The following is a 144,179-nucleotide window of genomic DNA, read 5'->3' as shown; positions in this document are numbered from 1 at the left end:
TTAAATCTAATTTAATATAACATTTGATCTATAAAACAAAAAAGATCTGCCTGTTCCTCATGAAACCAATAGCCAAAGGCCCCCTACAATGTATTTATAATTGATATGATTTAAACTGCACTGCAGTGATTTTGCAATTACACTTGAATAAACAGCAGCAGTGGCTCAATGACTTTTAAACACGAAAACAGGATTCCAAAAAACACCAAACAAGCACAAGCCCAACTTCTCCAGTGCCAACACTGTTTCAGAGGCACATTGTAGACCTAATTTAGAACAGAACTTTAAGGTGCTGTAACAGAGGAGTAAAAATACAATTTCCCATTAGCCCTAGAATATTGATTAAATATTACCAGCAGATGAGCAAAGATTACAAAATATAGATCGTAAACCCCAGGAACATTTCCCTTTTTCAGAACAAACAGATAAGCATTCAGAGATGGTATTAGGTTACACAGGCTAGTGGAACAGTGGCTATTTCAGATTTAACATCGGACTTTGAGTAAGGCTGACTAATCCCTATGATTAGCAAATAGATTTTGACAAATAAAGTCAATGAAGTACCTCATTAAACGCGTCATGTCTAATGGGGATCACCAAGACCTGGTTTTGAAAGCTGAGAGAGATGTATTGTTCTTTCGTCTTTTCCTTGTAAATTGTAGAATACACTGATCGCTCCATGCTAACAGCAAAAAGCAGTTTCCAATATAACATAGCAAATGCTTTTTTCTTATTGGAGTGGTGCAGTGATGATATATTTTTATAGGCCAACCCGGACGTTAGCATCCCAAGGGTTTCCTCAACAAAAAGCTATCGGATTTCCCCATTGGATTCAGTGTATTGCAGAAAATAAGCTGTGGCCAACACACATTTATGATACTTACAGGTTCTGTTCATCAGGATAATCTCCACATATTAACACTCCTTTGAAATTATTGAAGAGGAAATACAATCAGCAGAAGTAAATAGTTAATGCTAGGCTATAAACAAACTACATCAAGGTCACATGGCTGGGCATCACCACCGCTAAGCTAAAGGCAGCAAAAATCAGTGAGATGACGTTTACTTGTCTCATTTAGTCACTTGTTAGCAACCGCCGTTTTAATGACAAATATACATTTTCGACATTTAAGAGTGGAGTATTTCTGACGTATTTGATGTGGTTGAACAAAACTTGAAAATCTCTTGCTTGTGTTAACCACAAACCTTATTTCAGGCTTCTAACCATAAACACGTTCAATAAAACATTGACTTCGAGACAAGGGAACCGGAAGAGGTAAAAAGTAATTCTGGGTTCTGGGACTCATTCCTGCACCACTCTATTGTACATTTTTTACAGTATATTGGGAGCTTGATCACACAGGTCTTCTCTTCAAAGCGCTTTTGTATTCCTCTGTAGGATGATTTTGGTTTACCTGAACTTTTTTATGTGTTCTATATTAAATGTCAGGTTTTATCCGCGCTAGGCCAAATTGTGTACTGATTAAAGCTTGCCAGTAATGATTGCGTTTGTTATTCAGACAGGAATGTTAGGCAGGCTCTGGGCCACCTGAGTATCTCTAGGTAGATACAAAAAGTCAAGTTTATGTGCTTTACTCTGTAGTTATAGTGATGTTTCTCCATCAGTGACAGCTTCCTTTGGAGGGCTTTCTCCTTCTAGCCCTCCAAAACTTACAGGATGTTAAAGTGTATTGTTCATGCCTGGATTCTAGCTATTTCTCCCATCTAGGTTATTTTATACCATTACTGCAGCAGAACTCTTTGTGGTGCTATGAATTACCCCTTCCTTAAGTATGTACACTCTGTTGAACATGGCTCTTCTAGGTTTGTTATGAAGAAACATTTTAGATTGTGCATTTGTATAAAATAAGATCAGTACCAGGAAAAACATGTTCTTATTGGCTTCCTTCGTCTTTTTCCCTTGTTGCCTGTTTGTTTTTGTGTTTCTTGAATCAAATTTGTGTGGAGTTATTGGGTTTCCTAAACAAGCACTGGCTCATAACAGAACTCTTGATGAACCTTCCTTTCCTGGAGGATCACACATATGCAGGTATGTTTGAGTGTGTCAGTCCTCCAGGTGCTGCTCCACCCAGGTGGAGGTGGGGATGGCGCTGTAGGGGTCCATGATGACCTTGGCACAGCGGATGATCATGGCCACCAGCAGCAGGCAGAGGAAGGCCACGCAGGCCAGAGTCAGGCCCTGGTCCACGTCCACTGAGGCTGGCTGTTCAGAGCCATCCAACTCCATGAGTGTGTGCTGCTGCTGTCCTCACACACGCATACACACCCAGCTACCATCCTGAGGACCCCGCACACGATTTCTGTAAAAAAAGAAAAGTTAATTTAAAGTGGACCTATCATGCTATATTTGAATAATATAGTGTAGGACCATACCTATATAAGGCATATTTATACTTTTTTTTTTTCAAAATACCAAACAGATCATGCATTTTAGCCATGCCTCATTTCGCTCTATTTGAAAAATGTTAGCTCTGTTTTTGCAAGGGCTGATTCTGTGAGAACAGCACCACCTACAGGCCTGGCATATGTACTACAGCGTCTCCAGCGCTTTCGAACGGCAATGGCCGTGGCTGTCTCCTCCTGATTGGTGGAGTTGGCCCAATAGCCGTAGCGCCACTGTCCTGACGTCAGGACAGTGTTCAAATCTGGATCAGTTTTTATCAGATCCGTTGCAGCCCCTTTTTTTAGAGATTTGGGTATGGAGGAAAATAGAGAGGGTTGTGTTTTCTGACACTTGGTGAGTTCCCTGGAACACCGGGGACACATATTCATGTATAAAAGACGTACAAAAGTGCATTTTGCATGATAGGTCCCCTTTAAAACTTTGAACACCACAAGCTGAGTTCATCTCTGTCTCCCAAAAGTAGACAAATCTATGTCCAGACTGTGTCTCATGTGAAAGTTTGTCTAACCTCTGTTCAGGCTTTTCATTGCAATCACCTAAACTATGTTTTATAAAAATAAGATTCACAATTTAATTCCCCTTTACATATATTCTTCTTCTGTTTAGATAAGGGAACACGGTTGAAATAGGGTTTTTATCTCATAAATAATACCCTTGAGTGGACATTTTCCAGCTGTTACACTTTAGTGTTAAGATCATTATTTTGTAATCACAAAAATATCAAAACATCAAGCTGTTGTTTAATGATACATACAGTCTGAAGGGGACTTTGGAAAAGCTTTAGTTATGCAGAAATGTGGGTTCAGTTTGGAAGGACCCCTATTCAGATTTTTCGAGTTTTCCCTTCCCTGCAGTGTGTTCTATAGGTTTTTGTGCATGTAAATGGTCTGCAAAGGCTAACATCCCTGTGTTACCCCCCTCTGCCTGAAATGCCTCCATTGGACTCCACTTTCGTTACTTCTGTAACATAGTGACATCACTATGGTTTCAGACAGAGGGTGAAAAGAGGTGCTGCAGCACAGATAGTATGAGAAAAATAAAGAGCTTTTTGAACATTAAAGCATGGAGTCATGTCACAGTAGAGACACTACATACTGATATACACCTGAACATCAGCAGGAGAGGACTCTTTAAAGTAGAGACACTACATACTGATATACACCTGAACATCAGCAGGAGAGGACTCTTTAAAGTAGAGACACTACATACTGATATACACTTGAACATCAGCAGGAGAGGACTCTTTAAAGTAGAGACACGACATACTGATATACACCTGAACATCAGCAGGAGAGGACTCTTTAAAGTAGAGACACTACATACTGATATACACCTGAACATCAGCAGGAGAGGACTCTTTAAAGTAGAGACACTACATACTGATATACACCTGAACATCAGCAGGAGAGTACTCTTTAAAGTAGAGATACTACATACTGATATACACCTGAACATCAGCAGGAGAGGACTCTTTAAAGTAGAGACACTACATACTGATATACACCTGAACATCAGCAGGAGAGGACTCTTTAAAGTAGAGACACTACATACTGATATACACCTGAACATCAGCAGGAGAGGACTCTTTAAAGTAGAGACACTACACACTGATATACACCTGAACATCAGCAGGAGAGGACTCTTTAAAGTAGAGACACTACATACTGATATACACCTGAACATCAGCAGGAGAGGACTCTTTAAAGTAGAGACACTACATACTGATCTACACCTGAACATCAGCAGGAGAGGACTCTTTAAAGTAGAGACACTACATACTGATATACACCTGAACATCAGCAGGAGAGGACTCTTTAAAGTAGAGACACTACATACTGATATACACCTGAACATCAGCAGGAGAGGACTCTTTAAAGTAGAGACACTAAATACTGATAAATGTATTGAAAATGAAAATGAACATATAGGGCCCCTTTAAGTGAATTAGGGTGTGTTTAATGACATTTAACATCTATTTCTCCCACAAATTGACCAATTACAGATTAAAATAACATATTTACCCATAGTACCTGTAATGTTCTTATTGGTTATAAGTAAGACATCATCTTGAATCTTTAGACTAGCTTTACTAGCCACTTTATTAGCCAACTCACATCTTGTTCTGCTAACATCTATGTCCATAGATGTTATACTGCCGCCAAGTGGTAACATATATGCATTGTAACTAAGCATAAACACCTATCATTACATCCCCTTTCCAAACAGGTCAGTATAACACATTTCTTAATTATATAGCTTCTGGAACGTACAGTCTTCAAATGTAAACATTTTAAACATTCAAAATGTCTAAACATACTGTAAAGAAAATATAGCAGCTTTAAATTTGCTATTTACTCTAAATAAAATATCTATTGTTAAAGGTCCCATGTCATGGCCATTTCTACTGATCATAATTCCATTGTTGAGGTCTACTAGAATAGATTTATATTGTGCAATTTTCCAAACTCACATTGGTTTCTCATACAGCATCTCTGTATAGTATGTGTATTCACTCTCTGTCCTAAACGGCTTGTTGGATCTCCTGCCCCCCCCCCCCCTCCCGGCCCCTACACACGGCGGCGTGCGTTGACGCTTCAACGCTTCTGCCCATTCACTTTGAATGGGGTGACGTCACGCTTCGCCGAACTGCTTTGTGGGAGCAAAGCGTAGCTTTTCTCGCGGTGCTCGCTGCAAAAGTAGAGCAATGTTCTACTTTTGAAGCTTCGACGGAAGCGTCAGCCAATCGAATCATATGCCAGTACAAGCTCTAGCCAATCAAACCGCTGCTTGTGTGTCCGGGGCGGGAGATTCAGGTGATTGGTTGTTGGTCTAGCTTCAGATATGCCCGCCGGCAAGCGACAACGCACGCTGCCGTGTGTAGGGGCCGTCCCTGTGAGCCCAGTCGCGAGACAGCGAGACACAGCGAAACACACACACACCCGCAGCCTGGCTGGGAGTTTGTGTGTGTGCCCAGGCTGAGTTCCGCGGTGTCTCGCTGTCTCGCCGACCCCACACCAGTGAGCCAGTTCACAGTGTCCCGCTCCTCGCAGCAGCGAGCCTCGCAACGTCCCGCCGAGTGTGTGTGTGTGAGGAAGTCCACGGATTGGTCCAAACGTAATTGCTCCGCGAAAATAACGTAACTACACCCAAATACGTCACTATACCCAAGAAGTAAACAATGGAAAAAGAGAAATCCCCAACGAGGCGTTCTGGGGCAGCATAGACAGGTCTTTTCTGTGTTAGAGTTTTACTCGCTACATGTGTATGGGTTTGTGACTCTCCGTTTACATGCAGAAAAAGCTACATAACACAAAAGGGGACGGGTAATAACCAGAAAAGCATGACATGGGACCTTAAACAAAACTTATGGCACAAATATCAAATAAATGCCAACCATGCTCTTTTCTTAAAGTCACTTATAACTGCATGTCAACAATTTGTTGTTCTATAAGTCTGTCAGGTGGCTTTCTATGTCTTGTGGATTTTCTCAGATCTGGTGCTTCAGTTACTGGGGAAGGTGAAGGAGGCTCATGTTGCAAGTCTGGTGTCTCCTCAATTCCCTTTTCAGACTCAGTCTCCTGACCAACTTCCTCAATGTTCTCCTGAGTCTTCAACAGACTCTTCCTGTTTCTCCGAAGCACTTGTCCATTCTCAGTTTTCACAGTGAATGACCTGGGACCCACTTCACTGAGGACAGTTGCTTTCCTGGTCCAGGAATCAGGACCCTCAATTATCACAACATCCCCTTCCCGAAGAGGTTCCAGTCTCCTTGTCACTCTGTCATAGTTCATTTTCTGTTTGAGCTTGAGCTTCACTCTCTTATTATCCAGCACCTTCTTGTCGTTGTTGTAGTTTGAAATGTGTGGTACCGTGGTGCGCAGCTTGCGACACATGAGGAGCTCAGCAGGGGATGCACCACACTCCAGCGGTGCGGCCTTGTAACTCAACAAAGCCAGGTAAGGGTCAGTTTTACCATCACTTGCCTTTTTCAGCAGCCTTTTAACAATTTGGACCCCTTTTTCAGCCTGCCCATTAGCCCGTGGATACAGTGGGCTAGAGGTAAGATGCTGAAATCCATACTGCTCTGCAAACTGTCTGAATTCCTCACTGCTGTATTGTGGACCATTAGCCGCGTTCACACCGCAGTACTTTTCCCACTTTAGTTCCGATATAGTTCCGAAATGTCGCGTTCACACCAAAAAGAGCCGGAACAAAAATTAGTTCATCAGAACCTTTTTTACCCCCTTTTCCATCCCTGCTAGAGAGCAGGTACTTCCGTGGGAGAAAAAGGTTCCTATGTTTGATTTGCTAGGCGGAATGCAAACCACGCCCCGTAAAACTCCCAAAATGTTTTGTGAAGCCGCCATTTTTTTATCCTCGCATTAGCATTATTAGCATTAGCATTAGCCCAGCGCACAAACGCAGAGAGACTAACTTATGGCAAGACAAAAGAAAACATGGGAGCGGTGGAGATGAGGAGGTGTCGTTGTTCTGGCGATTTACTCGGAAGGCTTCAGTAGAAGCTGCTGGGAGTCCCAGCAGCTTCTACTGAAGCCAGTCCCCAACTCCGGGGACTTCCAGCCGGGGACTCCGGGTGGCAGTATACGCCGTGAAGTTGTTTGCGGCCTGCCAGTAAACCCAAAGCAGAAGAAGAAGAGGTGACGTCAGCGGCTTCATTTGACTAATCCTTCCCCAGGAACTTATTCCGGTGTGAACGCGATCTGAACTTAGTTCATGAGAACTAAAGAGTTCTCATGAACTAAGTTCTCACGAACCTTTGTGGGAAAAGTACTGCGGTGTGAATGCGCCTATTGTCACTGACAACACATTGTGGGATGCCATATCTGGCAAAGAAGCCCTTCATATGTGTGATGACAGAAAGTGCTGATGTACTGGAGAGCTATGCTACCTCAGGGTAGTTTGAATAATAGTCTATTAACAAAAGATAGTCCTTGCCATTCAGATGGAATAGATCAGTGCCCACCTTTTGCCATGGTGCAGCTGGTAGGTCTGCAGTCAGCATTGGCTCCTTTGTTTGTTTGTTTGTTTGTAGTGGTGTCTGAGACATGTGCCACATTTTCCTATCATGCTCTCAATGTCCATGTTGATGCCTGGCCAATAAACTGCTTCTCTGTCCCTCCTTTTACATTTTTCCATGCCAAGATGTCCCTCGTGGATACGATGTAGCATGTCCTGACGCATGGATTGAGGGATGACAATCCTGTTCTGTCGCAGCAGAAGGCCATTTGCCACACTCAGGTCTGCCCGTATAGGATAGAACTGTGGACAACTTCCTTTTGTCCAACCATTGAAAGTATGATAGGCCACTTTCTGTAGTGTAGGGTATTTTTCTGTCTCTTGCTCAATTTTCTGCAACATGACATCAGAAGCTGGGAGCGATGCCATCACCATGTCAACGTGTGCTTCAACATCATCACCAGCTGTGAATCTGAGACTTGTGTCAGTGCTAGGTACAGGTGCCCTAGATAAAGTATCTGCCAGTACAATGTATTTCCCTGGAGTGTATATTAACTCAAAATCATATCGCAGCAGTTTTATCATCATGCACTGGATTCATTTAGGTTTTTCTTTATGATTGAAATCAGCGGTTTGTGATCAGTCTCAGCTGTAAAGGTTGGTAAACCATAAACGTAACTGTGAAACTTTCCACACCCATACACTAGACCCAGAGTCTCCTTTTAAATTTGCGCATCGCGCATCTCAATCTCTGTCATTGTTCGTGACGCGTATGCCACCGGCTGCCATTTGTCTCCATTTGCTTGAAGGAGTACAGCTCCCAATCCATCTTTAGATGCATCTGTAGTAGGGATGTGCATCTCCATCACTGAGGCCGATGCGATGCGCATCTCGATACGTTGCCAACGATACGATACATTAACGATACATTTGAAACACCAGGCGATGCGATACGATATGATACGATTCACCCCTGTTGCGATACAGTTCGATACGATTTGATTCAACATTAGGCGATACGGGGCGATACGATGCGATTCAACACGATGCAACATAATGATACTTCAATATGGTACAACAGAGGATTTTTGTTTTATTCCTTATATGCAGCAAATCATAAATTAACAAAAAAGTGCTTTACATATTTGGTTCTCTCTACTAGTACTGCACATCCCATCATGATGTTTCTTTGTTACCTTTTTTATCTTAAAAAACTCTCCAGAGTACAGTACAATTGTATAACACCTCCCAGTTAAACAATTTAAGGATGCATTGCCCATGATTAACAATGTGCATATAACAACTACCATAGTGCTATGCCCATACAACTGCCAGCCTGATGTGCTTAACACTCATTCATAAGCTAACTCACCAGTGAGCAGAAAGCAGTGGTTTCTATATGAACAATAACAAATACAAATAACCTTTCACAAACAGGTATTTCATAACTGCTTACAATTGTAAGGAAGACATTTAAACTATTATTGGCAGTCACAGCTGTTGTAAACTAAACACCACTCTCACTGACAGAACACCTCACTGAGTGATTTAACTCATATGTCTAACTTTCAGGTTTTTCTTTTCAGCCGCAAGACCCCATGTCGCCTCTTTATGTGCGTCGCTAAGTTCCTCGTACTACTTGTGTACTTTAAAGCGGCACGGCATCGTTTACAATTTGCGAGCGATTTTTCAAGTTGACCGTCTTTCTTGAAAAATCCGAAGTCAATCAATCAATCAATCAATCAATGTTTATTTATATAGCCCAATATCACAAATGTTACATTTGTCTCAGTGGACTTCACAGTTTGTACAGAATATCAGTATGACAATACGACACCCTCTGTCCTTAGACCCTCACATCGTACAAGGAAAAACCTCCGGAGAAAACCCACAGTTTAAAGGGGAACATGGGAGAAACCTCGGGGAGAGCAACGACTCGCGATCCAGGGCTCGCGATCCAGGACTCAGGACCACAGCAACAGGATCAGCCACGACTCAGGATCCCGCCGTAGATAGACACCAAAAATAAATTTGGGGAAGCTGGGTTATTCGGAAAACATGAGAGTACACTGGTACAGACAGAGAGAAGGAAGAAGTAAGGTGTCCCCCGACAAACTAAGCCTATAGCAGCAAAACTAGGGGCTGAATCTAATCAGCCCTAACTATAAGCTTTATCAAAAAGGAAGGTCTTAAGCGTACTCTTAAAACGGATAGGCTGTCGGCCGCCCGAACACAAACTGGAAGCTGATTCCACAAAAGTGGAACTTGATAAGAAAAGGCTAGAAGGCCAGAGAGAAGAAGTGAGTTTTAAGTGTTGATTTAAAAACATATATATTTTTCTCTCTTTACAATAAATAGTTAAACTTAGAAGTTGTCTGTCTTTTCTGGAATTCTGAACCCAACACCTGTCAGCCTTCCATCTGTGCACAAACTTATCTCGTGCCCTCATTGGTCATGTGCGCGTTTGTGTGTGTTGGAGGAGGGGCTCTGTAAGGAAGTGGCAGATTTTTTCCGGTTGTGTATTTTCAAATTCTAGCACACACAAGCTGGTTTCTCCAAAATTACCTACCCCACCTTTAATAACAACCTTTCTTTTACTGTCATATAGTATTTTATACCCGTTTACTTTATTCTCTTATTTTTTTATAACTATAATGATCATATAAAGATGTGCCTTTACCTCACTGGTTGTAGAAAAAGCTTCTTATATTCGTTAGCATAGCATCTAACCAGATGCTAATAACAACAAAGTTATTGACTGTATGATCAGTATGACAGATGAACAGATCAAGGTTTCCGGGTCTGCGATACAGCGAGAACAAGCGAAACTCATCCTGAGCACACACAAACACTCACAGCCGAAGTAAAAACAATAAGTGTGGCTTGATATTGAGTAAGAAAAAGGTATATAACGCTGTGAGAATGGGTCTGCGGAGAGCATTTCTCCACGATCCCAACTCGTCTATTACCAGCGTTCAGGGAGCTCTATGCAAGTCAATGGGGACTCCCTGTTAGTTAGCCAAGGGATCCTGGTGTGTGAGGTGCTCCGCGGATTGGTCCATTTGGGCCAATCCGGTCATTTGTTGTTGATTTGGGTATTCACACGTCACAGAACCCAGGAAGCAAACAATGGAAAATGATAAATCTCCAATGAGGCGTTCTGGGGCAGCATAGAGCCAGGTATTTTCTGTGTTAGAGCGTTACTCGCTGCAGGGTGTACTTTGAGGGTTTTTGACTCTGCAGACCGTTTACATGCATAAAAACCTTCATAACACACAAGGGGATGGGTAATAACCGGAAAAGCATGACATGGGCCCTTTAAATCATCACTGTCATCTGAGTCTTCAACTGTGTGCACCTTATTCCATTTATTTTTTTCTTTGGAGAGGCACATCTTTGCATAATGATTTTGTCCTTTGCACTTTGCACACATTTTCCCATAAGCAGGACATTGTCTTGGTTTGTGTTTTTCCCCACATCTCTTGCAGCTGAACGACTGTTCGTCATCATTGTTTTTATCTCTGTATCTTTTCCACTGTTTTGCTTTAACTGACACAGCGTTCACTCCTTTGCCATGTTATGTTTTGATGGAAAAATTAGCTTATTTCTTCAATAACTTCCAGGTCATGTGACCTAATCACTAAAAATCAGTGCTGGGTTAAATAACTACACTTACTGCATAGGACACACCTATTTTTATTGCATTGTAATTCTCTATGGGAAAATTAGCATATTGCTTCAATAGAGGCCTACATGTACTGTAGGTTTTGCCCGTTACACAACTCTTTTGCAGGTTATCCGCCGGGAATCCGAGGAAACCCGACCCGGTGCAGGACTCTTCTCTGGGGCTCATCAAAGTTATTTTTTAACAGTACCTGCTTAACGCACCTCAGTCCGGACTCCGCGTCGGTCTTCACCCCAGATGACCCTCAACCACTTAAGATGATCTTTGTTATTACTTTTAAATACCGTAAGTGTAACTGAGGACCACTGCTCAGGTGTAACATTAACTTCACTAACACCATGAGAAATGAAAGACCTGGGCCCAGTAGTTCAACATTTTTAATCCCTATCTGATCGGATCAGATTTGGATTTTGGGTAGTTCAAAACCAAAAAACAGGATTAGGATCACATTGATATCCGATCAGATTAGGAAATCAAATCCAAACTTTAATCTGGATCAAATCTTCAAACGGGTAGTTCAAACCAACAACACAGGATTGGGATCATTTTGATCCCAAAAAACTGGATTATCTTGATCCCACCAGAGGGGTGGATTTCCAGTGGATTACCAGAGCAAAATGTACTGTACAATTTATTTAAAAATATGTTTCAATATAAATAAGATGGCAAAGTTTGTTTTTCGCAAATCGCAAACACAAAAAAGGCTTCCGTCCACACGCAATAGACACCGGAAAGTGTCTGTTCACACGAGACAGCTCCGTTTAGCTCCAACCGCTGGAAAAGCTGCAGTACATATGCCGAGCCTGAACGTGGAGCTGTAACTTCCTCCACAAAAGGAGGGAAGAAGCATGGTTGTCATGGTTGCCCTTCTGTTTATTTTCCGCGGTGGGGGCCGAGGGAACCGGGCAGAGTTTTTCGCCGGTCAACGTGTGTTAAAGTTTCAAGCTTCCGGACAAAATTATAAAAGTGCCGGTCAAAGGTCTTCTTTGTTATTTATTGAGCTTTAAAACAAATGAATAACCACTCTATATAATAATATAATAATAAAATACACGGAGCCTCTCTCTTTCCTCCCTCTCTTCTGACAGTGTCAGTGTCTGTCTCATGCAGCAGCTGATCCAGTAATGAGTGACCCGGCCGACAGTAAAAATAAACATATTTATAACTAGTTTAGTTTTTTGAGAGGTAATTAAAATAGCTAAGGGTGATGATCTGACTTGAAGTGTGTGTTTTGCTCCGTTCACCGCTGCATCACAGCGGGAGGAGCTGCAGGTGAGCAGAGCTGCGTGTCTCCATCCTGTCACCTTCACTCGCGTTTATGTCCATATCGAGAGAAAGATAAAATAAATCTGAATTCAGTGTGCAGTTTACTTTGACTGAGCAGCAGAGGTGGGGAGAGGCGGGGCTATCATTATCAGAAAATGATCGTATAGGGGCGATTACACGGAGCCGTTTGACCCCCCAGAGCGCTCCGTTTCCAGATCTATCCACCTTGGGACCCGTTATCGTTTGCGGGGTCCGTTTCTATCGTTTTGTTACGGCCTCGTGTAAATTAAAGGGCTATACGCAAGAGAAACTATGCGGATACAACCCGTTTCGTCCTTGTGGGGCCGCAGCCTGAGACGAGGGAACACGTAGTGGTAAAATGCTAACTCACTTCCGGGTTTTAGGACTCGTCGCTACACCACACTACTGTGTCATTTCATTTAATTTCAAACCTTTATTTAACCAGATGGTCCCATTAGGGGCGTTCACACCAAGTACTTTTCCCACAGTAGTTCATGAGAACTTTAGTTCATGAGAGCTCTTTTAGTTCTGATGAACTAAAGCAGATCGCGTTCACACCAAAATGAGTTCCTGGGGGTGGATTAGGCAAATGAGCCGCTGACGTCACTTCTTCTTCTTCTGCTTTGGGTTTACTGGCAGGCCGCAAACAACTTCACGGCAAGTACAGTAGGTGGCGGTATGCACCTTAAAGTTGCAATTCGCCAAAAAACCGAGAGAAGAAGAAGAAAAAAAACTTCCGCTTCCACTGTATGCTTCTGTTTACCTTCCGACCTCAGACACGGTATGGAGTTGACGTTTTGATGGTCGTGTTATACAGCTTCGTAACGGAGTTATTTAAGCCAATAACTCAGCCACAAATACAAATGCAGATCGACCATTCAAATGCAATAGAAATGCTGAGTCGGAGGCGAAGGCGGTTAAGAAGCCTTAACAAAAGGATTGGACGACGAAAGCACACGCTATGGACATGTTTCGCCGTAGGACAGCTGAGGATGATGGCCGTTATCACGCCCAAAGAACAGCAATGGTACGTTCATTAAATCACATTAATACTATCTAATGTAGGATTTATGGAGTTATGTAGGGCAAATTTGTGTCTTTGTATGTGTTCCAGATATGCGAATACTACGGAACGCGTCGTGTCCCGCGCTCTCTCTGGGTGAACAATAGAACATCGGCCTGGTGGGAGAAGGTGCCAACGTACACCAATGTGCAGTGGATCAAAGATTTCCGAATGTCCAAGGGCTCTTTTCAACTCCTCTGTATTCGCCTGGAAGCAACGTTGTGGAGAGGCATCTGAACAGCATGGAAATTGTAAATTGACAATAAAGCTGATCTTTTGTACAGTGCATTTGGTTCTCTTTTATTTACCACAGTCAACAGACACAATTACAATAGTGCAGACACACCTTAGTGCAAAGATTAAATGTCAGTATCAAAACAGTACTCATACTGTATATTTGTATATTAATATGAGTATATTATTATGTTAAATGTGTGTTAAAGACAATGGGATGAGGTTGAAAGCTCTTTAAAAAGCTTTTGTATACCATCTTTACTGTGATAAATACATACATGTTAAGCATACACACCTGAAGAACTACGTTACACACACACAGGTTAGTCTGTGTACCGCTGCACTGCTGCTGGTTTAAACAAAGACAGTCATGATGCTAGTGCCGTGCATGTAGGTTCTCTTTTATTTATCAGCAGCAGATCAATAAGTGTCAGTAGTATCAAAACAATATAATAACAGTGGCAATATATATATATATATATATATATATATATATATATATACATGGGCGTAATTTCCACTGGGGACAGGGGGGACATGTCCCCCCCACTTTTCAAAATCCCATTTGTGTCCCCCCCACTTTTTAAATGTGTTTATTATAATTTTTTTACGCAAGCGGTCATCGTCAAGGAGGAGCGTCTGTGTGTGTGTGGCACGAGCGCATCTTGTGAGAGAGAGATAGAAAGAGAGAGAGAGGGGGTTGTTGTTAGCATTTGGTGCTAGCTCGGAGCTAACGGAGATTAGTAGCTGTTTCAACAATAAGGAGAGGGAGAGCTCTTTCCTGTCGGACTTTGAGAGACTGAGAGAGAGACAGACAAATATATAGAGAGAGAGAGAGTTCCGTGGGTTGTTGTTAGCATCTGGTGCTAGCCCGGAGCTAACGGAGATTAGTAGCTGTTTCAACAATAAGGAGAGGGAGAGCTCTTTCCTGTCGGACTTTGAGAGAGTGAGAGAGAGACAGACAAATATATAGAGAGAGAGAGACAGAGAGAGAGACTGAGAGAGAGACTGAGAGAGTTACGTGGGTTGTTGTTAGCATCTGGTGCTAGCCCAGAGCTAACGGAGATTAGAAGCTGTTTCAACAATAAGGAGAGGGAGAGCTCTCTCCTGTCGTAAAACAGGTTCACATGGATAGGATACTAGATAAGTGTGCACACTCATTATATACACTACACATTTTTCTTGGATTTGTTAACACTATAGTCCCTAATATATTTGAAAGGCAGGAAATTGAATTAAATCGAGAATGTTTCATTGCGGAGGACCCCCTGTTTTGTGTCTCCCCCACTTCTCAAACCAAAGTTACACCCTTGTATATATATATAATAACAATAGGTAGGCTCAGCAGCAGACACACCTTAGTGCAAAGTTAGGTGTCAGTATTAATAACAGTGGCATATATATATAATCACAATAATACAAAATTAACTGTCCCAGGTGTAGGCAATTTGGGGTGAAGTGTCTTGCCCAGGGACACAACGACATCCTGACTGCAGTGGGGTTTGAACCTGTGCTCCCCTGATCTGAACACCAACGCACCAGACCACTGCACCACACGCCTCCCAACAAGTCATTGTACAGTTTATCAACGACGACGACAAGTTTTTCTTAATTTTTGTATTGAAGGCCTGTTGGATTTAATCAGCTCGCTTAGCACTGCCAGAAGCCCAGCCTGAAAGGTATTTTGTTGCTGGTCGTCCGATTCCTGGGCCTTGTGTGAATGCAGCAGCCGTTCGTCGTGCATCTCCTTGGCACGCAGGTCCTCATTCTCCTTGTTGACCATGGCACGGCGGTCCATCGCCATGATGGTGTCAAGGAAGCTGTCATCGCGTGCCCACTTTCCTAAGGTGAAATATGCAAGATACAAGATCAGTTTAATCGCAACAACGAGACAACATTGTCCAACATTGGACATGGTGCAGGCAGGGACAGTGTACAAAATGCAGGTGTAAAGTAGAAGATAAGATAGATAGATCGGATCAAATAATATCAAATAAAGAATAAATATCAAAGTGCCCTTATTTATTGTTTTGTGCTTAATGTATGCTTGAACTTTGTTTTATAGGGATTAGTGGACATCAGTTAGATGTGTAACCTTCTTTCAAGGCCAGAGTAGTTACAGTGTAAGTGGATTGACATCTAACATAACATGGCTGAGTACAATTATAATAATAATAATTATAACAATCAATAAAAAAAAGGAAAAATAAATAGAATTTCAATTACATTTCTACTACTCTAAAATATTAGAACATCAGTCTTTGTGGCATGCAGGTAATCAACTGTTTAAGCTTTTACCATTAACATGTAGAATGAATGTTGCAAATGACTTGAAATTATAGCAACTGCAATGTATTGTTAGAGGTAACAATACAGAGGTAGCATTATGTCCAGCTAGCATGCTAATTGCTAACGTTATATTATCGTTTTATCCCGGAGGGGAAAACTAGTTTCTAATCCTGAGAGAAACACCTTGCCTGAAACACACGATTAGTGCCATGAGTTAGTGAAGCAAATTACAGAACATTGCACACTTATTCACAAGTCAAAACGTGTTCATAGCGGGCATGGCTGAGAATACCTAGCTAGCTAGATGTTGTTAGCCAGCTTGGACCTATGATAGCAAGTTCCAGCATGGCTAGCTCGATCTACTGAGCAAATAAAAGCACATCTAAGACCAGTATTGTGCAGATTAAAACAGTGCAGTGCATGTATTTTATTTTACCTTCGTAGTCGTCCCGACATGACTTTGCCAGGTCTGCTAACTTTGCTGAGCCACGGAAACTGCATTCAGTAGAAGCTTCTGAATGCGGCGCTTCGCGTCCTCCGAGTAAATCGCCAGAAGCGCCGACACATCCTCATCACTCCACCGCTCCGATGATTTATTTAGTGTTGCTATAATAACTGCTTTCACAAAAGTAATCTCTTCTGTGCGCTGGCCGAAGCGAGCAAATACAATGGCCGCTTAGAAAAAAAAATTCAGAGTCAAGCGGGCGTGGTTTGCATTTGTTAGAAATTAAAATCAATGTTAAACAGCATAATTCAGTCTAAAACATATCGTCAGTTTAAAGCTGTTTTATTGTGGAAAAGCCCGGAAGTTCTCAGGAAATCAATGCCAAGCTTTTATTCTGAAAAATCCTTTATCCGGTTAGCTTGTGACTAATGTTGCGTTTTCTGAATGTAAAGTGAAAATGACTTGGAGTGTTACACACAAACGTACGGACTTTAACACTACATCGATAGACGTTAAGATATTATTACTGCTGAATATTAAATGAAGGTCTAGTTGATCGTAGTGTTTACAGATACGTGAGAAGCTATGACGTCAGAGGGAATTTCCGTAAAATAAGAACTGTGCCGGAGCGGAACCACTAGGACTTCTAAACTAAGTATTACAGCTGTTTATAAGGTATTAAATAGAAAGTCATGACAGAGATAATGAGGAGAAAATGCTTAAGGAAGTAGGCAGAGAATATCAATGTCGAAATCATCTGTGCTCTCGCGATATCGAACCGGCAAATGAGTAGGGGGCCACCCACTATTTGCACAGCGGGGGACAACGAGACGTGGATAAAAAGGCAGGACGAAAGATAACTCACGCTCTTCCCTTCGCTGCAGCCTCCCTCAAGACAACACCGGCTTTGTCTCTCCATTCACCATGCTTGTTCTTTCACCACGTTACTTAATTAAACTACCCATTTGAACCTTTTCAGAGACTCCATTAGTCTCGTTATTTTAAGTTTCTTTCCTGGGAGCGAGAAGATCACAAATTATCAACATTTGGTGACCCAGACATGTGATCTCGACACTGGGAGAGAAACCGCTAGTTTCGACGGAGATTTTGGCGAACCAAAAGACACACAAAGGGCCCATATGCGAACGGTAAGGAGAAGCCAGTTATATCAAATTCTTCAATAGCTTATATAGAACCATTTAGATTTGTGTGTTTTGCGGCGAGCAGGACATCCTGAGAACAGCTGTTAATTTAATGTTAAATATAAATTTAAACCAAACCACGTGGCGTTGTTTTAGAGCAAGCAGGGTGAGTCTATTTTCCTTTCTTTGATTCATTAACCTGTTCCACTCTGAGCCTGTTTTTCAGGTCTCAGGCTCGAAAATGACATTCCCAGAACAAATGACCATATCTTCCCTTCTAAAAGGGTTAAATTAATAATCTTTTCTCAAAGTAATGATAAACCTGTGAGTTGGATGTAGAAGTGTCAGAATCAATATAAATGTTTTTTATTTTAAAGAAAATTCAGATTTTACATAGTAAAAAACTGTAAATTATAGTGTCCGTCCAAAAATTATTTTTTACAGATAGTGAAAACTACCCTTGGATGATGGGTTAGTAGACTAAAAGCTTTAGGAATCCAAAGTACAACATATAATAAGTACCCTGTATCAAGATTGATGCAAAACAAGTGAAATTTGACCTTTTTAGAGAGATTTAGCCAAAAACTGGGCCATCTGGGGTCATTTGGGTGGATTTGACCTATCTCTGGCCCCCCTTGCTCGATCTGGTTGGTTGACATACCCTTGTGACCGTTAGAGCCAATAGAATCGAAGGAGGATACCTACATAGACACACATTGTAAAGAAAAAATGTTGCCGCTTCGCGTGTGGAAAGCGAAACTAAACTGGAGGAATGTCTCCTTCTGGAGTTTGGAAACTAAAACGCAGTTGTATTGCTTATGGATTATCAGAAATAATTTCAAAGAAGGCACAGACACATAGGATGAACCTATGGATTAACTGCAGCATCGTTTTTTTATCGTTTTAATGCCATTGAAGACCACTTTTGACCAAGGTAAGCCATATTTATATGTTTAGCTTCTTGGCTCCACATGTGATGATGTACGCTTTCGTTGATAGCGTCGCGAATGTTTATCACTGAGTGTTGAGGTGGGCACCGTTAGATTCAGTGTCTCCAGGACACCAAAAAATAGTGTTTGGTTGTGCATCTAGGATAAGTAATAAGGGAGTTCTGAGTGAGTTTATGTGCCTTAGTCGGTCCCGTTTTTTCGATCGAGGCTAATTCAGAGGCTGAGTGCTAGCATTGTGGGTTTTTTTTGAAAAAAAAATTAAAAAGATCAGTTAGCTGAGTTTCTTCCCGTTACATGGATATAACACATTCATAGTTTTATTCAATATTAAGATTCCTTAGACGTTGTTTCCTGCAAATGACGCGTTTATCCGCCCGGTACCGGGGGGAAGGCGTGAAACAGGTTAACCAACTGCATGTTTTTTTAAACCAACTGCATGATTATAATGTGTGTGTTTTCCAAGCCGGATATATTAATGTGCTTTTAAGCCGGTATTTATATAATCTTTAAAAAAATAAATAAATAAATAAAAAAAAAAAAAAAAAAAAATCCCAGATATTGAAGTTAAGTTCGGATGACATAGGATATTTGTTATCAGGAGCGAAGGTACTATTCAGTGGATTAGTGATTCATCTTTGATACATTTAAGGACTATATCCAACTACTTATTATATTGTGTTTGACGACTTATAGATGGACTCTTGTCGTTTTGTATATTCTCAAGACAGATGGTATCTTCTTGACAGAGAAATAGATGGTATCTTTTCTCGTTATTAGCAAGTTAAAGATGGAATCTTCTTGTTAAAGAGAGTTGATGGCATCGTCTCGTTTTTAGTCTCAAGATCAGATGGAATCGTCTTGTTTCATTGTCCCAAATAAGTGAGATGGTCTCTTGTTTAATTGGTGATAAGAGTCTGTGGAAGTCTGAAGTATACTCTTTAATCATTGCGTGTGCATTACGGAAAGAAATGCGGCATTCGTGCGTTAGATAGACGATATTCTTTTAATAGTGTTTGACTGGCTTCCCATTTGGTCGCATAATAGCGTGAGAGTTGCTCAGACGACCATAGACTAAATAGTTTTGATGGTCTCTAACTATTTTGTATTAACTTGTTTAAATTGTATAGCATATTGAGAGCGTCGTGCTGATATACTGCTCTGAAGTTTAGCCTGGAATGAGGTCTCCTTGTTGAGATCAACACCTCCAGGATTTCAACGCATCAGAGACAGCCATTCTTCTTGCAAAAAACTCTTTGTTCTGCAGGTCAGCATTTGAAATCAGTTGCCATCTTGTTTTGACCTCATGTTGACAAACAATGACATGGCAGTCGCCATTCTGTGAAATGCTAATTCAGAGGACCAGTTGTTGTCTTTTTGAAATCCATTCAGTTTCACTCACATGAGGCTAATTCAATATTCATGACCTCCATAGTGTGTAGAAAAAAAAATCATTCTTGAGTCAAAGTTGGAATTAGATATTCCATTTTGCTGAATCAGGTTATCTATACCGTTGGAGTTTGGTTTTTGAAGAAAAAGATTATTGTATTTTCTAAAAAGCTCAAATCTGATTTTTGAAATATTAGTCCTTGCAAAGGAGTTTTACCTGCTTATGCTTATACTGTGCGATGTGGTTTGGCTGTTTTATGCTTTGTCGATTAATCCTAAAAATTGTGTGTGCTGATGGCTGTTTTATGCTTTGTCCATTAATCCTAAAAATTGTGATTGCAAGTGTATTCGCTGGTTTAAGTTTGACTGTTTAATCATAAAGTGAATTTCTTTCCCATATCAAAAGTAGTTTTTAAGAAAATAAGCTTCTTGTTAAAAAGAAGTCCGTTTCTAGAAAAATTTAAAAGGGGGGGAAACAAAGCTGAAAAATTACAACAGCGCACTCTGCTGGTTGTACAAAATTGTGCACAAGAAATAGGGGTAAAAGGACAAACGTATAAATACAACACCAATTGATTATAATTATGCTAAGGTTTACTTTCAAGTATTATAGATGAACGCGTACTTCATCACACATAGATAGAATCACAGGTGGTTCCTGATATTAAGATAAGAAACCTTACATAAGTCTTTCAACCTAGACTGTAGAATACCTAAACACCACACAATTGAAGTAAAAACATAGTTTATGACATTAGCATAATTTCATGCACTTTGGAATACACTATACACAGTAAAGCCAGATTTTTACGAGATTTCTATTTGCATATTTCAAAGCCAAGCCAAAAAAAAAAAAAAAAAAATTAAAATTAAAAAAAAAAAAAAAAAATTAAAAACGTTTTTGCATATTTTTATATTTCTGTATTAATCTTAAAAAAAAAAAAAAAAAAAAATCCCAGATATTGAAGTTAGGTTCGGATGACATAGGATATTTGTTATCAGGAGCGAAGGTACTATTCAGAAGATTAGTGATTCACCTTTGATACATTTAATAACTATATCCAACTACTTAAGCAATATGTCGCCAAAATACACTAAGTTAGGAGCACCCGCAGAGCCAGGGTCAACTGCAGACATCAAGGCAAAGGTACATGTCAGATCAGATGCCACAACACATGCATCAGACAGACAAAATAACTGGAAACAGATACAGGAATTGTTTGATCAATGGCAAACAAGAGGGTTGATTCCACCAGATGATCAACCTGGACCAACAAAAGCCCATAGAAGAGCAGTACTCGACTATGAACAGGAACAATGCCTACAACAGCTAAATGTATGGAGGGAAGCTGAACAAAGGTTTATAAGAGTTACAAGTCTAATACTCCATCTGGAATATGCCAGCCTATTGACAGACAGCATAAATGTGGTCCAAGTAGCAGACCTACCAGTGAGGGAAGACATAGCAGAAAAAACTAAAGACGCTCAAGTTATCCAAACTCCAAAGCTGTATCTAAGCCTGGCCGAAGTCCCTCCTCCCTCCCCAAATGTTGGATTTATAGAAGCATTGCAGTTCAATGGAGTCTCCACGGACAAAAGTGTCAAAGAATTGGAGTATGAAGTAAGAGTGCTAACCAGCAAATCCAAACAGCTGATGGAAGAGAACATACGATTAGAAGAAATCACAGAAGAAAGACGACGAGAAAGACAAACACAAAAGACAGAGCGGGAAGCGCTACAGATAAGACTTTTGAAGATGCAAGTAGCTGAGAAAGACATTGAGGCTTGTAGGAAGAAGACAAGGAGAAGGGAGGAGAAGCTTTCAGAGATAGCCATAGAACCAGAGAAGGCAGGGCGAACACCTCTAACAGTTCAAACTCAGGAAGAACCAGAGAATCAAATGCAGAACCAACAAAGCGGAGGAGGAAGTTTCAGAGGAAGACGTTTCCAGAATGGTGGCTGCTACACATGTGGTCAGACGTCACATTGGTCCAATGCATGTCCCACACAACTCCAGCAACAGCAAGCACCTGTGTATCTTCCTACCCAAGTACAGCCACAAGCACCACAGTATCTTCAACAGCAAACACCTGCATATCTGCCTACCCAAGTACAGCCGCAAGCACAGGTATACCCTCCCATACAACGAAGGGGCAGAGGAGGACGTTTTCAATCAACAGAAAGAGGTTCCCAAAGTGAAGGATGCTTCAAATGTGGTCAGCTGACACATTGGTCCAGAGAGTGTCCGCAGAACATTGCATCAAACAACGGCCCTCCACAAAGTTACCCCAGGGGAGGTTTCCATGACTATAACAGAGGCAGGGGGTCTCAGGGATGGCAAAGAAGAATAGTATTTCCAAACATGAATGTTATTTAACAATAGTGAGTAGCATATTGCATTTAAATATAAATCATCCACAGATTAGTATAAGAAGATTAAAACATAGTAGAACATTTAGCAGACTATTTTTGTAATTATGAGAAGGAAAGAGATTACGAGTGATGTTGTTCCCCCACACAGAAAACTATTGTGCCCACACAGCTAGAGAGGTCAAGACAATGGTTTTCGCCCAAAAGATGAAGATGAAAGCCTAGTCCTCGCCCAAGACGGAGGGTCCTTACCAAGTCCTCCTGTTTAAATCGACTGCAGTTCAAGGGGCAGTACAGGCTACACCTGATGTGCAGCTGCTAAAAAAAAAAAAAAACAGAAACTCGATTCTGCTGTGGTGAAGTCTGGCTACAAAGGGAGGTGTTTCAATAAGATCGCTTGTCTCAAACCAGTGAAGAAGTCAACAAGAACCCAGCAGAACTAGAGAGTGACTGTTAGCGGGAGAACAGTGACAGAGTGACAGAAACTGGCACAACATTTACCAGCCACCATAGATAGACCCCGTCAGAAGACCGGGGCTGTGTTTAAAGGGGAACTTCATTTATTAAGTTGAGGTATATATGGAGTCAGATTACATTCTCTCATAAACACATTTTTATAATAGGTCTGAAGTTTCTGATTTAAGGCATGAGCTGCCAACTAAATAACATAACACTGAGCTTGGATGAAGAAGTTGTAGGGTTTTTTACAACAGTTTCAAGAATCAGTCTTCATTTATTTATGTTCAAGTTAATTTGTTGATTTATAAAGTAGTGCATAAAGCAATATCTATTTTTAAGTGAGGGACATCAGCCCTTCATGTTCTTCTGCGTGCAACCCTCTGTGAGAGTAGTTCGTATTTCCCACTAGTTTAAAGACATATTATTCTGTCATGATTTGTTTGTTTAACAGTGTCAGCCAATCTCTAATACTAGAGCTATTAAGACGTATTAGCAACACCAGTGTGGTTTTTTCGCAGCAACACTGATACATAGTACCATGACAAAAGCCATTATTGAACTAACAAGAAGTAAACTATATTGTTGTACTAATGACAGATTTTTTTAGTCAATGTGCATTTATACCATTGGAAGACGATACATCACACAACATCTTTGTACGCCTTGTGGGTACACAGAGGATTTATATGTGTTTGCTACGACGTTATGGGTTTTCCATGTCCTATTCATAATAGAGTAATCATTGCGATATTAATTGAGCATTTTATGCTCAAAGGAGGGAAGGTCATGATTAGTCAGATAATGGATTTCGGTAACGTTGTAGTTGATAAATACTAACATGCTGTCAACAATAGGTCGCATAACAACAAAAGGTATACCAAAGCTTGGGCCTCCTCCAAGGAGGGAGTGGTCCAGTTTTAGATATTAGACAAATAGAAGTGGATGAATATGTCAGAGCTCTGAGTAATATTTTCCAAGTTTTTGTCTACACAGGCTAGGAAAGACTGCACAGATACCAGACGAGACATCAGAAGAGACTCCTGTTCGGCCAGGTGATTGGGTGAGGGTGAAAGTTCCCAAAACACAGTGGGCTGATCCCCGGTGGTCGGAACCGTGACAAGTTGTAAAGAACTTCCCACGCGCTCCGGTTTAAAGGTAAAGAAAAAGGAGCAAATTGACACCACCTCACACATTGTCACCCTTCACTGGCAACTTCCAGAAAAGTTATTGGAAGCTAGGACTGATTTGGCAGAGCTGGAACAAAAACAATAAATAGAAATACGATTAAGATCAACAGCTCAAGAGACGAATTGTCTTTAGATTTTTATAGATTGTACACTAAAGTGAAAACCTATTTTGTTTTTTCACCTGAAAAAGAGTCCAACGTTTTGTTTCCATTTTCGTATACGTTATTTTTGTACTCATTTACATTTTATAACTGACACAACCATGGATAAAATGTCAAGAACAAAGCCAAAGCAATTATGGGGTCCCCTAGGGATAAGAGTCAGAATAGCATTGTTGATTGTGCTCATTACACTTGGCACCTTTCTGGTTGGATGGGGAGTACAATATCATGAAAGACATGGATCCATTAGTTCACTCGTAGAAAATGCCCACATCACTAACAAAACACCAGCTGTGTTTCAGAGACTTTCACTTATCCCCAGAGCCAAAAGATCAGTTGAGCAACAAGAGGAGGAGTTAGAAATACTCGTTCCCAAAGATGAGGAGGTTACAATCAAGATCATTCACCCCCCCTATATGCAGTTCTTGTATCAAATGATGAGATGGGTTTAAGTGATGGGAATTTACAATTTAGGGGAATCTCCAAATACACTGGATCCATGTTTTAGTCTGTACCAGAAACACCCCCGTTAAGACTATGGACAACTGACTGGTGACCTGAGCACAATTATTGAAAAGTTATTACAGTAGAAACAGGGTACTAACCCACAAGGACAACTGTATGTACAAGCTCTATGAACAAAATTCCCCAACAGATTGTGGCGACTGTGCACAGATGTATCCAGTCACAAAAGTTACTATTGTTCTAAGTAATAGTGAGATTTAACATATTGGAGAATATATGGAGACGTCCTTTTATAGTGTGTGAAACATGTGGTGCTTGAAACATGTAAGTATTTCAATTTATAGAAGAAAATGGTTTCCTGAAAGAGTTATTTGGAGTAGATGTGTTACAGTGGGAGAAAAAACAATGTTTAGAGATATAGTACATTTATTAGTAGACATTAATTGTGTTTAGATGGCATTTAACATTTAAAACAGATAGTATGATTAGAAGATAGAGTGGAGAAGGTTAGATTTACTTTACCTCAGTGTGTTAGAATTTCTATAGGTAATGCGTCCCGAGACCTGGACTCTCTCTCTCTCTCTGCCTGTCAGACTGCTACGACCCCTATCAGACAAAAGACCTCACTACAGGAGACTCCTCCTCCTCCTCCTCCTCCATCGAACAGACAGAGAACCAGAGCTGAACCAACAACGACAAGACTGCATCCAGAACCTTCTCCACCTGCGGCATCCAGAACCAGAACAGCATGCTGACATAAAGAGGCATACTCTCATCAGTCCCTAACCCAGGACATGAAGTTCCAAGCTGAGCCACGAGATTTGGCACAAGAGCAGAGTGTGGGACATGAAAGCAGAATACGCCCTCCATACAACAGCGAAGAGACTGTAAAGAAGGAGATGAAATGCAAAGCAGTTGGGCCACTGAAAAGAGTACCAGCGAAAGGATTTAAGAGCTGATGGACTGAGGAGAAGACGGAACCAGAGGAGTTGGCATGGTCTAACAGAATGTGAGGGGGTCGTGGCTTGAGACAACAAGAGGAGGAGAAAAGGAAAACGGGAGTGAGTGAGTTTATACATAAACACACTTATTCACAAACAAACTTGAATTGACTTGATAAATACGTAAAGACAAAAAGATTTATTAGCCATGAATTAATAAATTGGTAAATTAAAATAGTAAATAGGAAACTTAAAGTAAAATGAGGAAATAATCCTAAAACACACTGAGGGTACTGTGAGATAAAGGGGTAGACATGATGGAAATATTCACCACACTTTACACTTTAAGCAGTGAGTGTTGTGGGACTTAGGAGTAGAACATATTTTTCAATCTTTCCATCATGTAAACGAATTATTCCCTAAAAGATTTTATTCATGGGTGAATTTGGTAGAGATCTAATGTGTTACAATATTGATCTACAGCTAAAGGGATAGTTTTAGTGACCACTCTATAAGAACAGACAAATCTGTGTTAGTTGGACAATGTTAAAGGGAGAGCTAATACCAAGCCAAATATAGTATCCCAATCTAAAGTATTGTTTTCGCCATTGTAGCATAGTTATTACCATAGGAGAACTGTTAAGGTGGAAATAACATTTGTTTGTCCAAGATGTAGAGTTTTAAAGGACACTGGGCAAAGAGCGATTGCAAATTTAATTTTGGAAAAAGCAATATAATTGGGAGTAATACATGCGGGGCCTTGGATCACTCATTGCAATGATGCATATTTTTGACAACCCATATCGTTTAGAGAGAAGGGGTCACTCAACCCACCCAGCAGTTGTTTTAAATCTTACTTGTAGCTTCACAGGGAGCGCACGGCACCAAATTATGAGTTTAAAAGACAAGCGCCACCACCTCCTGATGGTCATCCATTTAATCAGGGATGACCTGAAATTTAGAGATGTTATTTAAAGTAGAAACATATCCGCCATAAGTGAAAATTCCTAAATTGAACTACAAACCATGGATGAAATAACTACTGTTTTTAAAATCCTTGATAGAGGAGGGAGTAACTGTTACATGCTCGGACACCCAAGGTTCCACACACTGTTAAAGGGGTTAGCATAGTTCTTTAAACAGACTAGAATTGAAGATAAATTAGTGAAATGAGTTATTGATATTCCACCGGTTTTCACACCATTTAAGGAACTTTATCACTGCATTAGAACGGACCACCCAAAGGTACTGAAGTAGGAACCATAAGTGATGAAATTCTCCAATTGTTGTAACTGACCAAAATCTTCTCCCAGAAATGACTGTCTGAAATGCCGTATCCCAGAGTAGATGTTTGATGGTGTCATGGAACTAAACCCTTGTATGCAGTCTTGCTACAGGATTAGACTGGGACCTGTGCACTTGTACAGCCAGTGATGTTTTATATGCAGTACCAATGACAGTGGGGCAGTTAATCAACATGGCGAAACGCCCCAAAACCAGTAGGGCTAAGAGACCAGTCAAAGGAGGGAGTTTAGGCTCGACAGTGTACAAGGATAGCATAGGGGTGCCCAGGGGAGTGCTAGATGTTGGAGTTGCATTCCATGTACCCGCACCCTAACGTACCGATTGATCACCACGGCCTTTTCTAGAGAACATATTACTTTCATACTTTAAAAAGTATGAAAGGGGGGAGGGTACATTTCTCATAAGGGAACAGTTTCAATTGCTAGCAGAACAAGACGACTCAACCCATATACAGATATTGATGAAAATGAAGACAGTGTGTAAATGATGTTAAATGATATGGATGATAAATGATGAGATTGTTCAAAGAATGTCCAAATCATGTGATATTTCAAATGATGAAATATATTTCAAATGATGAAATCATTAGAATGAAGAACCAGCTACAAAGTGGTATTACTTTGCACTATTCAAAAAAGGTTTCTAACTTTTATGTTTTATACTGTTATTAGTGATGCAATTTTTAAATAGTATGTTTTTATACTTTGTAAAACAAGTGCTTTAACACTGAATGTGGTATGGGAACGGTTTCTGTGAAAGGAGGGAGTAAGAAATGTTCTAATACCACAAGTTGCTGCTATTTTAAAAAGTGATATTGAATGTTAAAACTAAAAGTTATGCACAAGGGAAAACTTTTACACCAGAAGACCAACCAATGTATTGTTTGTATTTTTGATGACGGTTATTTGAACCATTCCATTTTGATAGTATGTTTTTGATATGAGTTATGTACTATGCAAAGTTCAGATGAAGAACTCATTGATTTCAGTATTGTGTTCACACCTTAAAAGGTGTGAAAGGAGGGATTGTTAGAAATTAAAATTCAATGTTTTATGGCATGATTTAGTCTTAAACATACCGTCAGTTTAAAAGCAGTCAGATGAAGAACTTATTACTTTTAGTATTGTGTTCACACCTTAACCTGTTTCACGCCTTCCCCCCGGTACCGGGCGGATAAACGCGTCATTTGCAGGAAACAACGTCTAAGGAATCTTAATATTGAATAAAACTATGAATGTGTTATATCCATGTAACGGGAAGAAACTCAGCTAACTGATCTTTTTAATTTTTTTTTTCAAAAAAACCCCACAATGCCAGCACTCAGCCTCTGAATTAGCCTCGATCGAAAAAAACGGGACCGACTAAGGCACATAAACTCACTCAGAACTCCCTTATTACTTATCCTAGATGCACAACCAAACACTATTTTTTGGTGTCCTGGAGACACTGAATCTAACGGTGCCCACCTCAACACTCAGTGATAAACATTCGCGACGCTATCAACGAAAGCGTACATCATCACATGTGGAGCCAAGAAGCTAAACATATAAATATGGCTCACCTTGGTCAAAAGTGGTCTTCAATGGCATTAAAACGATAAAAAAACGATGCTGCAGTTAATCCATAGGTTCATCCTATGTGTCTGTGCCTTCTTTGAAATTATTTCTGATAATCCATAAGCAATACAACTGCGTTTTAGTTTCCAAACTCCAGAAGGAGACATTCCTCCAGTTTAGTTTCGCTTTCCACACGCGAAGCGGCAACATTTTTTCTTTATAATGTATGTGTATGTGAGTCTCCTCCTTCGATTCTATTGGCTCTAACGGTCACAAGGGTATGTCAACCAACCAGATCGAGCAAGGGGGGCCAGAGATAGGTCAAATCCACCCAAATGACCCCAGATGGCCCAGTTTTTGGCTAAATCTCTCTAAAAAGGTCAAATTTCACTTGTTTTGCATCAATCTTGATACAGGGTACTTATTATATGTTGTACTTTGGATTCCTAAAGCTTTTAGTCTACTAACCCATCATCCAAGGGTAGTTTTCACTATCTGTAAAAAATAATTTTTGGACGGACACTATAATTTACAGTTTTTTACTATGTAAAATCAGAATTTTCTTTAAAATAAAAAACATTTATATTGATTCTGACACTTCTACATCCAACTCACAGGTTTATCATTACTTTGAGAAAAGATTATTAATTTAACCCTTTTAGAAGGGAAGATATGGTCATTTGTTCTGGGAATGTCATTTTCGAGCCTGAGACCTGAAAAACAGGCTCAGAGTAGAACAGGTTAAATGGTGTGAAAGGAGGGATTGTTAGAAATTAAAATCAATGTTAAACAGCATAATTCAGTCTAAAACATATCGTCAGTTTAAAGCTGTTTTATTGTGGAAAAGCCCGGAAGTTCTCAGGAAATCAATGCCAAGCTTTTATTCTGAAAAATCCTTTATCCGGTTAGCTTGTGACTAATGTTGCGTTTTCTGAATGTAAAGTGAAAATGACTTGGAGTGTTACACACAAACGTACGGACTTTAACACTACATCGATAGACGTTAAGATATTATTACTGCTGAATATTAAATGAAGGTCTAGTTGATCGTAGTGTTTACAGATACGTGAGAAGCTATGACGTCAGAGGGAATCTCCGTAAAATAAGAACTGTGCCGGAGCGGAACCACTAGGACTTCTAAACTAAGTATTACAGCTGTTTATAAGGTATTAAATAGAAAGTCATGACAGAGATAATGAGGAGAAAATGCTTAAGGAAGTAGGCAGAGAATATCAATGTCGAAATCATCTGTGCTCTCGCGATATCGAACCGGCAAATGAGTAGGGGGCCACCCACTATTTGCACAGCGGGGGACAACGAGACGTGGATAAAAAGGCAGGACGAAAGATAACTCACGCTCTTCCCTTCGCTGCAGCCTCCCTCAAGACAACACCGGCTTTGTCTCTCCATTCACCATGCTTGTTCTTTCACCACGTTACTTAATTAAACTACCCATTTGAACCTTTTCAGAGACTCCATTAGTCTCGTTATTTTAAGTTTCTTTCCTGGGAGCGAGAAGATCACAAATTATCAACACATTCCGCACAGCCAATCAGACGTACGAACTATTTTCTCCCACAACAGTCCCTGCTCTCTAGCAGGGACTGAAAAGCGGGTCTGACGAACTAATTTGAACTACTTTAGTTCCTGGGGCTTTTTGGTGTGAACGCAAATATATCGTAGTTCTGATGAACTATTGTGGGAAAAGTACTCCAAAGTACTCCGGTGTGAACGCGCCTATTGAGATCATAGATCTCTTTTTCAAGGGAGACCTGCAGCAAAGTGGTGTAAAGACCATAGAGAGGCGAAGTCCCTCCCTATCCGGTGGACCTCCATGGGACCTTATTTCGGAAAAGTTATGCATTGAAGTCAATGGAGAGAGAAAGATTATCTTTCGATCCCGTTTGAATTGTGCCACGAATTACACATATGATGTTTGTCAATTTAAAAGATAATTTTACAAGTAAAAAAAAATAAAAATGTGTCGTAAAACTGTGAAGTAACCTACATCTCCCGTCTCGCACCACACACCAAGACGGCCGTCACGTTGGCACATTTCACTTCTTTCAGAATGAGGCGAAAAGTATTAAAAGAGGTGAAAATCACTACAAGTCTGGGCATGTTGAGAGCTGTACATACACAAAAGGGGAGTTAGTCGGTTCGTAAGAGCCAGCATGCGGAACCGGGATTCTGGGATTTGTAGTCTTTCTAGTTGCGTATTTTTCATAGTCTTATATTTCAACAGTTTTACGACAAACTGTGACTTTTTTGACATGGAAATTATTATTTAAGATTGACAAACATCATATGTGTAATTCGTGGCACAATTCAAACGGGATCGAAAGATAATCTTTCTCTCCCCATTGACTTCAATGCATAATTTTTCCGAAATAAGGTCCCATGGGGCGGAAGTAGAAGGGCGGGACTTCGCCTCTCTATAGACTGTATATATAAATGGACGTAGTGTCCGTGACGTCACCCATAGGATTCTGCAGAGTTGCCGAGAAGCCCTTAGTAGGCGGAGTCGGCCACTAACGCCTGCTCCAGCCTGCTCCAAATAAGGGCAAAGAGGCGGAGCCGAGGCGGGACCTGCTGCCTCCAAACTGGAAGTAAACAGAGCTAGCTCAGGCTAAGACGCTAAGCTAACATGAAATACATGCATACCAAGTTACCGCGTGGCACTTTGGTTTTGATAAAACAGTGTAGTTCCCCTATATAAACGTTACATTCATAATCAAACGAGACAATCTGCAAGATAATTAGCTATTTTTTGTTATTCTTAATGCTTGTCATCACGTTAATAAAATAAAAGAAGTACTAATACATAGCAGAACAATTGTGGCGATGTTCAGCTTAATAAGCCTTGTTCAACATAATTTATTTAGCTAATACTCCAGCGGGCTGCTGGCGAACCAAGTCCGCGTTTCGCTACATTCCTTGATCTCCAGTTATAACGCCGGACTCCACCGCCCGGAGCTAACGGAGCCGCAGGGGGCTCCGGGATGCCGGCTGGAGCTGGACGCCGGCTGGAGCTAGCCCCCTGCGGCTCCGTTAGCTCCGGCGGCCACCACTGGGATAATTGGATCCCCTTTTAACATTTGCTCCCGTTTAGCATTATGGGCGTCATAGCCATATACTATAAAAGTCTTACCCAAGGCTGAATCATAAACTAAACTGTATATATATATATATATGTATAAAGGGTTACGTCCTTAGCTGGCTAATAAGCTACATAACAAGCTAAGCTAACAAGCACACAAACACCTGCTAACGGGGTTAACATGTATAATATTATCATTTTAGACTTCTTGGAAGTTCTGTTAGTACATTCAAGCGCACAGCACGACATTTTAATTGTCTGGTATTTGTAACAATATTCCCTAAAAGGCACAATCACCACGAACACGGCTAAAGGGTCAAGTACAGTAACTACAACTAACTAACATTGTAGCCTAGCAGAGTGGACATGTTGCTGACAGTGAGGCACGTACCTGTCCATCAAAGTGACCACGCCCTAATTTATGCAAAAACTTTAAGACCTAATATAAAGGGTCGCGTTAGAAAACAATTCTCTCACAGATTCATAATCATGAAGTTGGAATCTAACTATATCCATAATAATATGTATTGCATCCAGGGGTAGAAACATGTTTTTTTCTATGGAAATTGCTCCTTTCTGCAGTCATCGCCTATCGGCCAATATATGAACTGCAGTTTGTGGCACTTCCGTATTGGCGTCCCGGCTCTTCCCCAGAGTTTGCCGCTTGGTAAAGACTAGTATTCAATTCAGAAAGTGATTTTGAGTGATTACGTCAGATGACCTGTAAGTTATTGAAGAAATATGCTAATATTTCCATCAAAATATTAATATAAAAATATTTAGAGTATTACAATGCAATAAAAAGAGGTGTGTCTAATGCACCAAGTGTAGTTATTTGATCCATAGCTGATTTTGAGTGATTAGGTCACATGACCTGGAAGTTATTGAAGCAATATGCTAATTTCCCCATACAAATATTAATATAAAAATATTTAGAGTATTAAAATGCTATAAAAAGAGGTGTGTCCTATGTAGCCAGTGTAGTTATTTGATCCATAGCTGATTTTGAGTGATTAGGTCACATGACCTGGAAGTTATTGAAGCAATATGCTCATTTTCCCATCAACATATTAATACAAAAATATTTAGAGTATTACAATGCAATAAAAAAGGTGTGTCCCAGGGTTTCCGTTAGCCGGTAAAATGTATTAAAAAACGGTAAATTCAAAACCTGCCGGTCAAAATGTCCGGTAATAATTAGGGATGCTCCGATCGATTGGCCGCCGATCATTATCGGCCGATATTCACTCTTAATAGTTTGATCGGTGCTCTCTATAAAGGCCGATCAGGAGAGCTGGAACTGATCGATATGGACATAAACGCGAGTGAAGTATAACCGGACGCGAGAGAGAGATCAGGGGCCTCATTTATAAAGGGATATACACTCAAAAAATGGCGTACGCCAGTTTCTACGCAATGTTTGCGATTTATAAAATACTAACTTGACGGGAAAATGTGCGGTCCTCCACACAAACTCTAACCCAGGGGTACTCAAATACAAATCTTAAAGGTCCAAAAAAATTGTTTCAATAAGACAAAGGTCCGTTTATTACGGTCATTCAAACTTTTAAACAATTGCAACAAGATTCTTAACACGAGGTTGCAAAAACAAAAATAATCTGTATGCAGCAGTTTTCATTGTTATTGTGTCTGTGCTTGATCCCTCAGAGTCGCAGTGTAAGAGCTGCACAGTTATGAATAAAGGCAGCTGCACCCTCTTTCATTCAGCATTCCCATTATTGCTTTATAAATGTCTTGCCCCCTTCTGTGTCCACTGAGGTTCGTCAGGCCCAACACATCTTCAACAAACTCCCCCTTTGCCTCATCATAAAAACTCACAAACACCAGCAACTGAGCATTGTCAGTGGTGTCAGTGGACTCATCCACAGCTAAGGAAATGCACTGTGCATTTTTTATTCCATCACAAAGCTGCCAGTATTTATGTTCTTCTGGTTGCTGTGGAATCTGAGAGGGGGATTTGCTTGATTTGACCTGTTATTTCCTCTTTTTGTTTGCCTTCAAACATGGTCTCCATCACTTCAGTCATGCATTCTTTTATACTTCAGTTATTATCCAGTGGAATGCCCTTACCTACTGGCCTAGTTAAATCAAAGTGGTTACTTTTTTTTGACTGGGCAGTGTAGTTTTACACACCGTCTTATTTGACTTTCTCAGGACTTAAAACTGTTTTTTGGGGGCAGACCCCCACAAAGAAAAAAATATATTTACACACTTAAGGTCATCATCTTAACAGTTTTGTATGCTCATCCGTGAGCAGAGCATCAAGTTGACATGTCTATTACAGCTGAATGCGGCGATTACCATTTTGTTCAGCAAAACGCCTCACAAACTTATTAAGATCAACAGCTTTAGTGCGTTTTGATTCAATGCTGAGTACAGCCAAACTTGACAGTCTCTTCTCTGTCATTGTAGACCGCAAATACCTCATTCCTTCCGTACTTTGGTCCGAATGCTTCTCGTTTTGCGCCGTACCGTTCAAATGAAATCAGGGCCGGGGGAGGGGTTACAAGACGTGCGTCTTGTGCTGCATTCACTTGCACTCGGACATTAGAGACTTTCTCTCATCAATGTCCGATGAGACACAACTTTTCTTTCAAAACAAAGCTGCCAACTGGGGTGGCAGCTGGGGTGGCAAGGCCTATTTTTAGGGTGGCAGTTTTTTAGGCCACCCCATGCCACCCCGGTAGGTGAAACTAGGCTACTAGCTACAGTACAGATGCAACTAGATGAGCTGTTAACTCTCGCTCTGACTTTTTTTTTAAAACACACACGCATTTTTCCCACCCGCATTCCGCGAAGACTGTTGGTGGGGGGGAAAAACGCTGACGGGATGCTGAATGTGATTGGACCAATGCGTTGTCAGACACACACAGACAGCGGAACAGTCGGACATGCAGAGCGCTGTTTGCAGTGGACATAGCGGAGAATTTTGACTCGTTGCGTTGTGGCGATGTCTCGCAGATAACACAGATAACACAGATAATACAGATAATACATATGAAAAGTAGAATTTGCTCAGAGTCCAGAGACAGTTGTGGTTCGGTCCGGATCCGGACCGGAGTCCGGACTTTGAGGATGCCTGCTCTAACCCAGTGGTTCTCAACTGGTTAGGCCTCGGGACCCACTTTTTACTTGGTCAATACATCGCGACCCAACATTTTGAAGCACTCAAATCTATTCAACAAAAAATCGTGCTGTAATATATACGCTTTTCAGAATACAATATTAATAAAAGTGAAGTACAGTACATATATCCCTTCACAGAACTAAAGTATGATTTTAAAAAAGGTTTAATGAGATGATGGAATCAAAGCTGAACTATATAAAAAGGCACACATGCTGAAAACCCAACCCCAGCAGGGGGGTCTGGGGGGATTCTCCCCCAGGAGATTTTTAGAAATACTAACATAAACTACGCATTCTGGTACACTCTGAGAAGAAAATAAATAAATCTATTACTACCCGACATATTAATAATATTTTATGCCATTGTTTATTTTTCACTTAGTTCTGACAGCTTGCTGAGAGAAGAGTAAAGAGGAGATAGTCTGTGTGACTTACTTTAAATTGTGGGTAAGGGTAGATAGCTCCCATTGTTCTGTGACCTGTCAATCATCAAACCGGGGGTCATATTTCATTATGTGTTCATTTTTATCTGAAGTTGTACCCATAGATGTATAAAGAATAGTTCTACCGCAGTTATTCTCCGTGGGGACTTCTGGCAACAATCTTGATTCTGATTGGCCAGAAGACTCGAAAAAACATCAGCAGAGATGTTTTATTGAGAAGATGATCACTACGTGACAGAAGTTTTCAAAACCATTTATGGTCTCCGGTACTTCCAGTCCAACGCCTACTGCATGCACAGCATTAGAAAATCGGTCCTTCAAAATAAAAGTTTGCATTTTTTCCCAAAAAAAGAAAAAAAAAATTCCAATTATTTTTTTCAACTTTTTTTTCTTCACTCACACATCCGCGACCCACTTGAAACGGGTCCGCGACCCACTTTTGGGTCGCGACCCACCAGTTGAGAACCACTGCTCTAACCCATGCGTACGCACTAAGCACAAAAACGGGAGAGACGAGAAACTGCGACACCGTTGGCAGAAGGAAGAATGGAGAAAAATATGTGGAAATAATACCATAAATAAAATGTTACCTCTCATTTATCATATATGAAGAAATCCTTTTCAAACATTGATTAACCTGTTACGCACGGCCCCCCCGGTACCGGGCGGATAAACGCGTCATTTGCAGGAAACAACGTCTAAGGAATCTTAATATTTAATAAACTATGAATGTTTTATATCCATGTAACGGGAAGAAACTCAGCTAACTGATCTTTTTAATTTTTTTTAAAAACCCACAATGCTAACACTCAGCCTCTGAATTAGCCACGAGCGAAAAAATGTAACCTAAAACGGCACTTAAACTCACAATAACTCCCTTATTACTTATCCTAGATGCACAGCCAACCACTCGTTTTTGGTGTCCTGGAGACACAGAATCTGTGTAAAAAACCTCAACACTCAGTGATAAACATTTGCGACGCTATAAACGAAAGCGTACATCATAACATGTGGAGCTAGGTAGCTAGAAACGCTAACATGGCTTACCGTGGTCAAAACTGGTCTTCAATGGCATTACAACGATAAAAAAACGATGCTGCAGTTAATCCATAGGTTCATCCAATGTATCTGTGCCCTCTTTGAAATTATTTCTGATAATCCATAAGCAATAAAACTGCTTTTTCGTTTCCAAATGCCAGAGCTAGAGATCGCTTCACTCTGCTGCACATTTACATGCGCGCAGCCCCCACCTTTTCTCTTCACAACGTGTGTGTGTGGGAGCCTCCCCCTTCGATTCTATTGGCTCTAACGGTTAGAAAGAGGTGTCAACCATCAAAATCGAGCAAGGGGGGGGCCAGAGATATGGAAAAAAAAACATTTTCACCCAAATCACCTCAGAGGTGGGGTGGTTTTGGCTAAACCTCTCTAAAAAGGTCAAATGTCACTTGTTTTGCATCAATCTTGATACAGGGTACTTATTATATGTTGTACTTTGGATTCCTAAAGCTTTTAGTCTACTAACCCATCATCCAAGGGTAGTTTTCACTATCTGTAAAAAATAATTTTTGGACGGACACTATAATTTACAGTTTTTTACTATGTAAAATCTGAATTTTCTTTAAAATAAAAAACATTTATATTGATTCTGACACTTCTACATCCAACTCACAGATGTAACCTTGCTTTGATAAAATAAATTATTCATATAACCCTTTTAGAAGTTAAGTTGTAGTCATTTGTTTTGGGCATGTCATTTTCGAGCCTGAAACATGAAAAACAGGCTAGGTGCTTAACAGGTTAAAGCCAATCTTAAAATGATTAAACAAACGCCTGTTTGCGACTCCTCAGTGCACACAAAAACATAACTTGCATCACAGCTGTGTATATCACCATTCTTTAATTAAATGTTTGATAAGTGCATGCAGATCACAGTACAGTAAAACACGTACACAGATACATTATTTTGTATTTTTATTAAATTTGACAATGTCAATTTCACTTTCCACTACGTCCACCGTTATTTTGCACAACCAATGGCAGAACTTTATTGAGGCCTGTAATTAGTCGACTACAGGTATCTTGGGTCAGTCTTGTCTTCCAAAAATCCTGTATCGCTTGCATCAGCTCCTGCTTCGAGCCTGGTTTAGCCTCCTTCCGAATGAAGTCTTTCATCAAGTGCCAGACCAACTCGATGGGATTCAAATCCGGAGATTCGGGTGGAGTTTTAACCCAGTTTATTCCCTCAGCCGCAATTGCAGCTGCAGCCGCGCTGTGTTTCGGGTCATTGTCTTGGAAGAAGCGGTGATCCGACCCAAAATGTTCCCTGGCCGTAATTTCCTTAAAATGAAGTCCGAGTTCGACATTTTAATTCATGTCCTGCCAACACTGGCAGGACAGAAGGCGACACGCCCGTTCTAAACCGTGTCCCTCACTCCTCACATCCCAAGCTGCATCCCCAAAAGTGTATTATGTTGTTACATCGTTTCAGATGTTATGTTTCAGTTGTGCTCTTGATAAACCATTAAAACAGTAAAAACACGTTCAGTTTCCTTTTGCTTTTTGTGTCTCCTGTTCACCAAAACATACCCATCTGTGATGGATAAAGAAAGTAATCCAAAAGTAATCTAAAAGTAATCTGATTACGTTACTTTTTTAAGACACGTAACTGTAACTGTATTCGGATTACTTTCAGAGCCATGTATTCAGTAATCAGTAACTGATTACATTTACAAAGTAACCCTCCCAACCCTGTTCATATCGCAATATATTCCAGAAGTCTGAAATGCAAAACATTTCCCACATTAGGGCAATTCACCTATACTTAACCCCAAATAAAAGAACCCAATAAAAACAGTTGTTAAATAATAGTGAAGTCACGTTGTAATAACAATAACTCATCTCTCGGTTTGAGTGTTCTTTTTCTGCTTTGCCAAAAGCCACTGTGTCAAGTGTCTAGTGACTATTTCTCTTAGCGGATGCATGTCAATTGAAATCAATACAACTATTTTTTAAATCAATAAAAACATTTTCTAAATCCATAAAAGCATTTAAATTAAGATTGGGAGTCATGTCGTTACTTTGTTGAGAATGTGGCCATGTAATAAGCGGGATAATTTGCAGCGACTTTGTCATTGTGGGGAAAAATAACACCCAGGGATCAAGATCCCTCCGCTACGCGTCAGGATCCTGATCGTTTTAATGAAGTTGAATACAGAATATTCATATTTGTCAGTGATTTCATGTCAATTCGGCGAACATAAACATAAATGATCGTGGTGAAGATGATGATTAAATTAGGATTAAAAATCGAGAGCCGGCTGCATTTCCTCTCGTTCGTTTTTTTCGACTAAACAACATTATTTTGTTAAATAACAACATGGTGATGTTTTGTAAATGATTACATGTCTTATTTAGCACAGACTATGATCCTATCCGTGACATATGGATCTTAACAAAGATCCGCTATACAGTAGTACCAGACATACTGTACATCCAGCTTACTGTATCGAAGTTGATTTCACATGAGCTCCAGTGTGGAACCCCACTGCACCCACTGGTGGATCAATGATCCATTGCAGCTGGCTTCACAATAATTAAATGTATTTATCATGGGGGCGGTCCTGCCCCCAGACTGGGGGCAGGATCTTCATCACGGGCCTTTCACGGGCCATTCACGGGCCATTCACGGGCCGACCACGACCCTCGCGTTTCAAACTGTCCTAAATAAGCTGCTACATCTGTAGCAATAATACATATGAGATATATTTTGTACATGTCTCTCTCCAGTACCGACCGATAACGTCGGAGCTTAATGGTACCACGGTCTTTAATAATTCAGCCCTGGGGCTCGGTACCCATCCCTACACATGACTGGCTCGGCGGCCACAGGTTGTTTATCCTTGACAGTCGCACAGTGGGCACACACTGAGAGTTTTCATATTCAGCAAATGTGTACACGCTTCACTGCAGACCTCAAGAAGAAATAAGACTTACGTTAACTCACAGCAAAACTTACTTTACTTACTAATTTACTCACGGTAAAAAAATGCACTCCCTATTCCATTGTCATGAAGGTGGAATCTAACTATATCCAGAATAAGTTTGATTGGATCCAGGCTAGAAACATGTTTATTTCTGCTGTAAAGTTGGGCATTTTAACATGGGGGTCTATGGGGATGGATCCTTTGTGCATCCATCCCCTGTTGGCCACTAGAGGAACTGCAGTTTGTGGCACTTCCTTCTGGGCTCTGCGCTATAACGCGCTGATTGGCTGTGGGTGGGCCAGACGTGCATGTGGGTGGGCCCAGGCACACCCGGGCCCACCCACAGCTACGCCACTGCTTTGGAGCAGACTACAGAGACAAGGTAACCATGTTAGCATTTTTAGCTACCTAGCGCCACATGTTTTGATGTCTGTTTTTGTTTATAACGTCGCGATTTCGTATAATTGAGTGATAATGAGGGTACCCTTCGATTCTGTGTCACCTCACGATGTCATGGATGTGGAGAAAAGATAAATAATAAGGTTTTGTGAGTGATTTTCGGTGCAGTAATCTGTTAGCATTTTTCGCTCGTTGCTAATTCAGAGGCTCAGCGTTAGCATTGTGGGGGTTTTTTTTGATTTTTTTTTTAAAATGATCAGTTAGATGAGTTTCTTCCCGTTACATGGATATAAAACATTCATAGTTTATTAAATGAACATGCCCTCAGACACTGTTTCCTGCAAGATGTTGCGGCAGTGCCCCGGTACCGGGGTCTCTCGGGCTTAACAGGTTAAAGTGGACCTACAGATGTAGCAGCTTATTTCAGACTCCAGCTTACTGCTTCCTGCCTGCTACCTGCCTAAGACCTGCCAAAGACCAGTATCTGGGAATGTTAAGCCCTCCCACTATTTTCCAAGAGGGCGTTGCCAGATTTTCAATTTCAGGATTTAACCAGGAGATGGCGCTTCATTCACAAAAACAGGAAGACAACTTTCATGGACTTTCAGTTTTGTTTAGAAGAGCATTTGAACACATCAATATTTTAGATCAAATAAAGTATATCTAATCTTGTAATTCAATAATATATAGTCTTTATATATGAAATAACTATGGCCAAACTAAGACTTAGTTTTTCAAAAGAGAAAATGCAGATATTATATAAAAAACTCAAGTTAAAATCTTGTTTTTAATGCCCCAAGAGCAATAAAAACACTTGGTAAAAAAATACAAGCTGTACTTATATGTATTTAATATTAATAACATAATGATTAATTTCAGATGATAATACTTTTCAGTGTCTGTCTCATGCAGCAGCTGACCCGGCCGACAGTAAAACTAAACATTTATAACTAGTTTAGGTTGTTTGAGAGGTAATTAAAATAGCTAAGGGTGATGATCTGACTTGAAGTGTGTGTTTTTGCTCCTAATTAAATGTGTACAAGATGTGAAGTCAACAGGTATTCACTCAGAGGGGGGTACTGTAGCTACTATTTATTTTCAAATGCATATAGGCTCAGTCAAGAATTTGAATGGGATGGGGAGACGTGTGTGATTAAAAATGAGTGTCCAAACTATGGCCAAACTAAGACACTTAGTTTTTCAAAAGAGAAAATGCAGATATTATATAAAAAACTAAAGTTAAAATCTTGTTTTTAATGCCCCAAGAGCAATAAAAACACTTGGTAAAAATATCCTGAGTGAGGCTTTCATAAATTGCATTTAGCTGACGCTTTTATCCAAAGCGACTTACTATTTAATAAATGATAAATGATTATTCATAACAAATATGAGTGATGTGTGATTATTATTCATGCTATATACTGATATAGGGCTAAGTAAGCAATCAATCCTGCAAATTAACCCTTAGTTGTTCAATATATTTATTCAGACAATGTGAGTAGAAATACAGAAATTCTGCTCCCACCTAAGGCCAACGTTGCAATATTACAACATTTCCCTAAAAACGTACCAAAACGTAAACATTTTTAAAACTCTTTCATTTCTGCTCAAGACAGCCATTTGTAGCATATGGGAGAATGGTGATGTGAACTCAACACGTAGTCACTCAGAGGGGGGTACTAATTATTTTCAAATGCGCATAGGCAATGCTATCTATTTACATGTACTGTAGGCTCTTTCAGTCAAGAATTTGAATTTGAATGGGATGGGGAGACGCTCTGCCAACACTGACCCAATCTTCTGCTCCTTACAACCCACTCACTGCCTATGTTTTAACATTCGTACATTTCTGAATGAGGCCTAACATTCCGAGGTTATTCTGTATTTTCTGAGTTCTTGGTCATTTTCCACGGGGGCGTTGGGAGATGGCACATCAGCATAAATACAGCGCTGTGACACCACACCTCAGCAGGAGCCGAGGTAGCGTGCAAACCATAGGCGGCTACCCTGAGTTAGGAATTTCATGCTTAGTCACACTGCAGATGGCCGTTTCCAATTTAAAATCAGATTTTATCACACTGCAGCATGCACTTCTTGATTCCAAACTGCTATTGAACAGTAAGAAAACCAAAGCAATGCTTTTTGCTCCCAAGTCAGCGTCCTCCTCTTGCCTCTCCATTGACACCCTTGATGACGTTTCTGTTGAGTTTGTTGATACCTACAAATATCTGGGCTTTTGGTTGGACAGTAATCTGAACTTTAAACACCATATTGAAGTTTTAACAAAGAAATTGAAATTCACTCTTGGCTTCCTTTACAGACTTAAATGTTGTTTTTCAATTTCATCCCGTAAAAGGTTGGTCTCTGGCTTATTCCTGTCCCAGCTGGACTACGGTGATACAATCTATAGATTTGCCTGTCCCACTGTTTTGGCCAAACTTGACCCACTTTACCATGCTGCACTGCGTTATATATCAAATGCACCCTATAGGACTCATCATTGCACACTGTATAGCCTAACTGGATGGTCCTCACTTACTATGCGTAGGATGCAGCACTGGTTTTTATTAATGTATAAAGCCATTTTAGGTAAGCTTCGCTGTACATATGTGTCAGATTTGCCCCAGTTTGTGACTCTTACAACCTCAGATCCAGTGCCTGGATACGGTTCCAGGTTCCTGCTGTGCGGACTGAGGCTGGAAAAAGGAGTCTTTCTTATTATGGTCCTTGGTCTTGGAATGACCTTCAATCAGGCCTAAAACTGATGGCACTTGTCTCTATATCATGTTTTAAATTGAAGTTGTCTGAAGTCCTCACCACCAGCTGCTCTTGCAGTAACAGGTAGTGTACTTTTCTTACTGTCCTAATGTGCACAATGTAGTGACTGCTTTTTCGTCTTTTGTTTTCTTAGTTATGTTCTCTGTATTTTATATGTTTGTGTTATGTGTAACGTTGCTGCCTTCTTGGACAGGTCAGCATTGAAAATGAGATTTTATCTCAATGTTTTTATCTGGTTAAATAAAGGTTAAATAAAAAATAAAAAGATACTGCACATACAGATGGATCAGCTTATTTCAGACTCCAGCTTACATACATTTCCCGCCTAAGGATAATACTCCCACAGTGCAGCATAATGTACAGTATCACACTGTATTACAAATTCAAAGTAAATGACTGTGGGTAATACAGCAATTTACTGCCTAGATTACAGATTTTGTTTACAGTGTATGTTGCATGTTTTAAATGTATTGTATTTACTTGTTTAAAATGAAATGTGTTTTAGATTGACTTTTAAAATCTAACTAACTACAGATGAAAAATAGCCTCTTGGCTAACTCTAAGAAGAAAGGGTAGACATATCTGTACTCTTAGTGCCAAGTAGCTAAGCTATTCATTCGCAGAAATGTAAAGTGATCTAACTAAGTTCTATTCATATTCTTGATGGGAAGAGCAGTGTAAATGGGTGGCCTATATGCATTTGAAAAGCAATATAAATCACACAGTTAGTATACAATAGGCTTTACAAGCACCATCGATAACCATTGCCTTCTCCAAATCAAACCAAGGTATCTTGGGTCAGTCTTGTCTTCCAAAAGGTTTGTGACAAGATGTGAAGTCAACAGGTATTCACTCAGAGGGGGGTAGGTACTAAATGCCACCCATTTACATGTAGGCAAACAAAGTCAAAAATCAACATACAGTAGGGGGGTGGGGGGTGGTGAACGGTATGGTCAATGTTTGTAAACACAATCCCCAGGATGTGTCCTTATCAAACCAAAATAGAAAATGCAGATATTACACTCAGACATCTGAAAAGTCTATGTTAAAAAGCCTCAGTCACCTTAATTCATGTAATAAAAACATCTCAGGTCAGTAACACTGAAAGCTAAATGTGCAATATCATGTTCAGCTATGTTACTATTTATAATGTTATTGTTGTTACAACAGAATATGTTTTTCTTTATATTGAAGTTAAATGCATCAATCTGGTGCACTTTGAGGGCAAAATTAAGAGATTTATGGATACCGCTGGAAAAAGCTGCAGTACATATGCCGAGCCTGTACGTAGCGCTGTAACTTCCTCCACAAAAGCAGCCTTCTGTTTATTCAACGTGGTGGGGGCCGAGGGAACCGGGCAGAGTTTTTTGCCGGTCAACGTGTGTGAAAGTTTAAATCTTCCTTATTGAGCTTTAAAACAAATGAATAACGACTATATATAATAATAAAATAAACACCGGCTGTTGTTATGCCTGCTGTAACGTTAAATTACTCCGTTCTCCGCTTGTAATTATGCCGTTACAAGCTTCATAGTTGTATTTATCATCTAAATGTCTGAATATTCTGAAAGCCAAGACTTTGTTTATTTGAAATCAGATGAAAACAAACTGTAACGGACCCTGCCGTGTTATCTATGATTACTATATGCCTTACTGTACATTCATAATTTCAGCCGGAGGGAGGGGGGCGGCGCTGCGGAAGGGCAGATTGCGAGTGAGAGGTGCCTGTCATCTTCCCTTTACAAGCTTTAACATTACATCTATAGACGTCGAGATATTATTACTGATGAATATTAAATGAAGGTACAGTTGATCGTAAAGTGTTTTCACATACTTGGGTAGCTATGACGTCAGAAGGAGTTACCGTAAATGAGAACTGCCGTAAAAGTGTTTCTAGGATTTCTAAACGAACTATTACAGCTGTTATAAAGCATTAAATAAAAAGTCATGAAAGAGATAAGGAGGAGAAAAGGTTTAAGGAAGTAAGCAATGAATACAAAATGTCGAAATCCTCTGTTTCACGCGATGTCGAACATTGAAGACAGAGGACGGCGGTCCCCCAATCTACACAGCGGGAGAAAGAAGAGCATAAAGCAGATCAGAGGAGACATCACGATCTTCCCACATTAGGGCAATTCACCTCACCCCAAATAAAAGAACCCAATAAAAACAGTTGTTAAATAATAGTGAAGTCATGTTGTAATAACAATAACTCATCTCTCGGTTTGAGTGTTCTTTTTCTGCTTTGCCAAAAGCCACTGTGTCAAGTGTCTAGTGACTATTTCTCTTAGCGGATGCATGTCAATTTAAATCAATACATACAACTATTTTTTAAATCAATAAAAACATTTTCTAAATCCATAAAAGCATTTCAATTAAGATTGGGAGTCATATCGTTACTTTGTTGAGAATGTGGCCATGTAATAAACGGGATAATTTGCAGCGACTTGGTCATTGTGGGGAAAAATAACACCCATCCTGATCGTTTTAATGAAGTTGAATACAGAATATTCATATTTGTCAGTGATTTCATGTCAATTCGGCGAACATAAACATAAATGATCGTGGTGAAGATGATGATTAATTTAGGATTAAAAATCGAGAGCCGGCTGCATTTCCTCTCGTTCGTTTTTTTTCGACTAAACAACATTATTTTGTTAAATAACAACATGGTGATGTTTTGTAAATGATTACATGTCTTATTTAGCACAGACTATGATCCTATCCGTGACATATGGATCTTAACAAAGATCCGCTATACAGTAGTACCAGACATACTGTACATCCAGTTTACTGTATCGAAGTTGATTTCACATGAGCTCCAGTGTGGAACCCCACTGCACCCCCTGGTGGATCAATGATCCATTGCAGCTGGCTTCACAATAATTACATTTATTTATCACGGGGGCGGTATCAAGTCAGACTGGGGGCAGGCTCTTCATCACTGACCTTTCACGGGCCGTTCACGGACCGTGCACGGGCCAACCACGACCCTCGCGTTTCAAACTGTCCTAAATAAGACACTACATCTGTATCATGCTATATTTGAATAATATATTGTAGGGCCATACCTATATAAGGTATATTTATACGTTTTATTTTTCAAAATACCAAACAGATCATGCATTTTAGCCATACCTCATTTCGCTCTATTTTGCTCTCCTCCACCCTGTCTTTGCATGCGCTGCAGCTGACCACGCCCCCCTGCAAAGGAGGGGGCCGAGTTACGAGCGTCGTGTTACCATGCTGTTACCATGCCACGGCAACCTCTCATTCCCCTGATAGGTCAGCTCCTCCGTCCTGACGTCAGAGAAATGTTCAAATCTGGATCAGTCTGTATCCGATCCGTTGCAGCCCCGTTTTTAAAGATTTGGGTATGGAGCAAAAGAGAGAGGGTTGTGTTTTCTGACACTTGGTGAGTTCCCTGGAACACCGGGGACACATATTCATGTGTAAAAGACATACAAAAGTGCATTTTGCATCATAGGTCCCCTTTAACATTTCTGTCGGTGCACAACACAATGACTAGCCTATTTAATTACATACTTTTCTTTTAATTTCCATGGCCATCTATGATAGATGATTTGACCTCGACCTACTTTTTCCTAGCCTAGAAGAAAATATAAGTACAAATTGGCTCATCTTACCCCAATTGGCTCATCTTACCCCACTCTCCCCTATCAACGTACACACAACCGCATCATGAATGCAACATGTTAAAAGAAAAGATACACCTGTCAACTTATTTGTAAATAAAAAAACAACAAAAAACATCAACATTGATGATACTCATGTTAGACTGTCTATTATTTCACGCAAATCCTTACTCAATGAGGGGATCTAGCTGTACTTTATCACTGTGCAGCACCCATATCAGAGAATGAGTAAGCTATGGCTACATTTTGTCATTGTAATAGCTAAGTATTGCATGCACTATACAGATGCCATAGGCATTGCCATTGTTTTATCTTACATTATCAAAACTGTCATATGATTTAGAATACCTCAATATGCATACAATCTCATTAAAAAGTTATTTTGTATGCAATTAGAACATTGTGATTTGCATTTACCATTGCAGTCACTGTAATATTAAACATCATAGCACTAATTTCAGAGGGCAGACATGTTTGCAAATGTAATTAACTTTTGCCTGAGTTAATCTTTGCATGAAAACTATTTAAACTCAAAATCGAATTATAGTAATAAAGTATAATAAAACAAAACAGAATGGCTCAAGTATAGGCAAATCCAAACAACAGGCTACATGCCATGTGTGTCCTGACACCGCAATCAACTTACTCTTAGAGGTGTTTAAATAAATATATATATACAGTACCAGTCAAAAGTTTGGACACCCCTTCTCTTTCAATGGTTTTTGTTTATTTGAATTTTGTTCTACTTTGTAGATTAATACTGAAGACATCAAAACTATGAAAGAACACATGAAAATAAAAAATCCAGAATATGATTTATATTTTAGATTCTTCAAAGTAGCTCCGTTTTGCCTTGAGCTTTGCACACTCTTCGCTTCTCTCAGTCAGCTTCATGAGGTCGTCACCTGGAATGGTTTTCAATTAACACGTGTGCCATTTGTGGAATGACTTGCCTTCTTAATGTGTTTGAGGCCATCAGTTGTGTTGTGCAGAGGTAGGGTTAGTGCGCAGTGGAAAGCCCTATTTGAATACTGTTGTAATCCATATTATGGCAAGAACCACTCAACTCAGTAAAGAGAAATGACTGTCCATCATCACTTTAAGAAGTAAAGGCCAGTCGATCCGGAAATTGTCAAGAATTTTGAATGTTTCCTCAAGTGCAGTCGCAAAAACCATCGAACGCTATGATGAAACTGGCTCTCATGGAAAGGAAGAGCAGGAGTTACCTCTGCTGCAGAGGATAAAAACACAAGAGTTACCAGCCTCAGATACCGCAAATTAAAGCACCTCAGATTAGAGCCCACATAAATGATCACAGAGCTCAAGTAGCAGACAATCTCAACATCCACTGTTCAGAGGAGACTGCGTGAATCAGGCCTTCATGGTCCAATTGCTGCAAAGACCCACTACTGAGGATGAACAACAAGAAGAAGAGAATTGTTTGGGCTAAGAAACACAAGGATTGTTTTGAAACTATTCAGACTCCACACTCAACTGTACCATTAATAATCACAAATCACATCTGGACATTATGCACACTTGTCAAAGCCTCTTTTGGACAGAAAATCCATCTATTCTGAAGAAATAAACCCTTCAAACCTCTAAAACACCAATGACTGTAACCTTCCGGCAAAGCATTTGTCATAGCATGCACAAACAAATAAAAAAACTGTTCCCAGTGCAGTGCAGAGAGTGGGTGGGGGGTCTGGGGGGTTCTTACCTGTTTCTTTCACATCCTGCAGCGCTGCTGAAGGCAGGACGGCACACAGTCTGCACCTAAGATCCGTTAAAAAGAGATAGTGAGGCAGGTGAGACGGTAAGGGAGAGTGGCAAGCAAAGGGAGAGCTGCATCTCTTCTCTGCATACTGAGCCCAAAAGGAAAAGCAGAGCAGAGTGCTGCACAGTTCCCTGCTCCACTCTGTGTGTGCCGCTGCGTGTGTGTGTGTGTGGCATCTTTTTGTAAGAAAGATGCTGCAACTGTATATGGCATCATATCTGCTTAACTGTGGCTGAGACCCCTCAGTGAAACACATGAGAGTCCTACTTTTGCATACATTTAAAAACTCTGATAGAGGAAGCCAATTTGTCTTCAAAGAGTTAATTTGTAATTATATTTTCAGTTGGTTTTAAATGTTGAATCAGAAAGAAGATTCAGGTTTAATTTAGGGTTAAGGTTAAATGTGTTAAGTCTAACAATATTCTACGTTGTCTTACCGTCAACCAGAGGTGGGAGTAAGTCCTACATGTGCAAGTCATGAGCAAGTCTCAAGTCTTGACATACAAGTATCAAGCAAGTCCCAAGTCACTGTGGTGAGAGTCAAGCAAGTCAAGTCAAGTCATTGCTCAGGTCAAGCAAGTCAAGTCAAGTCATACGAAATTCTGATGAATAAGCCCAGTTTCCGCATTTAAATCAGTTAAAAGACAGTGGTTATGAAAATGGATTCAACCCACACTATGATCTTCATTACATACACAGTTAATCATTTGAAATCTAATTTAGACCGATGACAATCATATTAGATTCATATTAACCCTAGAACTGCAGACAATATAGCTAGGACTCAGTCAAAAAGTCTGTTCAAAAAGGCAGAATTCCAGGTAAGAAAATCATATATGGCATTTGCCATTACACATATTTAATTTAAATGTCTGTTAACACTAGAACCGCCAACAGCGTCAGCACCTACATAGACATCATTTTCAAATCATTTAATTTGTTCCTCTTCATCATTTCCTTATAAACTAAGTAGGACGATTTAAAACTCAGTTAATTGGGTTCATTTAGAAATTGCTTCAGTTTATCATCATAACAGATCAAAAAGTTCAGATTCATTTTACAATAAATCAAATAATGATGCACTTCTACAAACAAAAACAACATAATTAAAACATTTAAACAAACTACTAAAAGTAGATGAACTACATTATTCAACAGTTTACAGCAACTTCTGATAATAACACAGGGGAAATAAACGAGGCATCTCTTTTCCTCTCTCTCTCTCTCCCTCCCTCTCCTGACAGCCCGTCAGTATCAGGGTTAGTACAAATGAATCCCTTGGCGGTTCTAGTGTTCATTTACCGTTTTGTCTTCTCTTTGCAATGCTTACTCGATTTGAAACCAAGTCTGACGTAGCTTAAACTTAACGTTAGCTTTCTAGCTAACACAACACATTCACGCACCTTTCTCTGTGGGTTTTTTTGTAGTGACGAATGAAGTTGGATGTTGTGGTGGTCGTGTCACTGATCTTTGTGCTGCAGACCCTGCATACCGCTGTTCTCTTCTTATTAGCGTCATCAACAACATAATCCTTGAATCCAAACTTCACTATTTTTGGAGTAACGCTAGCCGCTGCCATGTTAACTGACGTTCCTGCCGTCTAGTGGGTTGCCAGGTTTGCGCGCACGGCGCTATAATCACCCAATCACATTTTTCATTTTCAAGTCATCCGTCTCAAGCTTAAGTCGAGTCTCAAGGCATGAATACCAAGTCAAAGTCAAGTCAAGTCTTTTATCAATGTTAGTCAAGCAAGTCTCAAGTCCAAAAATATGCGACTCGAGTCTGACTCGAGTCAAGTCATGTGACTCGAGTCCCCACCTCTGCCGTCAACAGTAATGCACCTGGGAAGTTTTTGTCCACCAGTCGTGTCTGATTTAAGATTAGGAATAGGTGTCCTTAGGCAAGATACCAAAATCCAAATTGCTCCTGACAGTGTAGACAGCAAGGAGATAATGTGATGAGGAGTGTGTGAATGTGTGTGAATGGGTCAGTGCTGACTTGTGTTGTGAATATTCTTGGGAGTCGGGAGGCCTGTTAATGTATTCCGGCAAATTACTCAGACCTACTAATTGACCTAACAAAAGTTATTGAGTCTTTGTAAGTTTACTGCTTGGCTCAGATCCACCATCGTCAGCAAGATCTCACCTCTATTAACTCCTGGAGAACCAGGTTCAATTAACTGCTGTTTCAATTCAGACGACCCGCTAAATCTGTTTAAGTGATCCCGAAGGATTTTGATATCAGTAATGAGGTGTGGCCCTACCTAAGTGTGAGTGTGGCAGTGTGCATTTCTTACCTTTCAAGCAGGAGAGGATAGCGCAGATGTCTTTTAAATTGTCCCAATCCAAAAGGTGGGATCAGTTTATTTGAAGAAAAATTGGTCCACACTTGAACAGGGTTTTACCTTCTCTCGTTACAATATGACAACAATATAAAACATATCATGCGGTGGTCATTTTCTAATCTGAAACCTTAATTCATAGTTTAGACATTAAAGTCTTCCGACATAATCCAAAGAAATCTCCTCACGGATCGAAGGTGCTAACATTCACACCTATAGCCTGACAACATTCAGAGGCAGTTCCTCATAAATGGTCAGTAGGATCTAACAGTTTCAAACTTTCATCCAACAATTCACTCAGCATTCAATAAACCTGATTTAAGCAATATTTACCAAGTTTGAGAGAACCTTATCGAGGGAAAACCCAGCTCTCCAGGGAGAGAGCTTACCGGGAGAGAGCATACCAGGGGAACCCCCCCCCCCCTCTCTCGAGTTTGTTCCCTCTCTGCTAGTGAAAAACCTAAAGACACCTCCTCCATACCCATATTTGTGGAAACTGGGCATGGCCTCTGATGTACAGGACTGGACTTGTCCAGACATATTCTATGGCTATGGCATAAGACACACCTTCCCATGTTTGTGTAAAAATGTCATGACCTCTAGTGTGCAGGACTGGAAAATATTATTCTCGGCTATGGCATAAACACCTTTTTGGGGCCTCAGGCCTAGCCTCCACGGGAACGAAAACGGGTTGTATCCGCATATTTCTCTTGCGTATAGCCCTTTAAGCTACACGACGCCGTAACGGAACGGTAGAAACGGACCCTGCAAACGACAACGGGTCCAAAGGTGGATAGATCTGGGAACGGAGCGCTCTGGGGGGTCCAACGGGGCCGTGTGGTAGCCTATACGGTCATCCGTTTCTGATCATGACGACGCAATAGCCCCGCCTCTCCCCACCCTCTGCTGCTCACCCCCCGCAAAAGTACACTGCACACTGAATTCAGATTATTTATCTTTATCTCGATATGGACATAAACGCGAGTGAAGTCTAATCTGACAGGACGGAGACACGCAGCTCCTCCCGCTGTGATGCAGCGGGAGCAAAACACACACTTCAAGTCAGATCATCACCCTTAGCTATTTTAATTACCTCTCAAACTACCTAAACTAGTTATAAATATGTTTATTTTTACTGTCGAGTCATCATTACTGGATCAGCTGCTGCATGAGACAGACACTGACACTGTCAGAATAGAGGAAAAAGAGAGGCTCCGTATATTTTATTATTATATATCATTATATCGTCGTTATTCATTTGTTTTAAAGCTCAATAAATAACAAAGAAGACCTTTGACCGGTACTTTTATAATTTTGTCCGGAAGATTTAAACTTTAAACACACGTTGACCGCGAAAAAACTCTGCCCGGTTCCCTCGGCCCCCACCGCGGAGAATAAACAGAAGTGCAGCCATGACAACCATTCTTCTTCGCTGCTTTTGTGGAGGAAGTTGCTGCTTTTGTGGAGGAAGTTACAGCGCCACGTACAGGCTCGGCATATGTACTGCAGCTTTTCCAGCGGTTGGATGTAAACGGAGCTGTCTCGTGTAGCAAGACACAATCCGGTGTATATTGCGTGTGGACGGAAGCTTTTTGGCGTTTGCGTTTGCGTTAATCCTATGCGTTTTGCCGTATGCGTTCCCGTGGAGCCTGGGCCTTAGTATTTCTCCAAAAAGTCAGGAGCCCCCCCCCCCTGTGTACTGCTGTGAGAAGAAACTGTCTCCTCTTTCTTATCAGTGACACCCATAAACCATAATAGGCCTTACACTCAACTTAACAAACCACTTGTGTTTTGTTTATACTGTAAATATAGAAAATCATAAAATATGAAGCATTTTCATTGTGGGTTATACAAGAATATAATTGGTTATATTTGATTATATAAGTATTCAACCTAATATGGTTAAAGCACTCCTTCTACCGTTTAAAATATCAAAACAGAACCCAAACTATCTGTTGCATATCTAGAGCCGGATATTAAGTTTTCCTTTGTGCCATAGAGCTACTTTATTGTTCAAAAACTATTAAAGAGGACATATTCTGCTCATTTTCAGGTGTATATTAGTATTTAGTGCCTGTACTGTGACATGTCTCCATGCTTTAATGTTCAAAAAGCTCTTTATTTTTCTCATACTGCCTGTGCTGCAGCACCTCTTTTCACCCTCTGTCTGAAAACAGAGTCCAGTCTGCTCTGATTGGTTAGCTGGCCGGCTCTGTTGTGATTGGTCAACAGCTTAGAGATGTCCCGCCCCTTAGCCTATCACGTAAGTGTATGGAGTGCTAGCTAATAGAAGCGAAAGTGTTACATTGTGATGTCACTATGTTGTGAAAGTAAGCAAAGGAATCCAACCGAGTGGTTTTTGGCAAAGCGTGTGGAGGCCCATAATAGAACACACAGTATAGCAACACCTTTTTTTCACTCGGTGGCCATTTGGACTTGGAGCTGATAGCTACAGGTAGACTATGGAAGTCTGAAAGTATTGAGAGGCAAATAAACACGTTGTTGGTGCAGCTCTTTTAATTAGATATTTTGAGAGTAAAACGATATAGAAAAAAACGTTGTGTAGATCAAAACATAGATTACAAATATATTGGCCTTGCTTTCATCCTTCATGTCCTCTGGATATGAGTCAACAGTTATTTGCTATCATGTAAGCTATACCAACAAGCTGATATTTCTGTATCTGCCATTAAGATGCTTCTCTGCCCACTTATTGCTAAATTTGAAAAAGCTCCAAATGGATTTTCTTTTTGTCATGTCCTCTTTGACTAGGCTGGTTAATAGAGGTGAGATCTTGCTGACGTTGGTGGATCTGAGCCAAGCAGTAAACTTACATAGACTCAATAACTTCTGTTAGGTCAATTAGTAGGTCTGAGTAATTTGCCGGAATAAATTATCAGCCCTCCCGACTCCCAAGAGTACTAATTAATAACCTGTGTTTGGAAATGTTGCACTTGATCATCTGAAATTAAGGTGGGGTGCTGCTTTGGTACCTAGTATTTATTTACAATGTATGCATGTTTGGTGCTTTTAGAAAGTCAGGAATGTAACGTTTAAAGATTCCCACTAAACAATAAGAAAACTAACCTCAAGTATAAAAAAGGAATCGGACAAAAATAGATATTAACATAAACACTCAATAAGCCTAAAACAGAAAGAATAGTAAACACAAGCCAAAAAAAAGGTCTTAAAACAACATATTATAATTCACAACATATAATAATGATACATGGGATTATTATAGCGCTAATATAATCTCAAAGACACTTTACATAAAATCAGAACAGAAACAGTACAAAGAAAACAAAAACATAACATATGTGAGGTGTATTGTGTTGAAATTGCTATAGCCCACAGAACATAAAAACATCTAACCAAATATTGGTTATCTTAAACTGTATTAGTTGGGCTCTGGTGTAGTGTTATGATTATTACTTTAGCTTTGAGTATTTTTTATTATTACTTATACTATGATAAATGATAGTACCACTTTCTATTAAGTCATCCTTTCAAAATGGTTTGTAAGTTGCAATAAATTACTTTTTTGATGGTTTTATAAATATGTTTATCGGTATTATTTTTTTTCTTTCAAACTGCAGTAGCCTATGTTTCTTTACTCTTGTATTTATTTGCTAGAATACAACAGTTTGGCACCACTATCAACCGGGCAGCTTTTAATAGCATGAGGAGGAGTATTCAATGTATGATTATATCCCACATTGAATACTGTTTTACAAACTGGTCGTTTGCTTGTGCCACAAACCTGAAACCCATAGAACAGCTGTACAAGAGAGCTATCAAGGTTTTTGACAGAAAGCCAAATTCATACCACAACTGAACCATCCTTGATAAACACAATTTCTTGAGTTTTGACAATTTGAAGTCTTTTAAAAGTATGTGTTTTTTTCTTAAATGTTTACATGGACTGGCTCCCCCTCCCTTAGGGGAATTCATCCACAAAAAACACACTGGACGCTGCACTAGGTCAGAAACCAGAGAAGACTGTGAAGTCCACCATAGACGGACAACTTTTGGACAAAATGTACTATCAATTAAAGGCAGCTCATTGTGGAATAGCCTCCCAACTGAGATACAGGATTGTCCCACTCTCAATAGTTTTAAAGGACAACTTAAAGAATGGTTGAGCAACAAACAGACGTGTAATCACCGCTAAATGCACTTTTATACAGGGGTATCTCCTCTTGCACTTTATGTAGCACTTTTATCTTATCTTGCACTTTATATATCATAGCTGCTACATTGTACTGCCATGTGGTAAATGCCTGTGTGCTGCTCATGCTCTTCCTGCATATCATGTATTTATTTTTGCTATGTATATGTCATGTTCTTATATGTTGTATGTGACGGGACTACGGATGGAAATTAGCTCAAAGCTAAAATCCGGCTCATTTACACTTGTCATCAATGTGCACTGTCCCGGTTCAAATAAACGATTAAATAAATAAATAAATAAATAAATATCAACACACTCTCCACACAGCATCTGCCTACACTCAACACCACCCGGCTTTGCATCACATTCTTCACTGCAGCAGTCACACTGTATAACATTAATTTATTCAAGCAACCCTAAAATCTCGCGGTGCTACCATTCAGACATCTTGCATTTTACTAAATCTGGTTTTGGAGATTTTTCCTCATTAAACATATACTTTATCTTTATCTACATATATATATTCTCGGTAGAAACAGGCTTCCTTTGGGGTCCTTTGAACCGAGATTCCTCCGAGCTAACAGATGTAAGGCGGTCGGACCGAGCCTCGCGTGCCAATCCCGCGGAGTTTAGACGCTTTCTCACGGGCTGCTCTCGCCGTATTGTGCGTCATCTCCATCGCTGCCGTTTTGTTATTTTTCTCCAGCGAGGAAACATGGCAACTCCCGCCGCGGTCAACCCGTCCGGTAAGTCAGTACCGGAGCTGTTGGTGGTTGGAAATATGAATGTTTCTTAGTGTTAAATAGAACATTTAGAATCTTTTACACTGTTGCTGGACAGGCTGAAGCGGGGACAGGCCGCCGAAGCCTGACTCCATCCTCCATCCCCCTCCCCCCACTGACCGCCGCTCACAACATTGCTATTCTTCACACATTTGAAGCCAGTTTAGCAGTCATAACGAGTTGGTTTTTGTGTGTTTCTATGTATTTATCCTTATATGGTGTCGTATTGTTGGTTTCCTCGGTTGGGCTAGCACATATCGTTCTCTCGCCGAGCCTTTGCTCTCCTCTCTGGGATACAAAAGGTTACTTTGCATATCGCTATCGCTGCTCTGCCCTTCATTTGGTCTGTGTTTCGTCGGGGACATTTTTACATTTGTTATCGGTAAATGTTGTCACTTATATTTCCCTGTTCCTTGCCTGTTGAATCAATATCGTGCAGAAAGGCTTTACATTTAGTATGAAGGCTGTTCATTCAGTCTTTTGCCTCAATGGGCAGCAGGAAATTGTGTGAACCAGGAATACAAGTTAATGTGAAATGACTAGAACAGGTTTGTAAAGCGAAAGGCATGATACTATGTTAAACTTGAGTATATACATCTTAATAGAATCACAGTTTATTTGTCTCACCCCAGACAGTATAAAATAAGTTGAGCAAATGTACTGTATCATCTTGCTATCATTAGCCTACTTTATTTTTACTGAGCTTGAAATGTACAGTATTCAAATAATACAGTTAATCATTTTAATATGGCCAACTGCCATTGCAATGCATTACATTAATTACAGTTGACTACAGTGGCTATTGCATGGCATGTCTGTGGATCTGCATCATTAGAAAACAACTTTTGCTCCAAATAGGATGTCAAGTAGAAAGAGACGCAGTATTTGGTTATAAAACAATAACACCAAAAAGATCTGTCTAAATCAAGAAAAAGTAAATACTCTTCTATAAAGGATGGATGAGCTTCTATGACCTCCATATGAAAACATGTCAACCACACTCTATCTCACGCTCTGTGCCACCTCATTGGCAATGCAAATGAAAAGAGAATTTAAATAAAGAATTGTCTGGTTATTAACACATTGGCTGCATACAGAGTGTCTAGGAGGGGTGTTTTTAGAATAAGCAATGTACACACATGAGAAAATAACCCTGTCAGATAAAAAAAAGGGCCATATGAAAGACAAAACCAAGGCTTCCCCTTAATCTTTTTTTAAAAATAAAAGCAATCTGTTGGTCATTTTAGATGCAATTCAACATGTATACAAGATTCGAAGGCTTCATTGTCATACGCACAGTACCTACGATGTAGATATGGCAATACAAATCTTAAGGCCCAGGCTCCTCCAACAATGCATCATAATATATAAGACCTAAAACTAATTGAAAAACAATAAAATAGTGCAAGAAGAAACGGAGTATATTAAATTAGTGCAAGATTATCTTGCAAGACCAATGTGCGGGTAATGCAGAATGAGTTAAAAACATATAAATTCAATAAGCTAAATGATGCAGAGAATGTTGTAAGTAAACAAGTAAATGCAGGAGTCTATATACATTCAAATAGAATAAGATAAACAAGATCATAATGTAAACATAAAATACTATTGTAGTAATAAATAAATAAATTGTAAGATGCAAACAGATTAATGTCACTGCAGATCAGAGTAATATCTTGTATGGAAGGATGAGAGGGATACATGTTGAAGGCAAGCATCACAGAACTACCAGGGACTGTATATTAGTTCAGCGCCCCCCCCCCCCCTGCAATTGCATGTGCTGTACTGTGATGATCCACTCAGATGTTGAGCGTGCAGTGAGAGTTACGTGCAGCTCCTCTATCCGCTGATGAAACCGGTTAGAATTAAGTCATGCCTAATGCTGCTGCTGCTGTAGCCAAATCAGGACAGTTATCCTGCTGATCAGTGATCTGCCTTTGTGCTCCCCGGGCTTGGCAGTACAGTCAGGTGAGCTGACCCCGGACCAGAGGCTCTGGATGTGGGAATGCTGTGTCACTGCAGGATTATGTGCAGCTGGCCTGCACCCAGATCCAATTGGTGTAAGAGCCTGTGAAACATTACGAGTGAAATTACCTAATGAGGCTCTTTCCAGAGGACTGTTGCATACAAAGATCCAACTGCAGTGTGCATTGGACATTATCAAGTATTGAATGTACCCATGTATTGATTGATATACAGAAAATTACTCAATCCATGCTACTATTTTCAGTCATTATCCAAGTTACTTATCAAACTAAAATAAGGCAAACACTCTCTGACCCCAGCAGTCAACTTTCATCTGAATTTTTCTCTATTTTACTGACCTTTTAACTGACTAAACGATCAATAAGATAATTTGCTAGTAGCCCCAATTTTGTCAATTTGATACAGTATTGTATTTTCTTCAGGCAAAGTTTTTCTTTATGTATTTCAGGTGTTTGGCCATTTAAAGTGGACCTATTATGCTATATTGGAAAAATATATTGTAGGGCCATACCTATACAAAACATGTCTGGGAAGTTTTTTGCTTAAAATACCAAACAGATCACCCATTGTAGCCATGCCTCATACTGCTCATACCCCTCTATTACAGCCCTGTTGCAAACAGGCCGATTCTACTTTAAATTGAACGGCTGCTGCTAGCCACGCCCCTTTGTAGCGTCACGCAGCTCTCCCCTGCTAGAGAGATTTCTACCGGGAGAAACTCAGCTAAACGCTGCGGTGATTAAATGCCATATTATGTTCCTAACCACTTCAAGCTTTATTTCTGAAACGGTATGGAGCTCAAACCTTTCTCTCTCGCAGGGTTTACCACAAGGACATTACGTTACACATATTCTCTCCAGTAGCCTACAGCGTTAGCTCCATGGTTAGCTCTGAGTGTTAGCATGCTTGCTAATGTAAACACGCAGCATATTACTCCCAAAACACGCCGCGCATTGTTTCTGATACAGCACATAGCTTTTCATGTTCTTTCTTAAGTGTTTTCCGCTAGAACAGTGCCATTATATGTATTATATATAACAACTTTACTCTAAGTGCCTCCTGCAGACATCCTGCTGAATACACAGACACACAGCTGCGACTATATACGGAGACGATAGGTTGGGACGTGTCACGTGTGCCGGAGACGATAGGTTGGGACGTGTCACGTCGGCCGGGTGTCGCCAATGACGTAATGGGAGCAAAAATTCTGGATTGGCTTGTTAGCACCCCCCCCCCCCCCCCCCCCCCCCCCCCCCCCCCCCCCCCCCCTTTTTTTTTTTTTTTGAGATGTGGGTACGGAGGAAAAGAGAGGGTTTTGTTTTCTGACACTTTGTGAGTTCCCTGACACACCGGGGACACATATTTATGTATAAAAGACATCAAAAAGTGCATTTTGCATAATAGGTCCCCTTTAACTTACAAAAGGAGTACAGTATATCAGGTCCCCTTTAAATTAAAATAGAATACCTATCATACAAAATGCACTTTTGTACGTCTTTTATACATGAATATGTGTCCCCGGTGTTCCAGGGAACTCACCAAGTGTCAGAAAACACAACCCTCTCTATTTTCCTCCATACCCAAATCTCTAAAAAAGGGGCTGCAACCGATCTGATAAAAACTGATCCAGATTTGAACACTGTCCTGACGTCAGGACAGTGGCGCTACGGCTATTGAGCCAACTCCACCAATCAGGAGGAGACAGCCACGGCCATTGCCGTTCGAAAGCGCTGGAGACGCTGTAGTACATATGCCAGGCCTGTAGATGGTGCTGTTCTCACAGAATCTGCCCTTGCAAAAACAGAGCAATTTTTTTTCAAATTGAGCAAAATGAGGCATGGCTAAAATGCATGATCTGTTTGGTATTTTGAAAAAAAAAAAGTATAAATATGCCTTATATAGGTATGGTCCTATACTATATTATTCAAATATAGCATGATAGGTCCACTTTAAGTATCTATACCTTTCAAAGAAGGGAGTCAATTCTTGTGACTTCATCTGACAACATATGCCTATACAATGATCTGTATCCTAAAGCTGCTGATATATAGTAGTAATAGGCCACAGTGTGTCAGGCAATCAATCATTATAAACGTTCCATAAAAGAGGGCAAAGCCATATATAATCATAATTATATATTGCCATTTAATTGTATTTCTTCTGCTCCTTGTGTGTTTATGCATTCACAAAGTAAGATAAGCTCTGATATTGTACTTGACATTAATATTCATATCACTGTTTGAATGGCTTCTACATTGTGTTCAACTATGAGGCCGTTTATCCTTCATGATTTCTCCATTTCTAAAACACTCTCCATTGGTGTTGAGCTATTTCAAGTGTAACAACACCAGTTACAAATAAAATGACTGTTATTTGCACATCAGAATCAGAATATTATTTATCTCTGGGAAACTGTTTTGTGACAGTTGCTACATGTTAGAATGAAATAAATAAAATACACCCAAATCAGTTGAATAACATATTTGTATAAACATAAAAAGTTAAAGCAAGAATGCCTTAAAATGATACAAAATAGATAATTTACCAATGTAATGTTTACACAAATAATAGCTGGTCACTGTTAAACTACTCTGTTGTGATTTGGTCTGACAAACTTTCCATATACTTAACCAAGCAGTTTATAATAATGTCAGAAAGATTATTTCATATTCAGTAACACTGGTCAATAATCAATGTTTCAAAGAGTTTTATATATCTAAGTCTTAGCCACATATCAAAGCATTTTGAAGAGTTACCTGGCCAAGATAGTCTGCAGCACAATAAAAAGGAATTAATTCAGATGACAGACATACGACAAAAATAGGTTTTTAATTAAGTCAGTTATTGTTTCAGATAGGGCTGTGCGATTATGGCAAAAATCATAATCACGATTATTTTGGTCAATAATTGATATCACGATTATTACAAACGATTATCCATTTACTTTGAAAACATCCATTTATTGAAAAAAAAAATTTGAACAGTATGTTTTGAACAGTTGATTACCCTGAACTTTAAGTATAATTAAACTGAAAAACCAAAAAAAAAAAATTAAAAATAATAATTACATTTTTTTTTTTTTTTTTTAATAAAAAATAATAATCGTTTTATTTCGATTACGTTGTTTTCGTAATCGTTGCAAGCCAAAATCGTAATCGAGATTAATATACGATTAATTGCACAGCCCTAGTTTCAGAGATAGTTGTAACATATTTATATTTCTCATCCAGGTCTTTTAAGAATATTTGTTTTTGTTGGTTACATTTCAAGAATTCAAGAAACTACTTTGAATACGTCTGTTAGTTTATTCCCTTTGGTTAAAGCCAAGGTGGGGTATGTCATTTATTTCAGAAACACTTTTTGTTATATTCCATGGAATGATCTTAACATCCTGATAGCAATGAATATATTAAATGCTTTGACAATAAATACATAAAAAAATGTCATCTGTGGAAGCCGTGGTACTGTAAAAAGCACGACCAATCATCTGAGCCGGCCCGGCTAAAATAACTGGATGGCCTACCTGCCTGTCAGCCTTCCATCTGTGCACAAACTTATCTCGTGCCCTCATTGGTAATGTGCGCGTTCGTGTGTGTTGGAGGAGGGGCTCTGTAAGGAAGTGGCAGATTTTTCCGGCTGTGTATTTTAAATATCTAGCGCACTCGAGCTGGTATCTCCAAAATTACCTACCCCACCTTTAATGTCCTGAGGCTGTTTGATACATGTGTTGTGATTGGAGCAGAGAGAGAACAGAAACAACCTTGACTGAGGGAGGCCGTGATGGAAAAGGAGAGAGAGTGCATCGTTCCTCTGCTCTCCCTGCAGACTCATTAATGCATTTCACCTCGGGGTATTTCAACTTCCGGCTGTCTGAAGATCAATGAGTGTGACCTTAAAACTGATAGATTAGCTTTGTGTTCAAGACTGTGCACCAACAGAAACCTGAAACACTTGCCATGCATTTAAGATCAACCTCAAAAATCCTTCCTCATGGTGCTGAGGGACTGTAGCACTAGCTAACTTCTGTGGTGTGAGAGTAAGCAGCAAGAATCCTAATCAGTCATGCAGGGGTGTGCCCCAGTGTATTATTCATAATAATACCAGTAGGCATCTTAATGTTAGATTTGTCATGATACAAGGCTAGACATTTGAAAATGTTCGGGTAAAGGCCCCGTTAGCTGCAGAGTAGTTAGCTGTGTGTCTGCTAATGCTGCTTTGTCAGTGGTCGCACTTAGGTTGAAGCTGTGAACACAACATTGTGTCCGAGAGTTCCTCAAGAGCCAGTTAATCCACCAGCTGCTCAGAGTGAGGGGGTTAGCAGCGACCCTGGCTCAGACACCCCAGCTCTTCTGTTCCTTTGTGGTTCTGTTGTCAGCCTGCCTTGTTTAAACTAAGATCATAGGCAGTGATTTTTTGTTAAATAGCTGAACAATTAAAACAAAGACATGGGGTTATACTACACAGCAAGTTTAACAGAGCCAGAGTTTTTGCTTTAGCTGGCTCAACAAAACTAAAGATAGGTGTTCTTTTTTCCTTACTCACCACTTCACTGCACATTATACCGCTTATTACACGGTTACATACTACAGAAGTCGGCACGACTCACAATATTGATAAGAAATGATTTTGTTAACTTAAACAATGGTATTGCTTCCGCTAAATGAAAATATACTCTGTTCCACTGCGTACCAATGACTGGAACTGCGTCGACAGCAACATAACTTAACATGACTGCACTGATCGAGGTTTTCTGTAGCTGTCCAAGTCTTTTAATGTCTTTTCTCTACCGGGGACAGTTTAGCCATCAACAAAAAAAACAAATGTTGGCTTTCCACAGCTGACGTTAAAGTTAACTTCTTTTAACTTTTTCTGCAGATTGATATGACTGCCCATAGCCCCTTTGATCCTCCTTTATGCATGCAAATTAGTCGCTTTTTGGCGCCTCCCGTTTTTTTAACGCTGATTTGGGGTGACTTGTGTAATTCGTGGAGAACCGAAGAGTTTTCGTTTTCGGGGGGGAGGGATCCGACTCATGGACTGACGGACAACTTCTCACTTCAAAAATGTTTAAAGAAATCTAGACCGCAAAAGAATTAAACAAGCGAGTGCCTGTTTTTCCTGGAAATTGACAGGTTCCTTGAACACAACACGAGCGTAACGTGTCATCACGTGGTGTATTGCTGACGGAGAGCATCAGAACCCCGCTCCAGCACTTCAAATATTGCAGTACCCATAAGGAGCTGTACACATGCCGCAGTTTTTGCGTGGCTGTGTCTTTAGTTGTAAGCCCAGTGGCAATCTGTTGTTATTAGCATCTGGTTAGCTAGCTATGCTAACGAATATAAAGAGCTTTTTCTATGACCAGGTGGAAGAGAGCTCTCTCCTGACAGACTGAGAGGCTCAAATAACCTCAGTGAGGTTAAGGCACACCTTGATGTGATCATTATAGTTATAAAAAAATAAGAGAATAAAGTAAACAGGTATAACATACTATATGACAGTAACAAAAAAGTTGTTATAATAAACAAGAATACAGTTTAAAAGGAGAGTGATTTGTAAAATATCCATAAAGAAAAATAAATCTGTTTACAGTTCTGTTTCATATGGGTGTTGAGAGATGTATCCATAGATCTCTTCATGTTGCTCTCAAAGTGCACCAGATTGATGCTTTTAACTTCAATATTTAAAAAAAAATCTTCCCGGGGGAGCATGCCCCCGGACCCCCCTGGAGGAGGTGAGGACCCCCCTAGAGGAGGTTAGGTCCCCCCCCCACTTAAATGATGTCCACATGGATAGGATACTAAATACATTTGCACACATCTTGTGTCCATATCTTCCTGTTTCGGGGGTCATGCCACAACCGTGCATGTGCATGCATGCGCGAGTCATGTTAAGATATCTGGATTAAGAGGTTGCTCTTTCTTTGCACAGCATGAAAGAAAGGCCAAATGAATGGGCTGTGATTTGAGTTTTTTTAAGCAGAGGTCAATAATTTGTACGGCCCTCGAAGGATGTTGTAAAAATTGAAATGGCCCTTGAGAGGAAAAAGGTTCCCCATCCCTGGTGTAAATAATAATCAAAACCCTTGATCTATAACTTAACATCTCTGTCTCCTATTGATCTGAGTATATTATAAAGAATAGCCAGTTAATTGAAGCATTATAGCACAGGCCTTTGTCAGATGGTATATTACGCTGTTTTTTTTCTGCTTCGAATTGTTCTCTCTTTTTTCACCATACGTGTGTTTGCCTGAGCAATGGTCTGTTCTCCTAAGCAACTCTCTGTTAGCAATAAATAACTACCGCTGGAATGTCCAAATTTACCAATAGGAATTCTCAAAGAAACTAGTGAATGATCGGCCCTTTTGAGACTATTTAAATCCTATACTCTGAACATAATCTTGTCTGAAGCAGTTTATGTCTGCAGCATAAATTACCATGGTGATGTAGCCAGCTCAAAAGAGAGCCACCTTTATATGGAAAACTCTGGCTTTAGGGTCAACAAACCTCGCTAACCCACTAATCTGTCGTCGTAGTACACTCCTATAGTAGAGAGCTTTTCTGTTTAAATGTCAATACCTGATCATCACACAGCCCCCCCGAGGACACACACAGCGTTTTGTCTTCAATGTTCTCTTATTTTATCAGAAAAGGTGACCAATTGGACTTGCTTTAAAAAGCCAATATATTGTTTCAATGGTACAGGTGTAACACCACGGCTTGTTCATGTTTTGTGTAATAATCAGTAACCTATTCAAAATGATACTTAAGTAAAAGTACAAAAAGTATTAACAGTAATATATACTCAAGTACTACATTTAAAAGTACTCGCTATCCAAAGTGGCAATCTTTTTAATAATAAATATGATATTACTGGATTATCATTTGTAATGCATTAATGTGTTAATTTTAAGTTTGCAGCTGATAAAATAACTTGAATACTTTTTATACTGCCAGGTAACTCCATCAATATTAGTACATCACAATGTATTAGTTGATTGAATAGTTGCATTAATAATGAACCTGAAAAAAGTAACTGGTAACTAATCTTGTCAAAATGTAGTGGAGTGAAAAGTCCAATATTTGTTTTAAAAAATGCTGTGGAGTACAAGTATAAAGTAGCGTCCATTGAAACACTCAAGTAAAGTACAAGTACCTGATAAATGTACTTCAGAACAGTACCTGATACCACTGGTTATAATATGTGCCTTTCAGACGGCTGATGACTGCACTGATTGTGAGAAGCTGTCTCTTGTCAGAGTACGCTGGTTTAGAGCCGTGTGGTACCAAAGCCACCTCATGAATGAGTGATGGAGCACTGCTCCTGGAAGGCCTGCACTGGAGTGTGACTCCGTTTATCTGGAAAGATGTGGACGGGGGTCGGGGGTGGGAATGCACTCTGTATCAAATATTAACTATGTTACTCGCTGCACCGGGGCATAGCAGAGGGTTTGTTTGGCCGATCCATTACAGCTGGCTCAATGAGTGAGAGAGTGAGTGATTGGGGGGTGAATGGAGCGGAGAGATGGAGGGGAAAACAGTGAGGCATGGAGTGGGGTATAAACATGGAGGAAAATAATGTACTGAGGGAGAGGGAGAGGTAAATATGAGAGGAAGATGGAGACAGTATACATCCGGATTACAGGATTTGTAATTTGAAAAGTATTTTTTCTTAAGTTTTATTTTTTTTATTATATTTGTATTATATCATAACTTAGTACTTTTTTTTAACATATGTAACATTAAGCTGTCTGTGGCTCTTTCCTGCTGTAACAATGCAAATTTCCCCTCTAAATAGACTAATAAAGGTATTCTGATTCTGATCCTGTCAGCATTGTTTTTACCTCCATTACCGAGTAAAGAAAATGTTTTATATAATTTAGTATTTTTGTACCTCTTTACTTTCCTTTTTTGCTTTAAGTGTTTTCATTAGAGATGTCCTGATCCGATCACGTGATCGGGGATTTTCAAAAGATCAGAATCGGGAGAAAAAAATCGGGGATCGGGAATATATATATATATATATATATATATTTTTATTATTTTATTTAAAGGTAGGGTAGGTAAGTTTGAGAAACCGGCTCGAGATCGCTAGAATTTGAAATAACACAACCGGAGAAAATCTGCCACTTCCTTATAGAGCCCCTCCTCCAACACACACGAACGCGCACATGACCAATGAGGGCACAAGATAAGTTTGTGCACAGATGGAAGGCTGACAGGCAGGTAGGCCATCCAGTTATTTTAGCCGGGCCGGCTCAGATGATTGGTCGTACTTTTTACAGTATTACGGCTTCCACAGATGACATTTTTTTATGGATTTTTTGTCAAAGCACTTAAGATATTCATTGCTATCGGGATGTTAAGAGCATTCCATGGAATATAACAAAAAGTGTATCTCGAGCCGGTTTCTCAAACTTACCTACCCTACCTTTAATGTTACAAAACAAAAATGACCATGTTCACGTCTTAAAGTCATCCTGAGGCCTTAGTTTTGGTTTAAAATTACACAACATCATGTATGTGTTGCTTCTTTTGGGCTTGTTTTTATAGACCTGGTTGCTTATTTCTCTCAAATCTGGCAACAGAGTGGGCAGGGCGCAGTGTCTAATAGTAGCAGTAAGCTAACGAGAGGCTACGTTCAGCTGGTGACTCGGGAGTCGGGACAGAGAAAATGTCAGGAGTTTGGAAGTATTATAAAATTGAAAGCGAAGGCAGTGTAACAGCCAGATGCAATGTTTGCAAGGCGGAGGTTCCGCGTGGTGGAAAGAACAGAACACGACCAATCTAATACAAACACCAACAACAACACGACGAGTACACAGCGGCCACTCAGGTAACGGCACTGAAACAACCGACACTTTCAGAGACTTTTAAAAGGAAAGAGAAACTGCCCCAGAACAGTGAAAAGGCCAACAAAATAACAGCCAAGATAGCTGAATCCATCGCGTTGGATGAACAGCCGTTATCTGTTACCTTTTTTTTCTCTTAATGCATTGCATAAAGATCGGATCGGGAAAAATCGGTATCGGCAGATTGTCAAAATCAAATGATCGGAATCTGATCGGGAGCAAAAAAAGGTGATCGGGACATCCCTAGTTTTCATGTCAGTTTATGTCTTTGGTAGTTAATTATCTAATTTAGCAGTGATGTAATGTTTTTATTTCTGTCAGTGGTTTTGGGTTGTTTCTTCTGTGTGTTGTCTTCACACTGTGCTAGTGAATGTGGGACACAAGATAAAGACAATTGGGGGGGATGTGTGTGTATTACCAAACATCAGACCGTATTTGGTATTGAAGCAGGTAATCAGAGCCCCAGGCGGCGCTGTGGGTCTGGAGACTGAAGGCTGAAACTGAAGTTCAGAACTACAGGGTTTTCTCACACTCACACCAACGTTTAAAGCCCTGATCATTTTAACCCAATGTTGCAAAGAAAGTCATCTGTTCTACCCTGCAGGGATTAACCCCCCAGGAAGTGCGCCTGACACTGAAGCAAATGTTTGTTGTGCCCAAACGGTGGTAATATAACTTTTGTGTCACTCTTACGGCCCCTACACACGGCGGCGTGCGTTGACGCTTGGCGGTGGGCGTGTCTTGAGCTTGGGGAATTTACGCGAGCAACGCGACCAACAACCAATCACATGAATCTCTCCTGTCAATTGCATAAAAGGTTTTACATGTCACACTTTATATGATGAACATTTATGACATTAATGTCTATGGTGCTATTTTACGCAACATTCCATGCTGGCTAAATACTGTCTATGCCTGCTAGCTGTCCATTCAAACGAAGTACACTGGATATAAACTCCCCAAACAGGCGAAAACCTACCAGTTTCACCCACTGTCTCTGCCACCTCCCTCCATGCCTGGCTCCTCCGGTTTGTATCCCGGCAGGTGAACAGGGACTGATCATAAAGCACCGAGTGATTCCCTACCGCTACGATTATTTTCTCCTCCATTTTTTGGCATATGAGGAAATGAACTGCGGTCTGGCTCTCCCAGCATACATGTGGTTTGATTGGCTAGCGCTTGTACTGGCAGATTTGCATAAGCGGGATTTGATTGGCCGACGCCTCCGTCGAAGCTTCAAAAGTAGAACATTGCTCTACTTTTGCAGCGAGCACCGCGAGAAAAGCTACGCTTTGCTCCCACAATGCAGTTCGGCGAAGCGTGACGTCACCCCATTCAAAGTGAATGGACAGAAGCGTTGAAGCGTCAACGCACGCCGCCGTGTTTAGGGGCCGTTAGGGGTGTAACGGTATACGTATTCGTACCGAAAATATTCTGTATGGGCCCTTCGGTTCGGTACACGTGTGTACCGAAGTGTACCGAACGAATATAACGTTAAACGTAAAAAATTGAGAACGTGAAGAACTTTTTGGAAGTAATCTCAGGTGCTGCGTCGCAGCATTCAGTGTAATTTGCTGACATTGGGTTCAAGTCATTTCATTGGACGAGAGGCATACTATGAGAGCTGGTCACAGGGATGCGTTCAAATTTAGTCAGTAATTTGAGGAACTGTCGAAATCGCGAACGCAGATAAAGTTGAGCTCGAAAATCCTCCAGCATCATTGCAGTCTCTGGTTTGGGAACATTTTGGTTATGCAGTTACGTACAAGGATGACGGACAAAGACAGGTGGACCGAACCAAAGCTGTTTGTCGGCATTGTTCAACTAAAATTGGTTACGCGGCTGGCAATACATTAAACTTGCACACTCATTTGAAAAGGCATCACCCGAACGTGAATATCACCGGTACCAAAAGAAAAATTACTGAAGTGCAAACCCAACTCCCACTAGCATTTAAGCCTCCAACACTCACAAAAAGTTCAGATTGAGCCAAAGCTATTACAAACGCCAAATATCCTTATGTTGCCATGTTAGCAAAGTGCTACCTGGCTATATCTGCTACCTCTGTCCCTAGCGAGAGGGTGTTCTCCACAGCAGGAGACATTGTTAGTGCCAGCAGATGTGCCCTTTCGGCAAGCAAAGTGGACAAGTTCATTTTTCTTAAAAAGAAACATGAAAATACAATGACAAGCAAGTCCTAATGTCAAGCTGGCTGCTTAGGTGTGTACTAGTACAGTACAGATTATTTCAGTTAATCGAAATGCTGCACCTTAATGTTTATTTTATTATATTTTGTATTTGAGTGAATACATTATTCACAGTTTAATAATAATTAAAAAACAACAACAAATATTTTATGTTTTGTGATCATTTTTTCTGCTGTACCGAAAGCGTACCGAACCGTGACCTAAAAACCGAGGTACGTACCGAACCGAAATGTTTGTGAACCGTTACACCCCTAGTCACTCTGCGACTTCATAAGGCCCAAAAATACTTTTCCCCATTGACTAACATGAGGAAAGAGACATCTGTAAATCAGATTTCTTTTTTGTTTAATCTACTACCCAGTCTAGATAGCCCTTATTTAAATCGTTAAGGCTTAACGGTTGTATAATGCGCTAAAAGCTGAATCCAGAGTTATTTTCCCCCATCACCAACGTTGTATCCAGTTCTTTTTATACATACACCAATTAACCAGACTGGTTGATAGACACACTAAATGTGTTATTCTTTAAGCATGTTTCAATCACAAAGAACCCCAAAATATGCAGGTTCTAGCATCACAGACTTATATTTCAACTTCTCTTAAATTATAGTAAGTTCAAAATCGGTGTGTTGTTGGAAGGTTGGAAAGGTATTGCAACCATGTGTATTATGTTCTGACCCTGTCTTGGAGTCATGATTTCTTGATTTACCAAATATTTCCGTTTCATTCTCTCTGGTGTCACCTATGGCGATAAACTGTGATGCAGTTAAGCTTTTTAATCTTTCTTTCCATAGATCCAGACATTTTGGAAATCAGTTCAAATCATTTAAAACAAATTATTTCTGTGGAACAATAATGTATTTTTCTTTTCAAGAACAAAAAGTGTGTATCATTGGGGCCTAAAAAAGGTGTTGCATTGTCTTGCTCATAAATCATTGGCAGAGTTGAATTATGAATATTCTGAAACATGCATTGTTTGTCAGCCTGCAGTCTAATTCATTTCCTTTGTTGTCACATTTCAAAACAATGTATGTCTGACATGCAGAAGATACAATTGAGTTACCACTAGGGATGTCCCGATCACCTTTTTTTGCTCCCGATCCGATTCCGATCATTTGATTTTGACAATCTGCCGATACCGATTTTTCCCGATCCGATCTTTATGCAATGCATTAAGAGGAAAAAAAAGGTAACAGATAACGGCTGGTCATCCAACGCGATGAATTCAGCTATCTTGGCTGTTATTTTTTTGGCCTTTTCACTGTTCTGGGGCAGTTTCTCTTTCCTTTTAAAAGTCTCTGAAAGTGTCGGTTGTTTCAGTGCCGTTACCTGAGTGGCCGCTGTGTACTCGTCGTGTTGTTGTTGGTGGTGTTTGTATTAGATTGGTCATGTTGAACGTAGCTCTGTTCTTTCCACCACGCGGAACCTCCGCCTTGCAAACATTGCATCTGGCTGTTACACTGCCTTCGCTTTCAATTTTATAGTACTTCCAAACTCCTGACATTTTCTCTGTCCCGACTCCCGAGTCACCAGCTGAACGTAGCCTCTTGTTAGCTTACTGCTACTATTAGACACTGCGCCCACTCTGTTGCCAGATTTGAGAGAAATAAGCAACCAGGTCTATGAAAACAAGCCCAAAAGAAGCAACACATACATGATGTTGTGTAATTTTAACCCAAAACTAAGGCCTCAGGATGACTTTAAGACGTGAACATGGTCATTTTTGTTTTGTAACATTAAATAAAATGTATAAAAATATTTTATAAAAAAAAAAAAAAAAAAATCCGATCCCCGATTTTTTTCTCCCGATCCCCGATCACGTGATCGGATCGGGACATCCCTAGTTACCAGATCATCTTGCTTTGGCCTTATGGCAAAACTCTGGTCAAAAACTCCACAAAAGAGTGGGGCCTTTCAAAATATATTTTTACATACATTATATATATTATTAAATACATCTATTTCTATATTTTTAAGATGAATCACTCTTCAAAACATGTCAGATACTAGAGAAAATGTTTTTAAAAGTATTGAAGAAATAGGAAACGATGTTGGATTGTGGTCCAGTGTGACAGACTGGTGCTGACTCTGCTCTTGTGTCCTCCAGAGATGGGCAGTGAGTTGCCGGGGACCGTCGCCATGCCGGGGGCCGTTGGAGCCGGTCAGGTGAGGATGGGAGGAGCTGTGCCAGGCCGCGGGGGGAAGAGGAGGTCAGGAGGGTGAGTACCTGCTCCAGAGATTAACCACTACATATACTGTACATCGTTACAGCAAGAGGTTTAAATATTTTTAAAGCAGAGTCTCAAAAATAACAGCTGACAGTTCCCAGGAGACAACAGATGTTTGTGGGTCCCCTTTCACACTGGCTAGTAACATCTGCCTCAAAGAGTGTCTACACAGTGTGCATGGCATCTTATGGAACCATGTGGAGAAAAAGCACAGCAGCGTCTTTTCCGAGCGCTCTGCAGCAGTTATGACTGGTTTGATTTGAAAACATTGCACATTTTCAGAAAAGCGTCTTTCACCGTCTCTCTGAGATGGAAACTATAATAACAAAGACAAAGAGCCACATCTTCTGTTTGGTTGTATTAGTGAAAAAACAAAGTCAAACATATATATTAGCACAAACAGATAATAAAATCCAAGAGGACGATGCTAGTCTGTTTGCAGGGTTCCCGATAATCTGAATTTAAGGCCTTAAAAAAGTCTTAAATATGACCAAAAAAATAAGAAAGGTCTTAAATATGATTTAGAAGGTCTTAAAAATTATGGGATTTGAAAGGTACTTCTGTGTTGCGATCGCGTCTAAATGTGTTTTGGGGGAAATGTCCGGGCTGCAAAGTAACCAGTACGGCAAGAGCCTTTCAGTTCCCCCCAACCATTTGTATTGAAATAAATCAACATGGAACCAGTAATCACTAACTTTGTTTCCCCCGGCCCCTTATCGGAGAACACCCAGCTAGTAACCTAGCAACCAAGCTTCAGCTAGCGGCAGTCAGAAACTCATGTCTCTTCGAATCTACTTACAAATAAATATGGGGAAGTGTAAGTTCAACCGTATTTGGTTGGAAAACATCGAATTTAGTGCTTGGTTGAAACCAGTGGAGGGGAACGTGTTTGAAGCCCGCTGCACCTTTTGCAAAAAAAATTAGCGTTTGTTTTGCCAATGTAGCGTTAGCTAGTGCAGCGCTAGCTCGTGCAGCGTTAGCTAGTGCAGCAGCTCCCGCAACACCACCGGGCGACGTTTGGGTCTACGTCAACCCTAAAAGCGGAGGTGCTGTAGACGCTAAATACCGTAGTTAAACACCAATCATACAACAGCAACGATGAAAGATTGTAGCCACACACACACACACCACACACACACACACACACACACACACACACACACACACACACACACACACACACACACACACACTAGGGCTGCTCGATTATGGCAAAAATCATAATCACGATTATGTTGGTCAATAATTGATATCACGATTATTCATTGACTTTGAAAACATCCATTTATTGAACTTTAAAATAAATAATAATTTGAACAGTATCTTTTTAACTGTTGATTCCCTGAACGTATAATTCAACTGAAAAACCAATACAAAAATTAATTAAATAAATGAAATATTTAAATAATAAATATCAATAAACAAGATCAACAAATATTTTGGAGCGCACTTCCACAAGCTACTAAACATATAAAAATAAATTAGACTAAAATTAATTAGATCAAATATGTTGTAGTGCATTGTTACAACCTAGCAAAGCTAAATAATCGTTTTTTTCGATTATGTTGTTTTTGTAATTGTGGCTGGCCAAAATCGTAATTGCGATTTAAAATACGATTAATTGCACAGCCCTAACACACACACAAGCACACACACATACACACTTTTGTCTAACACGCTAACACAGTTGTGTACTGTTATGCTGTTATGTTCAGTCATTGTTCTTATGTTGAACATGAATACATTTACTTTGAAAGTAATTATGGGACATATTTCTTCTTTCATAGCAATTTTCCTTCATACTTTCTTGCCGTGAAATAGGTCTTAAATTATATTCAAAGTGGTCTTAATAAGGTCTTAAAAAGTCTTAAATTTGAGTTGGCGAAACCTGCAGGAACCCTGTGTTTGACAACAGCGCTGATGCGTTGTCGAGATCTCCTTTAGAACACAGAACAATAAGTCAATCAAAAGGGGTGTGAAGCACCCAGCTTCATACTTCCTTTTGGACTTTTTTCCATGTAATTACAAACAAATATTCCAATGGAAAGCGTACTGTGTTCAGATTGGTTGATGTGATTGTCATAGATTGTCCCATCAGGAGCAGTGTGATCTCAGTATTTAAGGTCTGGCTGCTGACCCAGTAGTTTGTTCATATTCTGATCAGGCAATTATTGGGTTTTAAACAGTGTGTATTCTTGAAAGGCACAAAATCTACCTTTGCTATGCAGCCGCCCTGCCTTTCATCCATTTACAAATCATAGCTCTTTTAATAAGCTTAGTGGCTTTGTAGACTCTATTGTTCAAAGCATCTGGGAGCATACCGGTTATTTATTAACCATAGCGTTCTTTTATTCAGTAACCACTCACTGTTTATTGGGGGAACAGAGTTTTCAGTTTTTTTATATTTTCAGGCTTGGTGCCACAGAAATAGCACTTGGGTTACAAAAAAGCAAGAAGTTCTATAAGGGAAATAGTGAGTTTAATTCTATAACAGATTGTGTAACCATAGTGTTTCAGGTTTAAGTGTAGGTGGAGACGTTTTTATGTTTTGCTTTTCTTTCCCTCCTCCTCGGTCATTTGCTGTCTTGCATCGACTATTCAGCACAGGGGAAATTCTGCACAATGTATAAAAACAAAACATGTTGCAGGGTAATGCATATTAATGCATATGATAGAACAACTAGAACATTTCAGAAAATGAAAGCGATATATATACCAACATCTAAGATGGTATATAGTGTCATATCACGGTATTAGTATAATATCCATATTATATCCTAACAAGTAGGTGCTGTCTCACTATTTCTCTGCCTCTCTCACTAGCACACCGGGGAAATGTTGGCACTGCTGTTTTATTGATTTACTGAAAGATGGTGGTGCCATAAGTGTTGTTGATTTGCGACCATTAATAAAAAGAATATATGTTTAGCAGAATAGGCTGAAAGAGTCATTTAGTATTGTGACATCAAATATATGTTCAGCAGCGGTTTACATTACTGCTGCTGTCTGAAACGCCCCATCATTAAACATAGGGACATAGGCACCGTGCATCACACACAGCTAAAGTACAACACACTAATCTTATTTTCATGATATCACTGCACTTGATATATGTTCTGGTGAACTTCTTATCTTCACTGCCTCCATGATAGCTAACCTGAGCTGACGATACTTAACCTGTAAAGCATCTTCTGTTGTGACTTATGGAGAGATGTCTTTGTGGGTACTGGTCACACATAAATTATTGTTTTAATGATCACCATCTTCTCCTAATTTATCCTAGTAACTGGGTTCTTCGTGAAGGGGCCATAAAGTGCAGACACAGGGCCGGGCCCCATCGCTTCAATATGATATGTATATAGGAATTATTTAGACAAACACATTAATAAAACATCTTTTAAAGAACAATTACATTATTAATTAAAAAAATATTTTGATTCATGTTTTGGTCCTTTAAACTCCATTTTGTTCTCTTGTAGATGACGGGGAATACCATCAAATACTTAGTATTTGAGATAAGATAAGATGTACTTTACTGATCCTAAATTAGGAAAAATGATTTGTCATGACAAGGCATTGCAAATAATTTGAAAAAATAAAAAGGGTAGAAAATAAACAAACATAAAATATAAACATTTTAAAATAGAAAATTAACACGGAACTAAAAAGAAAATATAGTTGACCATGGAAACCTGCATAATGATAGACTTAAATAATGAATCACTTTTTAGTTGCTTTAGTTAATTTTTTGACTATTCAATGACTTGACCATTTTAGTTTTAGCTCTAATTTAAGAGGATTTTTTTCTGCCCCCTAGCAACAATGATGTGTCCTTTCTGAATGTTGGGTAAACATTAGCTCTTCATCCTCTCCTTATTAAATAATAATGCTTTTTCTGTCATTTTAAAAATGAAAGGAAAATGAGCAATGTGACTACAGTGCCGTACCTTGTACATCTAATCTCCAGGGGCCAGCTCGATGCATTTAACCTGTACACAGCATTAGGCCTGCATACACATGAATTAATAATACAGGTTTTTGGCAATACGCCAAATAAACTTGGCTCAGCGAGGCTACAGAAACTTATTGTCTGTCAATTATGCTTTATTTATTAAGGTGTGTGTGTGTGTGTGTGTGTAGTAGAGGCAGGTTGTAGTTCAGTAAGAGGATCCAAAGTCAACAACAGACACATTGATCCTCTCCTCAGCCCCTGATGCTGCCACGATGCATGAAGCCCCCAGCTTGATGGAGCATACCAAACAGCATACTGTGTGTGTACACGCAAATATCCAGAGGGAAGTGCTTAGAAGAAAGATCTGTGCGATAGCGAGGTATGCTGGGTTAGTTTTGAATATTAAAAAAGGTAGCTTTTAAACTGGTAAGATCGCCATAGTTACCCAGGCAAAACGCCTAACATGGCCAAGAACAAGTTATCTTTAGAGTTTTGGTTCGTAATTGGCTATAAAAAGCTTATTTGAACAATCAACTGCTTTGGAAAAAGCCATTGACTGTAACCGTATTTCCCCTTATGCTTCACCTGCTCCAGGGAGCTCACATTATTATGTGTTGGTACCTTTATATATACAGTCTATGGTTGGTACTCCCGGAAAGAAAGTTGTTTCCATTACTTTGCATAGCGTCCCCATCTTTATCAACCTTTACTGCTTTTAAGCTTTTGAATGAATTGTTGTTAAGTAATAACCCCTTTTAAGGCGAGAAACTAACAATTTAGAATACCAATATGTGATTAGTTTATCCCATTTTTGTGAATTTACAGGGATGTTTGAAGCTGCTGGCTGTATGAGAGCAGCTCATCAGCTTATCAATAGCACATATCAACAATGTTTTTGTAATTACCCTGACTGGCTGAACGGTAGACACGAGTCTGCACTTCATGTGTAGACAGATCCGTTGGCTTTTTCTGACCATATTCTCTATGATCAATATGGATGAGGGATAGTGGTGGTCTAATGCAGGGGTTCCCAACCTTTATTGTGCCAAGGGTGTGTGTGTGTGTGTGTGTGTGTGTGTGTGTGTGTGTGTGTGTGTGTGTGTGTGTGTGTGTGTGTGTGTGTGTGTGTGTGTGGTGTGTGTGTGTGTGTGTGTGTGTGTGTGTGTGTGTGTGTGTGTGTGTGTGTGTGTGTGTGTGTGTGTGTGTGTGTGTGTGTGTGTGTGTGTGTGTGTGTGTGTGTGTGTGTGTGTGTGTGTGTGGTGTGTGTGTGTGTAGTGTGTGTGTGTGTGTGTGTGTGTGTGTGTGTGTGTGTGTGTGTGTGTGTGTGTGTGTGTGTGTGTGTGTGTTGTGTGTGTGTGTGTGTGTGTGTGTGTGTGTGTGTGTGTGTGTTGTGTGTGTGTGTGTGTGTGTGTGTGTGTGTGTGTGATTTGTTTTCAGAAGATATTATGATAGTGTCGTTCGTTCCGGTGCACTCCGACAGCATTTAGCACTACATCGAGATTAAGATTAAACTAATTTATTTTGGGAACAGCTGCATATATGGAGTTAGCCATATGTGTGTAAATTACTGTTCATAAACATTTGAAAACAAATGCCGGTGTCGGACAGACACAAACACACCGAACACACAGAGCTGAGCTGAGCTGAGCAGAGCACACACACACATCATGCGCCTTGGTGACTGACTGGACATCTCCTTCATAAAACTAATAAAAGGGGGAGTAATCGGGCAGTTCGATGTGTGTAGAGATGTGTGTAGAGGTGTGTGTAGAGGTGTGTGTGTGTGTGTAGAGGTGTGTGTGTGTGTGTGTAGAGGTGTGTGTGGTTAACACGTAGCAGCCTGCAATCACTCTTAAGCTGTTCTGATGAAGTTAAACACAGCGAAGGCGGTGCGTAAAAAGGCACAGCTCTTTACCCGCTGGTGCTGCACTTCTCAGAGGCGGAGTATACGTCCCGCTGCCTCCTGATGCTGCAGCCATTTCATGAAGTGAAGGAGGTTTTCCTTCTATAAAACAGCTGTGGGCAGCAGATACCGTAATTCATAGATCAAGGCAGACTGGTTTACTCTCCTGTTTTGCCGATCCGGTGCTTAAACAAATAGCTCTACACCCCTGGCCGAAGGGGTCGGAAGGTTATGAGTTCAACTCTTGCCAGGAACACCACCACTAGTGTGCCCTTGAGTCCTTAGTTACTCCAGGGAGAATGTCCCTGTAATTGGTAATTGTAAGTCGCTTTGGATAAAAGCGCCAGCTAAATGAAATGTAATGGATGATCAGCTCAGGAAATACCTAATATATGCAAACCTGTTTTGTTAAACCGTCAAATCAATAATGACACTGAATAAAACCTTGCAATTACAACAAGTGCGCAATAATCATCACTTGTTGCCCATTTATTTAATCTCTTTCTTTTTCTTTGATCAGTGGAGCTGAGATATGCAATTTAAAGCAGAGGTGTAGAAACAGGATGTGATGCGCAGCACTCTGACACTCTACTCTGCCTTCCCTTTATATCACCTTTAATCTTTCCCTCAGGCTTTCTGATAAGTCATAGGAGACTATGTGTGTACATATTAGTAATTATACTGCAATGCCAATAGTACATTGTCTACATATGTTTGTCATGTTCTTTTATGCAAAGATGGATAATTTAAAAATATTCCAAAACCAAATAATGTCGAATGTTGTTGTTGGCTTTTTGAGCTAGCATCACAGCTAACTCCTGTCGTAGGTGTATGTTTTGAAACTGTAAACTGTGAGATGAGCATTTTGAGATGAAAACATCCACTCTTTTAAACTGATTTCTACTGCCTGGAAAGTGATTAGACATATTAGAAATCACCATCAGTTTGACCATGAGAGGGCGCTGTGCGTCTATCAGAAGTAGTGATTGTGTTTCCTGTGATTGTTTCCCAGAATGGACTTTGACGATGAAGACGGAGAGGGACCGAGCAAATTCTCAAGGTAAGAACAGTGAGAGCAGGCATTTCCTGTGAGAAATGTTCTAGAACTACTTCACAAAAATAATGAAAATCTGATAAATTAGAGTTGTTTAAATGAGCAAATTTAAGTTGTTTGATCTCATTTTTACTGCACTGAAATTCAAAGGAAGTGTGTACTAAAGTATACATGCACTTTAGTTTGTAACATTGTCTGTTGCATGGACACCTCATGGCTTACTTTTTGTTTAGTCTTTTTTTGATTCAAGTCTCTATCTGCCAATGCATATCAACCTTCCACTCACTTATCATTTATTTCCTTTTCTTCTTTCTCATAGTGTAGTGTGTATGTCTGTAGGATGTGCAGTAAGTAAAGACCTTTGTTCTGCTAAGTTGAGCGTTGCCAGTGCAGAAATACTACAATACTGCTTCCCTTAACCAACAGCTCTAGTTCACTGTGATGGAAAATACTCAGATCCTTTACTGAAGTAAAAGTACAAATACTGTGGTCTTAAAATACGTTCTGAGTTTAAATGTGACTTAAGTAAAAGTACACAAGTTTTCTGAGCAAAATGTACTCAAGTATCAAAAGTAAAAGTGCTCTGTATTCAAATGGCTCTTTTTTAAAAGTTTTATATTATTATAGAATATAATATAATCCTGTTTGTATCACTAATAATCACTGTGGAATGAATTTTGGATGCTTTGTGTTCTACAAAGTAAATGTATGCATTAACATGATGAATTTATACTCATTTATATATATATATATATAGTATAAATTCATCATGTTAATGCATACATATATATATATTTATAGTAGTATAAATTCATCATGTTATTAATGCAAATAGCATGTTGTAAAAAGTAGCTAATAAATAAATACACAATTGCATTATCATTGCACCTGTTACACCGGCCATGTTTTTACCATCAAGCATTAAACCATCGAGTCTGACATTATGTTGTGACCATCAGTGCACTTCAGGAGTACTGATAGTAAAGCTGCTTCATGATGTCTTTACACTGTGTGTACGATGAGTTACATGTGCGGTCCTCTCTTCTCTGCAGGTATGATGATGATGATCAGATTCCTGGTGTGGAGAAGGAAATATATGCCAGGTAGGCCTAGCCAGCTGGGGGCCACAGAGGATGTCCCCTGAGTCAGGGCCCCACAGACTGCCAGCCTGAACACTATAACCCCCTCTGATCCAAAGAACGTGACCTACTAATCAGTTATCCTCCATTTAAAAGTCCTTATTAGACCACACTTGAGTAGTTTATTCAGCAGGTGTGCAGATGTCAGTGAGACTGGACAACAGAAACACTGATAACTGACTTCTAACAACAAATCACATCACACTAAAGTCTTTCTAACCAATCATATGGCAGCCCACTCTCCAGAGTAGGCGTTCTGTGTCGCCACAGAAAATGACAGACCCAACCCCAAGTCCTCAACAGCTTCAATAATAAGAGCTCTGTCAGATAAACATGGAAACAAAGATGTCTGCTGTGTTGATAGCTCAATCCCTAAAGCCCCCCTAGACACAAAGTGGATGACTTCACATTAGACATAGGCCATTTCTCCATGTAAAGGTTTGGCTGAAAAGTTCTATCAGAAATAAGGTATTTCAACTTTTGACCCATACTTGATCTTCCCATGTTGCAGACATTTCACAGGTTTTCTTTAAAAATTTATATAATCATTTTATGTTTGCATCTAATTTAGTTATTTACTTTGATATACTACTAGATAATTACAACGGTAATATTGTCTTGGTATAATATTTGTATATACTGTATATTTGCTCACATAACAAATATGTATTGTGCTGTCATTATTTTTACCTCAGATATATGAGCCAGGCTTTGTAAACTGCATCCTGTCTGATGGAGCTGCTTACACAACTCATTTTATTTATTATTTATTGGCATGAATATTTGCCAACATTTTTGAGAAAAAGAGTATTGTGAAAAGTGTACATTTTACAGTTTAGGGTGATTAAAAAAACAATAACATATAAAATATGTTGCTGGCTCACCCTGTGTTGTTATGAGTCCTCAATCGTTTTCAAAGAGGAAACTCAAACCAGACATCTGAAAATAAAATAATGAGTATCTGGCATGCAGTGGTGACAGATTCCAGGCAATGTGCCTTCGTGTGTAAAGTGAGATGTAATGGTTTAATACCATTTAATTAAGATGAAATCAGATTATAGCTTGCTGTTGATGGACCCTTCAGTCATTCGGAAGAGAATGGTGATGAGTTTAGTCTCTCGTCTATCCTCTAAGTGTCTAACTGCTCTTCTCTGTTCAGAGAGAACCACAGTGAGATTGAACGACGCAGGCGTAACAAAATGACGCAGTACATCACGGAGCTGTCAGACATGGTCCCCACCTGTAGCGCGCTGGCCAGGAAACCTGACAAACTGACCATCCTGCGCATGGCTGTGTCCCATATGAAGTCCATGAGGGGCACTGGCAACACGTCCACTGACGGGGCCTACAAGCCCTCCTTCCTCACCGAACAGGTACTGGGTTACACAACATCCTTTAATATCATTCATTTCTACAAAGTCATTTTGGTAAAGACAATTGAGTTTTGGAGGGCTATCTGGAAGGCAGGATGCTCTTCCTTCAAATTAAAAGAAAGAATTTGATGGAGAAAATAAATTGCACTCCTTAGATTAATGTGGGGAAATTGTCTAGCGTTTTGATACCAAGATATTCTGTTTAGATGTCCAACTAATACTCTTCAATTCCCTGATCAGTACATGTGGAGTTATTCTGTGCATCAGATTAAGGGCTCACCTTAACAACATTTGCTCGTATTAAAACCCCGTTTGAAACTACTGGATTAATTCATCATGTGCTTCTGTACATCTGTTCCATTCTCACCACGCCTGCAGGGAACTTCTTCAGATAAGACACTCCCACTAACATGCACGCTTAACATAAAACTCATGGACACACAAACGACACCCTCACTATTTGTACTCTACACATAGACAGGCACCTTAAAACACACTCTCACACACATTAAAATATTAACTTTCTGGTCAATTCACTGTTTATTACTGGAAATGTTCCAAACTACTTGAAAGATTTTGATATTAGGGAATCCTGGGAATTGACTCTAGGCAGATCACAGGCTGAGGATTGATTTGAGACCCTGACAGTGGAAGGGGAGCCAGAGCGTGACAGTCAAATGTTTCCCAGCATGTTCTGTTCATTACCAAGCTCAGTGTCTGCCTCTTTTCCCATTGAGTCCCAAATAATGAAGGTATTGTGCAGGCCTCTTACCCATTTGTAATCATGGAAAATTATTACATTTACTTAACAGCTCATTATAAATTAGCTACCCACTTCAATTCAACACTGTCTCTACATTACATTACATTACATGTCATTTGTTAGACGCTTTTATCCAAAGCGACAATCCCCACAGGAGCAATTTGGGGTGAAGTGTCTTGCCCAGGGACACAATGACATGCTGACTGCAGTGGGACTCAAACTTGCTATCCCTGATTCGAAGTCCATCATACAATCCACTGAGCCACAGCCTATTAAGAGAGAGGCAAAGGGAGTGCTCTGATGTTAGATGTTAGATGTCAGGTACTGTGATCAATGCAAATGCTGTTTCCACTGTTATGATAAATATAAAAAGTAAAGAAAATTACACATTTTCTGCATATAGTGGTGTATTTTTTTTTTATACCATCACAGTTTTTCTTAACATTCATTTTGTACATAAATATTGCCTTGTAATAACAACAAATTGAATAGTATGATGGTATGTGTTTTGTCATCAGATTCTTTCGAATGCACAGCCCTACTTTTTCTGTGTTAATGTGTGTGTGCACGTGTTATTCTCTGCTCCCTGTAGGAACTGAAGCATCTCATCCTGGAGGCGGCGGACGGCTTCCTCTTTGTTGTTGCCGCGGAGACGGGCCGGGTGATCTACGTGTCGGACTCGGTGGCGCCGGTGCTGAACCACCCCCAGGCGGAGTGGTTCGGCAGCACTCTGTACGAGCAGGTCCACCCCGACGACGTGGACAAGCTGAGGGAGCAGCTCAGCACCTCGGAGAACTCCATGACAGGTACAGAAAGTGACCTCACAACGTCCTGTTGTTGTCCACGCAATTTGTAATTACTAGTTGGCAACATTTCTCTTGTTAATATAAGATAAGATATAGATTAGGTAAACCTTTATTTATCCCCTAAGGCAGGGGTTTTCAAAGTGTGGGAAGGTGAGCCTCCCCTCAGAGAACATAAGAACAGCCGTGCCCCCCCCTCCCAATTATTATTGCTATTATTATTTGTATTGTTGTTGTTGCTATAATGCAGGGGTATTCAATTGCATTTCAAAGAGGTCCAGTAAGAGAAAATGAAGACTGTTTCTCTCCTCTTGTCTTGTCTCTGTGTGTGTGTTTGAATCTATCGTGCTGACTCACTGACTGCACCGATTTGATTGGCTGAGTAGTGTCACCTCCTTAAAACATTAAACAATAACTTTTTTAAACCTTTTTATCTTTATGTTTTAAACATATTGTATAAAACTCCCCCACTACTTGGACTATTCCTTGCACCCCTCTAGAATAAGCCCGAATGGTCTCAACCATATTGAATCAGTAACGTGCACTTGTTGTTATAACAAGATCGCAAGGACACTGGTAGCGATCGGACAATTTAGTGTTGTTCAGTTTGTGTGTTGTGGAACATGCGTGTGCGTGCATGAAAATATACCACACACCCAATTACAATAGCATGTTCAATTCACTACCCTGGAAGTTAATAAAGTTGTTAAAGTTGGAACAGCCTGTGGACAGCCGTTCTTCCTTGCACGTCAGTCGCCGACACCTTCTTACAGAGGACAGGTAAATCTAGCTGCAGCACGACCCGTATATTTTCGCACGCCGTGTTCTCAACACATATTTTTCTAACATTTTCAATATCATGGATACATCCTTATATGCTCCCGGCAACACACTGAACGTCAACTTTGCCTCCTTTTTACACTCACCCCTACTTTAGTGGGAACAATGAGTCTGCGTCCTTGACCGGCACTTGCTTTTGATCAAAGTCAATGCGGAAAACCTGCACTCACGCAGGTAGGTGGAGGTGAAGGGAATGAGCACTCACACAGGTAGGTGGAGGTGAAGGGAATGAGCACTCACACAGGTAGGTGGAGGTGAAGGGAATGAGCACTCACACAGGTAGGTGGAGGTGAAGGGAATGAGCACTCACACAGGTAGGTGGAGGTGAAGGGAATGAGCACTTTTACAGCCTTTTTGGCGAGGTGGGGGAACTCGGTCTCCACCCACAGACAGTTAAGTGTCACTTAACTCATCTTTTTCTCGTTATTTTTTGTCTCACGCGCGCCTCCCCTGAAGCTCTCTGGCGCCCCCCAGGGGAGGCGCGCCTCACAGTTTGAAAACCGCTGCCCTAAGGGAAATTCAGGTTTATTACAGCATCAGAATAAGAGTGATGAGCTCCTCATCTTCACTAGCTCTGCATGGAGGGATAGGAGGGGTTCTCTAGGATACTGTCCAGCTTCTTCCCCCCCCCCCACCTCCTCCAGATTGTCCAGTTGAAATCCAACTACAGAGCGAGCCTTCCTTGCTAACTGTTTTAGCCTGCAACAGAAAAAGAAGAGACCCAGGGAAGCTGCTAAAACAGGCTGCCACTCATAACTGCTCAGACTTGCAGCTACACACAGTTTCACAGAGTGCTAATTACTGTGAAGACACTGCTCTAGCAGAGCATACAATCAAACACAAACATTGTTGTGATGACACCATGACTTAGCTATGCATGACTGTTTCTAAAATATACTTTTTCCGGCTACGTACATGCCAAAACCGATATGTCTGAAGGTGAATATTTACCATTAACTTGGTAAGGCTCTAGCAGAGAGTACAACCAAACTCAAACATATTCATGTTATGTAAGATATAAAAAACTGTACTGCTGTAAACTGAAAGTATGCTTTATGTATCAGAAGGGAAATATATTCCTGCCTACACATTTGTTACAATATTGGTCAGGAAGTGTGTGTGTGTGTGTGTGTGTGTGTGTGTGTGTGTGTGTGTGTGTGTGTGTGTGTGTGTGTGTGTGTGTGTGTGTGTGTGTGTGTGTGTGTGTGTGTGTGTGTGTGTGTGTGTGTGTGTGTGTGTGTGTGTGTGTGTGTGTGTGTGTGTGTGTGTGTGTGTGTGTGTGTGTGTGTGTGTGTGTGTGTGTGTGTGTGTGTGTGTGTGTGTGTGTGTGTGTGTGTGTGTGTGTGTGTGTGTGTGTGTGTGTGTGTGTGTGTGTGTGTGTGTGTGTGTGTGTGTGTGTGTGTGTGTGTGTGTGTGAAAAAAAAAAGAGGTGTGAATTCTGAAAAAGTCAGTTATTTATTGGACTTCATCTGTGCCACACTGACTGATTTTTTAAATGTAAAAATGTGTGACATCAGAGTGCCCACTAGAGGGCAGCCTTGCATTGTTGAAGCTCTTCTTCTGCTGTGAGTCTCCTCTGTGTGTCTGTCAGTCCATCTGACCCCAGAGGCCCTCTGAACAACAATGAACCCAGCAGAGCATTGTAATCCACACAACACAATAATCTGCATGTAGAGCTGTGGCAGGGGAAACACACACACACACACACATACACACACAGCCTTTGAAGTGTCAGCGCTTCTCACAGTCCTGTTTCCTTCAGTGGAACTAAAGCAGTTTGTTTTGGAGGCTCACTCCTTGGGCTGTTGAACTGTGTTGTGCGTGTTGCAGAACTGCATGCTGGTCCAGCTCACTGATGGAGGACTGAACAACAGTACCAGGCCAGAACACCAGCTGTTGTTTTCTGGAGTTCTTTGTGGGAATAACGAATAAAGAGATAATTTAGGGGAAGTGGATACAACTTGTTATTCAGTCAACTGAGGGCTGTTGGCAGGTTCTTTGTGGAGGAGTGGAGGGGGGGTCACAGTGCTGTCACCAAGTTTATTGTTACAGTTTGTTTATAGGTAGCCAAAAGCTGGCATAGCATAATCCGCTAACTTGCTTAGTCTACTAGTTAAGTTAGCCCAACTCTGAACCTCCAAATATTTACTCGTGCACTGGTGGGTCTGCTCTGCTTACATACGCAAATCACCACGGAAAGCTGGGTGAATAAACAAACTAAACCAGCGTACATAAATGTCATATGTTTGCCCGGTGTCTAAAGTCAGAGACAAACCAGCCCTCTGTGTTCAGGCCTCCTCAAGAGCTGCTGGAAGAGTTGTCCAGAAGCTATGGATTGAAGTATCTCAATTTTCAATAAGCAGCACCAGTATCGGGACCGATACAATTCTAACAATACCCATCCCTAAGTATAAGTATTTTTATTTTCTTTGATTTTTGGAAAGAACAATTGCAACAGTGCTGTAGTGCATATTTCACTGTAGTTCTTGTAGACTTTAATTGAATCTCTCTCTGCAGAATTATTTACATAAAGAACCAAGCCCATTTGAAGACAACAGTGCTTTTGATTGAGCACAACAGTGTGTAGTTGGTCTCACACAAATCTGGTCATGAATAAAGCAAGTGTTTATGTATGTTTAATTTTGCAGGACATATGAGGTGTTTTGCCCTTTGGGTGTGTGGTTTTGGGAATTGTGTTAAGTGTTGTGAGAAAAGGAGCTTGTTTTCAGAAATGTGTGCGATTGATAACAACTGTAATAAAATGGAAACAAAGACAACTTTTAGAAGTTCTGTCAGAAGGGACCGGTTTACTTTAGATGCTATTAGTGTTGGTCATCTGACCAATATGATTTTAATATCAAATAGCAATAGATCTGTCCTTCACTCGTGTAATGAATGTATGTAATCTGTTGCTGTGTTTTCATTATGTTATGTCTTTAAAACTCCAGAGACTGTGTCTTATGTCAGCTTCTCAAGCATACACGTTCTGTTTCAGGAGATTTTCAAACAGAAAGATGGTGATGTGACTGCTGGGAGACAGGAGGATGAGTAGATGTGATATTCTGGCTCTTGTTAGCCTGTAGTTCTGTCTGTTACAGCAGAAAATGTATTTTCAGATCTTTCTGAAATCCCAAAAGCAGCAACTACTCCTGTCATGTTGTATTTCAGGCACATCGGCTTTCTCTGGTAAAAACATTATGACTGCAGCAAAACATGTCACTGTAGATGACAGGATGTTCTCCTCCGTACGAAGGCGTGTTCGCTTGTATAATAAAAACATTGCTGTTTATAATTACTTCATTTTATAGCAAAAGTTTCCCCCGAAGAAGAATAACCAAGAAGAAACATGACTCATCATCATTATGATGACAAAGACTTGTTGAGTGATCTTAGTCATCAGCACACGTGCAGCTGTTGTTAGCTATACGTCGTTTTTTCTTCAAATGATCATCAGCAACAACAGCAAGCTTTCATATGTAGAGATAATGTGAATATGCGTTTACTTGTCATATATTATGTAGATCACCATGAAAGACTTGAGGTTGGTTTATAGAACATAATAAGAACTGAGGTACAGATTCACAATAATGCTCAGAATATGTCCTATTAGAAATGTCTTCCTCAAATTGCTCATCCTTACCCAGAAGATATTATTAAACTGATTTCGTACGCTGAGTTGATCTAACCATGACTGGTAAACAAATGCTGAGTTTATCTTTAAAGAAGTGTCCTGATAATGTGTACAGTGTTCACCACCAGCTTTCATCACATAGGTGGGAAAAAGCTTAAGAGAGTTGGTGTTTTTAAAGATTGTGTAAGGATGAATGAATGTACTGCAAACAGCAGCAACAAAAGCAGAAGGGAATTTCTGTGCAGAAAATATGGCTGGCTTATTTAATCACAATCTTGATTTGGTCTTATATTATATGAGTAATTTCTCTCTTCCTTTTTGGTCGGAGTCTGTCACCAAGATGTTTGAAGTGTGGCTATATTTGAACCAAAATTACACTTTCTATATCTGATCCTCAAAGATGATTATCACAGATTTTAAATATGTTCATAAAGATGCTGCTCTGACACAACACACAGTTGATCTGAGCTGTGATCACAAACTGAATTGGTGTTTCTGCAGGTTTCTTTCTTCACAGTTTGAAGAGTAATGTGTAAATGCTTCTTTCCCTGTCTACATGGTAATGTTTCTGTGCCCTGTTGTGATGTGTTCTGTTGTAATGTGTTCTGCTGTCTGTGTTCACAGGACGGATTTTGGACCTGAAGACAGGGACAGTGAAGAAGGAGGGGCAGCAGTCCTCCATGAGGATGTGCATGGGCTCCCGACGCTCCTTCATCTGCCGCATGAGGTGTGTGTGACCGTGTGTGTGTTTCTGACTCTATGAATGTGCTTTTTTTTAAACGGATTCAGTGAGCATTCAGAATTACACTCATGAACTTGTGTTACATTATCTTGGGTTTTCAAACTCAAACCCCTACATTTCCAAATCTTCAAAATGTTGCAGTATTTAAATAATTCCACCTTTTTCAAATGTTCTTTATCACAAACAGCCTGACATATTTAGCTTAAGAATAGGCCCGGTCATATGTTTAAATAATGGAGCACTAATTTTGATTTTAAGAAAAGTTAATTTTGTTAAATCGTTTTTATTGCCACCTATGTCCTCTTGGTAACATGAGTTACACATGAAACCATCAGGATACTGTAGAGAAATGCTTCTCAAGTGTTTTTATGTCAAGGAAACTTGACACTCAAGGGCCCCACTTAATATTTAGCTTCAGGGACCTTCATCTGAAATATTTGGGGTGATGAATGAAAAATGGCGGCAGGTCGGTCAGGTGCGGTAGTTGTCCTGCTATTGTACACGCTAATTTTGACAATTGTACAACCGGTAAACATCAATGCAATTCAGCAATCTCTCAACAACAAATATACGAATATAACTGTCAACTATGATGATCCGATCACTCATGGGACTCATCAGTACAAACAAGATCCACCATGTGTCCTGGCTGCTACTCTTCGATTTCCACAGTGGTACAACACAAGGAGGAAAACGGCAAAAACATCAAGCAGGCGACAAAGCAACGAGGCTCTGATAATAGCCATCTGTCTGCTTCTGTCTGGGGATATTCATCAATGTCCTGGCCCGACATCAAACGAAGCAAGCTTCGCTGACAGTGTCACCTGTAACTCTAATTCCCCTCAGGTAAATATATCTAGAGGCCACTTGTGCTCCACTAACTCAGCAAACTCACCTAGTTCAACCTGCACCCTCCCTGAGCACCACGGAGGATCCAGCAGTCCTCCAGCTGCAATATCCAGACACCGGCCTGGGGTGGCCCAACAAGGGCGATCCAGCAGGGCGCCCACTCCCCCCGAGCAACACGGACGAGCCAGGGGTTATCCAGCGGCGTCTCTTCGCCAAGCAGCGGCGTCTCTTCACCATCCAGTGGCAGCAGTCCAAGGAGGTCGACAGATATCCAGAATCGAACATACCTTGGCAAAAAGGAGAGCAGTCCTCGCTACTAGTGGAATCCTTGCCCGCGGCTACACGCGAACTGTCACCGGTGAATTCACCGCCAGCAGAGACTTCTTCGCCAAGGAGCCTCTGTCACCGGTGAATTCACCGCCAGCAGAGACTTCTTCGCCAAGGAGCCTCTGTCACCGGTGAATTCACCGCCAGCAGAGACTTCTTCGCCAAGGAGCCTTGCAGCGAAAATGACAAAATCTCCGACGGTTCCAGCAAGTAACAACAGCGTATGTACAGGTGTGGTTCCACACAACATCTCACACAGTGACAACAGCAACAACAACAACAAGCGTGGTAGGGTAGTAAACGGAGCAATCCAAATTGGAAAGTCGTCCAAACTGTAAACAATGCAAGAATTATTTGGGATCTGAAGGTAAAACCAAAGGGTATATTAGGGGGACACCTAAATATACAAAGCCTAAAATCTTGTCTAAAAAGTGACCAGATAAAGAATATGTTACTTGAGTCTAATTTAGATGACCTCGGCTTAACAGAAACTTGGCTTACGGACAACTCTCCATCTGCTGCCGTACAACTTCCGGGTTATAATAGCTACAGGAGGGACCAAATGCATACTAAAGGGGGCGGTGTTCTAATTTTCGTGAGACACCATCCGTTGCAATGAAATTCTATGGCAAGACCCAATCGATTTAGAATATGTAGGCCTAAATATGATCCTGTCGCCTCAGATGTCCTTTACTTTAATAGTAATTTATCAACCACCTTCTTCAAATGTTAGCTTCTATGATCAATTCAAGAAGGTTTTATGTCAATATGATTTTAAGAAAGAGGTAATTGTAATGGGTGACCTAAATTTGAACTGGGAAGACAAGTCGTCAAGGAAGAAGCTTAAGCAAATTACTGATAGTTTTAATTTGACTCAAATCGTTAAAGGCCCAACGCAAATAACAAACAGCACCAGTACCCAGATTGACCTAATTTTAACAAATAGACCTGAAAGGATTACAAAATCATACAATATGGTAACAGGGCTGTCAGACCACAATATGGTGCTGGTATCTAGAAAACTAACTGGCAAACGGTTCACTGCGCATGCAGGTAATAAAGAATCATTTGGCATCCCAAGAAACAAGCAAGAAGACTTCAGATCAACTATACAAAACTTAGATTGGGAAAATCTAGTACTTGAACATAATTTAGAAGTAACTAGTCAAAACTTTACGGGAAAACTATAGGCCACAATCAATGAATTTTCAATCATGATAAAACATAAAAACAAGAAACAGACTCCCCTGGATGAACGGACATGTCAGAAATGTAATGAAGGAGCGGAACAGTGCCTTAAAAACAGCCATAAAATCAAAGATGTCCCATGATAGACATATATTTGCAAGGCTAAGAAACAAGGCAACAAAGAAGTCCGCTTTTGCTTTTCTCAGTTCCCTTATAACAATTATTGAAAATGTTCAGGGCAACTCAAAAGCTATATGGAGCCAAATAAAAAAAATTAACTGGTCAAAACAATACTACAGCCAAGCCAATTCAATTGAGGGTTGAGGGCGCAACTCTGCAGTGCCCAGCTGATGTGGCACATACACTCAATAATTATTTTGTTGAGTCAGTGGCTACCATAGCCCATAGCTTCATAGCTCAGGAAGAAAATGCACTCCCTACTGTCAACACTAGCGAGCCAGCAGCTGTTCCAAAGTCAGTGTCTGAGACAGAGGTTGCGGAAGTAATAGCCAATCTGAAATCCTCAAGGGCTAAGGATATCTACGGTATGGACACATTCATGCTGAAAGAGATTAATTCCTCAATTGTTAAGCCACTAACGCATATCATTTAGTGGGAATGCTGATACAGCATTCCAACTATATGTTATGCTACGGACAAAAAGTTTATTATTCCGCCGACTTATTTTGGCCCTCTTCTCCTCCCGCATTCAACATCGCAGAAACTCCGTTCAAATATCAAAACGTTCAGCTCGGTCGGGAATCGCAGGCTATTACTTTTATCATTCATAACTTTCATAATTCCAGAGATACATCCCATAATACATCACATTTTTAACATTTTAACTTTAACATTGCGCAGCTCGTTAAGGCAGAGATGTCACAGCTAGAGTGTAGGAAATCTTGAAATTTGCCTTCATATTTAAAAAAAAAACTGCCATATTAAAAACTGCCAATTCCCAAACCCTACATTTTTCATGACAAATGTAGGAAAACATCTCGTAGCTTGAAAAATGACAAATAATTAAGCAAAAATAATTAAGCAAAATGCCTCTTAAGGGCATGAAGTGACAAAAACTTTCAACATGTCTCCATTAAAGCCCATTGTAATTTCAGGCTGATATTTCCTCACAGCAGCAGCCGCACACCTTTAGTTAAACTGCCAAAAAGGCCATATTATTAACCCGAAAGTACACACAAATTACACTTCAGATACTCAACTTCCTTGACATGCTTCAGGTTTTGAAATTTCACAGATATCTGTACAGTTCTTCCACAAAACGTTCACATGTAAGAGGTTTATCTCATTCAGAACAATGGAAACCTATGATCTCTGCAGAGCTCGTTAGCTCAACTATAAACACCTGTGTAATGGAACACGATGATGTCATCACTCCAACTGACATGCTCAGAGCAGCAGACTTCAGATAAAGGTTAATGGTCCTGCCCTCAACAGCTCTACGTCAATTATGGGGTGTCATCATCATATGCCGAAGATCAAGAGAAGAGAGAGGGCGATCAAGAGAAGAGAGAGAGTAATGTAACCTCCTAATGTAATGTATAACTCCTATGAAAATGTTCAAAAAGTGCTCAAACTTCACATGTGTGCTAACAGTCCAGCCGTGAAGACATCTACGGGACAGTTTTGAGATTTCTTCAAATGCCGTTGCCATGGCAACACAATGCTCGCCTTGAAACACGGTTTTATCATAACTTCAGTGAAAATACTCCAAACAGCCCAAAACTTCACAGGTTTGGTAACGATGCAGCCATCAACGCATCTAAGCGTATTATGGGGTGTCATCAAATGCCGTTGCCATGGCGACAGACAACTCGCCATGAAACACGATGTCCAATCGACACGGTCCAATCGTCCTCCAATCTTCACTTGTATATCACCGGTCCATGCCTCAACAGCTCTACGCCAAATCTGAGATCTCACCAGAGATGGGGTCGTTACTAAAAAAAAGTAATATATTATATATTACATATTACTTTAAAAAAAAGTAATATATTACACGACTTCGTTACTCTCTACATAAAGTAACTCGTTACTTTACTCGTTACTTTACTCGTTACTTTACTCGTTACTTTACTCGTTACTTTACTCGCAGGGCCGGCCAGCCCCTCCCTGCAGGCAGATCACGCAGACTGCTAAAGTTTCAAATGTTCTCTTTAGTTCAGTTTCCATTGTCGCATAAGACTGATCCAGATAGCTCTGACCATGGCTGTCCTCTGTCTCCTGCTATCTGTATTTTGCGCAGTATATCTCTGAACGATGCGATGGTGATTCCACTGTGCAAATGGGCAACATTACCTCTACTATGAAGGATGCTACAAGCCTGTCCATCTCTGCTTTGGTTACCGGTCCTCCAAATTCTTGCGGCGGCGCACTCACAACATCCTCACTCTGGGTTCGGGGGTCCTTAGCTATTAGCTTCACCTTAGCATGTGTTCTTTGCAGGTGTTTGTTGAGGTTTGACGTGGTGTTTACAGCAGTGGATAACAGCTTCTGGCCTGGACACAGTTTGCACCTCACCGTCACATTCCTGTCTATTCTTCGGACGAACTCAAAATAATGGGCATACCTCCACCCCTCGAAAGTTATCGCTGACTCAGCCATTTTTATGCAGCACTGCACGCGGAGATGTGGACGTGCAAGTCGCGCAGATTACGTACATATAAACCTGCGGCGGAAACCCCTCTTGTCGGTCAGTGTGATTATGACTGATTTTATAAAAGTAACGAAGTAACGCGTGTCGGGGCAATGTTAGTAACTGTAGTGTGATTACTGAATTATAAAAGTAACGCGTTACACTACTCCGTTACCGACAAAAGTAATATTATTACATCATATTGCAAAAAATGCTCAACTTAAATTTTTCTATAGAATTCACCGACCTCTTTAAATCGTATCTTTCATCCCGCTCCCAATAGCCGCTTTCACACCAAGTACTTTGCCGTACTTAGTGCCGGCACTTAGTCCCCCGGCACTTAGTACCCCAGGGCACTAAGTACCAATCGCGTTCACACCGGCATACTTTTCCCTGAGGGAAGATTACGCAAATGAGCCGCTGACGTCACTTCGTCTTCTTCTGCTTTGGGTTTACTGGCAGGCCGCAAACAACTTCACGGCGTATACTGCCACCCGAAGTCCCCGGCCGGAAGTCCCCGGAGTTGGGGACTGGCTTCAGTAGAAGCTGCTGGGACTCCCTAACCCTGAAGCCTTCCGAGTAAATCGCCAGAACGCCGACACCTCCTCATCACTCCACCGCTCCCATGTTTTTTTTTGTGTTGCCATAAGTTATTCTCTCTCCGTTGGTGCGCGGGGCTAATGCTAATAATGCTAATGCCAGCAAATACAATGGCGGCTTCAAAAAACTTTTCAGAGTTTTACGGGGCGTGGTTTGCAATTCGCCCAGCCAATAGAAATTGGTACTTTTTTGGTACCACCTCTCTAGCAGGCACTAAAAATGGGGGTAAAAGTTCCCGGCACTAAGTACTCTTTTTGGTGTGAACGCGTCATAAGGGGTACTAGCGGAACTAAACGGGAAAAGTACGGGGTAAAAGTACTCCGGTGTGAACGCGCTTAATGTGTTAAAATTGAGAACCATAAGTCTAGTGCGCTATGTCTGTCAACTCGAGTACCGCAGGGCTCTGTATTGGGCCCAATCCTGTTTAGCATGTACATCAATGATCTGCCTTCTGTGTGTGGTATCTGTATCTGTATGTGATGTATTAATGTATGCTGATGATACAGTTGTTTTTACTCATGGCAAAACCGCAGAAGAGGTTGCAACCAAGTTGACTGATGTCTTGGTGAATATTACATCCTGGCTTAACAACAATTGTTTGCAACCAAATATTTCCAAGACAGTGTATGTTCTTCTCCAAGGGCCACAGCATTGTTACAGACCAAGATGTTTTCTTCTCTGGAAGGAGACTACAGGAAGTCTCAGAGTATAAGTACATAGGAGTAAACATTGACACAAACCTCAGTTTCAAAACCCACATCAAAAAGGTCTGCAATAAAGTGAAGTTCAATCTGTCAAATTTCAGATACATTAGAAACTTCCTATCGACTGCAGCAGCAAAGCTATACCTTAACTCAATGGTTCTCACCCACATCAACTACTGTCTGATAAGCTGGTCAAATGCACACTCTACAGCTCTAAAACCACTGGAATCATTATATAAACAAGCACTCAAAATACTAGACAAAAAGCCATTCCGGTATCGTCATTGTCACATTGTTAAAAAGTATAATCTGTTCAGCTGGGGAAAAAAAAAATTCTTGCTTTTAGGATGCCTATCACCATCTGGCAAAGGGACTATCGGTGAAAACTAGCCTTTTGGCTAATTCGAGTACATTTACATGTTTTTAATATGTTGATTAATGTACACTGTCCCTTGTTTTAAATAAATAAATTCAATTCAATAGATTCTAGAGTTATAAACTACAGTTGAGGAGATAACCGAGGAGGAGCTGAAACCTAGTATCAAATTAGTCAGTATTAGGGTTCGGTTAAATTGTCAAGAATAGTCTTTTCCTAACCACTATTACTCAGGGTAAAACATCATGGGGTTAAGGAAAGATGTGATGGAGAATTCATCAGGATTTAGGAAAGAGACTGGTGCTTAGAGAATCCTACTGAACTCACTCACACTATTATTGTATGAAAATACTTTGACTAAATAAAATATTTTGCAATATAACTTGTTAGGCCTACACATCTATCACTATGCATATCACCATTTAAACATTTTGAAAAAAAGTTAAGACACTCCACACAACTCAGTAAACAAACACTGAGAAACTTTTGATAATTTTACTGAAATTAGTGCAATGTTCCTATTTCAGCTTTTGGTTTAACATATTGTTAAAGTTCAAACATATAAGCAGTTAAAATGCTTAACCGTAACTTACATGATACGCATTTCTCTTTCACAATTGGTTGTTTTCCTTTCGTAAAGGAGTGTTTCCTAAGCCAAAGGAGATCTTAAAGGAAAACTGAAGCGCCTATCTTGTCATCTAGTGATGGCTGTGGCTCAGTGGGATAGTGCACTCTCCTTCGGATCAGGGAAGAGCAAGTTCTAGTCCCACTGCAGTCAGCATGTCGTTGTGAGAAGTGGCAAGACACTTCACCCCAAGTTGCTCCTGTGGGGACAGCCCACAGTACTGAATGTATGGAAGTTGCTTTGGATAAATCAAAATCAGTATCAAGTTTATTGCCAGGTTCATTTACACAAACAAGGAATTTGCTTTGGTATCTGGTGGTGTGAACATAAACAATCTATCGCCCAGTTGCGCTTACACCAATAGTCATGAAGTGTTTTGAGAAACTGGTGCTTTCCCATATCAGAACAATCATCTCACCTGACCTTGACAAGCATCAGTTTGCCTACAGGCCAAACCGCTCCACAGAAGACGCCATCAACTCAGCCCTCCACACCTCTCTGACACATCTGGAACTACCAGGCAGTTATGTGAGGATGCTATTTGTGGATTTCAGCTCCGCATTCAACACCGTCATGCCCCACAAACTGGTCAGCAAACTGAATATTCTTGGCTTTGGCTCTTCACTTTGCTTGTGGGTCATGGACTTCCTGACTGACAGACCACAGCAAGTCAGAGTCGGTAAGCATCTATCATCCCCCCTTATACTAAACACAGGAACCCCACAAGGTTGTGTACTTAGTCCCATGCTCCTCACACTCTTTACCAACGACTGCACCCCCATCCACACCTCCAACTCCATAGTCAAATTCGCAGGCGACACCTCAGTAGTCGGTCTTATTACAGACAATAATGAGACAACCTACAGGCTCGAGGTGGAACATCTGACGGACTGGTGTAAGGAGCACAACCTTGTCCTTAACACCTCCAAAACTAAGGAGCTCATTGTTGATTTCAGGAGGACAAAAAAGGAAGTCCATCTCCCCCTCCACATCCATGGAGAAGCAGTGGAGAGCGTGGAGGACCTACGGTTCCTTGGAGTCAACATCTCCAATAAATTAACATGGACCTCAAACACCTCAAACCTGGTGAAAAAGGCACAGCAGAGACTGTTTTTCCTGAGGAAACTGAGACAGGCCAGGCTTCCACAAAAACTGCTGGTAAACTTCTATCGGTCGACTATTGAAAGCACCCTGACCAGCTGCATAACTGTGTGGTACACCAGCTGCACAGCCGCAGAGCGGAAGGACCTGCAACGGGTGGTGAAGGCTGCTCAGCGCATCGTTGGGACTGAGCTGCCCAACCTTGACAACATCTACAGGAGTCGACTGCAGAAGAAAGCCAGCAGTATCATCAGAGACATCACACACCCCGGCCACTCACTGTTCGAACCGCTGCCGTCCGGCAGACGGTTCAGGTCAATAAAGTCACGCACCAACAGACTGAAGAACAGCTTTTTTCCCAGAGCTGTGGCCTCCATCACTCCCATCCCTGTCCAACCACAAAACTCACTATAACTTTGAACATGCACACATACAAACACACTACCTCCCATCAAAGACTGCAGCCAAAAATGCCATATGTTATTTATTTATTTGTATATTTATTAAGTATCAAACAGATATTTTTAGTAACTATTTATATTTAAACATTGTAGCTTTTCTTTATTAAATAATCTTTAAAAATGTATTTTAACATTCTGGTAAAGTGCATTTAAGTGATGACCCTGATTACTGCTACTATCTCTGCTTTATCACTGCCTTTATGGATGTGTTCTTATTTATGTACTGCAGTGAGAGATGCCAACTGAATTTCGTTACACTGATGTGTGATGACGATAAAGATATTCTATTCTATTCTATTCTATCTAAAAAACAAGTTGCAAAGTAGATTAGTGAGTGAGCTAACTTCAGGGAAAACTCTGGGTTTCCGGTCCTACGACGCTGGTTCTCCTCTTAGCGGGCTAGATCTCCATGGTAACTTATGCTGAACGGCTAACCTGCTCCCGAGCAGGTTGGGTTCCAGGATAAGAGATCAACTCAGTGAAAGCACCGCCTGATGACCAATCAGAGCTCAGTGTGCAGAGTTTAAAGCGATCAAGTCATATTACAGGAGAAAGGAAATACAGAAAAACTGCCGTTGCAGGAAAGACGGCCGGCAAAAATCAACTGACTGTGTGAATGTGAACATTAATAGAATATCACCGTGTGCAGCTCACACAGTGACAGCCATTAGACCGGGGGTCTCCAACACGTCGATCGCGAGCTACCGGTAGCTCGCAAGCCCTCAATAAGTAGCTCGCCAAGCAAATCCAAAATGTAAAAAATACACCCAACAATAAAGGAAATGTAATTAAAAGAATCTACCCTATGCATAAACGAAACCTCAATCATAGCGAACTCTATCTACTTACTACAACTCTATATCTATCTAACACCCCTCCTCCCCCCACCCCCCACAATGAATATCGACCAATCACGTTCTTGCTTGATTTGCGGGACCAGCGTTGCAGTCTGGAAGAAAAGCAATGTGGAGCGGCACACTGTAAAAAAAGATCGTAATTTTACAGGAAATAACTGTAAATTTTTATAGTAATTATCATGTTTTTTTAAATAACTTGCAAAATCCTGTAAAATGACAGATATTAACTATAAATTAACAATCCAAAACATTATTTTAAGTATTTTGACAATAACAACAAATAACGATTATTTCATTTTTTTTTACAGTACATTTACTATATAATATTTACAGTATTTTTGCACTTTCAGAAAATACATGCAGATGTACGTAAAATAAAAAGTATTATCTGTAATTAAATATGTAACTCGTAATATAAAAGTGTATTACTATTATAAGACTTTAAGATATTTCTTTGTAATTTTAAGGTAAACATAAAACTGTAAAAAAAAGCGTCAAACAAAAAAAATGTAAAGTAAAACATTTTTACATAAATCATTTTCTCAATATTCGATTGAATCCACCACAAACACAAAATATCCAATGTTGAAACAAAAGTAAATAAATATGTTTTCATTAAATTCCTAACTTACTATATTGTAAACATCTATAGTTGACAATATCATTAAAAAAAATAAAAATCTTAGAAAGTGGAGAAATCTCTGCAGGGAGGACCCAGGTTTAAAACACACACTGTTATTTACTCAACAATAAGTCACAGTTATCCTTGTTTTATTGATGTGTTCCGTTGCTGTGTTTTTTTTCCCATTGGTCAATATACAGTAATAAGCCTTAGTCTTTCATGCAGTATAATGTGCATGGTTTTCGGATTCTGGCCGACAGCCAGAACTACGGCACTTGAATTGGAATTCAGCCATAACACGGCAGACAAGTCAGGCATGTTTGGAATGAGTCCACAACACTCCTGATTGGTTAATATAAACGTCATCGAAGAAACCTGCCAATGAGAACTGCCCGCGCCTGTTGTTCACATTTGAAACATTCACGTCAGTTAGAGCGGGTCTCCTCCTGCGGACGGAGCTACAGCTGTCTGCCCTTTTCACACCGGCGCTTTTCCAGCTCCGGCTCGGAGCTGCAGGAGTTTATGGATTAATATCGGGATCGTTTTACATCTACACGTTAAATATGAGCATCGGGACGTCAACAAAGAACAGAAGACTTGAGATCTGGTGAGTCCTGCAACTGTAATGGAGTTAAACATGTATTTAGATAATCCTTAGTTTGTGAATGTTTTATTTTGTATTTAAGGTTACGTTTCTTCTTCTAGTTAGCTGAGTTTGCATCATTAATAGGTTGTTAAATGTTAAGAAGCCCTGAGATGCTGTTTCTTGCAAGATGTTGCGCCCAAACCTGGTTTAACAAGGTGGCTGCTAACGTTAGCTTACAGCTTATTGCAGTGCTGCCGCTCCACCTCTCGTCTCCACACGGGAGAATTACACATAAATATGCAGCGGGGTGTCACAGTGTTGTCGCCAAGTTTAATGTAAAGTTTCACAACTTTCTTACAGCGGAATCCAGTTTGTTAATGTTAAGTAGCCAACAGCTAGCATAGCATAAACAGCTAACCGCTAACGTTCGGCTAACTTGCTAGTTAGCTCTGCTCTATATATTACAAGCTAACATGACTAGCTAATGTCACACTGTGTGAACTAAAATACTTGTTGTATTACTACATCATACATGCTTGGTCCAAATCACTGCTAAAATTAATTATTTTTGAAAATGTATAGTAAATAAATACTCAGCCATGCATGAAATAACATAGCAAAAGAATACGGGCAATGTTTGACCCATGTTGTCCCTTAGAAGTGTAGTGATACAAACATGATTTTTATTCAAAAAGTAAGAAAGTAAAAATTAGAATCAACCAAGCATATCTTCCCCCTCGAAATCCCAGTTGTACTTCGCTAACATGGACTAGGTCATGTTAGACAAGCAATCCAGTGGTTAGTTTTAGGGTAAGCTCCATTGTTTTTTTTTGTTTTTTATTCACTTTAAGAGAAAGGGATTTCAGAAACAAGTATCACAAGTTTGGCTCAAGGTAAAATGAACAAAAGCTAACTGTTGTTAGACTATGTTCCCCCCTTCTAAACTTATGAAATAATCAATGCCCTTGGGGGGGGGGGGGGGGGGGTGTGTGTGTGTGTGTGTGTGTGTAAGATTTAGGGGATCTATTGGCAGCTGCTGATAATAACGTCCATCATTATGGTTTACTAATAGTTATCACTTCACTTCCTCCTCCAGCACCTGGACACAGCAGGAACCTACGCCAGGATCCTGTTTGTGGACTTCAGCTCTGCCTTCAACACCATCATCCCAGCTCTGCTGCAGGACAAGCTCTCCCAGCTGCAGGTGGATCACAGACTTCCTGTCTGACAGGAAGCAGCACGTGAGGCTGGGGAAACACGTCTCTGACCATCAGCACCGGTTCCCCTCAAGGCTGCGTTCTTTCCCCTCTGCTCTTCTCCCTGTACACCAACAGCTGCACCTCCAGTCACCAGTCTGTCAAGCTCCTGAAGTTCAGACGACACCACGCTCATCGGACCCATCTCTGGTGGGGACGAGTCTGCCTACAGGTGGGAGATGGACCATCTGGTGACCTGGTGTGGGGAAAACCACCTGGAGCTCAACGCTCTCAAGACAGTGGAGATGGTTGTGGACTTTAGGAAGAACGCAGCCCCGCCCGCCCCCATCACTCTGTGTGGCTCACCATCACTCTGTGTGACTCCCCATCACTCTGTGTGACTCCCCATCACTCTGTATGACTCCCCATCACTCTGTGTGACTCCCCATCACTCTGTGTGACTCCCCAGTCACTGCTGTGGAGTCTTTCCGCTTCCTGGGCACCATCATCGCCCAGGACCTCAAATGGGAGCAGAACAGCAGCTCCCTCATCAAAAAAGCCCAGCAGAGGATGTTCTTCCTGAGGCAGCTGAAGAAATTCAACCTGCCAAAGACGATGATGGTGAACTTCTACACCTCCATCATGGAGTCCATCCTCACCTCCTCCATCACCATCTGGTACGCTGCAGCCACAGCCAAGGATAAGGGCAGGCTGCAGCGTGTCATCCGCTCTGCAGAGAAGGTGATAGGCTGCAATCTGCCATCCCTCCACGACCTGCATGCCTCCAGGACCCTGAGGCGGGCAGGGAAGATAGTGGCCGACCCCTCCCACCCTGGACACAAACTGTTCACCCCCCTCCCCTCTGGCAGGAGGCTGCGCTCCATCAGGACCAATACCTCTCTCCATCAGGACCAAAACCTCTCTCCATCAGGAACAAAACCTCTCTCCATCAGGACCAAAACCTCTCTCCATCAGGACCAGAACCTCTCTCCATCAGGACCAGAACCTCTCTCCATCAGGACCAAAACCTCTCTCCATCAGGACCAGAACCTCTCTCCATCAGGACCAGAACCTCTCTCCATCAGGACCAGAACCTCTCTCCATCAGGACCAGAACCTCTCTCCATCAGGACCAAAACCTCTCTCCATCAGGACCAGAACCTCTCCATGAGGACCAAAACCTCTCGCCACCAGGACCAAAACCTCTCGCCACCTCAACAAGGCCCCCCCACTGACACTTTACCTCATCCACAACGCAGACTCTATGCATTACATAATGGAGATCACAGGATGGTAAATAATGCAATGTTTAAATATTGCTTACTGCACATATTTTATATTCTATAATTTATTGCATTCTATTTCGATGTATATTACTGCTTTATTTTATTGCTATCTTACTATATTTTTATTACAGTGTTCTTAATATAGTTCGCTATCTGTGTACTTTTTTTTATTTAATTTTTTTATTTATATGTGTATGTACGACACCTAGTCAAATTCCTCATACGTGTGAAAAACCTGTTTCTGATTCTGATCTTTTTGTCCTCTAGGTTGCACTGCCACGTCTACAGTAGCGCAGAATGGACAGAGGAAACATGATTGGGCCTCAAGTTTTTTGCAGCCAATATACATTCTACAAACTTGGGATAGGAGGGTGAGTGAACAAGTTATCCATTGGTTGGAACCTACATCCCCATTGTTAGACGTACTAAATCCTGCACACTGCTCCTTCAAATTGACAATGTGAACATATGTTGCCATTTTGTAATTTCTGTTATTTTCAGTTGAGAATGTTTCAAAGTACTCTTAAAAAATTCAACTTACTTTTTGTTTCTACTGTTTATAAGTATGATGTTTAAATATGAAATGCTGTATTCATTAGTTTTCATATTTTAAGTTTTCAGAGTAATTGTTTCCGACAGAACATTTTGTGATGTCTTTTCATTGAATGTCTTTGATTGGAAAATGTTAGAAAAAAGCTGTAAAATAACAGTATTCTACCTGTAGAACTTTAGGTTCTGTATTTATTTTAGTGTTTGATCATACAAATCTAATAAAAAAAAAAGTAAAAAACAGTTTTTCTCATCCGAACTTTATTTAAGGTATTTGAATGTAACATTTTAAGACAATGGATTTTGAAAAGAGAGGAAAGTTTCCTGTAAAATCGTTAAGGACAATTTCTGTATATTAATTGCTTTTGCACTTTATTTGAGTTAAAGTATTTTTACTTTAATTTTATGGTTTTTGTTTGGCAGCCGCTGCTGCCAGTACTTTGACCGTTTTTTTACAGGTTTTTTGCACGTTAAAGTATTAGTAATGTACTTTTATTAAAGGTTATTGACTGTAAAAAGAGAGGATAAATCTGTAAAATTAGAGTATTTGTACGTTAAAGTATTAGTAATGTACTTTTATTAAAGGTTATTGACTGTAAAAAGAGAGGATAAATCTGTAAAATTAGAGTATTTGCACGTTAAAGTATTAGTAATGTACTTTTATTAAAGGTTATTGACTGTAAAAAGAGAGGATAAATCTGTAAAATTAGAGTATTTGTACGTTAAAGTATTAGTAATGTACTTTTATTAAAGGTTATTGACTGTAAAAAGAGAGGATAAATCTGTAAAATTAGAGTATTTGTACGTTAAAGTATTAGTAATGTACTTTTATTAAAGGTTATTGACTGTAAAAAGAGAGGATAAATCTGTAAAATTACAGTGTTTTCCTGTAAAATCTTTAAGGACAATTCCCGTAAATTAATGGCTTATTCACTTTATTTCAGTTAAAGTATTTTACTTTAATTTAAGGGTTTTTGTTTGGCAGCCGCTGCTGCCAGTACTTTGACCGTTTTTTTACGAGTTTTTTTTTTACAGTGCAGCTCACCGCTTCATAAGGAGTTGAACCTTTCCTTCTGGCAGAATCTACACAACACATCAGCCCCATTGAACATCCTAGTCGTGCCAGCCTTTACAACACATGAGGGGCAGAGTTTTACTCTGTGTGTGTTGCAACTTGCATATTTATTGCACTTGACGCACACACACGCATAGCGTAATTTCCACTGGGGACAGGGGGGACATGTCCCCCCCACTTTTCGAAATCCCGTTTGTGTCCCCCCACTTTACAAATATGTTTATTTTATTTTTTTAACGCAAGCCGTCATCGCCACGGAGGAGCACACAGCCTCTGTGAGCGAGCGAGACAGAGAGAGAGAGAGAGACAGAAACAGAGAGCACACCTTTATCTATTTAATATAGTTGTAACAAATAAAGTAAGAAATCATTCCAATGTGTACTATATTGTATTTAAAAAGGGAGTGATTAGTAAAATATGCATAAATAAAAAGAAAGAATGCTATAGGTAACATAAGTTAAGAATAAACAAGTTTAAATGATTTGTTATTGGTTGTGATCATATTCTAAAGATGTTTGGAGTATTGAAAAGTATACAGCTCCCTTTCATCTGAGTGTTGAGAGCTGTATCCATACATTCATTTTGTGCTCAAAGTGCACCAGATTGATGCATTTAACTTCAACATTTAAAAAAACATCTTCCCGGGGCTGCATGCCCCCGGACCCCCCGAGAGGATGTGAGGTCCACCCCCAAATAAAGCAGTTAAAATAATTAAATTGAATACAATTTATTTTAGTAAACACTGAAAACGGGTCCCACAGACCCAAACAGCACACAAAGGTTAAAGGTAAGCATATAATAATGTTAAAATGTGCTAAATATATACACTGCAAAAAACAATAAAAAGAGGAGTAAAAGTAGCTCACGACTTGTTTTATCTTTTGAAAGTAGTTCTCATCCTAAAAAAGGTTGGAGACCCCTGCATTAGACCTTTACAAAGATTTGAATGGCAGTTTTGTTTCTTTTAGCTGCTGCCTACACAGAACATTGAAGAGTCCTGCTGAGCTGTTTCTAATTATCCCCGCAGAAGCTCTCACAAAAGGGTTTCATGTGTGATTGATTGTGGTGTTCAGGCTATTATTCACACTATTAATCATATTCTGTACAGACCTATCAGGATGAGTCAGAGGCAGGGAAGAAGTACGATTCTAGCAGGGGCGAAAAAGTGGGCTAGAGTAATGAGTTTAAAATCAAGATTATAATACAACATATTTTATGATTTGAATATTACAAATGTTGGAATGTTTCCAGTTTTTTTGGCCCAGTCATTAATACCTGATATCAGCTTATAGAAAGTGAGATCTAGTACTTAAATGTGATCTTTAAAATATCCAACTCATCGGTATGTACATTGGTGTCACAAATGATGTCTGGCTGAGTGCTGACACGAGCTCACAGATACACCTTTAAAGAGGCCCTAATATGCATTTTGGGGTTCTCCCTCTCCTGTAGTGTGTTCTGTAGGTTTTAGTGCATGTAAATGGTCTGCAGAGGCTAAAATCCCTGTGTTCCCTCCAGAGGGAGTTTCTGTCCCCCACTCCCCCCATCCTGAAATGACTCAATTGGACTCCTTTGTTTACTTTTGTGACATAGTGATCATGAATCAATATGTTTATATATATATATATATATATATAATATGCTGAAAACCCATTCCTGCTCACCATTTCTGAGTTATTTTTGCCCATAATGACCGCCTCACCGCACATCATTCCTAACATAGTGATCTAGTTTGATTTCATAGGAGAGAGGATGTAATGTAAGGATTTAATCAAGTCTTGGATTGCAGAGTATGAATGTCCTCTTGCTATTTTCAGTTGATAAATACTTGTGTAAAGTTTGTGAAGGCAGGAGGAAAGCTTCCGCGATTATGGTCTCCTCTGTTCCTCCAAACCCCGCCCCCTCCCTAAATATAATGACTGACAGGCTGATAGTAACCTGATAGAAACTTTATTATAAAGCTAACTTAATCTCATACATTAATGGAATGTATGGAACAGTAAGACAGAGAATAAGTGTGCACCCACATGCAGTATTTTTGTTTTTATATGCTGTTGTAAATACTCCTGTTGTCTGCTGTGTTCAGACCAAGCGGCAAACTCTGGGGCAGAGCCGGGAGGCCAATAAGGAAGTGCCACAAACTGCAGTTCATCTATTGGCCGATAGGCGATGACTGCAGAAAGGATCAATTTCCATAGACCCCCATGTTAAAATGCCCAACTTTACAGCAGAAATAAACATGTTTCTGCCCCTGGATGCAATAAAAAGAGAGAGAGAACATGACATTCCTCCTAAAGTGCCAAACATTCAACGAAGTAAGGAGCATTTACTGTAACAAGTTGAACTCTGTAATCCCAGGTTTCAAGGAGGTTAATGACCTCTCAAGATTGAGAGTACTCCTAGGAGAAGGAGACAAGGCACACCTTGCTGCCCAATATGTATACACATGCCACAACCTGAGGGACAGTGGATGAGACACATACACACAAAATCACACATGCACCCAAAGAAACACACGCACACACGTGTGTTGAAGTGTAATTGTATCACTGTGTATATATATATATATATATATATATATATATATATATATATCAATAATATGTACAAATTTGAAATGTATGTTAATTATTTTGCATTTTGATGCTTTGGCAAAATTGTTTCATTTAGCTTTCATGCCAATAAAGCCGAATTGAATTGAATTGAGAGAGGGCGAGAGGGCGAGAGGGCGCGCATCGGTACCGCGGATTGTTGTTGGATTGAGGCTGATAACTACAGCTCTTTAGTCTAAGTTATCTCAGTGGGTCTCAAACGGTTTGGCCACAATTTATGTAAACAAATATTTCCAAGGCACACCTTTATAATTATTAGGATAAATAACAACAGGTTTGAAATCATTCCAATGTATACTATAGGACAGTAACCAAAAATATCGTTTAAAACTGGAGATATTAAAAAAAATGCATGAATAAATAAATGTTAACTTGGTAAAATAAGATATGAATGAACAACAAAAAGAAAATACGTTACATTTATGTGTTATTGGCTATGGTAGGTTATTGGTTATGTTCACATACTTATTTGATTATTAAAATGTAAACCGATCTTTTTCATATGGGTGTTTAGAGTTGTACCCCCTAGATCTATTCTCTAGTAATTCTGCTCAAAGTGCACCAGATTGAAGCATTTTACTTTAAAATGTTAAAAAAAATCTTTCCGGAGGGGCATACCCCCGGACCCCCCTAGAGGATGTGACGTCCACCCCCCAATTAAAAACAGGTTCATACAATAATGAATACATTTGAAACCTTTATGTATATAACCAACATGTCAATAAGTTTCAGTTGTTGTAGTGTATTGGTCTTTTGTAGAGATTTTTCATTTATTCTTTATATATTATATCGTGTATTGCTTGGAGGAGGGGGGGCACCAAATCATAATCTCACCCAGGGCACCAAAATGTCTAGGGCCGGCCCTGCCCCTGCGGCTCCGTTAGCTCCGTCAGGCGTCCCGGTGGCGTAGTCCGGCGTTATAACTGGAGATCAAGGAATGCAGCGAAACCCAGACTTGGTTCGCCTGCAGCCCGCTGTAGTATTAGCTAAATAAATTATGTTGAACAAGGCTTATTAAGCTGAACATCGCCACAATTGTTCTGCTATGTATCGGTAGCCTACTTATTTCATTTTATTAACGTGTGAATGACAAGCCTTAAGAATAACAAAAAATAGCGAATTCTCTTGCAGAGTGTCTCGTTTGATTATGAATGTAACGTTTATATAGTGGAACTACACTGTTTTATCAAAACCAAAGTGCCATGCAAAGTGCCATGTAACTTGGTATGCATGTATTTCAGCAGGAAATGTGCAACGTAGATGACATTTACCAACACAGACTATATAGAAATATTTGTAAAAGTAGTTCATGCGTTATTAAGTGAATATGGCATTAAAACACCTATGCTTTTTGACTGTCACATTTTTACATTTCCACATTGCATCACTCATTTAAGTTCTATGTTTTGCTTGTTAACACCTAACATATAACTTGTCATGTATTTTTGTATAAAGGTTTCCTTTAGCTTAGCTTCTTAGCCTGAGCTAGCTCTGGAACTGCTAGCTCTGGAACTTCCAGCTCGGTGGCAGCAGGTCCCGCCTCAGCTCCGCCTCTTCGCCCTTATTTGGATTAGGCTGAAGCAGGCGGGAGTTAGACTCTGACGTCACTGTCGAGACGTTAGTGGCCGACTCCGCCTACTAAGGGCTTCTCGGCAACTCTGCAGAATCCTATGGGTGACGTCACGGACACTACGTCCATTTATATACAGTCTATGATTCAGACTCAAGTCCTGTGTGTGATGCCACATTCAGGACCTTCAGTGTCCTTTTTTTAACAGAAGACCGTTGCTAGAAGCTGCAGCTAGACTGCAGAAGTATTAGTTTTTTGTTTTTGAGGATGGAACAATTTCACACACAGATATAGGGAGGCTAGACCTATATATTGATTTATTATGGTTTATAATTTCATGTCAAGACGAAGAAGAAGAAGATGGCTGAACTGTTCAGTGTCAATCCTGTGGAGATGGAGGTTATAAATCTCCAAAATCATGTTCAGCTTAAGTCTCGGCAAAAATCACAACTCTATTGGAGCCTTGTAGACCCAGAAAACTATAAGAACATCACCAAGCAGCACTGAACATGTCTGCTTTATTTGTCTCTACAGACAAATAAAGCAGACATGTGAAGCAGCTTTTTCTGACATGAATGAAATCTAAATACAGAACAAGACTGACTGATGAACATTTAAATGACTCTATTAGAGTGAACCTAAGTGGGTACACTCCAGCATACACCTCTGGTGGACTCCATGCAGTGCCAGTCATCAAACTAACTGTGAAAAAAAAGAGTGAATACACTGTGCCATAAGATGCTTGTAAGGTGTTACTATGTGGGCCATAATAAGAAGTGAAAACATTTTATTTTTCTCTTGGACATTTATGTGAATTTTCAGTGATGTACCTATTATGTGGGCCATAATAATATGTGAGACATTGTCGTTTTCTTGGACCTTGATGTGAAGTTAAGATTTTTGATAAGCTTTGGGTATTGCAATTTCACACGTGTACAAAAGTAGCTTAATTCAACCGATGAGTGCTATGTGAATAAATGTAAGCGATGTGATGCAAGTAGCTCTTGGCCACTTTAATTTTTTCAAAGTAGCTCTCAGATGAAGAAAGGTTGGAGACTCCTGTTTTAGGTCGTTAATACCCCTTTCACACCAACGGTGTTTCAGGGCCGGTTCGGTGCTGGTGCTTGAAAAGCACCGGGTTTTCCTGTTCACACCGCAGCGGAGCAGCGTCATAGCTCCGGAATCCGGTTCGTTTCGAGCACCAAAAAGTTGTCCGTCTAGAAGCAAGAACCGCATACGTCACGCTTACGTCGGAGGGGGGGCGAGATTAACCTGAGCTAACACTTAAGGCGAGTACGGCAAATAAAAGTTGTAACAAGCAGTAGTGCTGAGCAAAGTGACTAGAACGCAACCACACACTTGTTAAAAAAAACACACTTTATAAAGTCAGGCAACACTAACCAGGCTTCGTGTGATTCTGTTTATTTGTACCTTACTTTGACCATCCGTTCGCTGTTATTGATCATTGTGGAGAGCAGGCAGACGTTTTGTTTGTTATTATAGCAGCTATCGGATGGAATCAATACATGGGCTGCACAGGTTGTCATGTCCGACTATCACAAGTAGAATCATAATGAAAAATACGTCGGTAAAAAGTGCCTGTAGAAAACTGCTTAGCAAGTAGTCAGTTTAGCTTCGGTTGCTATGCTAACATCACCCATGTTATACCAGAGAAACTTTCATAACAGCGTTGTGATGCCAAACAGCGTCAATTCAGACTGACACCAAACAGCGTCAATTCAGACTGACACACATTCACTTAAGGGGAACTGGGGATATGTATCAGCTGCTTGTGTGACAGTCAGACAGTGAATACTTTAGAGCCGTGTGAGCTAACCCGGAGCTAACGGGAGAATACACTCCCGTTGAAGAGCAGCCGGCCAGCACTGCAGCGGTCGGTAAATGCCGCTGAAACACATTAATAAACAATGAACCACGGCACTCTGGAGAAAAGTATAAGGTTGGAGAAGTCGTTATTTAATTTAATCTGGCTTCGTATGATTAAAAGCAACGCAGTCCCCGGCCCGTTGTTGTTGTGAGGTGAGCTCCGGCGTTGGGGAGAAACTCAGCGACGTAAACTGTGACGTCATGACGCAGCAGCGGCAGCACCAGTCGGGCTCTGAGCGGTGTGAAAAGAGCCGGCGCTAAACCGAAGAACCGGTTCTGAACCAGAAAAGCTCTAGCACGGAGCTTGAACCGGAGTTGCGTTCGTGTGAAAGGGGCAATAGTCTATTCTTCAGCAACAACTGTCTGGAGGTCAGACTTTAACTGTGTGTTTTATTATCTGTCAGCAGTAATATGTTAGCTCACGTTAGAATGATTACCATTGTGCCTTGCTCGGAAAGTACTGACGTAAACATCAGGATAATAATTCCTGAATTTCAAACACGTTATGACACATATAATGTGAAGTTATTTGGGGCAGCCATGATGATTCTGAGAACAGTTCGGATAACCTTCCGAACATCAGGACTGACCCAGTACACTGAATTAAATGTAATGGGTGGGTCAACCAATTTCACATAACTGTATTAGGTTAGTTGAAAGCAATAATATTAAGTTGAACCTAATATTGTTTATTTAAATGTATTATTATTGCTTTCAACTAACTTAATACTGTTATGTGAAACCTGTCAACATAATACATTTAATTAAAGTCAACCTTTCAGTTTTTTTCAGTGTGGTGCTCCTCTGAATGTCCGGAGATCAGGCAGAAATCAGTAAAAAAGCCCTGAAACCCGAGACCGGCTTTAGCAGGCCTGCTTTCTGTTCTAATAACTATTGCCGTCTGTTGGACATCACATCACATGGCTACAAAATACATCAGAGAAGCTTTATACTGCTTCATGGACAACATACACACCTTTTCCATTGTCTCTATGACGCGTGGCTTTAGCCTTCTTTGGTCCGGATCCTTCTCAGAGGCCTCGGCCTGCGGAGCCACACTGTGTCATGTTGTGAGGAATGTGTTGGACTGCCATGTTCTTCTGTTCTGTTGCTATTTCAGGCTTTGCATCATTTAAACAACATGCTGCTGGCACGCTTTGAACGAGACTGCAAGCAAACCGAAACGCAACCACTTCTGTGACACGTATAGTGTAAACATGTCTGAGGAAGACAGGGTTTCAGGGCAGCCATGATTAGATTCAGGCTGGCTTATGTAACGCTCAGCCACGAGACAGAGAAAACAGCTCAGACTGTGAACCGTGGCCCAGAGGAAGTCCAACTGGAAGCACTCACTTCCTGCCTTCTCACCTTCCATTCCTTCTTACCCTCCATGTTTGCTCCATTCTTTCCTTTAATTCCTCCCTCCTTTCCTTTCTTATTTCTCTTTCTTTCCCATTTCCCCCTTCCTTCCTTCCTTCCTTCCTTCCTTCCTTCCTTCCTTCCTTCCTTTCTTCCTTCCTTCCTTCCTTCTCTTCTTTTCCTTCCTTTCTCTAATCTTCCTTGCCTTCTTTCTTTCTCCATGCGTTCCTTTAATTTGTCTTCCTTTCTTTTGGTCTTTCTTCCTTTCCTCCCTCCTCTTAAACAATGGAAGGAAGTAGGATGAAGAAAGGAGTCTTCCTTTCCTCCCTCCTCTTAAACAATGGAAGGAAGTAGGATGAAGAAAGGAGTCTTCCTTTCCTCCCTCCTCTTAAACAATGGAAGGAAGTAGGATGAAGAAAGGAGTCTTCCTTTCCTCCCTCCTCTTAAACAATGGAAGGAAGTAGGATGAAGAAAGGAGTTTTCCTTTCCTCCCTCCTCTTAAACAATGGAAGGAAGTAGGATGAAGAAAGGAGTGTTTCTTTCTTTCCTCCCTCTTAAACAATGGAAGGAAGTAGGATGAAGAAAGGAGTGTTTCTTCCTTTCCTCCCTCCTCTTAAACAATGGAAGGAAGTAGGATGAAGAAAGGAGTCTTTCTTTCCTCCCTCCTCTTAAACAATGGAAGGAAGTAGGATGAAGAAAAGAGTCTTTCTTCTGCTATTTCTTCCTTCATTCCTTTCCTCCTTTTGTCTTCTTCCCTGCTCTGCCCTCTTTCCCTCCTTCAGCTCACAGTTGACAGCTCTGCTCAAAGACATTGTGAAGTGGAAAATGTATGGGGTATTGGGAACCCATCGTCCCCAAAATAGCATAATTCAGACTGAATCTATGTGAAATTAGGTGAATTTGACTTTTAAAAATAAAGAGTATCACAAGACAGTTGTCTACTACCTAAGGTATTCTTACCTTTACTTTGCAACAATATTGGAAACAAAATATCTTTAATCTTCAATAATAAACAAGCTCTCAGTGGAACAGTGCAAGATAGTTTGTGAGAATGGACTTCAAGTAACAAAATGTTTTAATCTTCAGTAAAGAGGGCATAATTTGAGGTGTGTCAGTACATTGTTCTCATTTATTGTCAAGCAGTTGTATGTGTGTGCCTCATAATGTGCTTAGCAGCCGTTTGCTGGTATTGTTTTCCACTGGAATGTCACTTAAACATGTGTCTCTGTGTTTGTGTGCAGGTGCGGTAGTGCTCCCCTGGATCACATCTCCCTAAACCGACTATCTAACATGAGGAAGAGATACAGGTACAAGAACCGCTTCTATTACCATGGTGGTTATCCACTATAATATCTTGAGAATGTAATTGTAATATTGTCATAAAATGCAATAATAATGTTGCAGAACAGATAGTAGTGACGCATCACACTTTATATAAATGCAAAGCTGTTGGTATTGTAAAAGCTGGTACTTGAAGAGAGAGATGAGTCTTAGAGACAATGTATTGCTTTTGAATCAAAATACTTTATTTATCTATCTAGAGATTAAGTGTTGTGACAGTTGCACCATTTAGAATAAAATAAATAAATATATCATAATGAAGACATGATGAAGACTCAGGCTCATGATGAAGACTCAGGCTCATGGTGAAGACATGATGAAGACTCAGGCTCATGATGAAGACATGATGAAGACTCAGGCTCATGATGAAGACTCAGGCTCATGATGAAGACTCAGGCTCATGATGAAGATTCAGGCTCATGGTGAAGACTCAGGCTCATGATGAAGACTCAGGCTCATGGTGAAGACATGATGAAGACTCAGGCTCATGATGAAGACATGATGAAGACTCAGGCTCATGATGAAGACTCAGGCTCATGATGAAGACTCAGGCTCATGATGAAGACTCAGGCTCATGGTGAAGACTCAGGCTCATGATGAAGACTCAGGCTCATGGTGAAGACATGATGAAGACTCAGGCTCATGATGAAGACATGATGAAGACTCAGGCTCATGATGAAGACATGATGAAGACTCAGGCTCATGATGAAGACTCAGGCTCATGATGAAGACTCAGGCTCATGGTGAAGACTCAGGCTCATGGTGAAGACATGATGAAGACTCAGGCTCATGATGAAGACATGATGAAGACTCAGGCTCATGATGAAGACATGATGAAGACTCAGGCTCATGATGAAGACATGATGAAGACTCAGGCTCATGATGAAGACATGATAAAGACTCAGGCTCATAATGAAGACTCAGGCTCATGGTGAAGACATGATGAAGACTCAGGCTCATGATGAAGACTCAGGCTCATGGTGAAGACATGATGAAGACTCAGGCTCATGATGAAGACATGATGAAGACTCAGGCTCATGATGAAGACATGATGAAGACTCAGGCTCATGGTGAAGACATGATGAAGACTCAGGCTCATGATGAAGACTCAGGCTCATGATGAAGACATGATGAAGACTCAGGCTCATGATGAAGACATGATGAAGACTCAGGCTCATGATGAAGACATGATGAAGACTCAGGCTCATGATGAAGACATGATAAAGACTCAGGCTCATAATGAAGACTCAGGCTCATGGTGAAGACATGATGAAGACTCAGGCTCATGATGAAGACTCAGGCTCATGGTGAAGACATGATGAAGACTCAGGCTCATGATGAAGACATGATGAAGACTCAGGCTCATGATGAAGACATGATGAAGACTCAGGCTCATGGTGAAGACATGATGAAGACTCAGGCTCATGATGAAGACATGATGAAGACTCAGGCTCATGATGAAGACATGATAAAGACTCAGGCTCATAATGAAGACTCAGGCTCATGGTGAAGACATGATGAAGACTCAGGTTCATGATGAAGACTCAGGCTCATGATGAAGACATGATGAAGACTCAGGCTCATGATGAAGACATGATGAAGACTCAGGCTCATGATGAATACATGATGAAGACTCAGGCTCATGGTGAAGACTCAGTCTCATGATGAAGACTCAGGCTCATGATGAAGACTCAGGCTCATGGTGAAGACATGATGAAGACTCAGGCTCATGATGAAGACATGATGAAGACTCAGGCTCATGATGAAGACATGATGAAGACTCAGGCTCATGATGAAGACATGATAAAGACTCAGGCTCATAATGAAGACTCAGGCTCATGGTGAAGACATGATGAAGACTCAGGTTCATGATGAAGACTCAGGCTCATGATGAAGACATGATGAAGACTCAGGCTCATGATGAAGACATGATGAAGACTCAGGCTCATGATGAATACATGATGAAGACTCAGGCTCATGGTGAAGACTCAGTCTCATGATGAAGACTCAGGCTCATGATGAAGACTCAGGCTCATGATGAAGACATGATGAAGACTCAGGCTCATGATGAAGACTCAGGCTCATGATGAAGACTCAGGCTCATGATGAAGACATGATGAAGACTCAGGCTCATGATGAAGACATGATGAAGACTCAGGCTCATGATGAAGACATGATGAAGACTCAGGCTCATGATGAAGACTCAGGCTCATGATGAAGACATGATGAAGACTCAGGCTCATGATGAAGACATGAAGACTCAGGCTCATGATGATAGATATTCCGTCTGACTCCGAGCCAGTGCTCTTAGGTTGCCCATGGTGCGAGGGGGAGACATGTCTTATATCTAATTTTCTCCATAAATCTGGAGCCAGCTCTCCTTCTTCGTCTCTTTGGTTTACCCAGCATCCTCTGTGTCCGTCTCCAGATTTCAGTGGGAGAGCTGTTGTTCAGCCATGCTAACCGACTTTAACTCAATCAGCTGTCAGAGGTGTAAACAGAGCAGCGGTAATTTACTTTGGAAAAAGCAAACAAAATCTCTCTCTACAAGAACATTTAGAGGGAGCACAGCTTTAGAAGTTACTACTTGAAGTTACTATTAGAAGTAAGACGAAATAAAGAGCCAACATTTGTAAATAGTAATAGTAACACATCTAGGAGCAACTGCAACAGGATGCATGCAGGGTTGGCGCATCTACACGTTTCTTAACTGTTTCTGAGAACTAAACATGTTATGTCTCTGTTTGTGTTTGATGGACAGGAATGGCCTTGGACCCTCAAAAGAAGGAGAGGCTCAGTACTCTGTGGTGCATTGCACTGGCTACATCAAAGCCTGGCCCCCTGCAGGTAAACACACACAGACACACACACACACTGAACTGGAGGCTCTTGTCTCTATCCCTGCTTAACCTGAAGCAGCTGTGGGCCGTGCACAGCTCTGGATCAGAACCCGGATTCAACCGCAGAGCCACAACACACTGTGTGGCCTGTGTGTCTCATCCAGGGTGTGAGGGTGCAGCAGCAGGATACAGAGCAGCTTTCTGGAAAGCCTGCTCACTTACAGCGCAAAGCAAACATTACATATTTTTGTCTTTGTCTGAATTTGACTGCTGCAGTGTTTTTGCAGGCTGATAGATTTCCCCATGTTTGCTGTCACAACACGCCTGAACATCCCGGGAACTCCAGGTGTTCCTCTTCCTCTGATGAAACCTCTTCAGATTGAGCGGTTTGCATTTGTGCTGCCTTAAATAGGTTCTAAAAATGCATCTGCAGGGGAGCATTCCTCACATTTGTTGTGGAGATTTGGCTGTCGCTGCTCTTCCCGACACATATTGTGATCCCATCCACACACTGTGATTAGTACTGACAATACCCGGTCAAGAATCTATCTTTGGAGTATGAGGCAGACTCCCCATGGAGGATGGAGACGTGGCTGTGAACGGTTTGTAGTTTCTGAAGAGCAGCAGCCGCAGTCAGCCAGAGTACACATCTGTTTTACCGCGAAAAAGACCTTCCAAAGATATTTCTCCAAGCTCTCCTGTACCCAGGCCAACAATTTTACCGGCCCGTCTTACTGACCTGCAGATACAAAACTAAAGAATCTCAAACCATGTGACGCCATGGACAATAAATACATATTTTGTAAAACATAAAAATATTTACATTCCTCGCTGTTTTAGGGTTGAATATACCAAGTGAAGTGACTTCATGGGACTAAACGCACTTAGACACACATGTTTTTTCTGATCAACACTGTTTAAATTTAAGCCGTCATTTAGGATAGTGATAGTCAATATTTTTTGTCAGAAAATCCCATGAAAATATTCAAACTACCAATAAACTGGTCCAACTAGCAAGTATTGTGTGCATTAAAAGTCAGATCCTGAAATGTTCCTTTAATACGAACACACACAGTTTATGTTGACTTTATATGTGGGTTCATCCTTTGCTGAGGTCCCAAAGCATTGTACTATTTACACATATACTTTAATTACATTTTTTTATTAAAGGTCCCATGTCATGGCCATTTCTACTTATCATATTTCCATTGTTGAGGTCTACTAGAACTCACATTGGTTTCTCATACAGCATCTCTGTATAGTATGTATATTCACTCTCTGTCCTAAACGGCTTGTTGGAGCTCCTGCCCCCCCCCCTCCCTGTGAGCCCAGTGTGCTCTGATTGGTCGGGACGTGCGAGGCTCGTTGCTGCGAGCTGCTGCGAGGAGCGGACAGGCTTCCGGGTCGGCGATACAGCGAGAACAAGCGAAACTCATCCTGAGCACACACAAACACTCACAGCCGAAGTAAAAACAATAAGTGTGGCTTGATATTGAGTAAGAAAAAGGTTTATAACGCTGTGAGAATGGGTCTGCAGAGAGCATTTCTCCGCCATCCCAACTCGTCTATTACCAACCAGGGAGCTCTATGCAAGTCAATGGGGACTCCCTGTTAGTTAGCCAAGGGATCCTGGTGTGTGAGGTGCTCCGCGGATTGGTCCATTTGGGCCAATCCGGTCATTTGTTGTTGATTTGGGTGTTCACACGTCACAGAACCCAGGAAGCAAACAATGGAAAATAAGAAATCTCCAACGAGGCGTTCTGGGGCAGCATAGAGCCAGGTCTTTTCTGTGTTAGAGTTTTACTCGCTACAGGGTGTACTTTGAGGGTTTTTGACTCTGCAGACCGTTTACATGCATAAAAACCTTCATAACACACAAGGGGACGGGTAATAACCGGAAAAGCATGACATGGGCCCTTTAAAACTATTTTTTATCTGTTGGCTGCTTTAAATTATTAACTTGTTTAGGATAGTATAGATGGGGCTTAGGGTTGAGAGTTCCAGTTAGGGTTATAGGGAAGAACGCTTTTGTTGACAATATGAAAAGCAGAATAACCCAGAAAAGCTGGAACTACCTACTGAACTTGTTCCAAATGTCAACTGAAACCATCCTGAAGGATTTCTCTTTTCCTAAAGTTAAAAAGACCAGATTATTTTAGAGCAGAAGAATCTGTTGAACAGAAATGATCGATGAACTCTGTGTGCTTGTTATATAAACGGCAGGGTTGGGAAAAATCTATCCCTTTTATAATTACTAGTCTATGTGAAAAAAAAAAAAAAGCTACATTTTGTGATTTACTTGTTAATCGCACAGCACCAGTGTTGTGCACCGACAGAAATGCTAAGAGAGGTTCATTTTTATGTTGTTTTATGTTTGTTTTGTCACTCACCATTTACCTCTCATTCCAGGCTTCCTGATTGTCCACCCCTTATGTGTCTCCTGTGCTCATTAGCACCAGCCCCGCCCCTGATTGTTTTCACCTGTGTCTTGTTGTCGTGTGTTTAAATTCCCCAGTCTCCCAGTGTTCATTGTCAGTTCGTCTTGTCTCATGCCAAAGTCAGGTCTATGCTCTCTTTGTTCAAGAAAGTTTTTGTTCCTCACAATGTGAGCGATTTTCCTTTGTTCTCGTTTTGTCATCTCATCCTGAGATTGTATAGTGATCATATTTTGTTCATCTTTTGGAAAAATAAAGTATCTTACTAATACTTTACCTCTGTCTCATGGGTCGTTGCAATCGGGTCCTATATCCTGAGTATCTGAGTTCGTAACAGAACGAACTGACCGTTATGGACCCAGCCGACCCAAGAATGCTTCACGCCGCCCTGTCAGCACAAGGCGAGAAGATTTTCCACCACGAGGAACAGCTGGGCTTAGTCAACTAGGGAATAAAAGAGCTGGGAGGACGCCAGGCAGAGTTTCAGGAAATCATCTCTACGCAGATACAACAGCTGACTGCACAGATGAGTCAATTCTTCACTCACCTACAGACTGCTCCTCCGGTGACGTCATCCACAGCTGGGGGTTTCCTTGTCGAGAATCCTGCTGACACAGTCAACCCGAACCAGTCTGTTTCTTCCTCTTTACGGCTGGCTCTTCCCGGAGAGATTTTCCGGAGACTCCATGAACTGCAGAGCCTTTTTGGTACAGTGCGATCTGCATTTCCAACACCACCCAGGAGCCTTCTCGTAAAGTGGCTTTTATTGTGTCTCACTTAACGGGAAGAGCTGCAGCCTGGGCTACTGCAGAATGGTCTAGAGACACTGAGTTATGTTACTCATTGGCCGATTTCATAAACACTATGAGTCACATTTTTGACCACTCGTCACCTGCTATAGAGGCCAGCAGAAGACTTTTCCAGATGTGTCAGCTCAACCGTCAGGTGGTTGATTATGCCATCGAGTTTTGCACAGCGGCAGCGGACAGCGGGTGGAATGTTCCGGCTCTTCGTGACGCTTTCATGACTGGACTTTCAGAGCCAATAAAGGACCAGCTGGCTCCACTGGAGGTGCCCCGTGATCTGGAATCTCTCATCGCTGTGGCCATCCGGATCAACAACCGTCTTCGGGAAAGAGAGAGAGAGCGCCACCTGTTACTCAGACAAACATTTTTATAAACAATCAGGCCATTGACCAGGGTGTGTTAATAGACTCAGGGGCTGACGAAAGCCTTATGGACTGCATAGTCAATCAGCTAAAAATAAAGACTGTTCCGCTATCTCACCCTATTAACGCCAGTGCCTTAGACGGCCGTCTGTTGTTCACAGTTACCCACTGCACTGAGCCTATTCAGGTCACTATGAATAAGAACCATACAGAGAGTATGCAGTTTCATATTTTTGAGTCGGCTCAGCACCCGATTATTTTGGGGTTTCCATGGCTGAAAACACACAATCTTCACATTGACTGGTGCTCAGGGAAAATTAAGGAATGGGGAGAGGATTGTATTGGCAGGTGTAAACTTTCACAACCTGTTAATGCACCAACAGACTCTAGTAGAATCATTATAGATCACCCTGACTATCCTGATCTACAGAAGGTACCTCCCTGTTACCATGATTTAAAAGAAGCATTTAACAAGTCAAAAGCTTTGTCGCTACCTCCTCACCGAGATTTTGACTGTCCCATTGATCTCCTACCGGGAGCCCCCATTCCCAAGGGGAGACTTTATTCTATTTCGAGACCTGAGAGAGCAGCAATGGACGAATACATCTCCTCTTCACTCAAGTCAGGGATTATCCGTCCTTCATCTTCTCCAGCCGAAGCGGGGTTTTTCTTTGTGGGAAAGAAAGACGGGTCTCTTGAGACCTTGCATAGACTACAGTCCACTAAATGACATTACGGTGAAAAATCGCTATCCTCTGCCACTCATGTCATCTGCTTTTGAACTGCTTCAAACTGCCAAGATATTCACCAAGTTAGATTTAAGAAATGCATATCACTTGGTTAGAATAAGGAAGGGGGATGAGTGGAAGACATGATTCAATACTCAGAGTGGTCACTATGAGTACCTAGTAATGCCTTTTGGACTATGCAATGCACCGGCTGTTTTTCAAGCTTTTGTGAATGAGGTTCTGCTGGAGTTTTTGAATATTTCTGTGTTCGTGTATCTTGATGATATTCTGATTTTCTCCCCAGACGCTAAATCTCATGTTAACCATGTCCGCCAGGTTTTGCAGAAACTGCTTGAGAATCAGCTATATGTCAAGGCAGATAGATGTGAGTTCCACACAGAAGAGGTGTCTTTCTTAGGATACATAATCTCACCCAATCATATTCAGATGGATCCTGCTAAAATCAGTGCAGTTTCCCAGTGGCCTACACCAGACTCCAGGAAGAAGGTTCAGCAGTTTCTGGGGTTTTCTAATTTCTATAGGAAGTTTATTAGGAATTTCAGTTCTGTTGCATCCCCTCTGCATGTTCTGACTTCTCCTAAGGTTCCCTTCAAGTGGACTCCCCAGACGGACTTCGCTTTCCAACGCCTCAGAGAGAGATTCACATCAGCTCCTATACTCACCATTCCAGATCCCCAGCGCCAGTTTATGGTCGAGGTTGATGCTTCCAATGAGGGAATTGGAGGAGTACTGTCTCAACGTTCTGTAGAAGAAAAAAAAATGCATCCATGTGCTTACCTGTCGCGGAAGTTGACAACAGCAGAGAGGAATTATGACGTGGGAAACAAGGAACTGTTAGCTGTAAAAGCTGCCCTCGAGGAATGGAGACACTGGCTAGAGGGGGCAGAGCAGCCGTTTTTAGTCTGGACAGATCACAAAAATCTGGAGTATATAAGAAAGGCTAAGCGTCTCAACTCCCGTCAGGCCAGGTGGACACTATTTTTTAGTAGGTTCAACTTCACACTCTCTTTTCGTCCCGGGTCTCAAAATCAAAAACCTGATGCTTTGTCTCGTCTTTACGATCCAGAACCACTTGCTGTAGAGCCCAAGACCATCCTTCCACTTAACCGTGTGATCGGAGCCTTTTCCTGGCAGGTGGAGTCGGACGTTAAAAAGGCGAATGTCATGAATCCAGTACCTAGCGATTGTCCCAACAATCTGCTGTTTGTCCCAACAATCTGCTGTTTGTCCCTGAGGCTCTTCACTCCAAGGTCATCCACTGGGCTCACTCATCTGTGCTTTCGTGCCATCCGGGAGTAACAAGGAAAATGTTCAGGATTAATCAACGTTTCTGGTGGCCAGCCATGAGGAAGGATGTGGCGGAGTATGTTGCGGCTTGTCCGGTGTGTGCCTGTAATAAGACCTTGTCTCAGGTCAAGATGGGCTTGCTCCAGCCACTGCCGATTCCCCAACATCCTTGGTCACACATTTCAATGGATTTTGTGACAGGACTTCCTTCATCCAGAGGCAAGACTACGGTCCTAACAGTGGTGGATCGATTCTCAAAGATGGCTCACTTCATCCCATTGACCAAGCTTCCCTCTGCCAAAGTCACCGCAGAGGTCATGATGAATCAGGTATTCAGGATCCATGGATTCCCTGATGACATTGTTTCCGACAGGGGTCCACAATTCATTTCCGTTTTCTGGAAGGAGTTTTGTCGACTCATAGGCGCCACCGTCATCAGGATATCACCCTCGGTCAAATGGACAGTCGGAGCGTCTGAACCAGGAACTAGAGACTACGCTACGTTGTCTCGTCTCCCGGAACCAGACCACCTGGAGTGACAACCTCACATGGGTCGAGTTTGCCCACAATACTCTTCCTACGGCAGCCACAGGTCTCTCTCCATTCCATTGTGTCAATGGTTTCCAGCCTCCGCTTTTCCCAAACAACGAGGAAGAGGTAATGGTTCCATCGGCTCATGCCATGATCAGACGTTGTCGCAGAGTTTGGGCTGGTGCTCGCCAGTCTCTTCTCCGAAGTTCAGCTCGGATGAAGGCTGTTGCAGACGTCCATCGCAGGGGCGCTCCCTACTACAGACCAGGCCAAAAGGTTTGGCTTTCCACTAAGGACTTACCACTCCATGTCGCCTCAAAGAAACTGGCACCGAGATTTGTGGGTCCTTTTCCGGTGTCCAGAGTCATCAACCCGGTGTCTGTACGCTTGCAACTCCCCAGGACTATGAGAGTGCATCCGACGTTTCACGTCAGTAAAGTCAAACCAGTGTGTGAGAGCACACTTGTTCCCCCCTCCAAACCACTCCATGGATCAGATTGTTCATCTGACCTATGCAGCGGTCTGGATAATCATTCCCGTCCTGAGACGGGAGAGCGGGGGCGTCTGCTTGAGGAGAAATCAAGGAGATGCCCAACACACCTAGATTATTGGCCACAGCCGCCATCTGTGCACCGAGCCTGAACATTTTGTCTAAATATTCCAAGGCCTCGGGGCAGAGGTTTCTTCCCCTCCGCCCAACCAGCTGATCGCGGCAACAGATGGGCCGCCAGGCTCTCATCGAGGTGGGGCACGCCAGAACACACCGTGTCTGATCGGCCCTGCACCCTGACAATGCCCGACATAGATGCTATGGCGGCCTTCGTCTTCAATGGACGCCGCCATGTCGCCTCCACACACTGCCAGATGTCTGGCAACGGGGGCGAGACGAAGGCCGGCTGCGCCGGAAGCACCGGGCCGTAAAACCCCTGCCTAAGGCGGCTTATAGGCCTCGGTGGCAGCGGTGGGGGGAGCGGTAAGCCTACACGCTCCGCTGCCTGGGTCATCACCGCTGGGAAGTCCAGTCGCGCAGACCTGAGTGCTGGGCCCTCCTGGCCGTCGGAACCGGGGGTGTCGGACAATGAGATGTCGTCATCTTCCTCCGCGAAGTCGACCACCTCGAGGTCCACATCCTCTTCCTCTCCGTGCACCTGCGGGCCGAGCTTCCTCAAGAAGTGCTCCGCACGATGCCGGCGGTTCAGCATCGGGATCGAACGGCAGGCAACGCAGGCCGGTGTCTGGCCCACTCCCTGCTCGGCATGATCCTGTCCCAGGCACTGGAAACACTGACGATGCAGATCTGCTCCCGCAATCAGGCCAGGGCACGACGGGCAATTACGATGCTCCAGGAGTGGCTCCATTTAAAAAAAAATATTCGCTTTCTTCCTTTCTCTCAATAGTACGTCTCGGACTCAGTGCTAGGCTATCACCTCCGCTCGCTGAAGAGTAAAGGATGGTGGTCAGGAGGCGAGGCCTCCTTTTATACGGAAGTGAGATGCGCGCGTATTCAGGTAGGCCCGCCCCGGGGCCGGCTACGTCTATAGAAATCTCAGTAGGTGAATGCTTGCATGATAAGGTAGTACCCATAGAGTCCAGTAGAGGGCGGAGCCTGTGAGAGATATAACCACGGTATCCCGTTAAATGTAATCCATTACACACACACACACACACACACTCACACATGCAGTGTTTACAGAGACAGAATGGAAGCCCCCCTTGGTGTGTGAGGGTGGGGTGATGCAACTCAACAAGTTCAAGTACCACACAACTCAATGGCCTCTTAGAACTTTGATGTGACATGGAATATTTCTTGGTTTAACACACACACGCACCATATGTGTTTTGAAATCATTGACACATGGTTTACATCCTTGCACTAAAAATAATCGTCGGAATGTTCTGGGCACAATAGCTCTGGCAGGCAGGGATGAGGAGACACACGCACTCATAACGGGCAGATGTAGGAAGAACACGCTCGCTTCAGATTCGTTGCAAATTGACTGAGGAGAGGAATGCAGTCACGAAGCAAGACAGACTCAGGGTTCTGTTTCATGTGGAGGCTAATGTCTTCCAACTTTATTGTAAACTGTCCTATTTAAGCGGAAGGAATTCCAGCAAATTAAAACGTCCGCTCCGTGATAAGCGCAGATTAAACAGCACCCAGGTCAATGTGGACGTGATTACAGAGCGTTCTATGTTTCCATAGGCTGTCCCTGGGCCTTTGGATGTGTATGGTCCTTGGTTTATCTGGCATTACAGTATATGTTACCAAAGGTCATGGATAAGCCTGTATGATCTGGATTCAATCACATTCTTTTCAGCCTATACTCCATAAAGTTATTTTATTTTAGGCATCTGCCAAAACCGAGTTTGACCCATTACTCATATACATGTATACCTAAATGTGGTATAAATATCTTATCAATCACATTCACATAAAGCTGTAGTCTAGCAATAATCATTGAATGATCAATTTATTTTATATTTGTTGTAGAATTCATGCATCTCCTTTGCCTTTTTTAAATGAAACTTCAAATAGAACAGAATTTAACATAATCTATTATTTTTTCAGGGAAGTAATCGCTGAGACTGAAATGCAAACACAAAAATAATTGAATTAGCTACAGAGTTCTTGTATGTAGCAACAAACCTTCTATAAACTAACAGGCTAAGTCTGGCTCATCACTGTGACTCGTTTTGCTTTCAGGATGTTAATAAAGAAATAAAACAAAACAGATTCTAAAGCAAAAGCATAAGGTCAACTGAAAATAACAGAACCTTGCTTACTTTCTTTGTCTTTCCAAGAACCCCTACCTACAACAATTGCCCAAAATACCAATAAGACCAGGGGACAATTACTAGAACTGTGTACTGTGTACACAAAATCCCTAATTACAAAAACAATAAACACAGGCCTGATAGGCATTTTGGCTCCTACGGTGTACAAAGGCAAAATACTTCGAAAACACAAAGATGTGTGCAGGTGTGAGGGACTTATCTCAGCCAATCACAGCTCTGCATGCATCCCCTGGATATTATTTTATTAACTGCTTTCATCGCAACGCGATGTTTACAGTAAGAACAGCTGTGAGGTCCGTGCAGAAAGCAGAGCAGTGTGTATAATATATATCACTCAGTATAACAGGCCTACATTACTCTCTGTATTTGTATGCTTTAGTTTAGTAGATATCTACAAACAAAGAGTCGATATTTTTCTAAGACCATTTAGTGCTTCACATAATAAAATACACAACGGCTGTAGCCTGATATATAGCCTATTATATGCTTTAGGAGCTGTAGGTGTGTGTTGTACAGTGCGTAGATGCGGAGGACAGACGGGTCTCAGTTGGTTTGGCGTCCTATGCTTACTTTTAACACTTGTAAATACAACTTTTGGCCCGTAATTTCCATTCCCCATTTCAGCGACCAGAGAGGGGGGGGGGGGATATATCCAGTCTCTGATTGGCTTACGTTATTATGAGAGTGCTCTCATACTTGTTTGATTCTGAAATTGTATATATTTATATAAATATATGTGTGTATATGTCCGCATCTGTAGCCTGTTATTGTCTCATTATACCGCACTGTCAATGAATTAAAAGTAAATAAGTCATCATGAACACATCTGTCCATCAGACAGAGGGCTGCTGTGCCTCCTGTCATCATTAATGGACGTCTCTTTAAAATGACCGCTCAGAGGAGAGGATTTCTCATTTCTCTAAACGCCTGCTGCTTCCCCTCCTCTCTCCTCGGTTCCCCTCCTCGACTCCTCCGCTCGCATCTCCTGTGGGCGGGACTAAGACACGAGGATAGGACACAAAAACTAAGATCGAGTCCCCAGGTGGGTAAGGACTGCCCTGGGCCAGGGGACTTCTTCTGTTGAGAGGGCACAGGGCCCAATGACGTCACGGAATCATACGGAAGTTGCAGGACCGCAGTTTGGTCATTAGAACGTTTTGCTTCAACTTCAACTCACTGGGGGCTTGAAGTGTTGAGTGGATCTTTGGGGTTTATCAGTCCGTAGCCATGGCCTGTAGCAAACAATAAGGTCCTAAAGATTTGAGCGAAGTTGGCCATAGCCGAGCAGGACTAGGAAAGAAGAAGGGCCAAGACGAAAAGGACAAAAGAGAAGAGTCTTTGTTTCCTCTGCTTAATGTCCTGGTTCACCCTGGTGTCACAGAGGGAAGTGTCTGTCCTCACAAACAATCTTTTGGTTAGTCGCTTGAATAGTTTCATGTCATGAACCTACCCTCAGAAATAATGTCATTAAGGGAAAGCTGGTATGATATTTGTGAAAAGGTCAATGCTGTCTCAAAACAAAGCTGCTCCCACATCGTTCTATACGCTGCTTTCTTTAATAACAAGAAAGGGAGATATAACATTTCCTCCCATGTTAAAACTTAGCATTTACTTTCCTTTGTCTGTCACCTCCTGGTGCATAAATCATTTTTCACTTACACCAACTCCATTTTTTTCTGTTGACAGTGACTCAGTGCTGTGGTAGAGAAGAAGAGTGCTGCCAGACCGGCAGGGGGAAGTGGAAAACACAGAGAACATTACAAAATAATCACATTTGTTTCATTTTAGCCCACAACAATCCATTAAAATGTAGTAAGTGTGGACGTTCATGATGAAATATTTCACAAATGGATGTCCTGCACTATCCAAATGCGATATAATATAATTCACACATCAAATAATGCCCAAGATCAACCACATAAAACCCTGCATCTCTACTAGAAAAAAAAAAAAAATAATAATAATAACTGACATGGTCGAGGGTGAGACTATATATAGTTCTAAGACCTATTGAGATAATAATTTGAGGCTGTGCCTTTTAACTTGCTAGAAAATACAGAAATGTATAGTGAGTCACCTGCATGCATGTGTGAGTACATGTGCATACAAACAAACAAAACAAAGAACCCACTCTGCACTGGCAGGATGTTTGAACTAAACTAAAACACTTTAGTTACTCTGGTTTCACTTATAATTCATCCGTCTTATGAACAAGATAGCTGCAAGAAAACAAAGCCACTGCTGCTGGGACTGGCATTACTGAGATGTATTATGTTTGATTTTATTAGACGTACTATTTGATCCAGCACAACAGAAACATTGTAGCAGTTATAATGCTCTTGTATTGTGTCTGAAATGTATCTGTCAGTGTGGAAGACATGACTTGTAAATCACTGAGTCAGCCTGGAGGTGACCTCCCTGCTGCCAGGATCAAGGAGCACACTGAGAAAGAGCCTGATAGACCTCAGAAGAAGAAGACCTTTTATTGATCCCCAAGGGGAACTTTTAGTATTTCAACTCTTTTATTGTACACAGTAAACTACACACATGAACACCTATACACATTAGGGCTAAATACTCGCATGCACTGTTGTTATGGAGAGGTGTCAATGAAAAGAGGCTGCTGGTTTCAGGCAGCAGTCAGGTGTTTTGGTGCCTTGCTCAAGGACACCCAGTGTCAGTGTTTAGGAGGTGATCTGGCACCGCTCACGCAACCTTTCCACCCCAGTCCTACAGACTGAGCTACTGCCAAACCAATCAATATTATGAAGAACTTCTGCCTCTGTTTCACACCGTCCTCTCTCTCTTTCCGTTTGTTCCTCAGGTATGACGATCCCAGAAGAAGACACAGAGGCAGGTGCGACTGGAAAATACTGCCTAGTGGCCATCGGACGACTGCAGGTGTGTGTGTGTGTGTGGTGTGTGTGTGGTGTGTGTGTGTGTGTGTGTGGTGTGTGTGTGTGTGTGTGTGTGTGTGTGTGTGTGTGTGTGTGGTGTGTGTGTGTGTGTGTGTGTGTGTGTGTGTGTGTGTGTGTGTGTGTGTGTGTGTGTGTGTGTGTGTGTGTGTGTGTGTGTGTGTTCCTTCTACTCATTCCCTGTCATGCCAGCTATATAACATAGGCTAATAAATAAAATTAAAACAAATATCCCAAATTAAGCAGGGCCAACTTTTTTGTCCCACAACAACAGTTGCCAAAATATGTTTTCCATGCTGGACTCATTATGGAGATACTTCTGTTGTTGTTTTATAACTCTGTGTTTCGTTCACATGCTGCCAGACTCAGTTGTGAAAACACTAAACACTTAAATGATTTACAAGAATATCAAAGTTCCTGGAAGCACTCCTCCAGCATCATCACGTCTCACCTGTCCCTGTGAAGGCTCAGTGTTTTTCACACTCTTATAGCTGGCTAAATATTGAATAATGCTTCCATAAAGGTTATAAACTTCAAGGGTAAAGATAGCTGGCTGAGAGTCTGATTTCAAAAGTTAAGTTTTATTACACTTGTGAATGATTAAATTAGCAGTTTAATTCCACCGTGTGAGTCTGGGTGTCATCATATCTAATGCAGCAGGATCTACCACAGAGGTCTTTCATTACTTTGCCAAGTGTTAATATATCTGTCTGTCTGCGGACACATTTTGTCACTCATCAATCAATTAATCACACTCTTTAAGTAGCTCCATGTTAAAAATTACACATAATCCTCAGGGGACGTTACTGACAGCATCCAACAGCCGCTGTCTTCAGAGCCTCTACATCTGTTAAAGACATGTCACTATAAAAGGGAACAGAACTTCAGATAATCTCTATTTTAGACATATTCTTTCTATAGAAACATGTCACTTGTGTATTTGTACTGCAGATTTCTCCTCTTCATATATGTAAATGATGCCCCCCCCCCCCCCCCCCCCCCCCCCCCCCCCCCCCCAGGTGACCAGCTCTCCGGTCTCCATGGACATGAACGGCCTGTCGGTGCCCACAGAGTTCCTGTCGCGCCACAACTCAGACGGTGTCATCACCTTCGTGGACCCGCGCTGCATCAACGTGATTGGCTATCAGCCTCAGGTGAGCTGAGAGGATTAAAATGACTATTCTGATACTCTCATGAATATTGACATTAAAGAGGACATATTCTGCTCATATTTACTGTGTCTACTGGGACATGTCTCCATGCTTTAATGTTCAAAAAGCTCTTTATATTTCTCATACTGCCTGTGCTGCAGCTCCTCTTTTCACCCTCTGTCTGAAACCAGAGCCCAGTCTGCTCTGATTGGTTAGCTGGCCGGCTCTGTTGTGATTGGTCAACCACTTAGAGATGTTAGCTTACGTGAGCAAGTTAGCCAAACTAAGTCAAAGTTTGCCATCTGTTGCAGGGGTACTTTTATTTGAATTTCAAGATAAGATCAGAAAATAAGTACTTTATTGATCCAAATTTGGGAATTTTTGGCGGGAAATGTTGTGGCCAATACTGTATCTATGAAATGAAAACACAGACTCTGAGCAGAGAGCAGCGCCGTCATTTTATCAACTCAGCTAACTGAAAGCCCAAAAGCAAGAAAACCAATTTAGAGTTGTTAGCAACATTTATTATACAGCTTGTAACCATAAACACCACTGGACCCTTGAACAAATTTCAGCTTGTTGTGAACGAAAAACCATCACCATATTTCTTAAACAAATTGTTGGTAAAGTTAATGGGCATTCAGCTTATAAGCACAACAGTTTAAACATGATAGCATTAGCTAGCAGGTTAGTGAACTTTGGGATTTTAGCCTTTGCAGACCATTTACATGGACAAAAACATGTATAACACACTACAGGAAAACCCCCAAAAGCATGATAGGGCCTCTTTAAAGATGCAAGGGACATTTCCCTATACATTCATATCCAAGTTGCCAACATTAACTTTTTTATGGGGTTTTAATTAGGTTTTTTACTTATTAAAGCGGTACATCGTAAATCGACCTCACCGCAGAAAGAACCAGCCATTAATTTGAAACAGGCTTGGGTGTTATATACATTTCGATTTTGATTATATGTCAGTCAGATAGCTCCCTGTTTTCTTGTATGCTGCTGTTTTAACTGTCGGTCAATGAAAACACACCCTCAGTGTCACCTGTTGTCTGATAAAGTGAGAATACATGCATTGCATACAGATTTCAATTGGACAGCACTCAATTATATTTTATTCTATAACCCATCAGCTCTCACTCGTTTAAACAGAAAAAAACATTTTCATTCAATAATTCATTCCACTTGCATCAACTTTGACACTTGTTTGAACGCTGCTGTCACCAATTAACTCAACACATTCTCCACAGTGGATTTACAATAAAAACTTTCCAGTTGCTCAAAGGCATAATCTTTCCCCTTTTAACGATTCACATTAGTATGAATTTGAAGCATTTTATTGCCTTTGCAGCAATAAAAAAAAGGATTAAATGTAGAATGGATTGGAATGAAACTGAATGAGATTGTATTTCCGTGAGAAGACATGCTGTTCTGATTATTATCGCCTGCCAAACAGGATTCTATGTTAATAGTCACAGTTTGATCAATATATTAACACTCTTCTGCTGAAATGAGAAGTCAGTGTAGTTCACAAAATAAGGCTTCCTATGTGAAAAACAAACACTTGATTCCAATCATCATGAATAACTCAGTGAGGCTCTGCTGCAGCACCCTGGTCACGATCAGATGAAGTCCTCATGTTTTGCACACGGAACACATTCCATGACTCAGCAGCCCTGCTTTGGTCACCTGCTACTGTGTTTACAGTGGAAATAAGCACAGAGGAAGAAAACATTTGTGCTTCTATGTGAAGCATTCCTGTGGTCAGTGTTTGTTAACTGCTCTACTCAGCAAGAAGAAGTCCGTGACTCAGGAGTTCTGTTTCTGCTCGATCATAACAAATACATGCTGTTTGGAGCAGCTACCAAAATGTGTTTGTTACATTCCTTCAGACCCTTTGTCCTATTTCTTACCTGCATTATTAAACTCTCTCATTAGCTTGCTGCTTTAAGTAAAGGTTTGCACCTAGTCTGTGAATCACTTTATCACCTGAACTAAACTTAAAATCTTTATGAATGATTATTTTACCTTAAAAATCTGAAGAATATATGGATAGATATCGCTTATTTTAGCAGGTGAAAGGTTGCTACTTTATCTTTGTCTATATGACGTTATTTTGAGCATGGACTGAGCAGCTACAACTGATTGATCCGATCTCCTTTCAGAAAACACAGATTGTAAACGTCTTTTGACACACTTGCTAAAGCATTAAAGGTGGGGTAGGTAAGAATGGAGAAACCAGCTCGAGTGCGCTAGAATTTGAAAGTACACAACCGGAGAAAATCTGCCCCTTCCTTCAGACTTCCTTACAGAGCCCCTCCTCCAACACACACGAACGCGCACATGACCAATGAGGGCACGAGATAAGTTTGTGCACAGATGGAAGGCTGACAGGCAGGTAGGCCAAATAATATGTTCATTTAGTTTGTTGTTGTTGTCGGTATCTCCATGGAAATAAGTCCCGCCTCCTCTCCAGCGCGTCCAGTTGATGTGACGCAAGTAAACCCAAATGGTGAAACTCGTGCTGATGCTTGGCGAATCTTTTTTTTGCCTCCGGTGTGAACGCATCATAACCCTCTCAGATCTGTTTTTGATTCCAGTTTAGAAGAAAACAAATCTGTGACCACAGCATTCCTTCTGCACAGTCTTTTTCCATGTTTTGATTTGAGTACTAAACACTTTATTCATGACGATAACTTCTGGATTGATGAGATGAATTCTGTTGTGTCGTCCTGCAGGACCTGCTGGGGAAAGACATCCTGGAGTTCTGCCATCCTGAGGACCAGAGTCACCTGAGAGAGAGCTTCCAGCAGGTGGGTTCTTCTTAGAGTCAGGAATACAGATACAGTGGTGGAAGAAGTACTCAGATCTTATACTTAGGTAAAAGGAGCAATAGTACATTGTAAAGATACTCTGTTACAAGTCAAAGTGCTGTGTTTAAAATCTTAGTAAAATAAAAGTACAAACGTCTTGGCATCAAAATCTACAAAAATAAAGGTTCTAGTGTGTAATGGCTCATTTTAAGCATATGAAATGATGAATACTCCTGAATGTGGTCCTCCCTCTGCAGGTGGTGAAGCTGAAGGGCCAGGTTCTCTCCGTCATGTACCGCTTCAGGATGAAGAACAGGGAGTGGATGCTGATCAGAACCAGCAGCTTCACCTTCCAGAATCCCTACTCTGACGAGATCGAGTACATCATCTGCACCAACACCAACGTCAAGTGGGTCCCACACACACACACACACACACACACACACACACACACACACACACACACACACACACACACACACACACACACACACACACACACACACACACACACACATATATGCATGGCTATCATTCTTCAAAAGAGTTTTAGTTTTGAACATATTAAAAAATAAGACAGAAAAGCAAAGAGTAGTGAAGACAAAAATACAACATTAACTTTCACAACATCCCTTCCTCCTTAGCAGCGGTCTGCTGGGGAAAAATAGCAGTCCTCTGGAATGTCCAAATTGACCAATCAGAATCCATTCTTCAACTAAGCCATTTTAAAAGAAATAATGTATTCCTGCTCCAAAACACAGCACTTATAGAACACTACATGATGATACAATGATATGTAGATTACCTTTTTTTATCATGAAAGTTGTCTTATTAAATGGAATTTAAAATGAAGTACGCCTCAAATACTGAATGTGTCAGTGTGCAGTGCTGATGGAGTGTGTGTTGTGTGTGTGTGGATGCAGGCAGCTGCAGCAGCAGCAGCAGGCGGAGCTGGAGGTGCACCAGAGAGACGGACTGACGGCCTACGACCTGTCCCAGGTATCCCTCCACCTTGGCACCATGTGATCACACTCTGGGAACAGGGCTCCAGATGGAAAGACCCACAGCAAAAAATAGTTTTTTCACTTAATGTTGTGCATTTTATTTGCACACATGTAGACAGGTTCAGTAAACACTAGCAGGAATAGAGCAGTCCTTACTGGGAAGTCATTCTCAGGATGTAGGAAACTAGAATTGTCAATTAATCTCAACATCTTTCTTTTGATTGGCTAATCACCTGAAAAGCTGAAATAGAGTCGCTTGTGAAACGTGTGTTGTATTCTTAATTTGTGTGACTTAGGTCTGTCATCCCTAACATCAACCATTATCCCCCCCCCCCCCCTCAGGTGCCTGTGGCCGGTGTCAGCAGTGGAGTCCACGAGGCGGGGAAGAACATCGACAAGACAGAAGTGCTGTTCTCCCAGGAGAGAGACCCCCGCTTCGCAGAGATGTACAGCGGCATCTCCGGCTGTAAGACGTGCACACACACTCACGTGACCTATATACTCTCCTCTTTGTTCCTGTCATAGTGCTGACCCTGGTGTGTGTGTGTGTGTGTGTGTGTGTGTGTAGCTGCAGATAAGAAGATGATGGTCCCCTCCGCCACAGCTGGAGGACAGCAGCTGTACTCCCAGAGCTCCCCCTTCCAGCAGGGACACTCTGGGAAGAGCTTCAGGTACAGTGTGACAGTGGCGAGCTAAGATATTCTACAAAATAATATTTAAAAACATTAAAAAATATATATAAAATATTTTTCATTAGTTTTACCAAAATAACTTGATTTAATTGTATTTAAAATAACATTTCCATAGAAATAAATCCTTTGAATCTGCCTGTTCAGTCTCTGTTGAATGTGAAGGGTTACATGAAAGAAGCTCGTCTGGCCCTCTCTGCGATTCACAGAGGGCCCGCTATAGTAACTGAATGAGAGAGTAATGTCAAATGACAGTACAATTGACCAATCATATCTTCCCTCTAAATGGGTGGGCTTTATTATCGCAGACTTTATGACAAATTCCGCCCGCTGTGAAGCTTTCCTTGTTTCCATAGCAACAACAACTTCCTGTCAACAGCGTAAACTCGCCTTCAAAATAAAAGCATGCCAAATGACACTTAAGACATACAACTGCAACGAAGGTAACAAACACAATGCAATATCCTTTTCAATGTCAAAGAACACAAATTGGGTTCACAGGTGTTGTTCTGTGTGGTTGAGGGTTGCTTTCATTGATGCGTTTTGCACCCTGGGCCGTTTTTTTGATATTCCGCTGAAGTATACGCTGTGACGTAATAACTCTTTTTTCTTTTTTCTCTCGAGGGAAGGGCTGGGGGTCAGAGGGCCTAGGTATAAAAGTCACGGCTCACCACTGCATTGTGATGATGTCAGGCCTCAGCTGGGGTAGCACTGGAGGAAATATCATATTTCATATTTGTCTTGTGTGGGTCTCTCTTTGTGAACACAGCTCCTCAGTGATCCATGTCCCCGGTGTCAACGACATACAGCCATCAGGCTCGTCCAATCAGAATCTAGCTCAGATCTCCAGACAGCTAAACCCAGGCCAGGTGGCATGGTCAGGCAACCGCCCCCCCTTCTCTGGACAGGTAATACACACACACACACACACACACACACACACACACACACACACACACACACACACACACACACACACACACAACCACACACACACACCACACACACACCACCACAACACACACAACACCACACAACACACACACACACACACACACACACACACACACACACACACACACACACACACACATACACACACACACACACATGAACACACACACACACACACACACACACACACACACACACACACACACACACACACACACACACACACACACACACACACACACACACACACCACACACACATACACACACACACACACATGAACACACAAACACCAGTGATAATATTGCATTCATTCAGCAACTCATTTTCTCCTGAAATTCTCTCTGGTGCCTGTTAGCAGACGTCCAGATCAAACCTATTAGTTGTGTTTTATATGTTGGTCAGGTTTTCAACATTTTCAATGTCCCGACAAATAGGAGAAATTCTCATCAAACATTATGCAGATGATATTACGAATGAGGCATTTCAGACTGTACCTTTATCGACTCCAACTGTGAGCCACCTCACATTGTCTATGAAGTCAAATAACATTTCAGGTACTTTTGAACCTGGCTCTTGACTTTCATATGAATGGGAAAAAGTATGTAATAGATATGTGCAACCAAACATTCTTGTCCATTATTCTATTCCTACCTATTCACCATGTGATGACTGCAACCAAAGATACATTACAGCTAGAGTTGTAAAGTATTTCAGTATAATATATTGTGTTAAATGTTGTATTTTGTCCTGAAACAAAACACATATGTCCCCCTTTTTAGTTTTGAACAAAGGCATGATTACAAGGTGAACACACGCTATGTGTTATCTTACTCTGGTTTTGCCACCTTCATTATAAAGCAGGGGTATTCAACTCAAATTCAACGAGGTCCAGTTAGAGAAAATGTCCCCATGCAAAGGTCCGGAACATCAAAATGTCTAAGTTACTTTATGAATTAGTGTGATATATAAGTAGCCTGTAGCTTTATCAACGTCTGTATGTCATCAACAACTGACTGCCAACCAAATAAAGAAAGTACAATTCATAAACAACAATATTTATTGTCAATGAACATTGAACTATAGAGATATACAGTAAATACTGTGGATATGTGTAATGTTCCTCTCTGGCTGCATTTAAAAATAAAATAGAGAAAATAAATAAAATAGCTTTTGAAAATATGTGCATCTTAAAAGTGCTTAATATTAGATAAATAAAATAAAGTGTAGCAGCAGCTTGAGTTTCCCTTTTTCTTTGTTAACCGTTTCACATCATGACTTAACAGTTTCAGACGATTATAGAACATATCAGTCTTTACACATCATAACAATTGAACAGTTTTAAAGTTTCTCTTTCTTTCCCTCTTATATTGCAGTCCCTCACTCACTTTTCTTTAATTCAGTGCGAGAATTGAGCTTGAGCTTGTCCTGCCAGGAGTTTAGATCTGGGCTGAAATGGTGTCAGGGCCATTCTCATACACACATGCAGGTGCTCATTGGTTAGCCTCGGTTAGCCTGCCCTGGAACCATATTTAGTTTTCATTTTGATCCTGGTGGACTGATCATACTGGGCTCTGAGACTGCTTATTTCTTGTGACCTCAGTTCTGACTTGAGAGGGAATGTTTGGTCAAACACTTTGTGTTTTGTCTCATAGTGGCGTTTTGGCACTTTTAATGAGCGCCACGGTCTCTGAACAAATTAGACACACTGGTTCTGTGCTCCCAGTGGGCAGGATGAACATGAATGAGTCCACTCAGGGTTAAAAGCTCTGTTCTCACACTGTCCACTTTCCTCTTCTTGGAGAGCGCCATGTGTCATTATTTGTCTCTCCCTGTCTGCTGCTAACACGCCTGTTCACTCTCCTCTCCGTCTTCTCTCCCTGTATCGCTAATTATTCTCTTCACTCACTTTCCTCTCTTCATCTCATCTCATCTCTTCTTCTGTGTTTCTCTCCCTGTATCGCTCTCTCATCTCTTCTTCTGTGTTTCTCTCCCTGTATCGCTCACTCGTCTCTTTCGCCCCCTGTCGGCAGCGGTTAAAATAGAATCGCCCCGTCAACATTGAAATCCCCTATTAATGTATTGATTATAGGTCCGGGTCCGTAAAGGTCGGCGTCTGGGTCTGGATCCGGACCGTGGTCCGCCTGTTGCCGACCCCTATTATAGAGAGTCAGGGAACGACCCCCCCCCCCCTGGATTAGATTTTAGACACATTATTTTCATGTGAATAAAAAAATGAATTTTAACATAACTAACATTTTTGCCTTTTTTGTCAGGTACCCCAATAAAGACTAATGAGAGTGCACTGAGTGGTGAACCCTGTATCTTGTGTGATGCTAACCTCTGTGTATCCACTCTGTGTATGCAGTCCAGTAAAGCCCAGTCCAGCCCCTTTGGGATTGGTTCTGGCCACAGCTACCAGACGGACCCCGCCTCCTACAGCCCGCTGTCGTCTCCGGCCACTTCCTCCCCAAGCGGCAACGCCTACTCAGGACTGACCAACCGCAGCACAGCTTTTGGTGAGCCTCTCTCTCTTCGTTCTTATAAGCAGGGGTGCACATAACTTTCTTAGTGAGTTACTCAAATGAGTACCAGGAGACAATGTTTGGTACTCAGGGCTGCCCACGCAAGGTTCTGTGTTCAGCCCCTCTGTTTCGCGAACGTCGACAGGGGGTGGAGGTGGGCGCTAGTGGAGCACTCGCGTGGAACTCGCGCCAGAAGTTGTGGCACAATTCCGTTGTACACACCGACGTTAACAGCAGCCCCGTCTGTGCGCACGGCGACCGGCTCTGTCGTCCAGTGATCGAAGCACCTTCTGGAAATGCTTCACAAGTCCGCCGGTACGCAAATGCGCTTAGTGAGACAAGTGACGGTACGCATTTCAGATGTTTGCTGCGCATGCGTACCTGCGTACCAGTTATGTGCACCCCTGCTTATAAGACAGATACAAAATAAAGAAAAAAATCATTACAAACAACTAATAAACAAACAGAAAGAGTTATATCAATAATATCAACCATAAAACAATGAAACATGAACAGTGGTACCACTAAAATTACCTCAAATTAAAAGCCAAATTAAAAAGATAGGTCTTTCATTTACTTTTGAAAACTCCAATGGAGTTTGCTGTTCAAAGATCCAAGATTGTGAAATACTTGAGGTACTTCCAAAGGAAAGGCATTGGAGGACCTTGTAGGTGTGCAAAATGAAAGGCAGTCCCTGATGTATGCAGGGTCCAGGTTCTGTAAAGCCTTGTAAATCATTAAAGCACTTTAAAATCAGTTCTGAAAGACAACGGTAACCAGCACAGGGGGAAAATGTGATACCTTTTTTTTGTGTTTGTTCAAATCCTGGCCACAGCGTTCTGAATTAATTGCAATTTCTATAAATATTTTTTGGGGGAGAATAGTAATTTATTTATTTATATAATTTATTATTTTATTTATTTTGTCTCCGTTTGGAAGTGCAACACTAAAATGTCCCATACAAAGACTTTAAATGTTAAAATGTAAATCATTATTACATTTATTTACTAAGTCCACAACATACTCATGCACTTTAACTTTATTTACACTGATTACATTTACAGACCTGTTGTGGCAGGCAGTTATTTCTTAGTGAGTGTTTGTGTATCATAAACATAGTGTCCAGCATTTACTGTTGCAGGTCTACTTTAGACACAAACAGCTGACTCATGAACCCCCCTTACTCACATAAACATTCCTTTTTAATCCCAGAACATTGAATTAAAGTTCTGCCTGAAGTTGACCTAAAAAAAGTCTGACTCTTTCTTGAATTATTATTTCTTGACAGTTTTTCCTTTTCTTAATCTGTGCAAGTCATAGGACAGTTTAGACAACCATTAGCAAACAAATAGCGTAGATTTGTCTTGTACATGTATTGTTTTGTTTGAAAGATAAAGCAGGTTTGTATGTTTATTTCCCTTCTTACAAAGTAGACACAGTACACAATGTTCAGTTAACAAATTGTGTTTAACACCCCAGCCCTACTCGTCCTGTGGGGACTGCTCATGTCTGTCCCAGTGTCCACACACCTGTGGAGCAGAAACACTTGGTCAAAACATTTATAGGTCAATATTTGATGACACAGCATCGTCCACTTGCTGAGGCCGGATGAACATAAGCCAAAAGGACACATTCAAATGAAAACAATTTATGAAATTGTGGTTGAATATGAAAGCTGTAGCCCTCGTCAAGATATGTGACTGTGACTCAGAGCGGGGGGGGGGGGGCTTCATGCTCCTGGAGATGAACATGTGGAGGGTCTGCTCAGTGATTGCCCATCAGCTCCTGCTGTGTGTTCCTCCCTGCTGACCAGCATGCAGCCACCTGATGTTCTTTTAATGGACACACACATACGGATGGTTCTGCCTCTCATTGCTGCCTCATTTAGTGACTCTTTATTTCCTCTCAGGCTGATCTCCTGCCTTTCTCTTTTGTTTTTATTACTTTATATTTGAGTTCTTCTCTCTGGTGTTATTTACAATTACAGACATACTGTAAGCCAGAATTACACACACGTACAAACAGGACCTATGTGTCAGTGTTCTGGCGCCTGGGAGCAGTTGGGGGTTTGGTGCCTTGCTCAAGGACACCTCAGCATTTCCCAGGTGATATTGGGCTGTATAGATAAAATGTGATTGATTGATTAATTAATGACTGTGATTCGGATCCGCTCCAAAATATAAATGTATATTCTTCTTTGGCCCATGCCACACACCTCCACCAAGTTTCATGAAGACAGCCCTAGGAGGCCACCTGGCAATTTTGGTCCAATCTGGACTTGAACCGGCAACCCTTCAGTTCCCAAGTGCCTACAGACTGAGCTACTTACATCTTGTTAGAGTTGTTTATCATTTGGATTTTAACCATTCTGGTTCCTATTTCGGTTCTGCTTATGGATTCCGGTTTTATCGGTTTAATTTGATTCCTGTTTTTAACCCGAGGGTCAAAATAAGTCACATGCCAATTTCACAGAAAAAAATATGTATTTAAAAAACACATTAGTCAAATTGCTATTCCTGTTTACAAATCACTTCATATACATTAACATTAAATGTTAATTTGGTTGCTGTTATTGAATAAAATGTTTTAAAAATACTGTGCATTGCTTTTGCATTCACAAGTTAGTTCAAAGTGGTGCAATTGGAGAAAATTACAATTTCCCCGTTCTCCTGGGCTGGCCTAAGTATGACCTACACTAAATATCCAACAGCTGCCCAATTGCTTCAGTGTTTGTAAAAGCTAAATAAATCATAATTAATTCCAAAAAGTAACGTTCTATACCCTGCTTCACGTCGACATACGGAACCTGTTTTCATTACCAACCCTACACCCGGTGATTCATCGCTCTGTGGTTCCATGTGTTCTTCACTTATGAACAGTTGTGTTTCTGCCTTATCTTGTAGCTTTCCACTCGATGTGTTCAGCCTCCTTTTTGTAAATGACATTCCTCTCCGTGTCTGTTCCTTCTGCTTCAGCGCCTCTGCCTCTCTGAGTGCATGCTGATGAGATGAGCTTTATTATTGTGAAACGGCAGAATGTTCCTCTGCAGGGGGGGGGGCAGACAGCTTATCAATCTGCTTCCATTTAATGTACTCGCTAAACTCAAACAGCCTCGCAGAGAGAGGGTGTGTGTGTGTGTGTGTGTGTGTGTGTGTGTGTGTGTGTGTGTGTGTGTGTGTGTGTGTGTGTGTGTGTGTCTGTGTGTGTGTGTGTGTGTGTGTGTGTGTGTGTGTGTTCATATCTTCAGAGTGCGGCTGCTGTTCACAATAGTCAATGATGCGATGAATGTGTTGCTTTATGAGCGAGCCAGAGTTACAAGAAGAAAGTTTAGAAGTTGATTCTGCTGCTGTTGTGTTTGAGGACCACAATAAAACTGATTTCAGTGACTCTACATTTGTGACTGTTGCTAGATATTTATTTCCTTATTGACTTCCTTTCATTTTACAGCCTACAAGGACACCTCCAATGCATTTCTTCAAGTACCTAAAGTATTTCACAATCTTGGATCTTTGAACAGCAAACTCCATTGAAGTTTTTTAAAGTAAATTAAAGACCTTTTTAGTTATTTGGCTTTTCATTTCCTACAACAGCAGAGTTGCAGCCCTTTAGATCAGGGGTTCCCAACCCCCGGGCCGCGGACCGGTAACGGGCCGCGGAGGTGTTGCTGCCGGGCCGCAGTTTATCGTAATATTTGCAGAATTATAAATATATAAAAAATATTTTATCATAATGTTTTTTTCAAAAAGTGTTTCATTTTCGTGTGCACCGGAACGAACGACACTATCATAATATCTTCTGACAACAAATGCCAGTGTCACACACACACACACACACACACACACACACACACACACACACACACACACACACACACACACACACACACACACACACACACACACACTACACTTACACTTACACTTACACTTACACTTACACTTACACTTACCCTAACCCTAACCAAGTCTTCACCCTAAAAGTAATGGTTCCCTCATGGGGACCTCCATTTTGTCCCCATGAGGGAGGCGAGTCCCCACACGTGACTGTGTAAACAGATTTAGGTCCCCACAAGTCTAGTAATGCTAGGCCACACACACACACACACACACACCCTGGCGACCGGACATCTCCTTCATAATGCGCCTTCTCCTCGTTTTCCCAGCATTCACTGGATTATCCGTAAATCATACAAACAAAACCAAAACGTTGATTTATCTGTTTTCCCGTTTTGGTTTAAAAACTGAATAACTTGGTTTTCTTTTCTTTTTTGAAAAACACCGGTTCTTTTTTAAACGTTGTTAATATGTTTTGGATGCATATTGTTCTAGTATTTGTTCAGGCTGTTACATACAATTAGTCTCTGTTGCTACCTGCTGGTGAGTAAATATTAAAATCAGTTAAAATTGAAAACCAGTCCGCGATCTTTTTTTTATGTATCTGCCGGTCCTTGGCACAATAAAGGTTGGGAACCCCTGCTTTAGATGACACATGCTTTTAGTGGACAGGCCTTTCCTCACATTCCCAGTGTTTTTTTTATAATAACTCATGACCTTTTAGTAATAAGCCTCACGTTTTCTGATCCGGAGGTGTGAAAAAAAGAACCAGCGGATCCAAATCTCAGTCAGTCAATCAATAAATTGTATTTATACATCCTAATGTCACAAACTACTCCTGTGTCTCAGGGGGGTCAACAGTGTGAACAGCCTCTGACCCCCTCTGTGCTGAGACCCTCGCAGCGTACAAAGCAGCCCCAGACTGAACATCAAAACATGTTAGAAACCTCTGGGAGTGAACAGGACACACAGACGGGCATTAGGTGTGTGTAGATAGATAGATTAAAAAGATCATTTTCAACATAGTCACCGAAAAGAATCCTTTGCTGTGAAGCCCATACAATGACCTCCTGAGACAAAGTTAGTTGTATAAAGTCCCCCTGTGTGCACGTGTCACATTATCTCATATAAGCCCCAATCAGTAGTGTGTTGTTAAAAAAAGAAGGTTGCATCTACAAAGTGATCAATATGTTGTGAACTTCAACAAATATTACAAATCCATTTCAATGACAGGTTATTATGCAATAAACCAAGGAAAATGGCAAGGGGGTGAATCCTTTTGCAAGGCACTGTATACTGGAGATTGAGGAATGACTTCCTAACCCGGGACATGGGAGAATCTGATGGGCAGTGAATGCACCATGAGCCTTGGCAGAGGTCTATGCTCTCCTGTTAAAACTGTTGCATTTTTCAGATGATGTGGATACATTTCTAACTGGGGGAATACAATCTTTGAAAATGACATGACACAATCAGCTTAAAGTCAGATCTCCCTGCTGCTCTGATTCTCCTGGTGTGACAGTTTCCTGTCTAACAAATGATCTGTAGCCGAGCGCAGAGTGCACACAGCAGGGTGAGATCGGACCTCCACCTGCTGTGGTTCCTCTGGATGTGTAACAGTCCCTCTGGTGTGTGCAGATGTGTCGGGGGAGGGCAGTCAGAGTGGAGCTCAGTTCCAGGGCCGTCCCAGCGAGGTGTGGTCCCAGTGGCAGAACCAGCACCACAGCCAGCAGGCGGGGGAGCAGCACACACACCCCAACCCCAGCCAGACAGAGGTGTTCCAGGTAACACACACACACACACACACACACACACACACACACACACACACACACACACACACACACACACACACACACACACACACACACACACTCCAACCCCAGCCAGACAGAGGTGTTCCAGGTAACACACACACACACACACACACACACACACACACACACACACACACACACACACACACACACACACACACACACACACACACTCCAACCCCAGCCAGACAGAGGTGTTCCAGGTAACACACACACACACACACTCCAACCCCAGCCAGACAGAGGTGTTCCAGGTAACACACACACACACACACACACACACACACACACACACACACACACACACTCACTCACTCACTCACTCACTCACTCACTCACACTGCTGCAGGCTGCAGTTGAAATGCCCTCTGGTACCAATATTTATGTGCCTGATATCACTGTTGGAAGAAGTACTCAAATCCTTTACTTAAGAAGTACTATGGTCTTAATATATTCCACTACTAGTCCTTATTTCAAAATTCTACTCAAGTAAGTACAAAAGTAATAGCATCAAAATATACTTAAAGTACAAAAAGTACTCATTCTCCGACCCGTTTCAGAATAATATAAAGTAGTAGTATAATGTCAAGTGTTTTCAGCTAAATGTACTTCAAGTATCAACAGTGAAAGTACTTGGCATGCAGAATGGATCTTTTCACAGTATTTTATTATTATGGTTCTAACATTATCCTGTTTTTCTACATAGCATTTAAATTGTACACAACTGCATTAAACCACATCATTATATATGTGTTATTATGGGAACAAAGTAACTGAGTGTTTAAATAAATGCAGTGGCGTAAAAAGAACTATATTCGCCTCTGAAACGTAGCGGAGTGGTTGCATGAAGTAGCATTAAATGGAAATGCTTAAGTAAAGTACAAATGTGTCGAAAAAGAAAACATTTGATCACCAAAATAAATATTTGATCACCAAAAAATGTACTTGGTTACCGTCCACCACTGCCTGATATTACTTCAGTTATTTTCTTTTTTTTTCTTTTTCATTTGCATAAATAAGTTATAAAAGCACAGCATGTTGTGTAAGTGAACCTGACCATGTCCCTTTAATGTTTGCCTCTACTCAGCTGTGTGATGTCTCTGTGTCTCTGCAGGACATGTTACCCATGGCTGGAGACCCCACCCAGGGAACAGCCAACTACAACATAGAGGACTTCGCTGACCTCGGCATGTTCCCCCCCTTCTCTGAGTAACACCCCCTTTCCCATCCCCACCCTCAGAACTGGACTGATGTCTCATCGTTGTCTCATGTTTCTTTATTGCTGGATCCACACAGCTGATGTGCAGCACAGTGAATGTCTGCGTCTCTTTTCAAACACACTTCACTTATCAAGCCTGCAGTCTGTATCTATGACCATACACATACCTCATCTCTGCAGGCAGGTGGGGGGGCACATCCGTCATCCTGCATCACTCCCTGTGTGTGAGGCTGCTGAACACATGCTGAGGAGCTCCTGCAGTCCAGAGGTCGGAACATTAAATAACTCGTCAGAGACTAGTTTATTACTATTTGACTTCCTATTTTTCAGATTTGACAAAGCAAAAATTCCAAAAAGATGATCCTGAAATCCTTTCAGTCAGCGGTTCATGTCTGCAAGCATCTGCACCGAGAACCAAAATGTACGAGTGTTCCAACAAATAGCCTGCACCCACTGATGTAGACGAGTCTCCACTGCTGTCTGCGTCCACATCTGTTCGGAGTATATCATGTTTTCAGGATTCCATAATAACTCAAAAATTTGAAAAAACGAATTTATAAGTCATTCCTCCCTTATGCTGTGTGCTGTGCAGTCACTGGCAGAGTGGTGCCAAGCATTAACACCAGTGCGGTCACCATGACACTCAGAGTCCCTCAGCATGTCACTACATACGTCTAACTGACGGTGTTCATGTAGAGCTGACACTTGCACAGCAACTTTACATTCCATTTCAAAAAGGCTAAATAAAAGCATCAATCACTGCTTATCTGTGGAGGGACTTAGAACTCGAGAGAAGTTGCACAAATCTTGCTCAACTGTGTGTGAGGAAACAACATTGGCGTGCAAATTGAGAACTGTTCTTAAAGAGGCTCATTCTGCTTTTCTGCTTCCCTTCCTGCAGTGTGTTCTAAAGGTTTGTGTGCATGTTAATGGTCTGCAAAGGCTCAAATCCCTCAGAGGTGCTGCAGCACAGGCAGTATGAGAGAGATAAAGAGCTTTCTGAACATCAAAGCATGGAGACATGTCACAGGAGAGACACTACATACTGATATGAACCTGAAAAGAGCAGAATAAGTCCTCTTTAAAAGAAGAGTTCAAGAGAAGTACTGCAGCTCTATGCCATGCTTAAAGAGCGGAGTATGTGTATCATCACAGTTAGTAAAGTGTTTGTGTCGGCACTCTCTTTACTTCTAAGCAGGATTGTGTTACAGTGCTAAGCTAGCATGTTAATACACACACAAAACACACTGAGTCACACATCTGACCTGCTGAGGTCATCAGTCATAGCTCCCACGTGCATAATGTGACACAGTGTTACTGAGCGATGTCATCAGAGCCAAAATCATGTTGGAATTCAGTCATAAATAACTATCGTGTGCACATACTGTATAAAACCAACGACAGAGAAACAGTCAGCAGTATCAGCCTGCTGAAAACTAAGTGCAGCCTCCCACAGACCAACAGGCCCCCCCCACCTGCTCTGCTGATGCCTGCAGTGATTGTACAGTCAGTTCTGATGTATTGCCAATCCCTGCACTCAGTGGCGTAACAAGGTTGTGATTGGCCCCGGTGCAAATATTGTTCTGGGGCCCCCATCGCCCCAAACATAAGCGCACGCTGATGCGCTCACACACACACGGACATACACAACCACTCAGAAGCGCCACATGTATAGGCTATCAACAACAGCCTGCCCTGGCCTCAGACCACCACAGCCTGACAACAGCACAGCGAACTAAGAAGAGGATTAAACCTGTTTCCTTGATGTTTGTCTCTGGGGAATGGGCCGGTAGGCCTACATAGACCGGTTGCTATAATATAGCTTTTGATCTTGGCGTCGGGGGTCTCAATAGCGCCATAGAGTCCCCTATCGGTTGGGGCCCTTGGGGGAACTGTTGGACCACCGCCGGGCACAGCCAAATCCAGCCTCTCCTCCTGGGTGGCTGGAGAAGAAGGTTGCACAGCCACGGCCACGGATACAGCTTCACTTGTGGAGCTAGATGGCAATGATGGTGGTGAGGCAGGTGAGCTATCGTTAGCCTCCGCCTGCCGCTGCACGTCAACATTGCTAACGTTAGCGCTCGATTTCGAGGACGATGTATGACAAAAAAAACTGTCAAATGTTGTCAGTTTAGCTGTTACGTCTCCTTGTTCTCTCTTGTCCTTTCTCTTTTGAGCGCCGCTCTCGTGCTTTGGTTTGCTGTACATTATAAATGCAAGCTATTACATTTTTATAATGCTACCGAACTTAGCAGTACAGGTTGATTAAACGGTTCGCTCGTCACACAAGGTATCACATGACATGAAAGGGAGCAAGGTCATTGGACAGACAAATTACAAATTAATTTAGGTTGCTTGGTTACTTTGAAGACTGCGTGAACCGGTCAATGCCATTGGGGCCCCAAAAAAAAGGGCTCTGGGCCCCGGTGCGTTGCACCGGCTGCACCGTCGATAGTTACGCCACTGCCTGCACTACATGTTGCCACACACACACAGACACAGATGTATGTGATGTTTAAGACGTTGGCCTCCACCTGCCTGCAGCCTCTTCACACCATCGCTGCCAAACAGCAGCAGGGGGGGTCTCCAAATGCTCCTGTCCTCACTCTCCACCCACCTTACTGTGTAAACTGTATGTAGTGATGTCCAGAACTCTAGAGAACCCAACGCCAGTATAGAAGATTCTGTGTATAAATGAAAATCTACATTGAAAAATAATAATAAAAACTCATTGCAGGCCGTTGCTAAGCTAAGGCTTAAAGTGCACTTCATGAAGCTAACTGCTAATCTCACCAGCCTGCTTTAAAGGGAAGAACCGCCATACCGTGGGAGCGAAGCGCAGCGTCTCACCGTGAGTTTGTCCTTCAGCTGGCTACTTGACTTTATTACTTTATAATCTTTTCAACTATTAAGAGACTTAATAATACTTTCTAGCGGGGAGCTTTTACAGTACGGATTGTATAATGTCTCTGAGTGACGGATGGAGAACATGAACAGACATCAGAGCCCTTTTGCTAAAGATCTCAGATTGATGTGTTTTGTAAATAATGTGATTTTTATGTCGACTCGTGTTACTTTCACACAGTACATGTTTTTTGTGTAGGTTTTAATGATTGTGTGCAATGTGAGTACATATTTAACTATCGGTATTTAGTTAGTCTGTTAATTGTACATTGAGTTCTAGACCTGTGTAAATGTGACCCAATATTTTTGTGTAACAAATTGTGCTTGTGACATTAAATTC

The 144,179-nt window shown here is 41.1% G+C and overlaps 2 protein-coding genes across 3 annotated transcripts; one reads left to right on the top strand and one right to left on the bottom strand.

Moving 5' to 3' along the window:
- Positions 1–1,981: 1,981 nt before the first annotated feature.
- LOC117479945 (cortexin domain-containing 1-like) lies at positions 1,982–2,248 on the bottom strand. Its single transcript, XM_034127049.1, has one exon. It carries the CDS (start codon positions 2,246–2,248, stop codon positions 2,066–2,068), a length of 183 nt encoding a protein of 60 aa, XP_033982940.1. The 3' UTR covers positions 1,982–2,065.
- A 52,305-nt stretch (positions 2,249–54,553) lies between these two features.
- On the top strand, positions 54,554–142,648 carry arnt2 (aryl-hydrocarbon receptor nuclear translocator 2). 2 transcript variants are annotated; one of them, XM_034127275.1, is made up of 19 exons: positions 54,554–54,870; positions 70,057–70,168; positions 77,045–77,092; positions 79,397–79,598; positions 80,954–81,167; positions 86,260–86,362; positions 110,101–110,166; positions 112,962–113,047; positions 124,831–124,907; positions 125,941–126,075; positions 128,820–128,894; positions 129,152–129,303; positions 129,818–129,893; positions 130,241–130,364; positions 130,467–130,569; positions 131,357–131,495; positions 133,910–134,060; positions 139,538–139,683; positions 140,831–142,648. In XM_034127275.1, exons 1-19 carry the CDS (start codon positions 54,840–54,842, stop codon positions 140,927–140,929), a joined length of 2,139 nt encoding a protein of 712 aa, XP_033983166.1. In that variant the 5' UTR covers positions 54,554–54,839; the 3' UTR covers positions 140,930–142,648. The 2 variants fall into 2 exon arrangements, with proteins under 2 accessions (XP_033983166.1, XP_033983158.1); XM_034127267.1 differs by having other exon boundaries at positions 79,385–79,598.
- The last annotated feature ends 1,531 nt before the right edge of the window (positions 142,649–144,179 follow it).

The sequence above is a fragment of the Trematomus bernacchii genome, unplaced genomic scaffold (assembly GCF_902827165.1).
Source record: "Trematomus bernacchii unplaced genomic scaffold, fTreBer1.1, whole genome shotgun sequence".
Classification (NCBI taxonomy): Eukaryota; Metazoa; Chordata; class Actinopteri; order Perciformes; family Nototheniidae; genus Trematomus; species Trematomus bernacchii.
Note: the sequence above shows the minus strand (reverse complement) of the source record. Positions and strands in the feature narration are given on the sequence as shown.

What these genes read in the sequence shown, in the direction of transcription:
- LOC117479945 (XM_034127049.1), bottom strand. Translation starts at nt 2,248, where the DNA reads ATGGAGTTGGATGGCTCTGAACAGCCAGCCTCAGTGGACGTGGACCAG.
- arnt2 (XM_034127267.1), top strand. Translation starts at nt 54,840, where the DNA reads ATGGCAACTCCCGCCGCGGTCAACCCGTCCG. An exon ending in GGGAAGAGGAGGTCAGGAGG is followed by an intron (nt 70,169 to 77,044) that starts GTGAGTACCTGC and finishes ATTGTTTCCCAG; the next exon opens with AATGGACTTTGACGATGAAG. An exon ending in TCCTTCATCTGCCGCATGAG is followed by an intron (nt 86,363 to 110,100) that starts GTGTGTGTGACC and finishes GTTTGTGTGCAG; the next exon opens with GTGCGGTAGTGCTCCCCTGG.